The sequence below is a fragment of the Canis lupus genome, chromosome 3 (genome assembly GCF_003254725.2).
Source record: "Canis lupus dingo isolate Sandy chromosome 3, ASM325472v2, whole genome shotgun sequence".
In the NCBI taxonomy this organism is placed as follows: Eukaryota; Metazoa; Chordata; class Mammalia; order Carnivora; family Canidae; genus Canis; species Canis lupus.
In genome coordinates, this window is record NC_064245.1 from 85,691,975 (window position 1) to 85,836,153 (window position 144,179).

The following is a 144,179-nucleotide window of genomic DNA, read 5'->3' on the forward strand; positions in this document are numbered from 1 at the left end:
AAATCTTTTCTTTTCTTTTCTTTTCTTTTCTTTTCTTTTCTTTTCTTTTCTTTCTTTCTTTTCTTTTCTTTTCTTTTCTTTCTTTTCTTTCTTTCTTCTTTTCTTCTTTTCTTTTCTTTTCTTTTTTTTCTTTTTTTTTTCTTCCCCATCCTCCCCCATCCTCCTTCAGGAAATCTTTATTCTCAATAACACTTACGGCCACCCCCAAGGGCTCAGCGTTCCATAGAATATACTTCAGAAACGGTTGACCTTGAACATGTCTTATTCAGGTGCCGTGTAACCTGCTACTGAAATGCGTGACCCAACGCTAAGGCCTTCAAAGCAAAAATATCTTCCCACCGAGCTCCCATTTGCCTGAAATTTCTGCCATTATTTTCTCCTTTAAGGACCTTTTAAAGGATATGCACATCGTAATGGGGTTAGGCGTTATGTCATCTGGAAGAAATAACTCATTAGCTAGCTAAACATTAGCGATAATTAGTTTATCTGAATAGCTGCTTACCACCCATAGATTCGAGCAGGGGGGGATGGGTCCCCAAGGAATCGTCTTCGTGGCAGGAATGGGGGGAAGGGTCTGGAGCATGGGACACTGGCCGAGCCTGTGCAGCACATTAGTGGAGGGTGATATTAATTTGGTTCCCAACCTTCCCTCCACCAACGATCGCTTCTCTTTACTTGTCCCCCCCTTATCTCTAGTTTTAAGAGACGTTGTCTCCCAAATAAGCTGAATTTGCTTAGCAGTAGCATTTGTAACTTCATCACGTTCTCTCCACCTGCTTTTTACCTTCCTTCTGAGGATGCCTCTTCCCAATATCAACCTTGAGCTTCTAAAGAGGGTTTTCATGATCTTCTAAAATCTCACCTTTTTGGACCTTTGGACAAGTCTATGGGTGAACCCCTGGACCAGTCTGTGAGTGAACCCCCCACACCAAGCCGAGCCAATCAGAGAACTTCCCTGAGATTGATGATGATGATGAGGAGGAGGATGATGGAAATATAATTGACAAAACATCCTATTAGTTTCAGGTATACAACATAGTGACTCGATATTTTCTTCCATTACAAAATCATCCCCAATAAGTCTAGTGACTATCCGCCATCATACAAAGTTATTATAATATTATTGACCATATTCTTTCCTTTCTGTATTTTTTTGTAACATCACAGATTTTAGTAGCAAATGCCTTGAAATACTCATTTTTGCAAATCACTCTTACATTTGAAAAGTCAAGCATACAGATCTTACAGCGTTGCACATGACATCTCCATGATTTATTTATTTTATAACTGGAACTTTGTACTTAATCCGCTTCATCTATTTTGCCAGTCCCACCCAGCCACTCCCCACTCTGGTAGCCAACAAGCTTGTCTCCTGTATCTGTGAATCTGTTTCTGTTCTGTTTTTTTGTTTGTTTGTTGATTTGTTTTCTTATCCTTTATTTTATTTTTTTAAGATTTTATTTATTTATTCATGAGAGACACAGAAAGAGGGAGGCAGAGACACAGGCAGAGGGAGAAGCAGGCTCCCCAGGACCCCGGGATCTTGACCTGAACCAAAGACAGATGCTCAATCACTGAGCCACCCAGGCATCCCTGTCTTGTTTTTTAGATTCCACATAAAAGTGAAATCATAAGATTTTGTCTTGTTCCATGGGCTTTTTGACATTTTGGATCAGAAGGAGCAAGTCACGGTCCCCCTGGGATCACCAAGGCTGTTGGCAGTGGGCCTGTGCGCTGCCACATGGAGGAAGCTGGTCTTGGAGCAGGTTTCTCAACTACCATTGATGTTTTGGGTCAGATAATTTGTTTTGTTTTGTTTTGCGGGGGCTGTTCTGTGCATCGTAGTGAGTTTAGTGGCATCCTTGACCTCCATCCCCTGGAGGCCACTCTCCCCTCAGATACTGCCAAATGCTGCCCAGAGGGTAAAAATCACTCTCCCTTCCTGGCAGAGAACCAAGGGTCTACAGAATGAAACCCACACTCAGCAAAGAGCACAGGTGTAGAGCTAGAGAATGTGAGAATGTCCCAGTGACATTTAAGGTCCCCATTTCAGCTGTCCCTGAGGCTCACCAAATCCTAGTTCTTCCTGTGGACGGATTTCAGGAACCAATCATTCCATTTCTTTCCCCCTAAGCCGGCTCAAGTTGAATTTCCCTAGTTGCACACAAGAGTATTGTTTTCATCTAGAATTTCCATTTGGATCTTTGACAAACTGAAAACAGCTCACTTCCCTGCTCCCCACTTCCTTCCACTCCACCCCTCATCCTGCCAAGCAGGTCCATGATGACATGTAAAGACCTGTATGCATCAGGGTTGCCTCCTCCTGGACCAGACGGTGAGGTTTGAGGCCTGAATGAGGGCAGAGGTAGGAAAAATGAGGCCTGTGCCAGATCTGATGTGCACACAACAGAAACAGTTCCTCTCCTTCCTCCAGCGAGCAGCAGCAGAGGTGGGTTTGCCTAAAGTTTTTGTTTTTGTTTTTCCTGAAAAGGGGGATGTGGGTTGTAAAGAAGGGAGAAGTAGGCTTTTCTTCAGTGGTGAGAGTAAGCTAAGCAAAAAACAAGAAAGCACAAAAAGCTGATACCGCTACGTGAGAGGAGGCCTTTCCCTGGGACTGCTACACGTAGTCTACAGGAGTTCCCTGGGTACCCAAGCCAGTGACCATGGCCTATAGGGACTGAGGAGACGCTGTGGCCTGTCCTGCCAGACATTGCCTTCTGGAGCCACCAGGTCCTTAGCCTCTTCAATAAAACTCCCACATCTCCCTTTGCACTGAGCTCACTGGCCCTCCCATCCCCAAAGTGCATAGGCCCACTGCGAGGTAGACTCTCGTAGGCTGTTTCCCCACATCTCTGGAGCTGAGAACAGGGTACTTGGGAAAGGGCAGGGGCGGGTGCTTAGGCAGGACACACCAGGATAGTCATAGATTGTTAAAATATTGGAACGCTTCCACACAGGTGGATAAGGAGATGCTATTCTGAACCAACTGGGCGCACCTTCGCCCATGCAGTCCCTCCTGCAGAACCTGATCCTCCAGGAGCTAAGGAGTCAATGTGGCACAGCAGGTGAGCCCAGGACTCTGTTTCTGAGCAAGGCTATTTCTACTTTGGTTGGTGCTGGTGCCTTACTGGTCGTAACATATTTTGAATATCCAATCTGAAAAGGGAAACAGGATTCTGGAGAAAAGGGATGGGAAGGCGGCAAAGACATCTCTTATTTTCCAACTCTGCTCTGGAATGATCCTCCACTGTCACTTATTCTTGGCAGGTGCCTTTATTCTGCAAGCATTTTGCCCTTGCACTTGGACGTGAAGGAGACTTGGCTCCTGAAGACACTCCCTGGTGTGGTGGGTGTGGTAAAGAACGCAGGTGACGGAGAGAATGCTTGGGCTGGAAGGTTACTGGGGGCTCAGGTGATGGATGGATGCCTTCATTTCCTCTGGAGGTCCCGCTGGGTTTCTGCAGTTTTCCCAGGAGTTGGGATCAATGGGCAGCGTGCATCTGCGCTCTCTTTTGGTGCTTCCCAATGGGCTCACACTGGCAAGTCCACCTTGTAGGAATCCAGCTTGCCTCCTACCACAGAGGAAGTACACTCATCATCCTGGCCATGCCCCCATGCCCGAGCTTTGCTGCAACCCATTGAGCCACCAGGGCCACCTGCGTACCATGGGACTGATGCTATCAAATGGAGCTAAAATTAGACTGGAGGGGGATGCATCGTAGCAATTTGCTTGGATTACTTTTACCCTTTCTAATTTAGGCATGGTGAAGCAGAGACACTCCAGCATCCCTCCTTAATTCAATTTCTGCGCAGGTCAAGGAGAAACAAGCCAACCATTTTCAAACTACTTTCCCTCGGAAGACAAAGAGAGGGCTATGGATAATGGTGAGCAGAGTTCATTCTGGTCAAAATATAGGAAAGAGCCAAAAAAATACAAAAACTACTAAAGAACCTCACCCCTTCAATAAATACCCTCTCTCCTTCCTGAATCTATTTGTCCACACTAGCACCCCATCCCTCTGCCATTCTGACCCCATTAAAGCAGGATCCTATGCTCCTGCAACAGTCAACTATTAACTGATAAGGCTTAACAACTCCCAGTAGGTATTTGCATTTTAATAGAGAATTATTGAAGACCAAAAAGCTTTCAGGATCTAAAAGAACAAAGCACAGAATTAGAGGCTATGAGGTGGATATTTGGGGGAGCAGACAATCTTCCAGTTTATTCTCAATTTTGATCATGTTTAGGTTGCCCTCTTCACAGGGGTCTCCTATCATCCAACCCTCCCATGATGCTCTCCCTTCCCACCCCCTCCCCCGCCCCCCCTTACACACACCTGAGCTGGCAGGTGCTAGTTTGGGGACTGGCTGCTAAAATGAAGTGAGGAGAAGTGAGAAAAAGGAAAGAATACAGAATATGGAGCTAGATCATGGTTTTATATGGAAGACCGGCCAGTAAGAAGCTCATGGTACAAGAAAGACCAAAGGACATTTAGAATAGGGATTTTAATGTTTACTTTTTAAAGATTGATTTATTCGTGAGAGACACAGAGAGAGGCAGAGACATAGGCAGAGGGAGAAGCAGGCACCCTGCAGGGAACCTGATGTGGGATTCGATCCCAGGACCCCAGGATTACGCCCTGAGCCAAAGGCTGACACTCAACCCCTGAGCCACCCGGGCGTCCTTTTAATGTCTACTTTTAAGGTGGGCTGTGTACACATGCGAGTGCACGTGCTCTACTGCGGTAAAAGCAACCCCCATATTCTCAAAATATCAGTAGAAGTTTCCTATGCCTGTGTCTTGGTGGGGGATGAAAATGGACTAGGTGAAAATGGACTTTGAGGGAAGTGCCTGTATTTGAGTAAGCAATGCTAGCTGAGACAACAGGGAAACCCAAAATGGATAAACCTTGACCCACACATGTCTGTTTCTCACTCTGGTCACAATCCAATGAGGACTGGGCAGCCACTCTGTGGCTATGCGTTCAAACACATGGCCTCCCAGGTCAAAGGCCTGCACCATATTAAGAATGAAATCAATCAGGCGATGTGGAAAAGGAACAGCTTGCCCTCCAAAAAGGATGTAGAATAGACATTGAGAGTTATATGGAAGCCGGAAATTGAAACCAGAGGTGGCCAGGAGGAATTTAAAGCCACAGGTGAAGAGTGCAAAAGATTTCAGGAGGGATGCTGATTCTGGACAAAAGTGAGATAAGAACTTAGGTTAATCTTCTTTGAATCTTTTTTTAAAAGTTTTTATTTTTTTATTCATGAGAGACACAGAGAGAAAGGCAGAGACACAGGCAGAGGGAGAAGCAGGCTTCCTGCAGGGAGCCCGATGCAGGACTCGATCCCAGGACCCCAGGATCACGGCCTAAGCTGAAGGCGGACGCCCAACCACGGAGCCACCTAGGTGTTCCTGTCTTCTTTAAATCTTAAAGGACATGGTGACCGCAGGCTGGAAGAATTGGGGGCCTCTAGATAGCTGACATTTAGTGACCCTGAGATAGTGTCTCCTGTCCTCCCTCAGTGCTCCTTCCAATACGTGCCTGTTTCAAATATTCTGGTCATCTTTAGTGTGGATGTGGAAAGAATGAATGCATTTTCCAGGAAAAATGGGAGCCCAAATCCCATCGTTTCCACTCCATATACAAGACCACAAAAGAGAAGAGGATAAAAAAACCCACTGGGCATGAAGTGACTGGGGCAGGAGCATCCCTGAATGGTGACACTGGGATCCTCTTCAGTAATAGGACACAGGATAGTGCCAAAGACCTGCCTGATGGGGAACTCTGCTTTCAGACCAGGTCCCAAGTGAAAAGACTCTTTCCACCAAAGGGGGTTAAAACAGGAAACAGCATCCGGACCAGCGGGAGGGCAGGAAGTACGTGATTAACACCCCTAGAGATGCCGCTACAATAGAAACCTTAACACAAATACTGGGCAGGCCTTCGGGGACAGCTCTGCTCCACCACGGAAACCACAGCTGGTCCAGGGCGGCTTGACAGGGCCAATGGCCAACAGGGGGAGAACCTAGCAGAGGGAGACGGAATCACGGACCCAAGAATTAGGCCCAAAGTGCACATTATAAGATAAGAGAGAAGCCACACCTTCCTAAAGATCATACATTAAGGGATTTGACCCTCGCCGATGCAAAGCCAAGGCCTATCTGCAAATAACAATAAGGGCTGGGGGTGGGGGGCGGCTGTGCTAAGATCCAGTTCTCCACCTTTCCCCTCCTCTCTCTGGACCCCACAGGGTGTGTGCATTGGGCGAGCCCCACCGACCGGCTGCATTCCCCAGGCGGCCCTGTGAGCTGACTCCCACTGGGTGCAGGAGTGGAAAGACTGGGACCCAGGGAAGGGAGAGCCCAGGCTGCAGCAGCTTGGCTGGGCCGGAGCTGCCAGTGCGGTGGTTCTGGCATCGACCAGGTGGGCCACCAGCTCCTGGGCGCCAGCAGCACTGCCTTCTCCCTATGTCCTTCCAAGGGGGCGGCCGGGCCTTCTGCTTCGCAAATCCCTGGGCTACCTCCCTCTCGCCTTTCCCCGCTCAACTCTTCCTTCACCTGACGAAGCAATTCCTGCATTAAACTCCCTGTTAAATACCCAGAAGGTTCCCACTGTCCTGCTTGGAGCCTCACCGTCCAAGCCCTGGGATGGGAAATATCACCACGTGGAACAACAGGGGGATGAGAGGCGGACAGACCCGTGAAGAAGTGGGGTGCAGATGGAGACCTCCACTCCTCAGGTTGAGGATCCCCATCCTGTCCAGGAGAGGGGGTACTGGAAGGAGACACTGGAACTAAATATGCTTAAGTACAGGTTTAGTAAAATGTTCAAAGCAGTGTTCAGGTATTGTCCAGGCTTTTTGTAATTTTAATGGATGTAAGCTCAATGAGGTCTGAGGGTGTGTGTGTGTGTGTGTGTGTGTGTGAGTGTGTGACTTTTTATTTGGAAATGATTTCAAGGGGCAGCCCGGGTGGCTCAGCGGTTTAGTGCCACCTTCAACCCGGGGCGTGATCCTGGAGACCGAGGATCGAGTCCTATGTTGGGCTCCCTGCATGGAGCCTGCTTCTCCCTGTGCCTGTGTCTCTGCCTCTCTCCCTCTCTCTCTGTCTGTCTCTCTCTCTGTGTGTTTCTCATAAATAAATAAAATCTTAAAAAAAAAAAGGAAATAATTTCAAACACAGAAAAGTGGCAAACATAAAGATAACACAAAGAACATTCCTGTACCTCTTCCCCAGATTCACCTCTCCTTAGCATTTTACCCATATCTTTATAATTCACTCCTTCCCTCTTGTATAGAAAATATATGTGATTTTTTTATTATTTATTTATTTGAGAGAGAGAGCGTGAGCAAGGGGAGGAGCAGAGGGAGAGAGAGAACCTCAAGCAGACTCCCCACTAAGTGCAGAGCCCCACTCGGGGCTCCATCTCACGACCCTGAGATCATGACCTGAGCCAAAATCAAGAGTCCCACGCCTAACCGACTGAGCCGCGCAGGCGCCCCAATGATTATTCTAATTATATAACCATATTATGGCTTCTAATTACTTAAGCGTATATTTTCCAAGAATTGGGATATTCTCCTATGTAACCACAGTACGGTTATCAACTTCGGTTCATTTAACTCGAGCGAAACACTTTAGGCTACTTACTATATTCCAATTGACAATTGATCCAATAATGTCAATTGACCCAAAATGTCAATCAACCCAATACTGTCCTTTATAGCATTTCTCCTTCCCAGTTTAGTTAACCTTTCTTTGCATTTTATGACATCAGCACTTTTGAAGACTAGAGAGCTTCTCTCTCCTCAATGGAAGGGTTCCTCATTTGGGGTTCATCTGATAGGTCCTCATGGTTAGATTCAGGGTATGCATTCCCAGACAGGGATCACCATAGGTGATATGTGTCCTTCTCAGTAAAGGACATCTGGAAATACACAACAGCCACCTGCCCTTCAGGGGTGATGTCAGTTTTAAACATCTGGTCAAGGTGTTGTCCGATTTCTGCACTTACAGTTACTGTTCTTTCCCTTAAAACTGATGACCAACCTCTAGAGAGACGCTTAAGCTCATGCAAATCTCCTGTTGCTTGTGAAAATACGTCCTAGGTTTAGAACCACTGATGATCTTTGCCTGAGCTAACTTTATTGCGATGCTGGTAAGGGGTAATCTCCAACTTTAGCACTCTGTGCAAATATAAAGTGGGGACTTGACATTTTATTATAAGCAAGATCCTTCTTGTTTTACCCATTATTAGAGTGGATTCACCTGTTTCTAATTTTTAATGACTTTTATAATTCACTATTGTCTTTAGTTATCTGGTTCTTAAATGTCCCAGATTTTGCTGGTGGGAACCCCTCTGAGTAGGATTTGTGTCCTTGTGATGCTCACTCCATCCTTTTTGGGGGTACCTCCTTCCTCTCTAAGCATTAGAAGATGTTCAAGGTTCATCTTGGAGTTAGGTCAGGGATTTTTGTCTGTTCTGTTCATTGCTGTATCTTCAGTACTGAGAATCATGGCTGAACATAATAGGTGCTCAATAAATATATGTTGATAATATGAAAATAGTTCTATTTTTAAGGTTTTATTTATTTATTTGACAGAGAAAGAGAGCACAAACAGAGGAAGTAGTAGACAGAGGGAGAGGAAGAAGCCAATGAGGGGATCAATCCCAGGACTCTGGGATCATGACCTGAGCCAAGGGCAGATGCTCAACCAACTGAGCCACCCATGAGCCCCAAAAACAGTTCTTAATTAAAACCTCTTCGGGTACTGAGATAGAAATCTGTGCTCAGAAAAACCTAAATGTTAAAGTTAAGATTTTGGTGGCCAAAAGCTTGTGAACCCTGCAACCTACTAATTCTATTTCTAGGGACCAATCCTAAAAGGAATACCTGAGATTAACATGTAATCTGTGATTACAGAAAGATGTAAATGTAGCAATGTTTACACAAAGAAAATGTAGACTCACTGTCCAGAAATGGGGAAATGAGTAAGTAAAACTATGTGACTTTCACAGGATATAATACAAAGAAGTCATTAGAAGTCAGATTTCTAGAGATCTGTTAATAGTGGAAAATGCTTTTGTTCTGATATAAAGGGGAAATGAGAATACAAAATTGAATATATAGCATATATGAAATATATTAAAATATATCTATAAGAAAAACCAAAAATCTAGAAAAAGATTTTAGTAAGAATTGCTTGGGTGGGAGGATTATGCAATTTTTCTTCCTTTTTTTTTAAGATTTTATTTATTTATTCACAAGAGACACACACACACAGAGAGGCAGAGGGGCAAGCAGGCTCCCTGTGGGGAGCCCGATGTGGGACTCGATCCCGGGACCCTAGGATCAGGACCTAAGCCAAAGGCAGACACTCAACCACTGAGCCACCCGGGTGTCCCAATTTTTCTTCCTTTTTTACTTAACTTCTGCACTTCCAATTTTTCTACAATACGCCCAGATTTCTCCTTTAGCTAGTAAAGTTAATTAAAAAAAAAGCATGCGAACATGCATAATGAATAACCAGGTGAGCGGTACCCCTCACGTTGGCTAATATGTGTGCTACGTGTTACAGAATCAGTCCTATGTTCTGGAAGGCACTTCTTGACAAACAGAATAGTCTAGCTTGGAACCCCTTGGGGGCCTCATTCAAGCACAATCCTCTACCTCCAACACGGCGTCAGCTCCCTCTGTCTGCCAATACCCCATCCAGCCTTCAAGGGCTCTTAGCTTGGTTTCCTACAAAAGCAGAGCCGAGGGCTGGGGTGCAGGCGGCCCCATTGAAAGAGGAAGGAGGAGAGGTGTGTGTTAAGGAGCAGGTTACTACGGATCCTAACCTGGGCTTCAATCCCGGGGGGATCATCTGAGGAACCTTGGGACAACACGCCTCAGAAGTGTCCCCTTGTGGGGTGTAGGGTGAGTATTGGTTTCCCCGCTGCGCTCCCACCTTGGCTGAGGGTCTCCTCTGGGGCATCAAGTCCGGCACCTGCAGGCTGCCCTGCAAGCAGGAAGGTAAACATCGATGGTGCTGGAGAAAGCGTCAAGCCGACGGGCCGGGAGTCCCTCCAGGTGAGATGCTGTCAGCATTGGGGAACTGCCCACCTGGCTGCCGCTGAACCCGCACGTGGTCCTGGTACGAACTGGGGGCAGGGTGGTATGAACTGGGGGCTAGACATCTACGGTGTCCCGGTTCCAATTATCCCCTTGCCGGAGAAGCTTCCAGTCGTTTATAAAAGCATCCATCTCTCTCTTCACCAACACTGTTCCTGCAGCCACTACTTTCTATGTGAGCTCGGGTACCTCTTCGCGCCTCGGTTCCCCCGTCTGTGAAATGGGGATAATCGTCCCTGGGTAGGTTGCAAAATAGGCTGCCACTCTTTGCCCCTCTGGTATCCATCTCTTTACAGTCGAACCCTACGGTTCCTCTCATCCCCATTCCCTGAATCTAGGGAATCCGCGTTGGCCAAGTGCAAATGCAGCACAGTTGACGGCGTGCCGACTTCATGTCTCGGCCTCCAGGGCTTTCCATGCTCCTTGGGATCCTGCCTCCATCGTGACAATGCTGGAGGAGGAGAGACCCAGGAAAACGGAGGCAAATCGTGTCGTCGGAGATCTTCCCAGACTGGCCGGTCCCTGGATGCCCGGATGCAGGAGAGAACCTGGCTGAGGGGTCCCAGCCAACAGCCAGCTGCCCCACGAGCAGGAAGCTCCCAGCCGGTGCACAGACTTGTGAGCGAAAATAAATGTTGTTGCATGCCACTGAGGTTTTATGGTCATTACACAGCATGATTATGGTAATAGATAACCAATACAGCACCGATTTTACTAAGGATTAAAGAAGCCTATAAACACGTGCAGGACTTAGCACAGTGCCAGGACCATGATACTCTTTCTTTAAAGGTTTATTATTGTTGGGATAATATTGCACTATCATAGTTTCCATGCTTTCAGATTATTTATATGTGTGTGTGTGTATGTGTGTGTGTCAGCTTCTCCTACTAAACTAGGGGCTCCTGGGTGATAGAAAAACCAGATCCAATTCATCCTTGATGACATATTTCCCTACACTCAGGAGCCCGTAATTCAGGACAGAGACAGATGTATACATAAAGTCTGTTGTGCGAACCAGAGATAGCAAATGTCCAAAAGTGCTGAACACAGGGCTTAGCACAAAGAAGGTGCCCAGTAATGATAAAATAAATAATAAAAACCAAGCCTCCACCATGTCAGAGCATTTTTGTGGAGGGCAAGATTGATAAGGACCCGGCCGGCCGTCACCTCCACCTCTTGGAAGCTCAGCCAAGGGAATGATGGGCTTATTTGGCGGCTTTATAGCATAGCTGCTGCTCAAACTTTCAAGCTCACTCTTCCTCCAGAGACCAACATCACGTGATGAAAAAACTAATTAGAGCAAGCATGGTGCTCAGAATAAGCGGCCTATTAAAGAAATGTGAGTCAAATGAATGCAAAAGGATGTATATTATACATACATTCTTAACAGGTATTTATTTTTTGTTTTTTTCACCAACTTCCCTGGGGGAGTTTATTGTTTGAGAAAAGGCTGGGTGAAAAATCAGAATATTTTTACGATTTGCCTCCTGGTCCCCATAGAGACGCTCTCTGGGGCCCGCAGGCTGCATGGAGCAAGATCCTAGCAAGAACAGGCAGCCAGAACGTGCTGAGCCTGGACAGCAGGTTAACAGAGACTCAGACAAATTCATCTTCATTTCATGTCTTCGACAGCCTCTCAACTTAGGTCAAGTCCAAGGCAAACCAAGTAATTTTATTAGAGGCAGGGAAAGGTGGTAGAGAGCACGAGGAGTACCTTGGATTCGATTCCCAGCTGCATGACCCACCAGCCAGGAGACCTTGCCCTAGTTATTAAATTTCTCTGAGTCTCAATTCTCTCATCTGAAAAATAGGGATAATAAGAAGTCACCTTGCTGGACCAGTATGAAGACCAAAGAGACACCAAACGTCTGACTCATAATGGCAGGTGTGTAAGGGCAGGATAGCCTAGTGGCTGAGCAATTGGGCTCTTGAGCCAGAAGGCCTGTGTTTGTATTTAGCTTGTTCACTTGCTAATTGTCCTTAGCAAGGACAGACTTCCTGGTCCTCAGACTCCATAAAATCCGTAAAAGGAAGTTATTTCTAGCTCTTGAGGTTGTGATGGTTTCAATGAGCTCGTGTATGTAAAGTCCTTAGGACAGTGGCAGGTACATGGCAAGTGCTCAGTGTCTACAATTATTGTTCTTCAAATAGAATTATTAATAAAAAAAAAACCTCTGATGGCCAGAGACTTCCTAATCATTTCCCTTCAGTCCAGATATCAGCTGCAATACATTAGCTCATACGCACAAATGGCGAGAGTGGATTTAAGCACGTCATAATTCAGTGAGTCACGATTCCAGTTTATAAGCAGAGAAGCACAATTCAATTTTATAGGCAGCTGGGCTGCTAATTAAGAAGAAGCCCTTAATTACAGCACCTGACATAGGAGACCTGTCTCATGCTCACTTGCCTTATCTGTCCTCTTTTCTCCTCCCTCCATCTATCGCCCATCTCTTCCTCTGCTTATTATTTATTTTCCTGTCTCCGTCGAGGGTATGTCAGCTGTCTGGAGACCTAAATACTGAAGCTGCTCTCTGACTCTAGAATCCATGCATCTCTGCTTGAAGGAAGAACAGCTCTCAGCTCTCCAGGCACAGGTGCTGAGGTCCAGGCAACAGATGTAGGGGAGCCACAGAAGTTGTGGGGAGCCAAGAAAATGGTCCGCGGATTTACGCAAGGGAGATGAAAACCTATGTTCATATAAGTCTGTATGCAAATACGTATACTTGATTCATAATTGCCAAAACCCAGAAACAACCCAAATGTCCTTCGCTTTGGTAAATGGATAAACAAACCGTGGCATGTGCGCAAAATGGAATACTGTTCGGGGATGATAAAGAAGAAACCACCAGGACAAGTGCGTCATAGGTGCATCTCAAATGCATTAGCTGAGGAAAAGGAGGCAGATCTGAAAAAGCTATATTACATACAATTCCATAATCCAACTTTCTGGAAAAGGTAAAACTATGGGAATGGAAAACAGGTCAGTGATTGCCAGGGCTTGTAGATGGGAGAAGGGGGTCAGCTACAAAGGGAGGGCCTTAGAGAATCTGGGGGAGGACTGGAAATGTCCTCTACTTATACACACGTGCTTGTCAAAAGTCACAACTGTACACTGAAATGGGTAAATAAATGTCACTGCGTGTAAATTATGCTGCATTAACCTGACCTTAAAATGAATTTGTCCAGGGACGCCTGCGTGGCTCAGTCAGTTAAAAAAAAGCATCTGCCTTTGGCTCAGGGCATGATCCCAGAGCGTGATCCCAGGGGTCCTGGGATCAAGCCCCACGTTGGGATCTCTGCTCAGTGGGGAGTCTGCTTCTCCTTCTCCTTCTGCCTGCTTGTTCTCTCTCTCTCTCTCTCTCTCTCTTTCTCCCTCTGTCAAATTAATAAGTAAAATCTTTCTAAATAAATAAAGAAATAAATAAATTTGTCCATAGGGAGCCATGGAGCAGGGAAAAAAGGACCTCAGCACTTCCCAAAGTTTAATGAATAACCTCTATGTTTCCGTTTATTTTTATTTTATGCATTTCTTGACGTCCTTGCTAGCTATTGAAATATGCATTTTTAAAAGTAGGGGGTAATTAATCTCATCAAATATAGTAACTAACACCAGCATAAGGAAATATTTCTTTTCACCAGTAAACCAGCCTTTTAGAAAGAATCAGCTAGGAGGGGTGCCCAGATAGCTCAGTCGATTAAGCATCCGACTCTGGATTTCAGCTTAAGTCATGATCTCAGGGTTGTGAGATCGAGCCCCACATGGGGTTCCATGCTGGGCATGGAGCCTCTTAAGATTCTCTCTCTCCCTCTCCTTCTGCCCTCCCTTCCCCACATCTATCTCCCTCTCTAAAAAAAAATAAAAAATAATCACAAAGGAATTCCACTGGGCAAAAACCATGGTCAAATCAGATGTTGCACAGAAGGGGATATATGTGTTTCAGAGTCTGAAGTAGAAGAGAAAAGGGCCGTTAACCATATTTTGCCCAACTGACTCATATCAGCTCTCAATGCACAATGACTGCAACACATAGAGAAGCTGATCATCCAAAATTAGGGTAACGTCAAATGTAGACAGAGGCTGCATAGGTGTTCCCAGAAGAATAATAGCTTTATCCAAGTAAAAGACTGCCACATGGATAACATCCAAGAGTTGGTATTCAGAATGCCTACAAACTGCCCAGGGTCTAGTGTTGTAGAAAGAGGCCTGGTTTTCACAGTTCATCACAGCATAAACGTGTGAGTATAGATGGATTGTTGTGAGCTTTGTCCATCATTAAGATGATTTTTCTCAACTTGAAACACACGTCACTGATGAATCACTAGTGACAGCTTTTCACAGAACATGACAACTCCAAAAATATCTGTGAATACATGAGTCACCCAAGGTTGGGTGGGGCAGGGCATGGAAGGGTGCTATAAGCCAACAGGTCCTGAGTATTTGCTGAGGACAGACCTACATGACCAGGCCTCATCCCAGGACCACCTACAAGGAAGTTGTCATTGTCACCACTTTACAGACAGGAGATGAGGGCTCAGAGAAGGGAAGTCACTTGCTCTTAACCCTTTTATATTTTCAAGTGCAAATGTTCTGTGACCCCACAGCAAGTGGAAGCAGTGATTTCTGAGTTAAATTCAGACAGAGCGGGAGGGAGGCGAGGGGACAGAGAATAAAATCACAAAGAGGTGGGGAATGGTGTGCTGGTGGCTGACAACCTGTTCTGGGGCAGACAGGGCTGGTTCATGGCAGCTCCACCATGGCCAAGTTGAGGTTATCCATGTGAAGCCAACGAGCCTGCAGATTTCCTGACAGTTCAACAAGCAGCTACCCCGAGAATCGCCAGTGGGGAAATGTGGGGTGAAAATACCGGTTCTCGGAAAGCCTCAAGAGGACTCTGGGGGAACTAGAACTTGGAGGTGGGAATAGCAGGAAAGGAAAGAGACCAAAGATGGGGTGGGGGGATTAAAGAGGAAGACAGGATGCTGGGGACAGATCTGAGATCCGCTGCTGAAGATGGAGGTCCTGCTGGCAGTTTCATGAAGCCAGGGAGGCCCTGAACCTCTCCATGGCCCCCTGTCCCAGAGCCCCCAGAGATTAAGCAATGGGTGGACCGGGGAACTGAGTGGAAGCCTGTACCTGAGGAAAGACCAGGAACACAGCAATCCCTGGTCAGGGTTTAGAGATGGGATCCGTAGACCAGAAAAAAGAATAAGTTGTTGAGAAGAAATGGTGATTCCAGTGACCACATGATCAGACCAGTTCAACATTTTTTTTTTTTAAGATTTCATTTGTTTATTCACAAGAGACGCACAGAGAGAGGCAAAGACACAGGCAGAGGGAGAAGCAGGCTGCTTGTGGGGAGTCCAATGCGGGACTCGATCCGGGGACCCAGGGATCATGACCTGAGCTAAAGGCAGATAGATGCTCAACCACTGAGCCACCCAAGTGTCCCTAATTTTTTTTTTAACATTTTTTTAAAGATGTTATCAGACCATTCGGATATCCAAGCATAACGATGCAACCTCAATGGGCAGTAATACCCTGTGTCACGCTCGCTCAGGTCCCGCACCACTTCTAAAGGGCCTCTCTGCTTCTCTTGCTGTTCAGAGCCCTTCTTCTGAATACCTGATCCCAGTGCTCCTCCAATCCTGCAGTTGCTGACTCCTGCTGCTTCAGTTCTGATCTTGTTTTCATCCTCCCCCTTTGCAGCTTCACCAGGCCCTTCAGGTTTGATTGTCATGCAGTCGTCCCCCCTATACATTTGGCTTCCTGTTAAACTCTCCTCAACTCCACGCCCATGGTAGGTTGTTGTTTTGTTTTGTTTTTTAAGATTTATTTATTTTAGAGAAGGGGGAGGGGCAGGAGAGGGAGAGAGAATTTCAAGCAGAATCCCTGCTGAACAAGAAACCCGACACAGGGCTCAATCTCATGACCCCTGAGATCATGGCCTAACTGAAATCAGGAGTCAGAGGCTTAATCAACTAAGCCACCCAGGCACCCAGCTCATGGCAGTTTTAAAACAAACCTGCAAATTCCATGATGCTCATTTCTTTGAGAAATGGGGTCTATGTTCCTGCCTCTTGAATCTGGGCAGGTTTGGACCCATGGAACATAACGGAGGCCCCACTCCGTGCTCCTGAGATTGGCTCCCAAACAGTCGTGCAATCTTGGGCTGCCAAGGAAGAAGACAAATTACCCCGAGGCCACCATGTTGGAAAAGCCACATGTAGGCACTGCAGTGGACAGCCCCAGGGGAACTCAGTCTTTTATCCAACTTGCCAAGCCACCAGATATGTAAGTAAGGCCAATTTGTATCGTTCTGGTCAGCTTAGGCCGCAGTTGAATGCTGCCCAGTGATTTTAGGTGATGCCACAGATGGTGCTTCTGCTAAATTCCTTAGGCACTAAATTGTAAGAGATACTAAAGGGCTCCTGGTTTAAGCTAATAAGTTTGGGATAGTTTGTTAGGTAGCAATGGATATATAAAACACCCCATTCCCAGGCTTTTCATGCCTCCCTCTCTAAAGAGCCTCTGGGTAGACAAGGCATCTAGTCCCAACCCCTGAGCAGTTGAGAATAACACCATGAAATATTGGCTTATTTAATTTCATCATATCAATCAAGTACAATTTCACTAGCTTATACACTGCACGTATGTGGCTATGCATTAAAGAATCATAGCCTTCGGCACACATTTCCTTGAAAAAAAATCAGTCTCTGGACATAAGAGCTATCAGATATTTCTAAAATGTCCTGTTAGTATTTGCTATTTGTTTATTCACATGTGAACTGCTCCCTTTCAGAGAACTGGAAGCAAATTTCAAAGATTCATAGACAATTTAAGTGAGCAAATTCTATCCATTTATGTGACCCTTTTCCTCCGGAATTTGAGAAAAAATGTTCTTCAAATCGAGCAACAAAGCATCTCCATCACAATTCATGGAAAAAGGAAGCATAAATTGACAACCATTCTTTCAAGCCTGGGTCAGTCCAGCTAAACAACTGATACATGAACGTGTACCATTAGTTACCTGAATAGCTTTTATTTATTTTTTTTAAGATTTTGTTTATTTATTCATGAGAGACACAAAGAGAGAGAGAGAGAGAGGCAGAGACACAGGCAGAGGGAGAAGCAGGCTCCATGCAGGGAGCCCGACATGGGACTCAATCCCAGGTCTCCAGGATTTGCCCTGGGCTGAAGGCGTCGCCAAACTACTGAGCCACCTGGGCTGCCCTACCTGACCAGCTTTTAGTTTGCATTTACCCATTTATCCCACGGTTTTTATTGCGCATGTAATACACACCGAGCACTATACTGGACTCTAGCAGTACAGAGATGAAGTAGAAACAAATAGCAGAACTAAGGAATGTAGAGTCTTGCAAAGGAAATAAACAATTTGGCAAGGATCTTAATTTTGTGATTGTAAATGCAAAATGTCTCATATTTTATATTGCTGGGATTGGAGTGTGTCTTTACAGTTTACAATCAATGTTGACCCTGACTTTCCTACCAGCTGCCAGACAGAGGAGTAAGTTGTCACTACCTGGGATAACACAAATGGGAAGGCCCAAGCCTGGAAATATTTAGTGCTGAACAATGAAGGTATTTATCCTTTTCTCACCTCTGCAGGTTATTTGCATTGGGGCAAAATTATAACTAAACTTTGGATTTTTAATTTTTGCTTAAAATGTCTTCCAGAAGATGATGTTATGATGAAGCATTAAAACAAAATAATATTCAGGTGCCTGGATGGCTCAATCAAAAGAACATGTGACTCCTGATCTCAGGGTTGTAAATTTAAGCCCCACATTGAGTGTAGAGATTACTTAAAAGTAAAATCTTTAAAAAAAATTTTTTAAATAAATATTGGGGCACCTGGCTAGCCCAGTCAATCAAGCTGACTCTTGAGTTCAGCTCAGGTCATGATCTCAGGGTTGTGAAGATCAAGTACCAAGCTGGGCTTTATGCTCATCTCGAAGTTTGCTTGAAATTCTCTCTCTCTCCCTCCTTCTACCTGCCCCTCCCCCGATCGCATGCTTTCTCTACAGTAAATAGATAAAAATATTTTTAAATCAGGAACACCTGGGTGGCTCAGTGGTTCGGCATCTGCCTTCAGCTCAGGGTGTGATCCGGAAGTCCCTGGAGTAAGTCCCACATCGGGCTTCCCGCAGGGAGCCTGCTTCTCCCTCTGCCTGTGTTTCTTCCTCTCTCTCTGTGTCTCTCAGGAATAAATAAAATCTTTTTTTAAAAAATGGTCTTTTAATTAAATAAATGAATTAAATTGAACACAAAGTAAAAAGCTTGTCTTCAACAGGCAATGCAATTAAAGGTAGTACAAACACCCAAATCTCTCAGAAATAGCTGATAGAACTTCCCAAACCTGGGAGAGATGGGTGTGACCAGTCTATACAACATGAAGAATTGTCACTCAGTCTCTAGAACTTTCTTTGTTCTAAGCTTCCTATCACTTAGAGAGAAGCCATTTAACTTCCAGTGATGGAGCAATCAAGACTCTGACTTGAACAAAATAAGAAACAAAGACAAAACTCTGATAATCCTTAATATACTACAATACCTCATGGTCCTAAAGAGGTCACAGTCATCAATTCAGATTACAAACATGATCATGACGTAAACCACAATGGTAGGCAAACTGCAGGTCTTGAGACATGATTCAAAAGGACCCTTATAGTCTCAATATTACACTCAAACTTTGTAATACTAAACAAAAAAAAGGAGAACATAACAATCTGGATCAGTTTTGTAGTTTAAAAAATTTGATGTAGTTTAATGGTTGTTTTTAAAAGTCATTACTAAATAAATGTGCAACCTTAGAACCAATAGTGTCTTCAAATCAAGGAACAATGGTGATTGCACTTTACAGTCAAATCTGTTTATGGGGGGGATGACAGAGTATTTTAATATACTGTAATTATATTGTCAAATGTGCTATGGACTCTTAATTTAAAATTTATCCATTCTCATCAGTATTAGTATATTTATCAGAAAATATGTTATGTTTATTGATCAGGAAGATAAAGTCTTGGGTGATAGAGGAAAGGACCATGGGATGTAAGATATTTATTTTCTTTGAAATAGGAGAGGGAAAAAATAAATTGGGTTTCTAAAATTGTATTTTTTAAAAATTCTGTCTTTAATGATGGATTTTTGTCACAGGAGTAAGGAGAGCTAAAATTAGAGGAAAATAACATGAATGAAGTCAAAATATTTGGCTTATTCAGGAAACCAAGCAGCTCAGTGGCTAGATTGTAGAGCTTAGTTTAGGATAGTGACAGAAGTACAGAAGTGACAAAACCATGTGAAGTGGCTTATGTTTCACTTTATCCTCTACATGTGAAAAAAATCAAAAAAAAAATTTTTTTTTTTTTTTACAAAAAAAAATTTTTAAAAGAGAAGTCTCAAGGACAAATGTAGGTGTTCAAAAAAAAAAAAAAAAGAAGCTGTGATAGCTGCAGAGAAAATGAATGGGAAGAGAACAAGGCTGGAGACAGGGAGGCCAGTGGAGGCTGTTATAGTTTCAAGGGAGAGATGATGAGGGACTCAATCAAGTAAGTGGCTGTGCAAATAGATAAGGGAAGTGACTCCTCAAAGTTGCATTCTGCTGTATTACCACATCCTTCACCATATTCTTGAATTCTGTGTATGGGACCAGACCAGAGACAGACAAAGGAAATGTATATTATTGGAGGTAAAGAAGTACAAAAAGTATGTGAATTCAGGAATTTAGTCCTTAGAAAGAAAATTCCCCTTTTAAATTCCTTTTGATTTCTTATGGAAGCAATAGTCATAAATCAATCAATGTGATCCACCATATTAACTGGTTAAGGAAGAAAAACCACACAATCATATCAAATGAGACAGAAAAAACATTCAACATAATTTAACACCCATTCATAATAAAAACTAGCAGAAAATAAGGAACATAGGAGAACTTCCACAACTTCATAAAGAACATCTACAAAAACTACAGCTAACATCAAACTTAATTTGAAAGACTGAATGCTTTTCTCATAAGATCAAAAGACAATGTTAATGTTGTACACTCTTACCACTGCTCTCAACATAGCACTGGATGTTCTGGCCAGAGTAGTAAGAGAAGAAAACGAAATAAAAAGGATACAATTGTAAAGGAAGAAATAAAACTTTCTGTGTGTAGATGACATGCTGATTTACATTAAAAAATCACAAGGAATCTATAAAAAAAAAAAAGAAACCAACCAAAATGAATAAGCAACTTTAGCAAAGTTGCAGGATATAAGATCAACATACCAAAATCAATCGTATACTAGTGTACATACTAGTAATTGTACACACACTAGCAATGAATATGTGAAGCCAAAATTAAAAATATAGTACGACTTACATGGATTAAAAGACTCAGAGTATTAAAGATGTCATGTTTCTCCAAACAGATATACAACTTTAGTGCAATTTCTGTCACAATCTCAGCAAGATTTCTTGTAAACACAGACAAGTTTATTCTAGAATTTATATAGAATGGCAACGAAAGTAAGATAGCTGAAATCCTTTAAAAAAAAAAGAATAAAATAGAAGAAATCACTCTACCTGATTTCAAGACTTACTAAATAGCTATAAAATCACAGTTGTGTGGTACTGGCAGAGAGATAGACACATAGATTGGGGGGACAATACAGAGGACCCAGAAATAGCTCTACATAAGTACAGTCAACTTATTTTTGATAAAAGCCAAATGCAATTCAATAGAGAAAGGATAGTCTTTTCGATAAATGGCAGCAGAGCAATTTGGATATCCATAGGCAAAACAAAAGCAAACAACACCCAAACACCAAAGAGTGAACTTGCTTTAAACCTCACATCTTATACAAAAATTAACTCAACATATTACGGAGTTAAATGTAAAATATAAAACTATAAAATTTTTAAAAGATAATGCAGTCTTCAGGACCTTGGACATGGTGAAGAGTTCTTAGACAAAAGAAACAAAAAACAACCAAAATGAATAAGCAACTTTAGCAAAGTTGCAGGATTTAAGATCAGCATATCAAAATCAATTGTATACTAGTGTACATACTAGTAATTGTATACACACTAGCAATGAATATGTGGAAGCCAAAATTAAAAATACAGTACGACTTACACGGATTAAAAGACTCAGCGCAGCAATCCATAAAAGAAAGAAAAGTGGATAAATTAGACCTCATCAAAACAAAAACTTTACTCTGTGAAAGACCTGTTAAGAGGATGAAAAAGCAAGCTACAGACTGGGAGGAAATATTTGAAAACAAAACACCCCAAAGTGAATGTCTGGGTGGCTCAGCAGTTGAGCTGAATGTCTGCCTTTGGCTCAGGGCGTGATCACAGTCTGGGGATCGGAGTCCCGCATCGGGCTCCCTGCATGGAGCCTGCTTCTCCCTCTGCCTGTGTCTCTGCCTCTCACTCTGTGCCTCTCATGAATAAATAAATAAAATATTTTTTAAGAAACCAAAACCCCAAGGTCTCATTTCTAGAATACCCAGAGAATACTTAAAAGTCAAGATATCAGATATCTGATTAAAAAGTGGGCAAAAGACATGCAGAAACATTAAACATTTTACCAAAGTGGCAAATAAGCATCTGCGTGGCTATTCAACATCACTGGCCATTAGGGAAATGCAAATTAACAGTACAATGAGATATTACTACACACCTGTCAGAACAGCTAAAATAAGAAGTAGTGACAGTAGTATTAATTTAGTAGGACTGCCATAGCAGATACTGCAGACTGGGTAAATCACCTGCAATTTATTTCTCAAAGTTCTGGTGCCCAGAAGAGCCAGAGCAAGGTGTTGGCAGGGTTGATTTCATCCTGAGGCCCCTCTGCTCGGCTATAGTTGGCTGTCTTCCCCCTGTGTCTTCCCACGGTCTTCCCTCTGTATTTATCTGTGTCCGAAACTTTTTATAAGGACTCCAGTCATATTGGTTTAAGGCCCACCCCAATAACCTCATTACCCTTATTTACCTCTCTAAAGACCCTATCTCCAAATACAGTGACATTTTGATGTACTGGGGTTAGGATTTCAACATGAGTTGGGAGATAGGGGGACACAATTCAACCTATAACAAACACCAAATGCTGAGGCGGTCGTAGAGAAAACGGGTGCCTTGCTGGTGAGGATCTAAAATGGTAGAGCCACGTCCGGAAAATAGTTGGCCAGTTTTTTAAAAAGCTAAACTAAACATACACGTACAATGTAACATAGCAATTGCACGCCGAGGCTTTTATTCCAGAGAGATGAAAACTTACCCCTGTACAAAAGTTGGGTGCCCCTCTTTTCATAGCAGCACTATTTGTAACAGCCCCCAAACTGGAATCAGCCAAAGTGTCCCTCAATAGGTGAATGGTAAAACACACTCTGGCACGTTCATACCATAGAGTATACTCAGCAATCAACACACAATTGATGCTTGCGACAGTTTGGAAGGATTTTTAAAAGGTCATTATGCTGAGTGAAAAAAAGCCAATCTCAACAAGTCACGTACTGTGGGAATCCATGTGTGGACATTCTTAAAATGACACTCTCAGAGGTGTGACAATCAGGTTGGGTTTTTGCCAGGGGCTACCCCCACTCTGGGGGGGGGGGGGAGCGGGGGATGGATGAGTGTGACTGTAAAGGGTAGCCCAAGGGAGAATTCTGAGGAAATAGAATCATTCTGCATCTTGTTCGTGGCGGTTACACCATCTACACGTGTTATTAAATAGCACGAAACTACACACGCACGTTGGATCCATGTCAAATCCCTGCTTTTGACCTTATACTCTGGTTACGTAGAATGTAACTGTTGTGGGGAACTAGATAAAGAATACGCAAGACCTCACTGAAGGGTAGTCCCCCTGAGCCGCAGGGATGCATCTAAAACCCCCAGGGGATGCCTCAACCTGTTGCACCAAACTCTGTAGATACAATGATTTTTCCTCTACATACAGACCTATCATTACAGGATTTGTGTTCCCTTAGTGCCTGGGTTTCCCACCACTTCCAAGAAGGAAGAGGTAGACCAGACGAACAGCGTTGAGCAGCAAAGCAAAGTTTATTGAGCAATGGTATAGAGCTCCCGAAGGGGGTGGGGCCTAGAGGGTTGTCCCCCGAGTTTCTAAGCTTAGGGGTTTTAATGAGCTCTTTTGCAGAACTTTCTAAAGTGTTCAGGGAGTGCTGAGTCACGCCAATCAGGGCTCTGGTCACGCATCTGTCAACCTACTAGGTTAATGTCCAGGTGCTGATGGTCTTTTGTGCTGACATCTGGGGGCTTAGGCCTTAACTGCCCCTTGCCCTTGATGTTGACAAATGCTTTGTGGTTAGTTGCCTTATTTTAGGACATTTTGCAGAAGTCATTTCTGCAAAGGCTGCAAAGCAGAATGTCAGTGCGGTCCTGTCTAAGCTGCAAAACAGGATGTCAAAGTGCTGTTTTACTTTAGCTGCCCAAATTCCATATTGTCTTGTTGGGGACACTAGCCCTGACTACCTAAATGTCCAACTAACTCCTAACACTATGATAGAGTTTATTTTATAAATTAGGCGTAGTAAGAGATTAATAATAACTACAAAGCAATAAAAGTTATGGGAATGTAGTCTCTCTCGAAATACCTTATTGTACTGTACTCACCCTTCTTAGCCCTTCTTAGATGTCACCTGATAAAGTGTCTACGTGGTGAGATGATAAAACACCCACCTGATGAGATGCAGTGAGGGGGACTTAGGCATTGTGATGTAGCATTAGGCTACTATTGGCTTTCTTCTTCTTCTCCTTTTTTTTTTTTTTTTTTTTTGGTGTGGTCCCTGAGTAAGCTAGTCTACTACTACCACCGTTGACCTTCTGATGATATGTCAGAAGGAGGATCATCTGCTTTTGGCCCGCAGTTGACCGTGAGTAACTGAAACTGCAGAACTGCAGATAAAGAGGGACTACTGCATAACTTTGCAATTTCCTGTAAATGCATAATTATTTAAAAAGAATTTTAAATCAGTGATTAGCAAAATAGCAATATTTTATTTTATTTTTTAAAGACTTATTTATTATTTATTTATTTATTTATTTATTTATTTATTTGGGGGGGTGGGTAGGGGCAGAGGGACAGGGAGAGGGTCTCAAGCATACTCTATAGTGAGGGCAGAGTCCAACTCCAGGCTTGATCTCACGACCCTGAGATCATGACCTGAGCTGAAACCAAGAGTCAAACGCTTAATCAAATTGCCACCCAGGCCCTCCAATATTTTAAATAAAGAGAGAATCCAAAGGGACTGGGATTCCAGTGAGATGAGTAAGGCCACTCATGCAATTGTAGGACTCCATTTAAATTTTTGATATTCTGCTCACCAATAGATTTTTTGGTGCACTTTGTTGGTGTTATTGCTTTTTTAAATGTTGCATTAAAATATCACTTATCTTGACTACTGAGCTTTTGCTATCCGCTTACATTTTGCACCCAGGACAAATGCCTCCTTTGCCTCAAACCAATCCCAGCTCTGTGGCTCACGACGTGTTCCCAGATTGTTTGTCAGAGGGTTTTGCGGCTAATATCTGCTACGCAAAACAGGAGCATTATTTTACAATGTTTTTAAATTTGATTACAAGAATACTGCATACTCATAAAAAATAAGAGTGTGAAGTAAAAAGTAAACATCTCTCATATCTTTCCCCTCTCAATCCCGTTTCCAGAAGTAGCCATTGTTAATAAATTATGTGCTCTCCCAGATAGCTGTGATATAAATGCATGCAACAACGTACACATACTATAAATGCGCTGTGAAAAACAAATGGGATCCTGTCCTACCACTTCTCAACTTGCTTTTCTTTTCTATGAGAGATATAACAGGCAAATTTCTGTATCCTCCTATTCTAGCACGTTCTATTTGAGCTGCGCAGAATCCAATTTGTAGCTTTCTCATAATTTGATTAATGAATTCCCTACTGATAGACATTCAGGGTATATCTAGCATTTATTGTTTCAAACAATGCTACAACAACAACAAAAACTCCCTAAATATATTTTTGCCTGTTCATTTTTATTAGTTTTTTTATTAATATTGCCGAATTGCCCTCTCAAATATATTATGTATCTTTTCATCCTTCACCAATTGTTTCAGGAGGGAATGAGATCTATTTTCCCTCTGTTGCCAACACTGTATGCCATCAATTCAAAAACTTTTTTTTGCTAATCTGATAGGTAAAAAATGTAACATCATTGCTTTATTTTGATATTCTTTTATTATCTTTTTATAGGTTTATTAGCCATTTACTGCTTTCCTATGAATTTTATGTTCTTATCCTTTGCCCATCTTTCTATTGGATCATTAATTTTCTCCATATGGATCAGTATGAACTCTGCATATTTAAGAGGTTAATCCTTCATGTGTCATGTATTACAAACACTTTTCTTTCTGTTTTTGTTTTGTTTTGTTTTTTATCTTTGGAAGGTATTTTTGTTGACTTGTTTTTGTGAGCTTTTACTTGCTGCATGGAAATTCCAGGATTAAGCAAAATATTTAAATAATAAATTTTATCATTAATGGTTTCTTAATATGTCAAGCTTAGTATGGTCTTATCCATTCAAACTTATTTTTTCCTTTTTTTCTTTTTTTTTTTTTAAGATTGTATTTATTTGAGAGAGAAAGAGAGAAAGGGAGATAGTGAGAGACAGCAAGTGGGGGTAAGGGGGGAGGAAGGAAGAAGCAAATACCCACCTGCTCACCCCTCACCCAGGCTGAGCAGGAAGAACGACTCTGGGCTGGATCCCAGGACCTTGCGATCATGACCTGAGCCAAAAGCAGACACTTAACTGACAAACCACCCAGGCATCCCCAGACTTTCTTTTCTAATTTACTCATGTTTTCTTCTAGGGCTTTTGTTGTCGCTATGGCATTTCTTTTAGAGTTTAAGCCTTGAATTTCCTTCTGAAAGAGATGATGCAGAGATTCAGATGATCTTTGTCAAAAGGCTTTCCATTTTTTACATCATACTTCATTGGATAGGCCATCTTTCACCACTATTTTTAAGAGGCTAAAGTTATCATATCATATATACTTCCAATCATTTCTGAATTTCCAATTCTATTTAGTTAGTAGATTCTTTTTGTTTCCATATCAGTTCATAGCATGTTAATTACCTGAATTTAATGAAACATTTAAGTATTTGATAGGGCTATTTCTTTTCTTTTTTTAAAGATTTTTTTAATCTACTCTTTGTCTCCAACGTAGGAACGGACAACTCCAAGATCAAGAGTCACATGCTCCACCAACTGAGCCAGCCAGTTGCCCCTCTTTTCTTTTATTTCTTTTTATCTGCAGATTTTTTTTTCTGGCTTTTCTTCATGTTTGTTTATCTAGATGAGCATTAGAACAATTCCATTAAGGTTTTAAAAGCCCTGCATTCTGACTGGCATCACACTAAATTTATAAATTCATTTCAGGACAATTCCTATCTTTTAATATCTTTTTAATAATCTCCATATCTTTATAATTCCTAGGCAAAAGGACACACGTCCATCAATATATTGTTTTCTTGAGGGGCACCTAGGTAGCTCCATGGTTGAGTGTCTACCTTTGATTCAGGTCATGATCTCAGGGTTCTAGAATTGAGTTCTGCATCGGGCTCCCCTCAGGGAGCCTGCTTCTCCCTCTGCCTATGTCTCTGCCTCTCTCATGAATGGATAGATTTTTTTTTTTTAAGTAAAAAAGATTTTTTACTTAATTAAGTAAAGATTTAAATAAAATCTTTTAAAAAATAAAGTTTTCTTGAACAAAATAATATTTCATTATGTTGCATATCTTTGATTAAGAGCTTGAGGAGGGAGAGATTTTCTGTAATTCTATAATTACTATTTACATTTATTTTAACATGAACTAATTCATTCCATAAACAAGTATGAAGCACCTATTGCCTGTACCACACACCATGTTAAATAATAAAAAGATAATGAAGTAAAGGCATGTCCCTGCTCTGACACCTTATCAGGTGGTCATTTCTAGTACTGAGGACTGTTATATAAGTAATTACAGAATATTGTAGTGATTACTGTAACAAGGGCTATAGGGTATATTGCTATAGCATTGACTATAGGATCACAGAGTTTGAAGAAAAGCTTACTTTCTATAGCAATTTGTTGGGACTTCCAAGACATGACATGTCAAGTAGATATTAAGGAAAAGTAAGCATTGGTCAATAAGCATATTGTCCATTTATGTATCAACTGGAGTCTTGATGTTACTCAAAAAGATTGTTTTAGTTAAAAATAACAAAATAAGTGAAAAAGTAAATGCAAAAGTATCTGTTAAGAATTGCAACTTATATATAAACAGATTTTCGTATGTGAGTGAATTCTTTAGATCATAGAGATGTGACTTTCTAACCATTATATGTGATGCAAATACTTTCCCCACCAGCTTTATTAATTTTCCTGGTAAAAAATATCCAAAAATTTAAGACCATTAAATCTGTCATTTCCCGTTTAATTTTTCCCATTGTTTCAGTCTTTCAAAAGCTACCATTTCTGCAAAGATCTTGTAAATAGGGTCCCATTGTCACCACATTTTAATAATCCCATGCATTGCTACACAGCATCCAGAAATGATGAGAAATGAAAAGTAGTTTTCTGTTTCTTCACAAGTAAAAATTTAAATAGGACAGACCAAAAACAGAACTTGTGCATTGTCTCCAAGAATAATACAGAGGATGTGAGCAATGATTTTCAATGTCCGATAATTTTGATTGAGAGAAAATGAGTTTACAGCAAAGTAGATACATTGTGGATGAACACAAGGCAGAACTGACCTGCTAGAACAATGGAATAAAATCCCAAAGTAGATGAGGACCTCCGTTTGCATAGATTTTCCCAAGATAATGGAAATCACTGATACTAATGATTTACAAACAAGACTTCTTATCTGGGGTAAGAGAAAGGTAGGGCTGCTGGCGGAGGGCCAAGGGCATGGGACTATCAGTTTGAACATAAAGATCTGGAAAAACTGGTTTATATCATTGACAGATGGGGTGTTGACAGGTGGGGTGCTGATTCAGCTGATAGCTCAAATCTCTTCTCAGTATCGGCTGATATTAGTAGTTAAAGGTCAAGTCACATTCTTAAAAATAGTAATTTTGGTCACAGCCTCGTGATTTTGTGATCTGTATTAATTCATGTTTGGCCTTGGACAAATAAACTCACAATGAACACTTTTCCCTTCAAATCCAACATACTCATGAAATTACATAAAAAGCGAAGAACCAAGAGCATTGAGAATATATATATATATATACATATATATATGTATATATAATGTATATATATATTTTTTTAAATAAGGGAACAAAAGGCATCTTTTTCTGTGGTTTAGAAATGCTATGCTGGTGGGAAAGTTAGATAAAAATAGTTTAGCACGTTCCCAAACTCTCAAACTAACCAAATTTCTTTTCGTAGGACAGGCATATTCAGCCTATAAATCAATGGTCAAAATCTGGTCTCTAGTGATTTTAAAAACAGACAAAAAAACCGCATATTTTACATTTTGAAAAGTCTTAATTGACTAGTAGAGCCATGGCAAAAGGAGATTAGAAATTTCTTCAGCTGCATAAGATTTTCAATGAGTTCCCTAAGGACGTGGGTGGGTATCTTTGATACTAAGATTGAGTTGATTAGCAGAAAAGAAATGTGGTGTCAGGCATTAGAACCTCATTTTTATTATCCAGCATTTATGCAATTCATTTCCTCTCTGAACTGAAAAAGATACTTTATAATATCTAGTTAATATAAGCAGTGTTACATTTCAATGGCTGGAGCTGGAGATCCTAGAGGAGTCCAGCTGGTGGCCAAGCCAGGCCTTACAAGGCTACATTGTGTTGATGGGGTCACCAGTTAACTCCAGTCCATCAGATGTACTCAGACACAGAGACAGTGACTCACACTGACAAACTACCAATTCTCTGAGGTCGAGGATGGTGGGAGTGAGCACACACATCTGCCTTTCCTTCTGCACCAAATTCTATGAAATCACTCACTGTAGAGGCACTTTTAAGAAGAATGAATCTATAACCATGTGGGGAAATAATAGGAGGCTTCCTTAATGAGCCAGAAATGTGGAATTATTTCTAAAATGGGAAAAGCAAAAGGAGTCATATTTAAGAGGGAAAAAAATCCAGTAGAGTATCACAGTTCAAAACACATGCAAGATAGGAATTGCGCCATTATTTGGGGGAGTTCTATGCTCCCAGCTAATGCAACTCACTAAGTGGTTCTTTCATTCAACAATTCTCTGTTAAGCATCTGTTATGTGCCAAGCACTGTTCCAGGCATTTGGGTCACACCAGTGAACAAAACAAGATTCTTGCCCACTTGGAGTGTATGTTCTAGGGGTGGGGGTGCCAAGGACAAGAGCAGTGCAGGTGATGAAAGCGGTCAATTCTGAATATATTTTGAAGGTAGAGCAAACAGGATTTCCTGTTTGTGTGTGTGTGTGTGTGTGCGCGCGCACACACACACACACACACACAGTTTCTCTTTGTTTTCTCAGCTTGGTGTTTGTCACATTACAAAGCAAGAGAGCCAATCGTAACAAGTAAAATAGTACAGTGATGTATAAAGAATAAGTGAATCACCATTTCATCCCCATCTCAATCCCCTTTGAGATAACAAATGTTAACAACCTGGCATTTATCCCTTCACATCTTTTTCATGGCTCATTCAGTATTACAAGCGTTTAGGCAGCCCACAGTTTTAAAGGTTTGCCTGCACGCGCTTTGTTTTGACAAAACAGAATCATACCATACACATTACGAGCTTTTTAAAATTTAACAGCATATCACGGACATCCTGCAAATATGTAGATGTAGCTTCAACTCTAGTTTTCTCCTTTAATATATGTCATATATATACACATACACTGTACAGATATGTGTGTGTAGATATGTGTTGTATATATATCATTATGTTAGTTTTAAAAATATTAGATCAGCTGTTTTTTTTTTCTTTTATCTTTCTTACATCTCTCCAGATCTCATCCCCCTCCCTTCAACCTGGTGTAGACTCTATTAACAACCCCTTGTAGAATATTCCATGCTTTTCCCCCAAGCTCACAAAGTCATCAATAAAGAGAGGTTTGCGTACAAATATACACATGTGTAGTGTGTAAATGTATATATTTGTACCCATCCTCGATCACTGGCAGCCACACTGTATACAATTCTCAACATCTTGCCTTTCTCTCTCAACATCTTGTAGAAATCCTCCTAATCCATAGGGAGTAGTTTTAGTAACTTCCTCTGTAACTACATAGTATTTTGTGATGCAGATAACACACACAATTTAGTCAACCATTTCTGTATGGATGCATATTCACTTTGTCTTTAGTTTTTGCCACTGTAGTTCTGCAGTACACAATTTTACATATAGGCTTCTGTACCGGTTCTTTTATTTCTACTGGCCATATTCACAGTTCAATCCTTGGGTCAAAGGGCATGCGGATTCTTTATTTTGATAGATGCTTCTAGACTGTCTTTTTTTCCCAAAAGGCAATAGCAATTCATATTTTCACAAGCGATGCATGAGATCGCAATAGATAATATCATTCTTTCTAACTTTTTTGCCAGTCTGATGGGTGTAGAGTAATGTCTCATTATTATTTTAATTTTCAGTTCCCTGACGTTGGTGAGTTTGGGTGTCTTTTCATATGTTTATTAGCCATTTGGATTTGCTATTCTGTAAATTGCCTGTTTATACCTTTTGCCCTTTTTAAAAATTGGAAGGGCTTATCCTTCTCTTATCGCTTTGTAAGAATTTTTTGCATATGAGAAATATTAACCCTTTATCTGTTACCTTCATTGCACATATTGTTCTAAATGCATATTTTGACTCTTGACTTCATGGTATCTTTCACCATATCAAAGTTTAAACTTTTATATAACCAAATGTTTATCTTTTATACTTTCCATGTTTCTGATTTTAGTTTAAAAGGTGTTCTCTGTCCCCTAGATTTGCATGTAGTCACCTAAATGTTCTTCTAAGATTTATTGTTTACATTTAAGTTTTTAATCCACTCAAAATTTATCTTTGGGCTTGTTGTAAAATTGGGATACAAGTTCATTTCGTTCTAGATGAACAACCAGTTATGCCAGCACTGTTTATTAAATAAACCATTCTTTCCCATAGAATTGAAATACTACCTTTGTCACATATTAAATTATGATATATACTGAGATCTATTTTTGGATCCGTTCTTGTGTTCCACTGATTTGTCTACTCTCATGCCAATACCATGGTGGTTGTGTTACAGTGATTTCTATTATAGTGGCTTTCAATTGAAGACAAGTCTCTCATTATTTATCTTTTTCATAGTTTTCTTTGCCATTCAGGCATTTATATTTCCCTACGGATTTTAATATAATTTTATCCAACTCCCTCACCCCTCCAAAGGAGAACTATTGAGATAATAAATGGAATTGTGCTATGTCTATTTAGGGGGAGAACTGATATTTTTAAAATTGGTAACAATTTCAGTATTTCTTTAAAAAACTAACAGCATGATCACATCTTAAAAATTAAAGATTTCTTGGGACACCTGGGTGGCTCAGCGGTTTAGTGCCTGCCTTTAGCCCAGGGCATGATCCCAGGGTCCTAGGATCGAGTCCCACATTGGGCTCCCCACAGGGAGCCTGCTTCTCCCTCTGCCTATGTCTCTGCCTCTCTCTGTGTGTCTCTCATGAATAAATAAATAAAATATTTTTAAAAAATTAAAGATTTCTTGATGTAATGAAATGTCTAGTCACTGTTTAAATTGCTCCAATTACCTCATGATTATTTAGCTTATTTGCTGGATTCAGGATCAAAATAAAGCCATAAATTGCAGTTGGGGGTGATTGGTTTTTAGGGCTTTTTGTTGTTGTTGTTGTTGTTGTTAATCTGTAGATTCTCCCTCTGTCACATTTGGTCTTACAATTTACTGAAGAAAACAGACTGCCTAGTAGCATTTTCCTGGGCTGGATTTTGATCATTGCACCTCTGTGGTGTCATTGGATGTATTCTTCTGTCTCCTGTAGTTTCTGTATGTTGGTGGTTAGACAGAGAAGTTTGGTCAGACTCAGGTTCAGTTTTCTGGCAAATCCTCTTTACAGAAGGTGGTGCAGGATATCTGATTGTCTCTCTTTGGTGCCCAGCACTCTTGTATCCACCGAATTGTTAGGATTCTCAAAGGGGTGATATTTTCATTCCATCACTCCTTCTTTATTGTTAACTGGACCAGCTTTAGAAGTTTCTTCTAGGGGCGCCTGAGTAGCTCAGGGTTGAGCATCTGTCTTTGGTTCGATCCCAGGGTCCTGGGATCGAGTCCCACATCAGGCTCCCTGCAGGGAGCCTGCTTCTCCCTCTGCCTGCATCTCTGCCTGTCTCTGTGTCTTTCATGAATATATAATAAATCCTTGGGAAAAAAAGGAGTTTTTTCTACAAAGATGCTATGTCCTTTAGGACCACCTGGCTATTTGGAATGCGGGTTATACAGGATAACGAGAAAAAGAATTGATTTCAGATGATCTAGTTTCCTGGAATCCTATAAAGGTGACCCCTGAGTTTTGTTGGTTTGTTTGTTTTGCTAAGAATTAGCAGGCCTAAAATATTGATGTATTTCAATTATAGGTATTATTTTTATGTTTCGGCGTTGGCTGGTGAGTGCTTTGCACACAGCCTTGAGAATCTTTGAGGTCATTTCAGAGAAAAGGAAGCTCAGATGCTCAGAGCAGGCAGTGTGTTTCCTTCCCTAGAGCTGTCCTGGCGGGAACCCCAGGGGCCCTGCTGCCTTCTAGGGAAAATGGAATGGGACCACCATCTGGATACTTGATGTTGCAGGCTGAGTCACAATTTTTGGACTTTTTCAGAGGATGGAGTAGAAAATGGTGTTTGTTTGTAAGATTATACCTATCATGACTTTATATCAATAGTTTGGAATCAAATGAAAGACTACAGGATTTTTACTTAACTCATCGATCTCCTTTTTGCCATATTGAAAAATCTGGGTTTTTGACAATCCCAACAGAATTCGTTTACTTTAGGCTACTTGGCACACACTGCAGTCTCAAAATAACAATCTCCATGCTGCCTCAAAAACATGAGATTTCTGAGAGCAGTGTAAGATAGTTTCTGCAATTCTTTTCCTGCCTTTGGGGCACATCTCACTAGGGACGAGCTATCAAGTTACTATGCTTTAAAAGTCACTTTAGGGGATCCCTGGGTGGCTCAGTGGTTTAGCGCCTGCCTTTGACCCAGGGCATGATCCTGGAGACCCAGGATTGAGTCCCATGTTGGGCTCCCTGCATGGAGCCTGCTTCTCCCTCTGTCTGCCTCTCTCTCTCTCATAAATAAATAAAAAAAATTTTTAAAAAGTCACTTTATATATGCTCTCTCTGTGTAGTTGTAGCACCAACCTAATTCCATTTGGGTTGGGTTCATTTGGCTACTTTCAGTTTTAAGAGATTGATTCTTAAAAAGTGTAAGTTAGATGTATAACTATGTAATCTGTATATGGTTTTAAAGTCAAATCTGGGATGGCTGGGTGGCTCAGCGGTTGAGGGTCTGCCTTCGGCTCAGGGCAGGATCCCGGGATGGAGTCCCACATTGGGCTCCCCACGGGAAGCCTGCTTCTCCTTCTGCTTGTGTTTTTGCCTCTCTCTGTGTGTCTCTCATGAATAAACAAATAAAATCTTTTAAAAAATAAAAAATAAATAAAGTCAAATCTAAAAGCAAGATGTATTTGGAAAAGTCCAGCTTCTGAGCCTGCTCCTTCACTACTTCCCGTAACTGTAAGTCATTTAAGATTGTGGTAACAGGGGATCCCTGGGTGGCGCAGTGGTTTGGCGCCTGCCTTTGGCCCAGGGTGCGTTCCTGGAGACCGGGGACCCACGTCAGGCTCCCGGTGCGTGGAGCCTGCTTCTCCCTCTGCCTGTGTCTCTGCCTCTCTCTCTCTCTCTCTCTCATAAATAAATAAAAAAAAAATTAAAAAAAAAAAAAGATTGTGGTAACAGCTAATCAACTTTACAATTTTAAATTTAAGTAGATTTATGCACATGTGTATACATACATACATGTGTACATGCATTTTGTGTAGCTCCCCCCCCTTTTTTTAAGATTTATTTATTTGAGAGAGAGTGTGTGTGTGCCTGAGTGGGAGGAGGGATAGAGAGAGAGAGAGAGAGAGAGAACCTCAAAGAGACTCCTAATTGAGTGCAAAGCCTGACATGGGGCTGGATTTCAGGACACAGATCATGATCTGAGCTGAAATCAAAAGTCAGATACTTAGCCAACTGAGCCACCCAGGTGCCCCTGTATTTCCCCTTTCCTAAATGGTGGAAAACTGTATATACTTCTCTCGACCTTTTTACATTTAACAAACTCTCCCAGAGATCACTCTCTCTCCCTAATCTTGAGAATTTTGATATTTTCATACAGTGGAGTTCCCACTCTTCCCAGTTTATCAGCTGTGAATGGGCCAGCGTGTCCTCAACTGGGTTTTCAAATGCACCCTTCCATTATATCATGCATCTTCCCTTGCCAGTCCATCGACAGCATCCAGCAGGTGAGAAGTGTTATTTTACGATATTACCTTTTCTTATCCAAAGGTGAGATATATGCAAGTATAAGGGTATCAGTTATTTCTCATTTTAGAATATAAATTTAAGTCAATTGCAATTCAAATCCAAACAGGCTTTTTAAAGGGAATTTAGGGAGCTAGTTATACAATACATAGGAAAGACAAAGGGACCTAGATGGCAAAGAAAATTTTGAAAAAAAGAAAAATGAGAAAAGACTCCCTGACCAGATACTTGAACACACACTGAGGGTCTACTGTATAGACTTGGTTTATTAACATCTGCTCCAGGCCATCATGAAACAACCAGTGCCCAGATTTAACCTCCTCCTTACACAACGAAATTACTAGACAAGATGTATAAAATAACAGTTTCAGGCATTGGCCAACAGGGAACATAGAGAAGGAAAACAAATGAGATGAGCCCTAAGATTGCCTAAACCTACTGCCTGCTCAGAATTTCTCAGCTGCAGTTCAGGGAGGAGCACCCAGAGTGACCTCTGACCTGAGCATAGAATCAGTGTCTGAAGAGGTCAAGGCAAGCGAGAATCTGCGGGGCACCACCAGACAACAAAGAGCCACATGGAGAGAGCTCCAAAGATCTACAGAGGGTTCCCTTTGAGGGTTTCAGCCTAGCGCTCATCAGTAAGATGTGTCTAAGTAAACACAGGCTGCTGTAGCCAACTGCCATACATTGAGTGGCTTAAATGATGAACATTTATTTTTCATAGTTCTGAAGGCCTGAAGTCCAAGATCAAGGTACCTGGTCAGGTTCTTGGTGAGGGCTCTCTTCTTGGTTATACTCTCATGTGGTCTTCCTTAGTGCTAGTCGCAGAGAGGAAAGAGATCTTATGTTTCTTCCTCTTTTTAGTAGGGTGTTAATCCCATCATGGGGGCCCCATCTTCATGACCTAATTACTTCCCAAAAGTCTCACCTTCAAATGCCATCAAGTTGGGGTTAGGGTTTCGGCGTATGGATTTGGAGGATTCAGACGTTCAGGCCACAGCAATGTGAATGAGAAAACCACAAGAAGTGAGAGAAAGACCACCAGGAAGAATGAGGGAGAACAATCTCCACCACTAGCATTAGGGTAAAAGCCCTTCTGGACTGAACTAATAAAGCATAAAAACAAGCTTTGAAAGGATTGAACGCCTTCCAAGTATCTTAATTCTGCCCTCGAGCAAAGTCCAGAGATATTTAAAGGAACCAAAAAATACCCCGTGTGGAACAAGACAACATTCACAGTATCTGCATCTAATAAAAGTTTACCAGACATGCAAAGAAGCGGAATGCTGTAACTCATGATAATGAGAAAAAGGAATCAATAAAATAGACCCGGAAATAACACAGATGATAAAATTAGTAGACAACGGCACTGAAAGAATAATCCCAAGTTTAAGAAGGTGGAGGAAGGCATGAGTCTCTTAAGGAGGGACATGGAAGATACAGGAAAGATCCACATGAAATTTCTAGTAACTGAGATTTTGGAGACTGAGCCATTCAGTATATCAGCCTTTGGAGAATTAGCTTTTAGAAAAGTGTTTTTGGGAGAACCGACCACAAATGTAGCGTGGACCTGTGACTGAGAGTGGAGCTAACATCTCTTCACTCTTGGAATGAAAGTAGCAGAGCTGGGTAACTGTAAGACTCCCTCCTCTTGGTGGGAAACCAGGGCATAAGCAGTGTACGTGTTGTGTTCTTTCTTGGCAAGTCACACAGAGGAGGAGGAGTGGAGAAAGAGAATGGACTCCATCTGTGGGCTTGCAGACCCAAAAGAATGAGAACCAAAACGCTGGGTTACCCAGTGACTCATTCATTAGTCCCACCCAACTGAGGGGCACCTGGGTGGCTCAGTAGTTGAGCATCTGCCTTTGGCTCAGGTTATGATCCCGGGGTCCTGGGATCGAGTTCTGCATCGGGCTCCCGATACGGAGCCTGTTTCTCCCTCTGCCTATGTACCGGCTTCTCTCTCTGTGTCTCTCATGAATAAATATATAAAATCTTAAAAAAAAAAATCTTACTCAACTGAGAAACATGGACCAGTGGAAGTCAGGCTTTCACTGGCTCAGTGGAAATGGTGTAATATTCCTCCCTATGTACTTCCCCATGAGGAAGACTGCTTGAAAAGTGTGTAAAGCTGGGGGTGGAAGGAGAAGCTGTCCCTACACACCAAGTAAGTTCTGGCTTTATGCTCCAGATTCAGCTTGGGGGGCATGTGGCTGCTCTTCTCAAGTCTCTGTCTTGATTTCTCACTTTCTGTTCCTTTCTGTTTTCTTTGTAGGCTTCCATTCGTCTTACTTGCCTCAGTACCTGTAAGGGGCCACCCTGAGCTTTCTACCCGTCTGTTTATAAAGTTATCATGAGAGGAGGAGATACTGCTGCAAACTACTAGAGGCCAGAACAGGGTCTCTCTTAGACTCAGGGAACAGGGCTCACACCCTGAATGGCCCAGGTCTCATGACCATTCTCATAACTCCCTGAGTCCTGGGCCACTCAGGGCTCCAATGGGGGTCTTCTCAAGCCAGTATTCACCCACTTGGCAAGTTGTCTGCAGAGCCAAGGGACTTTGGCCATTTGGAATCCCTGTCCCTAGGAACCTGGCATGACAATTGGGCCGGGGTGTCCCTAAAGGGAGGAGAGGGATGATGTCTATGCCACAGGCTGGGAGCATTCATTTGATTCCTTGCCCCAGATCCCTTCAATGTTAGCAGTAGACCTGTTTGGCAATCCCGAGGTGGCCTGACTTCTTGCTGGTGGAACCCAATATTATTTTTTGCCAGCTTGAATGCTTTCTCTGGGGCCTAGATGTTGTATTGGAACTCCTGGCTTTACCTATCCCTGCGCATCATGTCTCTGCTTCTTTCCTCCTCCTATACATCTTTTCATCTCTCATTCACTCAACCCCTTTGTCTGGGTTCTCATCCTCACCCCGTTTCTGAAACAGCTCACATAAAGGTTATCAGAGGCCTCCATTGTTCCCAATCCAGTGGTCCGATACCAGCCCCATCTTACTCCTGCATTCATTTTCCATTGTTGCTGTAACGAATTATTAAACACTTAGCAGCTTAAAGCAACAGAATTTATCTTATAGTTCTGTATGACAGAAGTTTGACAGGCAGCTCACCAGGCTAAAATAAAGGTGTCAGCAGGACTACATTCCTTTCTGGAGGCTCTAGGGAAGAATCTGTTCGCTTGTTTATTCAGATTTATTTGCAGAGTTCAGTTTCCTGTGGTTGTAGAACTGTTTGCTTTGCTGGTTATCAGCTAAGGGTTGTTCTCAGTTTGTAGAGGTCACATTCATTCCTTTGCTGGTTTGGCCCCTTCTTCCATTTCCAAAGCCAGCAACAGAGGTTTGGGTCCCTTCCATGCTTAGAATCTCTCCTTCCTCTTCTTTTATCACATCAATCTGCCTCCCTCTTCCATTTTTTAATTTCATTTTTTTATTTAAAAAAAAAAGACTTTATTTGAGAGAGAGAACATGAGTGGGGGGGAGGGGCAGAGGGAGACAGGGAAGCAGACCTCCTGCTAAGCAGGGAGCCCAACTTGGACTTGATCCCAGGACCCCAGGATCATGACCTGAGCCAAAGACAGATGTTTAACTGATTGAGCTACCCAGGTGCTCTTCCTCTTCCTTTTTAAAGGCTCTTGGATTACAGTGGGACTGCAAGCATAATCCAGGATCATCTCTCTGTTTTAAAGCCTGTGAGCTTAATTTCATCTGCAAATGTAATAGATATAGGTGAAAACTATCCGGAGAATAAAGATCATGGAGCCAAAGTCCTGCCTAGTATATTGGGCCTCCTAGAAAGATTGAAGTTTTTTTTCTTGATGTATTTACTGTTCTTAGTTTAAGGGACCTGGTTTTGATGGTCGGTTCTTCTCGGTTGCCTTCACTGGCAGATGAAAGATACCAGGGCCTGGTTCTCACTCACGGATGAAGTGACTTCATCTAGTTCTATGTTTTTTATTTATTATTTTAAAAAAAAGATTTTTTTAATTTATTTTGAGAGAGAGAGAGAGAGCATGAGAGGGGTGGGGGCAGAGGGAGAGGGAAAAGCAGGCTATCTGCTGAGCAGGGAGCCCAATGTGGGACTTGATCCCAGGGCCCTGAGATCATGACCTGAGCTGAAGGCAGACACTTAGCCAACTGAGCCACCCATGCTTCCCTGGTTCCCTGTTTTTAAATAACATCTCTCTGCTAATGATGCTAGATTTACATCCCCAGCCTTAACCTTTATTTATTTATTTTTTTTTTATCTTATGATAGTCACAGAGAGAGAGAGAGAGAGGCAGAGACACAGGCAGAGGGAGAAGCAGGCTCCATGCACAGGGAGCCCGATGTGGGATTCCATCCTGGGTCTCCAGGATCGCACCCTGGGCCAAAGGCAGGCGCCAAACCGCTGCGCCACCCAGGGATCCCCATCCCCAGCCTTAACCTTTAATTGTAGGTTTAGCTGTCTCCTTGATATCTCCACTTGGATGTCTGACAAGCATCTCAAACTTAGCATGACCCGAAAAGACCTCTTAATTCATCTCCTCCAATCCACCCATCACAATCCTACCCATCTTAATAAATAGTTCCACCATACACCCAGTTGATCAGATATCCCATAATCTTCTCCTTTCTTTCTCCTTTCCCAGCCTTCTGTTGAAACAACCCATTAGCAAGTCCTGTTGGCTCTGCCTTAAAACTAGATCCCAAATCCAATCCTGTCACATTTGCTTTATTGCCATCACTCTGGATTGAATCACCATCACTTCTCATTTGGGTTACTTCAGTATCTTCTGTACCAAGTTTCTTGCTCCCATTTTTGCCTTTGCCTCCCATAGTTGATTCTTCAATTGTAGCTAAAGTGACTTTTTAAAAAGTAAAACAAGAATGTTGCTCCCTTGTTTAAAATTCTCCAATGGATTTCCATTGAGATTAGAGTAGATCCAAACTCCTTATAATGACCCATGGGTCCTATACAATCTGGCCCCTGCCTACCGTAATGACCTCATCTCAGCCCACTCCCCCTTGCTCACTATGTCCATCCATGCTGGTCTTTTCCTATTGTTACCACACTCACACTAATTTCCTTTCTTACACTTGCTCTTTTGTCTGCCTGGAAGACTCTTTTCCAGTCCTTAAAAAGGCTCCATAATGCAGCGCACATTCTAAATAAATGACTTTTATATAGTATTATTTCCCCAATAGGTTGAATACATAGTTCTGGGAATCAGAAGATGAGAGAAGGAGATCCCCACCTTCATTCACTTCTAATGGTCCATTTGGGGAATTTGTACTCCCCATTCCTGAAACTCTGGATTCTAAAGAGTTAAGAGTCCTAAGAGGAAATACTTCCACCATGGCTGTCCTCTGCGCTCTCTAAGCTCCTCATGGCAAGGAGCCCTTGTCTTGCTTAATACAACTTCAAAGACAAGACTTTCCTAACTACCTTCTCGCTAGAATCCCTCTCACTTCCAGCACATCCAGTCATTCTCTGTCATACTATCCTGTATTTTTTTTTTTTTGCAGTACTCATCAATATCTGAAATTATCCTATTAATTTCTTGCTTATTGTTTGTTACTCTCCACTGGAATATAAGTGTCACTGGGGCAGGAATCTTTTCTCTTTTGTTCATCACTATAGCCTTAGCATCTAGAACAGTTCTTCACATAGAGTTGATGTTAAGTAAATATGTGTTGAGTGAATGAATGAATATGAGACTTTCTTTTTTTTTTTAAAGATTTTATTTATTTGTACATGAGAGACATGGAGAAAGAGGCAGAGACATAGGCCGAGGGAGAAGCAGGCTCCCTGTGGGGAGACTGATGAGAGACTCGATCCCAGGACCCCAGGATCACGCCCTGAGCCGAAGGCAGATGCTCAACCACTGAGCCACCCAGGCGTCCCTATATGAAACTTTCGAACTTTCTGACAAGTCATATAGAATCTGTTTGGAAGTGGTTCATATTTAAAATAAGGAAACCTACTCTCTAATATCTCAAATTAGGCTTCTTGGGAAGCAGACTCAGATATTGAGATTAGCGTACAGGAAATTTATGAGGGAGTGCTCCATGGATCAACACCAGTAGAAGGGAAAGGAAGAAAATAGGATTGGATAGAAACAAAAGCGTGCCTGTGATAGTCCTTCAACAGGCCAAAGTCAATCCCAATGAGGACTCCAAAGCTAGGATAGCTTTTCCATTTGGGTCCAGATCATAGTGGGTGGACCAAGACATATTTCCATAATAATCGATCATTAGACATAGGCTACCGTGGGTAGGAGGTTACAGATACCAGCACTCAATAGATCTTATTGTTGTAATGAATGCTCATCGCCTCCTTCCTCTATCAGCCATCTATTTAAGCTTCATCCCCAGGTAGCATCTTTGATGCTCCTGATGGCTTACCTGGTAATAAAATCCAGACCTTCAAATCTTAAGGGTCCAAGTCCATGGTCACCTATGCCATTCTCGGCTGTGGCTACTACATTTGTATATTTATTATCAAAATTAGAAATGAGAGCACCAAGAGGTGCTGAGAGGAAAACATATTTTTTTGTGTGTAACAGCAGGCCTAATCTCATCCTAGTGACCCAGGCCAATTACCTCTGTTAAGATGATGATTCCTTTTCCTGCCCTCTGGTCCCTTACCATGAGGAGCTTAGAGAGTACAGTTAACAGCCATGGTGGAAGTATTTCCTCTTAGGAGTCTTAAAAAAATTTGTTTTGGGGGGGATGCCTGGGTGGCTCAGTGGTTTAGCACCTGCCTTTGACCCAGGGCATGATCCTGGAGTCCTGGGATCGAGTCCCACATCAGGCTCCCTGCATGGAGCCTGATTCTCCCTCTGCCTCTCTCTGTGTGTCTCTCATGAGTAAATGAACAGAGTCTTTAAAAAAATAAAATAAAATAAAATAAAATAAAATAAAATAAATAAATAAATAATTTTTATTTATTTATTTATTTATTCATGAGAGACACAAGGGAAAGTCAGAGACATAGAGGGAGAAGCAAGCAGGTTCCTTGTGGGGACCCCAATGTGGGACTTGATCCTGGGATCCCAGGATCAGTCCCTGAGCTGAAGGCAGATGCTCAACCACTGAGCCATCCAGGTGTCCCTCCTTTTAGGACTCTTAATTCTTTAGACTCCAGAGTTTCAGGAATGGGAAGCACAAATTCCCCAAATGGACCACTAGAAGTGAAGGAATGTGGGCATCTTCTCCCACCTTCTGATTTCCAGAATATTGGGGGAAACAGCACCATACAAAAGTCATTTAGTCATTATTTAGAATGTGCATCACGTTATGGAGGATGGCATGCCATCTTCATGAGATGTTGTCTCTGAGCCAGTTAGTCTATCATGCTAGTTCTGGGTAGTGCAGTATGTGATATGAACAGTGTCTTTCCTGGTCATATGTCTGTTCAAGCACTTCTTTTAATGCTAAATAGATCCCTTTGTCTGTCACCATGATATGTGAAATCCCGTCCGACACCATGATATGTGAAATCTCATAATAGAGGATTAAACACTTATATGGTAAAATAATAGTACTGGCTGAGGATTTTGGACAGAAAAAAAAGAAATTCATACCTAGAATATGGGTCTATTCTTGTCAAAATGAATGGCTACCCCTTCCAGGGGTGATGGTATCCAATGTGGTTAACTTCTTATCAAGTGGTCGCTTGGTCTCTTGGAGGGATTATATCATATTGGGCATTCGATGTTGGTTTTTGTTGTGAAAAGGTTGGATATGCAGTGATGGTAGTAGCTAGATGAGCCTTGTTAAGTGGAACCCATGCTGCTGTATCTACCTATAGCTTCCATCCCTGCTACCATGAAAACTCTAGTCATGTGTCCATCAAGCAAGCACTGGAGTGGCTGATGAAATGTGGTTTATTAGTGCCTCTTCTATGATGGATGTTCTTTGATGGGCATTAGCATATGAAATAAAGATCATCACACTCTGTTCCCACTTCCAAATGTTCATCTGCATGGCTTTACCCTAATCCTCATTGTTCTCCAGTCTTCCAAGCTTTCTGCTTCCAGACCCCTGACCAGATGGCCAAGTTATTCAGCATTGCCCATGAATCCCTGTGGGTTCTCATTTCAGGCCACTTCTCTTTCCGTGCAAAGGAGCTCACTGAGTAGGAAGATTTCCCCTTACCACCAATCTTTCAAGATCATGCTGAATAAGACAGTGGTGCCGTCACTGTTCATTTCTAGTTTTCACCAACGAACCAAATCGAGTCATTTGTGACTCCATCTCAGGCTTTCCCCTCTATGTCAACTGATCATTGAGATCGTGAGATGAGCAGTGCGGTACTGGTAAGTATTTAACAACCAGTTTTCTGAAAAGGAGAAAAAATATGTGATTGTAGCATTCTTTCATTTTCATGGTATAAATACTTCTACTATGGTCAGTCTCTAACTATCCACATGATGTCAACAGGATGGTAACATTCCTGAAAATTTAACAATGAGCACTCATGAGCTGGTACAAACTGGCCCCAGCACACCATTAGAGCTGAGGGAGAGGTGCAGGTAACAGTGGTGGTTGATGGAGTTACATGCATGCTACTTGCACTGACACAGCTTGCTTGTGCTCTAGTTTTATTGCTGTCCGATACTAGAGGTGCCTCTTCCATCCATGTCCTTCTCACCTTATGGCTTGAGAATGCGATGGAACCTAGCTTATGAGGGGAAGTTGGTCACTTGATGTTCTGTGACTAGGTACGTGTCTCAATCAGGATACTCCAAAAGCTGTTTTTTGAAAGGGGTTGCATTTGATATGGCCTTGATCCAGAACTTATGAATCTACATTGTGATTCTCCAATCAGGCTTATATAAAATCCACATGTCATCTTTTTCCATCACTGACACCCCTTAACACTGTAGGATCTGCTGGGCTGTATGGTCCAAGAGGCCAGCTGTGCCCTCCAGCCTGGACCTGTGACAGTCCTTCCCTACTATGGGCCCCCTGAAAAAGAGGCATCCATCTGTGTCACCTGCTATGCGAGCTAGAGCGGTACATTTGGGAATATATTGCTTACAGAACTTGAAGAGACCTACTTAGCAGGCAGTTTGCTGTCTTGCATGTGATGGCAAGGAGATGTCCCTGCATAGCCAAGATCACTAGACTCTAAAAAATTACTTATGTGGAAGGCTCCTGAATCTCATTCTCTCTCTCTCTCGGGACAGAGGGAGAGGGAGACTCTTAAGCAGGCTCCATGCCTAGGAGCCTGACATGGGGCTCGATTTCATGACCCCGAGATCATGACCTGAACCAGATGCTTAACCAACCGAGCCACCCTAGTGACCCACTCCTGAATCTTTTAAGGGTTGTCTCCCTCAAGAGTGCACGTGAATTACCAAGGCCTCCAATCTCCTAGCCACTCGTTTATTTGGTCCAGCTAGCATGTGTCATCAGTTTCTCAGACCCATGTGCTATCATGTGGGAGGTCCAGCTGGTTCATGTCTCTTTAGACTGTGTTATGACAGAGGACAGCAGAGTTTTAAACTAGCTCTGGGGCAAATCTATAAATGGATACTGTTGCATGCTCCAAAGGAATGTGAATTGTTTCTGATTTTTTTTTTTTTTTGATAGTGGTAGAAAAAGAGTCAATTTGCCAGATCATTGCCACATATCATTTACCTGAGTCCATGCTAATCTGCTCTAGCAAAGATGGCTCACTTGACATAGCATCTACAATTGGGGATGCTATTTAGTCAGGTTTGTGATAATCAGTGGCCCTTCTCCAGAATCTGTCTGGATTTTGCAGAGGCCTGACCAGTAAATTAAATGGAGGTATGACAGGGACTACCACCCATCATCCATCTTTTAGATCTTTAAGGAAGGCAACCATTTTTACTTTCTTTCTCTCATTTCTTTTTAGTGTGGTAAAACATATACAACATAATGATGACCCTTTTAACCACTTGAAAGTATGTAGTTTAATGGTATTAAGTATATTCACGTTGTTGTGCATGTACTCATTTCTAGAACTTTTTCATGTTTCAAACGGAAATCCTGTACCCATTAAACAAGAAATCCCCATTTCTACCTTTCCCCCAACCCTTGGCAACCACCATTCTACTTTCCATCTTTATGAATTTGGCCACTGTAGGTACCTCAAATGAGCAGAATGATATGATACTTTTGTGTCTGGCTTATTTCACTAAGCATAACGCCTTCAAGGTTCATCTGTGTTGTACATGTGTCAGGTTTTCGTTTCTTATTAAAATTAAGTAATATTCCATTGTATGTGTACACCACATTTTCTTTATCCATTCATCTATTAGTGGACATTTGGGCTGTTTCCACCTTTTGGCTATTGTGAATAATGCTGCTATGAACATGAGTATACAAATGTCCATTCCAGTCCTGCTTTCAGTTCTTTTGGGTACATATCCAGAAGCGGAATTGCTGAATCCAATGGTCACTCTATGTTTAATTTTTTGAGACATCACCATCATTGTTTTCTATAGTGGTTACCCCATTTTACATTCCCAACAGCAACGCACAAGAGTTCTAATTTCTCCTCATTCTTGCCAATACTTGTTTTGTTTATTTTAATAGACATCCTAATGGGTATAAAAGTGGTTCCTCATGGCATTTTAAATTCACATTTCCCTAACGATTAGTGATATTGAGCATCTTTACGCGTGCTTATAGGTCATCTATGTATCTTCTTTGGAGAAATCTCCATTCAAATCCTTCACCCATCTTTTAGGTAAGTTGTTTTTCTTGTTTCCCTAGGTTGATTTTATAACTGTTTTCTACAGTTTTTTCATTATGTCTTTTTTCACCTTTTCTTTTGTCTGCCTTCTCTGGTTTTAACTGAGTATTTTATATGATTCCATCTTATCTCCTCTTTTAACTATCAATTACATGTAAATGTAGTGGTTGCCAAGTGTACTCTCCCAGGTCCTGCTGGTACCTGTGAGCTAGGTCCTACAGCTTCTTCGGGGCAGGGTCATCCTAGGGTTATTGGCCCTAGGATGTCCCTGGAATATCATATGTTGTGACCTCACTTTAATTATTGCCTAGTAATCAGCAGAGAAGTGTAGATGTATCTTGAGAGAAATGCATTATTATCCTGCAGAGGGGAGGCCTCTCATTAATTTACAAGCAAGGAACACTGGCTTTTAATAGGGAGGAGTGGAGCATTTGGGCAGGCTCAGTAAGTTGAAGGGGTTTTGGGGATTCAAAATTGTTCAGGTATCTGAACCTAAATGTCCCCATCCCATGTGTCACAGTCCCACTCATTCCCGACTAGGTTCCTGACCCTGACATATCATGCCTGCCTAAGTGGAGAGTTTAGTCTTTGCAAGTTACCACCTGGCTTTTGCACTGTTATGTTTAAGTCCTGGGGCTGGTCCTCAGTTTTCTCTGCCTTCTCACCGCAGGAGAGGAGAACCTCTTTATATGCTCCCAGAAGGTCTTCTGGCTTTCACACTTCACTGTGAATTGCAGATCCACCACTCTAATTATTCGTTACCTCTTGCCACCATCAATTCCATTTGGCAGTAGTCATGACATCCTGTGTGCTTACAGGTACTATTTCCCCTGTACTTTGATAGCAATGCATGTTCTTTCACTATACACTACACACTCTTTCCCAGGACACCACAGGTGAAACTTTTAGTTGCCTAGCTTACATAGCTCATGGTAGCCATGTTCTACCCATTACCACTGATTCATGGTGGCCGGGTGACCAGTGGCCAACCCCAAAATGCAATCACAGTGTCTGCTTTCTTGGATCATTCCTGGCACCAGATCTTTTAGGTTGGGTTCCATAAAAGGTAAATTCTGAAGCAAGATGAATGTTCGGGAAGCTTATTAAGCGGTATATTAGGATCAACAGCAGTGGAAGGGAAGAGAGGACAGTAGGATCAGATAGTGAAAAAAATGGGCTGTGGTGTTGTTGCATAATACTGTTCCGGGTTCCTGGGAGGTAACTTCTAAACCATTGGAATTTGCCAAGTAATAGGATTGTCTTTGTCATTTACAGTGGGTCTGGCCCTTTTAGTACTTATCAGAGCTGTAACAAATGACACGTTGTTGTTTTCTGTTTTTTGTTTTGTTTTGTTTTTTTGTAGTTAGCTGTCTAATGCCTCTCTTCCTCTGATAAGTGTGATGAAGGCAGGAACTATGGCTATTCCCTTCAGACTAAATTCAATGCCTGACCTAGGTGTTTAATAAATACTCACTGAGCAAATGAATAAATGAAGAAATTTAGATAATAGTGATAAAGTGTAGTGGTTAATAGTGTGGCTCTGTAATCAGGCTGGGTTCAGATCTTCCAAATCCTTGTCCGTCCATGGTAAGCTCGGTAAAGGAGTCCTCCCCTTGCACAAGGTATGAAGTTCAGTTTATTGGTCCACACTGAGTTTGCCAGACGGGTGGAACTTTTCCTCAATAACCAAACCCTAGAATAATGTGGAATAAAATACCTATTTTTTATCAGCATCATCAGCAGTAGCAGAAGCAGCAGCAGCATACCAGCCCTAAGCACCAAGACCATCTGGGAATCCCAGAATTGTCACCTTGACCATAGTCCTTGCCCTGTTTGCCCATCAGTTTCCTCACCTGTGAATGAGTCTGACTCATAAAACCTAGCCAAAAATAGTTGTAAGGGCCGGGTGGGTTAAAGTGTCTGGTGCACAGTAAGTTCTCTATATGTGTTTGCTCTTATCATTATTATTCATAAATTTCGGTTGGAAGACATCGCTGCCTGGACACCTGGAGCTGGTTAGCTGCCTAAGACATTCCCTCTAGGGTAATAAATTCATGCCAGAGACAAATAGTAGTCAGAGGGTTGTCTAGTAGACAAACTGTTGGTATAAAGGAAATATTCTCTGGCATTTCCAGGAAGCTGTAGGAACCTGGTGGGTGGCTCTTCTCTACTCTAGGGCAGCTCTATCTGAAAATCTAGGGTGGATCATCTAGGCCCGGAACTCTGCCCCTCTTCCCCGGTGGTGTGAACAACCTGGTAGTTTCTGGCCCTTTGTTCTCCTAATTATAGATTCCAGACAGCCCACTATCTTTGGGTCAGCACGGCTTTCCTTCAGTCAGGTCACAACACAATTTATTCCGTGATCTTTTTTTTTTTTTAGATATATCCTAGGCCCCAGGCAGAAGCATCATCATCTTGATTTCAGTTTCTCCTTTACCAAGTCTCCTTGCACCTTTATGACAGGCTGATGCCTCTTGGGGGGAGGGAGGCGTGTCCGCAGGTACAACTCTAACCTTCTCCCTCATTATTCCTCCAAAATTTTCAAGTACTGAACAGTAGCCCCCAAGCTGAGAAACCGATACACCCAGGGGGCCAAGATCCACAAAAGTCCTAAGAGTCATCGCGCCTCAACAATTTGCTGTGGCTTCAGGGACACCTATTAGGACGTGACTTATCTTCAGCCTCAGTGTCCACATTTAGGACACCTGCCTTGCAGCGTTGCCCTAAGGATGAGGACAGAGGTGGGGTTAACACTGTGGAATCACCTAACAGGCATACAGAGGGGGGGAAAAAAAAAGAAAAAAAAAAGCAAATTATGCCCTGACTGCCAATTTTCTCTGTTCCAGTCTAAAAAAAAAAACCTCTACAGGTTGAATGCAGGTTGTCCATGCTGGGAGCAAAATGGGGGCACCTGGGGTGCTCAGTGGTTGAGCATCTCCCTTTGGCTCAGGTCGTGACCCCGGAGTCCTGGGATCGAATCCTGCATGGCGCCTGCTTCTTCCTCTGCCTGTGACTCTCACGATTAAATAAATCAAGTCTTTACTTTTTAAAAAGATTTTATTGATTTTATTTGTTTATGGGAAACACAGAGAGAGGAGGCCGAGGGAGAAGCAGGCTCCCTGCAGGGAGCCCATGCGGGACTCGATCCCGGGACCCCAGGATCACACCCCGGGCTGAAGGCAGGCCCTGAACCGCTGAGCCACCGGGGCTGCCCCCAAATAAATAAAATCTTACAAAAAAAAAAAAAAAAAAAGCAAAAAACAACTCTTAAAACACACACAAAACCCAAAAAGGGGCAAAATGCATGGTGGGCAGCCTGGGCATTTTCTCAGCTGCTTCCTTAGCCCAACTGGGAAGGTCTGGTCGGCGGCCCAAGCTCAGGGTTTGCAGGGACAGAGCTCTGGGTTCCAGTCCTGCGTCGGCGCCGCATCAGCGGTCCCGGTTGGGTAGTTTCTCAAACTCTCCCGGGGTCAGACTCCGCTGAAGCCGGGGCGGCAGAGGTGGATCAACTTTCCGAAGCGGGACTTGACGGTCCTCGGCGTCCGCGCCCCGCATCAGCGCGGGCTGCAGGCCGCGGGGGACCAGCCCGAGACCAGGGGGCGGACGCGGGCGCGGAGGGGGCCGGCGGGAGGCCCCGGCCCCGGCGCGCGCGCACCACGCACGCCCGCACGCCGCACGCACGGCACGCACGGCACGCACGGCACGCCGACCACGCCGCGGGGGCGCGCGCGCAGGCCCAGCCCTCGTCGCCGCCGCCATTTTAGCTCCTGGTCCCGGCCGCACGGTGTGGGCTGTTGTGGCGGGAGGGGTGGGGGTCCTCCGGAGTGAAGTACCGACGCAGCCGCCAGCTTCCTCTGCTGCGCCTTCCTTCTGCCGCCCGCTCGCGGAGCCCGAAGATGTCCAAGCGGCACCGGCTGGACTTGGGGGAGGATTACCCCTCCGGCAAGAAGCGTGCGGGGACCGATGGGTAAGGCAGGCCGGGGGCGCGAGGCGGCGGCTCGGGCTTTTGTTGGGCGGGCGGGCGGGGGGGAGGGGGTCCCCGCGAGGAGCCCCGCAGGAGCCCGGAGGAGCCCCGGAGGAGCCCCGCAGGCCCCGCAGGCCCGGGCCCTTTGTGTCGCTCCGGGCTCGGCCGGGCAAGGGCGCGGGGAGATGTGTGCGGCGCGGCCGCCGCCCGGGCCGCGGGGGGGGGGGGTGGGCTGCGTGGCCACGAGGGCGTCTGCTCCGCGGGCCGGGCCGGGCCGGAGCCGCCTGCAGCGGGGCGGGCGGGAGGCGGCCGCGACCGCGTGGCCCGGGCTCCCGGGGGAGGCCTGGGGCGCGGGGGGTGCTGGGAGGGCGCGGCGGGGGCTCCGGGCCGCGGGGGCCGCCGGGACGGGCGCTCGGACGCGCGGGGTCCCCGGGGGCTGCCGGGGGCTGCCGGGGGCGCCTGCACCGGCCGGAGCGGGCGCGGGAGCGGGAGCGCGGGCGCCTCGGTCCATTCAAACCCCCGGAGGAGGTCCGGGGGCGAACTTCCGCCTCGGCCTACGCTCCCGCCATCTCCCCGGTTTCCTGCCCTTGGGTCACACGGCGGTTCCTGGGGGGCGGGCCCGGGGGTGTAGGAACCACAAGCCCACTTTTTTTCTTTCTTTCTTTCTTCTTTCTTTTTCTTTTTCTTTTTTTTTTTTCCCCGTCTCCGCCAGTATATCCCTCCTTCATTAGTAGCTTTTGGAACACGCACTTTTCAAAAAGGTTGTGTGTATTTTATTTTTCATTTTCTTCAATTGAATTAATCTATTTATTTTTGGTATTTATGGCAAAATGTCGCCCGTGGGGAGGTTGGGCCGAGAGTCGAAATGCCCGGGGGGCGCTTGCGATCGCTTTTTCCCTTTCTCATAGCCCCCCCCGCCCCGCCCCCGCCCCCCTGCAAGCCGCGGAGGAGTCTGAGCAGTCGGCCGACCCGCGCGCTCCTCCAAGTCCTCTCTTGTGTCTCCCTTGTCTTGTTTTCCGTTCCCGAAGTGGCAGAGATTTTTATTTGGGGGGTTCCGGCCAGAGAGCACGTGTCTGGAGCGTGCAGGCGCGACTCCTGAGGATCTGGCCACCGTGCGTGGAGAGGGTGTCCGTCGGCCCGGCCCGCCTGTGCCTCGTGTTGGGTCTGTTGTTGGCCCGGGGCTCTCGGGCTCGGCCGGTCTCCACTTGGTTGTGGAGCGCCTCGCGGAGTGGGGGCCTGGGTAGGGGGGCGTGTGCCCCCGACACCCTCCCACTGCTGGATGTGGGAAGCGGGACTGTATACGACACTTGAGTCTTGCAAAGTGGTTGCGTCCGCAGTGTTAGACGTTGGCTTTCTTTCTTTTTGGACTGTTTCCTCTCTTTAGGATCTCCCTTCCCCCACCCCAGCAAAACTTTAGCACTTCGGGTTAAAGACTCAGCTGGAAGTTACTTTGAAGAGTGTTACTCACCGGCCCCACTCGAGGGAGGCGAAGTGGGCCTGCAGAGTTGTCCAGGCGGCTGGTACGACCGCACACGGTTTACAGCGGGATTTAGAACCTTGATCTTTCCATCCTCACTCCTCGCCTCTTGCCTTTTTTTTTTTTCTCCTTCATTACAACACGGACTGTGGCTGTAGTTAGTCAGTGCAGCCTATTTTAATGACATCTGTAATGGGTTGTCAAAGTAGGGAACGCCTGGTTCTTGCTTCCTGTGAGGTAAAAATAAATTGGCATGTCATCTGGCCAAGATGCAGCTCATGTCCCTCATAAGAGTTCAGGTTGGAACAAAAGATGCTGGGATGCCATGAATTCACTTATTCATATTTGTATGTAGGCGCACCGTTAACTGCTTCAGGTTTAGTGGCCTGAAGCATTTAGGCTTTACATGGATATATGCTCCTTTCCTCTTGAGGAACAGAGAGCCTTAGTAAAAAAAAAAAAAAATGTGGACTTTTTAGGCTTAAGATGGTGACCTTACTGATTCTCATGGGTATTCTATATCTACCTGTTGGTGAAGGAGTTTGGTATAAAGCCCAAGTTCTGAGCTACTCTGCAGAGAAGTTTCTATACATACTTCTAATCACTTCTCATACAATTAATTTTTTAGCAACGGGTTACAGCTGTGAATAGTGCTGCCGCCTCAATGATTTTAAGTCACTTTTGTTGACTGCCATGCAATCTTGAAGTTGTTTGGTTGGTTGGTTGTTGTGTTTGTTTTTTTTTTTTTTTGTTTGTTTGTTTGTTTGTTTTTTAGCCCTGATAGTTATTAGCAAGTGGTTTTTAATCTGAGGGAGAAGCTTGACAGTCAGTCTTAAGAACTCCACTCCTAAGCTTGGCTGGCCCATTTCCCCAATACTGAGAAGGAAGGTAATTTGGTGGGAGATTTCTTTTAGATTCAAGTTCCCAAACTGTATATGGTGTTACTTACTCATGCTGTAATTTATTTGGAGGTCAGGTAGAGAAGTTGAAGGTTTCTGTTACACACTAACCTTATTACTTTTTTCATCATCCCACAGAATTTTGCTTTATAAAGTTATACCAAAAAGACAACTGAAGTATGGAACATGAGGACATTTTCCATTTTGATGTTTGTTTCAGAGATTACTTCCTAATAAGAGCTTTTCTCCTTAATTGGTGGGAAAGTGAAACAAATATTAACATATGTAGAGTACATAATGTGCTCCCAAAACTGTTCTGGGGGCAGTGTGTATATAACCACATTTTCACTACCTTCCTGTGATATAGGTGAGGTTAAGTAACTTGCCCCAAGGAATACAAGAAATGTCCATACATAAATAAAAGGCAAAAATGTCCAATGTCTCTGAAATCTTCATCCTCGTCTTTTACCCCTTGATGGACATTGTTTTTAGTCTTTGCATGTCTTATAAAAACATCTTATTTATTTAAATGAGGTGGAGGGAGAAGCAGACTCCTGTTTGGGCTGGGCAGGGAACCCCATGTGGCTGGATCCTGGGACTCTGAGATCATGACCTGAGCCGGAAGCAGACACTTAACTGACTGAGCCACTCGGGTGCCCCAGTCTTTGCATGTATATTCACAAATATAAACTATATATTTTCCAATATAACGTTTCCATACGTTTCTATATACGTTTCCAATATAATGTAAAACAGTGGGATGTTTCATTATGGGTTGTTTTGTGCTTTTTTATTTGCTAAAAAAAAATGTGTCCTAAAGTAGAATAGATATATATTATCCTTTTCATTGGCTTTATAATATTCTAAGTATAAAGGGGGATCATAACTTATCTACCCAGTTTCCTATTCTTTAGTGTTTAGGTGGTTTCCCAATGTCTATTATTTTACAAGTGAAAAGTATGAAGAACATCCTTTTGTACACAAATTTGCACACTTACATCCTTAAGAGAAGTTCTAGGAGTGAGATTGCCAGATAAAAAGCAATGCTTATTTATTTTAAAAGCATTTATTTATTTACTTACTTACGAATGACAGAGAGAGGCAGAGACACGGGCAGAGAGAGAAGCAGGCTCCATGCAGGGACTCCGATGTGGGATTCGATCCTAGGACCACACGGGCAGAGAGAGAAGCAGGCTCCATGCAGGGACCCCGATGTGGGACTCCATCCTTGGACCCCGGGATCACGCCCTGAGCTAAAGGCAGAGGCTCAGCCACTGGGCCATCCAGGCGCCACCCCCAAAACAATGCTTATTTAAAATACTCTGCTTTTGATAACCAGCTTTTACATCTTCATTAGCTGTACTGTAGTGCGTATTCCATGTAGAATTTTAAAATGGTATTTTAAATTAAACCAAAAGATCTTTCCGTCATAAGCAATATTTATCAGGTATTTACTATATTCCAGGCACAACTTTAAGCATATTACGTATATTAACTCATTTAATTCTTGAAATACTGTACAAGATCTATGAATAGCCACATTTTATAGGCAAGGAAAGCAATAACTGGTCATACAGATAGCCAAAGTGCTGAGCTAGGGCTGAGCTGAGACTTGGCTGTGTGATCAATAAAGCACCACTTTTTATTCAGTTTTTAAGCGTTATATGTCAATGAGTAAATCTTAACCGTAAAACTCTCCTGTATAATGAAAGTGCTTGTTTTAAAAAAGAAAACAAGCAGGAGGCCTAGGTGGCTCAGTTGGTTAAGCCTCTCCCTCACCCTTCATTTCGGCTCAGGTGATGTCAAGGTCGTGGGATCCAGCCCCGCATAGGGCTCTGTGCTTTGTCTCTCAAATAAATAAATAATCTTTAAAAAAAAATGCATACACATGGCAGCTTACATGTTAGTTATGAAGCAGTAGGTTTGAGATAGCCCTCTATAGCTGCTTTTTAATTTTTATCCTCCCTCCCCCATTGAAAGTAGATAGTTTGAGTCATAGGCAACATTTCAAAATGATTGAATTTGCCGCGTGCATCCTTCCTGTTGCTTTCTTATTTTAAGCTCCCAACTGTTTTATTAATACTTTTTTCTTTGCAGATGGCAAATTGAGACTTACACCTTGCTATTGGTTATACAGCTGTGATCTCAGTGCTCCTTTTACTCTTTTTATTTTTACCCCCATTTCTCTGGCAGCAGTTAAATCTTTGTGTCCTTAGAATGTATTTTATACTTTCTATGCTGTAGTTATTTTGGTAATGAAGTTTTTGATGAAGTAGGCCCTTGAAAAACATCTTTGTATAGGTATTACTGTAACAAAGTAAGGTGTTATGATTTACTCTTTTTTTCCCAAGATTTTATTTACTCATGAGAGACCTAGAGAGAGGGAGAAGCAGGCTTCCTGTGGGGAACCTGATGTGGGATTCGATCCCAGGACCCCCGGGGTCAAGACCTGAGCCAAAGGGAGATGCTCAACCACTGAGCACTCCAGGTGCCCCCATTTTGCTCCCAGCATGGACAACCTGCATTCAACCTGTAGAGGTTTTTTATACTGGAACAGAGAAAATTGGCAGTCAGGGCATAATTTGTGCCCCCCCCTCCACGTTTGCCTATTATGTGATTCCACAGTGTTAACCCTACCTCTGCCCTCATCCTTAGGGCAACACTGCAAGGCAGGTGTCGTAAATGTGGACACTGAGGCTGAAGATAAGTCACGTCCTAATAGGTGTCCCTGAAGCCACAGCAAATTGTTGAGGCGCGATGACTCTTAGGACTTTTGTGGATCTTGGCCCCCTGGGTGTATCGGTTTCTCAGCTTGGGGGCTACTGTTCAGTACTTGAAAATTTTGGAGGAATAATGAGGGAGAAGGTTAGAGTTGTACCTGCGGACACGCCTCCCTCCCCCCAAGAGGCATCAGCCTGTCATAAAGGTGCAAGGAGACTTGGTAAAGGAGAAACTGAAATCAAGATGATGATGCTTCTGCCTGGGGCCTAGGATATATCTAAAAAAAAAGCAGTCACGGAATCAATTGTGTTGTAATCTGAATGAAGAAAAGCCATACTGACCAAAGCAGGGAACCTGATGATCCCTGGACCCAGGATCACGCCCTGAGCCAAAGGCAGATGCTCAACTGCTGAGCTACCCTGGAGTCCCCCTGTCACGACTTACTTTGTTAATCCCTCTCCGCCTCCCATATTTTAAAAGCCTTGAAAGGTTAGTTAGGTTCATATGTTAGTACCTAGTACTGTAGTATAGAATCTCCTTAAACTTACTATATTTTTGTCTCATCTCTTGATGGTCATGTAATGGTCTTCTGTCCAGCCCCACTCCTAAAGTACTAGACACGTGAATCCTTTGCTTTTAGACCGGATGTTCTTTAAGGGTTCTTTTATGTTCTGTGACCACGTGTATGTTCATGGCTACAATGCTGCTCTCTTTGTGGGCCACATTTCTGTGTACTCTGTTGTAAACTTTCTCGTTCACATTTGGGGCAATATAAATAATGAGTACCTTAGACCAAAGGCAGAATGAGATAAGCAAAGAAAGGATGGTTGACGGCATATTTCAAAGATAGCCCAGGAAGCTATAGTCTGAGAGTTGATTTTGTTTATTAGGTTATCCTTTGGGTTCTTTTTCCCTTTGATTTCCTTTCTCTTTGTATCAGATGGGATGAAAGGTTTCAATCCTAGCTTGTGTGTCCTGTGATTCTGTAGGGGGTGAACACTTGGATGGGAGAGAGGAGGATTACTTTTTATATATGTATCTTATATTTGTATGAAAAGTATGAATATGTGGATATATGAAAGTATATATATGAAATGTGTATGTATGTGTATATATGGAATAACTTTAAATTCCTGTGGAATACAGTTATATTTTAGCGAGGACAAAAGAAAATTAAGATTGATCTGCTTAACATTTCTGTATTTGGGGAGCCATCCTAACTCCTGCTGTCTCTAGAATTTTAGCTGTATTCTGTCAAGGGGTTTCTGTTGTCCTGCTGATGTGCTTTTATAGGGAATGAATGGTTTTTCCTACTCAGCTACTGATAATTGGTGCATGGGAAGTTTGTATGTCTTTTGTGTCTTATGGATAAGGAATATTGAGGTGTTCAGCGGCTTGTCTCATAGCTCTATATTGCCTCAACTATTTCAAGTCTGGGTCCAAATACCTTGTAGAAGTTTGCTATAGGAATTGGTCTGAAGCTTATTTAAAAATTATTATTGTATTAGGAATCATGCCTGCTAACTGGAAGTAGATACTAGAACTGAGTACTTAAAGTTGACCTAGGCTTAGTATAGTGACCGTCTGCATAATTTTAGCATTTTAAGACAACTTACTATTGTTCAGTGGAGCTTGTTTTTTTAGTGGTTATATTTCACTTGATAGATGTCCAAAGTATACATAGGTTTACAGAGTTTTGCAGTTACTATTAAGGATATCATGCAAGAGAAAACAATGAAAACAAAAGGAAGTGTTTTAATTTTAGTTTTTTTTTTTAATAGGACAAATACATGCTTATAAAACAAAATTGGGAAACTGATTTAAGGCATAACTTGAAAATGAACTCACCTACAATCCTTTAACTCATGTTTGTATTACTGTTACGTGAAGTAGAATGGTCCTTGTGTCCAGAAGCAGTTTTGAATTTTGAACATACTTTCAGTGCAAAAAATAACTTTTCATGTAACTTGAGGGAGAATCTGGGGAAAATTGTGATGCCCATATCCCCCTCTTGCTTTATTTTCTCCTCCTTTCCCCCCACCTTACTCTCAGTCTTTAATTTCTACTGTCTAAATAAGTAGGAAGGGGTTTTACTTTACTCAATCAAGTCCGAGTCTTGTGTAACAACAGCTGGTGGCTAAAGGTGTAGAAAGAGATGGTCCCTTAAGAGAATTTGAGGTCTCATCAAGGAAAGAAAAAGATTTATGGGTGAGGCATGGAGAATTCTTGATTATAAGGTCTTTTTCATTATGTCTGATACTTACATAATTCATTGGTTTATTCATTTGGTGGTTAGACATTCCTGTTCTTTGTGACTATAACACTGCCAAGAACATTTTGCGTAAAATTCAGAATCTGAATTCTAAATTTTTATTTTTAGGAAGGATCGAGATCGTGACCGGGATCGTGAAGATCGGTCTAAAGATCGAGACCGAGAACGTGATAGAGGAGATAGAGAGCGGGAAAGGGAGAAAGAAAAGGAGAAGGAATTGCGAGCTTCGACTAATGCTATGCTTATCAGTGCTGGATTACCACCTTTAAAAGCTTCCCATTCAGCTCACTCAACTCATTCTGCACATTCAACACATTCGACACATTCTGCTCATTCAACACACACAGGACATGCAGGACACACATCACTTCCACAGTGCATTAATCCATTTACCAACTTACCCCATACTCCTCGATACTATGATATTCTAAAGAAACGGCTTCAGCTCCCTGTTTGGGAATACAAGGATAGGTTTACAGATATTCTGGTTAGGCATCAGTCCTTTGTACTGGTTGGTGAGACTGGGTCTGGTAAAACAACACAGGTGAGTTATTATTGTGTACCACAGTACATACTGTATTAATGTTTACATTTACTAAATGTTGCTTATTTGATTGGAAGTCCTTCTGCCTTGTCTGTCTCCTAGAACATCCTGAAGACTAGCTACTTTGATGTTTATAGTGCACAGAGTGGGAATCCTGTAGGGAGTGCCTATTTTCCTGAGTCTAGGGGAATATTGCAGTGCTGTTTTGTTAATGTTAAATATGGCAGAATGATGCATTCTGATCACTTTGACTCTGGGGTGGTACAAATTTGGAGGTACAAGTATTCTATTGCTCTGAGTAGAAATTTGGAACCACTGGGATAGTTTTGTTTTTGTTCTTGTTTGTTTTGAACCATGTGAAAATTATCCTTTTTTTAAAAAGATGGAAGAGCTGAGTAAAGTCTCTTTATTCATGACCTCCACATCCATCTAGTTACACTTGGCCTAGAAGTAAACACTATCTTGTTAGTAATATATCTAGGATATTTTCCAAAAATGGATGAGCCATTGTTTACTGGTCCCATGTTATCGATCTCTAGGCTGCTTCTGATGGTTGTTTTTCATGAGCAAGTAGATCCATTAGACTATACTGTGGAATTAGAATATTTACGAATCTGATATGTGAAAAGTAGTATCAGCATAATTTTTAATTTGCATTTCCTGCTATGAGTGAGGTGTTAACCATATTTCCCATATGTTTGAGCCTGACCAGTCACAAATTTCTAAGAGATTGCAAAAGTAGCAGTCCTTGGCCATTGTAGAAAATTTGGAAAATCTGGAAAGTGTCGAAATGAATTTAATAACTTGTCTTACCATGTAGAAATTATGACTGTACTGTGTTTCTTCCTGGCTTATTTTCCATGTTTATGTACCTGTGACCCAAGTTTATAATGGAATGTACTGCATACGCAAGTTACCATTTAAGTTTCATATGCCACAAACCTAGATTGGAGTATATCATGGAGACATTTTGAAGGCTACAGTGGCAACCAGAATAAGAAGTTTTGAAAGACTGAGCCTTACTGAATACGATTTTTCTTCATAACTGAACGAAAATCTAGTATTGATGTTAGGAACTGAAACTGATAGGTTTATTTTTATCACCTTATGGAAGTTTAATGTGTGAAAAGATACGACTTTAAACTTATTTTAAAGAATTATTTAGTATTTAAAAGAATTATTTCAACTAGTTTATCTACATAGTATTTAATTAGCTATTGGATAAAGCTAGGCACTGTGTCCCTTGTATGTATTATTTGTGTCAACAACCTTACAAGGAAGTTGTTAATCACCATTTCACAGATGAACAAAATGAGCCTTAGATTCATAAGAGTCTTAGAGGTTTTAGTGGGTTGTCCTGTGGTTATGCATAGTAGATTTAGGTGGGCTCAGTATTAAGAACTTTGTCCCATTGGCTATTGTTTATAGCCAATGCTATATTTATTTCATTCTGCTATTCTGTGGTCTTATGTGGTTAACCTTATTTCAGAGATGAGTTTCTTTAGTAGCAGTTAATGCAGATGGTCAAGTCAATTCAAAATGAGAGGTTTGTAATTATTTGGATGAATATTTGTGGTATTTTTTGTTTGTTTTTGTGTACCTAGGATTGCAGAGCAGTTGGGTTCAAAGGGAAGCTGAAAAGCTTTATTTTATTTATTTATTAAAGATTTTATTTGTTTACTCATGAGAGAGGCAAAAACACAGGCAGAGGGAGAAGCAGGCTCCATGCAGGGAGCCCGATGTGGGACTTGATCCCACATTGCAATGTGGTATGTTCATGCTATATCCATATATAAGAAACTAAAGCCAGTTGAGTGTGAACGGGGGCACAGGTTTGGTGAAGAGAAAGCTTTGTATGCTCTGTATATGGACGACAGACTTTGTAGGAGATCATAGCAAAATTTGACTCTGTATAAGGTAATAGAATAAACAGTAGATTGTGGAGTTACTAATCTTAGGGGACGTGGGAGGGATTAATAAGTATTTGGAGGAAGGTGCAAAATGGTTTTGAACTTCTTGAATTTGGGATACTCAAGTGGAAAGGACCGTTAGGTTAGGGATGGGAACGTAGTTAGGATTGTCAAATGTATTATAGGTAATATTAGAAATCAGGAGAATAAATAAGACCAATCAGGATAATGTGTAAAGTAAGACTAGAGGGCTGAGGATCAGTTTTTAGGAAGGTAGCTTCAAATGGAGGAAGAGAAGAAGCTGAAAGGAAGGAATCATCCCTGGTTTGAACAGGCCAGTACACTGCGTATTTCAGTTCCCACTTCCCTTCTTCAGTCTATTCTTAGAAATATGAATAGATGCATTGACTGTGCCATTTTCCAAATATTGTCTGGGAACCCTTGAAGGCTCCTGCAACTCTTTCAGAGGTCCTGGGAATTTTTTGTATACTTCAACAGAACAAAAATAGTGCAACACATTTAAATTGAGACCAGTAAGAGAATCCAAGTGTCTTCTATTAAGCCAGACATTAGAGACCTGCAAAAATGCAAAACAGTGTAGTCTTCTTGCTAATTTTTTGTTTTCTTTTTTCTTACTTGGAAGATGTAATTTTCATAGAAAATGTGTTAGCATAGAATGGGTTTCTTTTGTTAGAAATTAATATTGTAACAGCTTTTGAGTTTAATTTCCTCATACAGTAAGTCTATTAGTTGTTTGGCATCCTTGGTTATTTTAGGAGTATAAAAGTCCTGAGATCAAAAGTTCAAAAACTGCTGAATTAGCTAAAACTGTTTATATCTTACTTTTAAAATGGGAGTAAGTTATCCGTTTCACTGGAGTGAATTTAAAAAACTTTGCAAATTCTTGCCTTGAGAATTCCAAAATTTGAGCATTTTTGCCTTGAGAATTCCAAGCTCATTCCAACGAGCTTTAAATAGCTTTAACTGAATGGTAAATGTTTCTTTGAATTTCATTTTATTTGGTCTTAAAAAGTACATTTTGCCTTTGTAAGAAGCTTGCTGAGATTAGATATGAAACTTCGCTGGAAAATCTTTTAAACTTTGGTTTGTGGGTTTACAAGCCTAGAGAGATCCTTCACTTTTAGGGTAGTATTTATTTCTGTTCATTTTAAGTCCTTTTAAAGATAGGCATTGTTACATTCTTAGAGAAGCGACATAGTCATCCCTCCCCTTTCAGATATTTGTAAGTGAAAACACTTATCCCCAGTTTGCACAAGTAACCTAACTAAAATGTAGTAATGGTACAGCAACCAGTATTCTTCAGGTGCATTTGTACAAATCCTGTAACACCCCTCCCCCCCCCACACACACACACATTTTCTGTAGTATTTGACAGGCTTTTGAATGCTTTGTTGGAGACCTATCATGACTTTATAGCAGTGGACTCCCATTTAATGTAGTGATCACTTAAGATTTTTCCCATGGTTCTTACCCAGGTAAGTGAGTGAAGAGCCATGAAATTAGAGGTTCTATTGATGGAACAAGGAGAAAATGTGCCATTGTCCTGGCAGCCAACCAACTTGTGCTTGTTGGTATTTTTCTCTAGGTGCTGTTGAATTTGAGATTGACAGTTATTGAAATTGACTTTTAAGATGGCACCTAAGGTGGTGTTCTGTTGTACATACCTCTCTTGAAGGCAGAAGAATAGGAGCTTACCAACTTAATTTGTATTGACGTAAAAGATACAGGTTTATAACCACAAGGGTTTGTGATTTCTATTTTCACCTGCATTTTGTAATTCAAATTGCATAAGAATTTATTATTTCTGAGAATATTTTTGGAGACTCAACATTTGTTATAAAGTAGAATTTTTCATAAGTTGAGTTTTTTTCCAGTGTATAGAGAAATGCTTAATGATAGAATAGTTGACACTGTAGAGCATATTCAGCATAGCCTCAGTGGACCTAACCTGCTCAGAAGTACAGTTACGTTGGATTAGTGTTATATATGGCCCCTCCTTGGCTTGGAGAGCTCATGCTATAAGTTTGGGTCTTAAATAGTAATTTGTGGTGTGCCTAATTGAATTTTGTTTTATATTATTAGAATGCAATGAAATACTACATGTAAAATATACCTGATATGCTGGCAGAGTGGAATTAATTTAAATGTGAAATTATTTGATAGATTCCACAGTGGTGTGTGGAGTACATGCGATCATTACCAGGACCCAAGAGAGGAGTTGCCTGTACCCAACCCAGGAGAGTGGCTGCAATGAGTGTGGCTCAGAGAGTTGCTGATGAAATGGATGTGATGTTGGGCCAGGAAGTTGGTTACTCCATTCGATTTGAAGACTGCAGTAGTGCAAAAACCATTCTTAAGTAAGTACTATCTTTAAATATGCATATTTTGTTTCTCTACTGGTTTTCTGCCACTAGATAGAGGGCTTAGATAGTGGAGTCTCAAGTCATCCAAATTTAAAATAGTCCAAGAGTAGACCTTCTTAGATTTAGCAGGTGACTTTTTAATATGAATTCTCTTTCTTGCTGGTAATGTATATAGCTGTTCAGTAGACAGCTTCAAAGGTCAGATTTTAGTTATTTGGTGCTGTATCTTAGGTGAAATGTATCATTTAAATGTGATAGAAAAGTGATAGATCTTAGTAAATGAGTTTCTTTTAGAAAGAATGTTGTGTGGGATGGAATAGAAATTATTTGGGGGATAGGGCTTTTAATGTTAATTATACAGTTATTATCATACAGATGTTATGAGCTAAAAGGAGGAATCTTTTGTTGTGTAATAGAGTCTTAGAGTCTCCTCAAAGTCCTTTTCCTTTATAGCTGTGGTGCACGATTGACTATCATGTTGAGCTTTTTTGTAATATTTTCTTGAACTGTCCTAATTTTTTTTCATCTTACACTTATATTCTGCTTAAGTTGTGGAAATGTTGTGTTGCTGGATGGTAATTCTTTTGAAAAATTTACCCTTTTGTTGCTTCTGTTTATTCTGTATATATGTGACATTTAAGTCATTTTTTAAAAAATGATTTCTTTGTCACAATGTAATCTCCCTGAGGTTTTTTAAAAGACAATTCTGGAAAAAAAAAAGTTACATGGGTAGTGAAATGAGTCACTGATGGCAAAAATATATGTAATCTTATAGGGAAAAATATATATTGTAGAAATTTTCTTTTTTTTATTGTAGAAATTTTCAAATGTATACAGAAATACAATAGTATGATGAACTTCCATGTGTTTATCATGCATCTTCGACCATTGCCCAGCTTGTTTCATCCATATCCCAACCTTTTCCCTGCCCCATATAATTTGAAGCAAATCAGACGTTTTATACTTTGATCTGTAAATATTTCAGAATACAGAGGTCAGAGATACAGTTTCTTATACAGTTACGATATTCACAGGTTTAAAAATCTCCTTATTCCAAGCATCCAGTCATTCAAGTTTCATGTCAGCTTTTTTCTAGTTTCTTTGATAAGCATTATTAGAACTTCAGGTTAAAGAGTTAAATATTGTTTTTAATAGTAGCTGGACAATTTACTTAAATCAGCTTGTCTTTATGATTTTAGGGTATGTTTTTGGTTTATATCTTAAGTTTCATTGAGAGCATCTTTTTAGTTTAGTGATTATCACATTGTTCACTTTTAATTATATAATTTTTGAAAGAATTACATAAATCATAACTTAAGGTTTTATACTAATTTAAAATGTAGATAATGTCAAGGACTTGAGGACAATAAAGGGCAGGCTTTACTCATCTTTAGGAGAAATGATACAATTATTCACTTGAATTTTTTTGGCAAACCACAGTTGAACAGGGAAAACGAATTTGGAAATTGGGGAGAGGCAAGTTATATGCAATATTGGGTCTGTGTGTGTGTGGTAGGAAGTGGAAGGTTTTCAAAAGGTATACTTGTGAAAGATTTTGGTTCGGTTAATAGGGAATGACAAGTAACATAAAAATAGATTTGATAGATCAAAATGAACGTATTTTTGGCATTGTGATGTTTTCTTACGGAATGATTCCCAGAGGCTATAACTAAACTTTAAACAAAAATCTCCGCTTAATTCTGGACAGGGCAAGCTTACTGGGATATCTTGGAGAATCTGAAGAGATAGAAGCTAACGTAATACTGTCTTTATGTGATACTAAATCCAATATAAGAGTATGGAGCAAGTGATAGTTTTGATAATAGGAATGCTTCACTAAATGGGAGTATAAATCCCTAGATATATTTTGTATAGTTATCTATCAACTCATTTTTTGAGAACCCCAGATGTTAAAACAGCCAAGATTTAAGGATCAGTTACATTAATCAGTTGGGTAGGAAGAGTGAATACCTAGGACACCTATCAGTCTCCTCCTGGAGCTCTTCTCATAACACTATTGACCTTTGAGCCATGGAGAGGGTAGGAGCACCTCCTGCCCCCACCCCCCACAAATCTGTGTTTAACTTCTGACTTTGCCACAAATTACCTACTAATAGCCTACTGTTGACCTCACTATTAACAGTTAGCACATTATGTAGGTATGTATGTATTATCTACCATATTCTCAAAATAAGGTGAGGGAAAAATCATGAGAGAAAATACATGTACAGTCCTGTATTGTATTGAAACAAATCTGTGTATAAGTGGACTTGTGCAGTTCAAACCTGTGTTGTTCAGGGGCAGTCTTGGATGTAAAAAGCCTATGTATCCATTATTTAGTCAGGTAAAAAGCTGCTAATTTTCACCATAGAAGGATGGTGAAGAGGACTAACTTCCGAAGATTCTGTCTGAGGGACTCAGAATTCAACCACATTTTTCCTGATTTCATTATTGACAGTAAACACACTTTTTTACTAATTAAATTTGTTTCAGAGTACTTTAAATTAATGTATCTTTAAATCTCTGTGTACACTGAGGATCTAAGGTATCGGGACACCTGGGTGGCTCAGCAGTTGAGCATCTGACTTTGGCTCAGGGCGTGATCCTGGGGTCCTGGAATCCAGTCCCGCATCGGGCTTCCTGCATGGAGCCTGCTTCTCCCTCTGCCTGTGTCTCTGCCTCTCTCTCTCTCTCTCTCTCTGTGTCTCTCATGATTAATAAATAAAATCTTTAAAAAAGGGGGGGCGGGATCTAAAGATACCTTTTCTGGTGTATGGGACATATATCCATAAATTCTAGATCCTTGATCTAATATTGTGCTGTTTTCAGAGAATTGGTTCTAGTGTAAATTAGTGTACTCTCTCTATTAGACTAGTCTTAAAAACCTGTCCAGTCTCAAACAAGTTAGTTTTCTTTTCTCTATGTTTTCTCCTTCTATGTCTCAGCCTCCTTCTGTGTCTCTCATTTATTCAGATGTCTCAGGCAAGTTAGTTTTCAAACGGCTACCACTGTAAATGGTTTTTATGTATCACTTGTTATGATTTTTGCCTGCTTCTGTTGCTTTTCTGAAGTATTCCTTTTGCAAAATACTTATGTTCCTTTTGCTATTTTGGCTTGGAAATTTTGGGAGAAAAAAAGTGAGCTAGTTAAAGAAGAGCACACTAGTCAGTGGAAGATGTTGCCAAATTTGTGACTAGTCAGTGAAAATATAATTCACTTTAAGGAAGATGAGGTAATAAACTGTTTCAGTGGATTTTAAGAAGCACTTTGAAGTTACGACAAATTTTGAGAAATCTCCATTTATTTTGAGGGAGCTGATAATTGTTTTTTAGGTAATAAAATAGTTTAATAGTCTTGAGCTTTCAGGCAGACATAACATTTGAAGTTGGTAGTTTTGTAGCTAATTTAGTTATTTCCTTTTTGTCCCTCCCCAGCTACAAAATTCTGAGATATTTTGATGTTGAGGGAACCCAGTAATTTACATAAGTAATGATAAGTTAGTTGTTCATTTAATTATCTTGTGTGTTGGACAGTGCTAGATACAGTACTAAAAAGTAATCTGGTTCTTGTCCCCATAAAGTAAATAAAGTAAATATAATTTCAAATTGTGATTAGGCTTCAGAAAGAGAATACTGGGGTTTGTGTGAAAGCATGATTTGAAAATTCAATTTAGATTGGAAAAGAGCGGATGGAATAAAGGCCTGAATTGAAAGTGATAGTTCAACAGGGTAGGGATTGGGGTACAGGGAGCAAAGCTTTCTTGGCAGATGGAACAGCATTTTTAAGAATTTTGCGGGGGGGGGGCACCTGGGTGGCTCAGTGGTTGAGCATCTGCCTTTGGCTCAGGGTGTCATCCTGGAATCCTGGGATCAAGTCCTGTATCAATCAGGCTCACCCCCCGCAGGGAGCCTGCTTCTCCCTCTGCCTGTGTCTCTGCCACTCTCTGTGTCTCTCATGAATAAGTAAATAAAATCTTAAAAAATAAAAATAAAAAACTTTCTTTCTGAAGGGAAAAAAGAGTATTTTTTACTTTAAGGGACACTGCAGTCTGTGTATTTTTTAAAGTATTCAGATGATTTGTGTTAAGTCAGCATTTCCATGCCAGATCACTTGAGATGTTACAGGACTGGCTTATGGACTGTATGGATAACTAAAGATTGATTTCTTTTTTTGCATAAACTCTTTGGGAAACAGAGTTTGTGTCTCTATCTTTATACTTGCCTTGTGGATGGAATTTCAGGGAAAAAAACCCTGAGATGGAAAAGGCAACAGAGGAGAGTGAAATTTGTCACTACACTGTAGACTGCGGGTGAATCTTTGACATAATCGTGAAAAATGGGTAACTTTTTCATGAAAAGACATTTTCCCCTGATTTCTTGGTGGAGAGTGTGTAATGATAGGGTGACTTGGTGTATATAATTTATAATTTGCCTTCTCTTCTGAATCTTTTGCTTTTGGTATCAGATTCATTTCAATTTTGGCATCTGTCACAGGCCAAGGAATTGATCTGGGGTAATGTTTATGAAGCAGAAAGTGTTGTAACTCTTTCAAGGACATGTGTTTTGTAAGACCTGTACTATCCTGAGTTGTTTGTATATATAGCTTCAGGACAAGCTGCTGGAAAAATCAGGAAAAGTTACGGACAGGACGTAGTTTAAATCTATAATTGAGTGATAAGAATGAACAGAACTTAGGGTCTCACGGTGTGATAAACCCCTTGTTTACAAGGAGAAAAGGGAGAGGGAGAAAAAGGAAGGGAGAAAAGTTTTGAAAAACCAGCCAAAGAAGTACTATTCTATGCAATATGTGTCAGAAACTTTATGCATTTTTTAATCTCAAAAAGGCAATCTAGACAAGAAGATGAAAGAAAATCTAAAAATATTTAATAAGTAAGGAGATTCCAGTAGAAACACAGCTACAATAAGGAGCTGGCTGGTATAGTACCTTTGAGGTTGACACTGAGAAGAAGGATTTACCTGGCATTGCTGTAGCAGATTCTTTGGGCCCCTGGAAATAAGAGTTAGAAGCACTAACTGCATAAAAAGACTACTTAAAGATTCCACAGTGGGTTTCCTATAAGGCAACCTCCTTAAAAGGGTGAGTTGAAAAGAGAATCAAAAGGAAATACACCCCAAACCACAGACTAAGATTACATGGCCGGAGTTGTGTCCCAGCTTTGTCACTTATTAGCTGTGATCTTGGCAATGTTAATTAACCTCCCTGTGATTATTGCTTTTTCAGAAGATAGAGGTGATAATAACTACCTCATATGGTTGTTCTGAGATAAAATAGCGTAATTCGTGTAGAGCCCTTAGAGTAATTCCTGTCGCCCAGCAAGTGCTAAGTCAACAGTTCTACTTTTGTTGCTGCTGATAGTGGTGGTAGATTTTCAGTTTGGGAAATTATTGAATCTTTTAACCAGTTAACCCAGTTAATTAAAAAGAGACAATAAAAACAACTTAATAAAGTTCCTTTTAGTGCAGCAATTGAATTATAATTTGGGTTTTAACTGAAATTAAAACTTGATGTTACTTGTCTCTGAAATGAATGAATAAATGCAAATATTCTTTTAGAGCTAGAGGTAAGCCCTGGAAATAGGCCTGGTACTTAAAGACCATTAATTATATAAACATTGATTATATACTAATTTATTGAACACCTGTTACATGGTAGATTTTATTCTAATTCAAGTATAGCATTGGGATTAGATAAAGGTAGTTTTACAAAATCTTTAGTCAAGGAGCAGTAATAAAGAATAAATGTGGTTGTTTACCACTTGCATGTTTTCTGTCATACTGAAAACTCATCATCATCACCTTAGAATTAGAATTCTTTGGCTTTTGTTAATTCATGAAAACAAACTTGATTTCTTTCCTAAAGGTATGCATATATTATTACATTTGACCTTTGTGTTTATGCTTAAGTACTTGGGAAGGGTTTAGTTATAGAAGGCTCTTTGTTTACAGTGCTAACATCTTACGAAATATTAAATAGAACCTATACATTCATAATAGCTTTCTGTAAATTCTGTTGTGAGGATGATAGGCATTTCCTTAAAAACGTGAGGAATGGGCAGTGTATTTTGAAAAGAATTTAGTTGCCTTCTGTTGTTAATTTCTTAGGCATTTCTTTTTGTTGATTTACATAGCTAACTGAAACATACCACATGTGTTTTAGCTGTTTGCCCAAATAAAGCTGTATGCTTTGAATGCTGATCTCAGAACTGTGAGGCTATTTATATAGAAGTGAGGTTTGAGGTTTTGTTTGCTTTCTTTTTGTCTGTTTTTTGGTAGTAGAAATGCATTGCAACATTGTAGATTCCAAATTCAAAATACTGTGTGGTGCCTTTCCATGTGACTGTTCACGTCTAGTAGTTCTCATTGTAAGAAATGCTATATATAGGTTGTGATTGTAGTAAGTTTAGTGTTTGAATGTATCAAGTTGAACTTGACCCTATATAAATGTATGTTTATCCTTTTACAAATTAAAAATAACATTATGTGCATAAAGGAACTGTGTTATCTCTGGTTCTTCTCTTGGGACTTCTTGGTTGGGGACTTAGGCTGTGAAGCAATGAAGAAGATAGTTTGACTCAGTCACACGAATTATGTAGATGATTTCACAGAGGAGAAGGTATTTCATCTGAGCTGAGAAGGGTAGAGAGACTTAGATAGGCCGATTAACTAGATGAGCTAGGTTTTAAGTAGAGTAGAAGTTCCCATGCTACCTTGGTTCAAAGTTTCATGCTTAATGTCTCAGTCTTCACAGTACCCTGTCCTGAAGAAATAACTCAGAATTCCGTTTATTAGTTTAGTCCTAAAAACATAGTTAAGTATTTATGTTCTAACAACTTAGTAGCCTTTAAACAAATACCACACATATATTGGAGGAAAAATCTTTTTATTTCATTATTAATCACCATTATCTACTAGTGTGGTATCTTTGCCAGTTGAACACTGCAGTTTCTTAAACTTTAGAGTCGGATGGACACTGCCACCTTTATTTACTTACTGTTTGTTTTACACTGATATTTGCCTAATATTTGCTTTTTATTAGAGCAACTATCAAAAATAGAGCTTTTCAAAGATACTGTCTTTGAAAGGAATATAGAATAATGAAATGCCTCTGCCAGTAGTATTATGGCATCACATGTTGAGTATGAAAAACAATAATATAAATTGTTTTGAATCATAAGGGAAGAATATAATTATTCTCTGGAAATAAGATTTCATTTAACAAATTTAATCAACTTACTGTAGCAAGTAAAGTTACCTGTTTATATCCAAAGAAGGAAGTAGTTTACTCTTCTCTTTACTGGATATATAAATAGATGTTAAAGTTCTACAGTAATCTAAACTTGGACTGTGCTAGGGAATTATACATAAACTGCCCTTTGGGAGATCTTAATATTGAACAACGAAATGTCTTATTTTTTTTTAACTGCTGTGTTCACATGGATCAGGTTTGTAAGGGTTTTTGTTTTTGTTTTAAGATTTTATATATTTATTTGAGAGAACAGAGAGAGAGCTCACATGAGTGAGGAGGGGCAGAGAAAGGGAGAAGCAGACACCCTGCTTGAGCAGGGAGCCTGACGTGGGGCTCCATCCCAGGACCCTGAGTAATGAATGACCTCAGCCAAAGGCAGACACTTAACCCACTGAGCCACCATGTGCCCCCCGTAAGGGCTTTTTTTTTTTTAACATAAGTTCATAGAACTTACATATATTGAGAAGTACAGTGTTCTAGCATTATGGACACAGAGAAGACTTTAAAGGTAACAGTGAATCCAGAAATAGCCAGATCACCTAAAAGAGGTAAATAACTTTGTTTTAAACTGATTCATGTATGGGGCAGCCTTGGTGGCGCAGCGGTTTGGCGCTGCCTGCAGCCTGGGGTGTGATCTTGGAGACCTGGGATCGAGTCCCACATTGGGCTCCCTGCATGGAGCCTGCTTCTCCCTCTTCCTGTGTCCCTGCCTCTCTCTGTGTGTCTGTCATGAATAAATAAAATCTTTAAAAAAAATAAAATAAACTGACTTATGTATACTTAGATGATCCCGTCTTTATTTTTGTACTTATGGCATGTAGAAATAACTTGATATTGGAAGAATTGTTGGAGGAAGGTAATTTGATGACTCTCAGTAGCTCCTGATTCACTGTGAGCATTTTTAAAAGTTGGTAATTGACCATAATGTTGACATTGTGAAGGATGGGTAAGTTGTGGGTATTCAGGCTCACTGTATTTATAGTAGTGAAAAGAGTTGTATTTTATAAAGTCCCTATATACTATATGTGTTTTTTTTCTTCTAATATAGTTCCTGGTAAGTGCAAGCTGTTTTAGTTTTGTCATTCTCTTCTTTTACTGTTGTCATTCAAAAAGTATTCTACTGCAAGGGGCTGCTTTATTTATTTATTATTTATTTATTTATTTATTTATTTGAATGATTTTTTTGTATTTATTCATGAGAGACACAGAGAGAGGCAGAGACACAGGCAGAGGGAGAAGCAGGCTCCCTGTGGGGAGCCTAATGTGGGACTCCATCCTGGGAATCTGGGATCACGCCCTGAGCCAAAGGCAGACACTCAACCACTGAGACCCCAGGTGTCCTGAGGTTGCTTTACTTTAAAAAAATTTTTTTTTTTTTTTTTAATTTTTAAGTGATCTCTGTATCCAGTGTGGGGCTCAAACTCAGAGTTCAAGTTGTGTGCTCTACCGACTGAGCCAGCCAGGTGCCCCGTCTATGGATAGGGGCTTTACACAAAAATAGGTTATATGGTAGGGAGGAAAAAAGTGAATAAATGTTTTTTTGGTTATGGTCTATTTTAGAGGTCTTGATCTAGTATAACTTAAAAAATTCTACATACCTTTTTGTGCAGGCATTTTAATATGTGTAGTTTTTAGTGCAGGCACTCATACGACCTTATTGGATTGTAGTGGGTTAATCTAAGTTTTAGTAGTAAATAGTAAAAAAAAAAAAAAATGCCTTAAACTTTTTTAAAATTTTAATTTAAGGGATGCCTGGGTGGCTCAGTGGTTGAGTGTCTGCCTTCGGCCTAGGGCGTGATTCTGGATTCCCGGGATTGAGTCCTGCTTTGGGCTCCCTGCATGTAGCCTGCTTCTCCTGCCTCTGCCTGTGTCTCTACCTCTCTATGTGTGTCTCATGAATAAATAAATAAAATCTTTTAAAAAGATAAAAAAAATAAATGAATAAAATCTTTTAAAAAAAGTTTAATTTAAAACCTGTATATTTATTCATCAGTCTTTTAATATAGGACCATCACCATTTCCTTGAATATAAGTTGTTTGGAATTCAATTATGCAATTAAAAAGTCTAGATCTTAACAGTGGTATTTAAACTTCACACACTTGAAAAATACACAGGTGTTACTTTTCTGGAATTCAAGAGAATTGTCTTTAGAAATTCTGAAATTCCAGACTCCCTTTCACTCTTTTGTAGTTATGTCATACATTTGATAGTTTCGTGTGTGTATGAGACTCCTGTTTTTCAAGCTTTTGTGAAGCATGTAACAAGAAACATCTATACAACTCTTTTCTGCGCTAAGAGCTTGTCATTACATGTAAATATAATTATGTTGACCCAGCTGGTAGAGACAGACATGTGGCTATAACACAGTGTGTTATACAGAGGGTAAGGTTATTCCAAGGATTTATTAGGGAAAGGTTAGTTAAGAGCTAGTATAGAATTCTATTTGTAGTTATTTTACAAGTGCCAGATAATTGGTATAGTAGGTGCTTTAGATACATTCTTTTCTTTCATTTAAGCAAAAGCCACCATATTCACATTTTACAAATGGTGCTTTAGAGAAGTTGATGTTCAAGATCAAATGCCAAGAAGAAAGTAGGGGCTTTAACTTAGGTTTATCTTGTAACAAGGGTGCATTTTTTTTTTTTTAAAGATTTTATTTATTTATTCATGAGAGACACAGAGAGAGAGTGGCAGAGACACAGGCAGAGGGAGAAGCAGGCTTCATGCAGGGAGCCTGACATGGGACTCGATCCCGGGCCTCCAGGATCACACCCTGGACTGAAAGCGGCGCTAAACCACAGCCATCCGGGCTGCTCACAAGGGTGTATTCTTAACCACTCAAAGTGTTGTTCCTCACCATCCTCATTCCTCATCTCCATGTAATTCTCTTATGTCTAAGTATTTGTAAAGTTTTCCTAGGTAATTTGGAAAGCAGTAAATCTTACTACTCAAATTAAACAATGCTAGTCATTTATGATAAACTTGGAAGCAGTTACCAAAAATTTCTTTGGGTCGTGCTGAGTCAAGTTTTGGATTCTTTAGAAATGCAGTTTTGATTTATCTGCATGTGTAATTACGCTAGAATAAAACCTATACTTTGAAAGGTAACCAAATCCTAACAGTATTGCAAGAGCACTACATAACTAGGATTTTCAGTGTTGGAGCAGGGATTGGTTCAAGACATGGTTGCTGATTTCACTTAATATTGTTCTAGAACAGTAAATATAAAGATGCTTTATTATTTTTAATGACTGTATATTGTTTCATTCTTTTGATGGACACTCAGATTTGTAGTTTTTGCTATTAAAAACACTGTCCTTAGTACCCTCTTAGAAAACCTTGTGTACACATTTTTCTGCAAATGCGCAGGTATATATCTGAAATGAATTACCTTCAGATGAAATTGGTTGAGTCACAGGGTATGTTTGAATTTTATTAGATTGCCAGATTGCCTTTTATAGAGATTTATCTACTCTGACCAGTAAGGAATGAGCAAATGAGTGTCACTTTATGTATCCTTGCCCACAGTGTAATATGGAACTTTTCTTTGTCAGTATTTTAAGTGAAAAATGGAATATTATTGTTTTAATTTGCATTTCTTTTATATGAAATTGAGCATCTTTACATGTATTTTTGAGTCATTTGTGTTTCTTTTTGGATCTGAGACTAGTGCTTTCTCATCTTTCCAGAATTATTGCTACTTGCTTGACAGTCATTTTTGTAAGGGGCTATTTTAAAATGCATCCCAATCACAGAGAAGGTAAATTTGAAAAAAAAAAAAATGTACAGTATTATGGGAGTAATAAACTTGGTGTTTGTTCACATTCTTTGCCCATCTTTCTGTGGTTGGTTAGTTGGCCTTTTTTATATTGACTGTAGGAGCTTTTCACAGGATTAGCATTCTGGATATAGGTTGCAACTTTCTTAACAAAATTGGCATTCTGAATTTAAGTTCCAATTTTTGCTCACTTTACCATGTTTCTTTGTTTATCACACATCATGCCATGCAGAAACTTGAATTTTATACAAGTGTTCTTAATTAAAGATGTATTCAGTGTATTGAATAATTCTATGAATCCATGTGTTTTAGTTTTTTGTTTTACACATCTTGGATCAATATGGAATTTCTTTAGAGAGATATAAGGCTTGAGATAGGGATTTAGGAAGGTTCAACTGTGTCTCTAAGCACATTCCTACACCAGGGAACATAATACTAAGTTATTGGGAATTGTTTCCCCCTATAGACAGTTTTTCATTACTTGACATTCATTAAACTTACAAATAATTTGATACAGATCAGAGTTCATTAAACAATTTAGAATTTCTGGTGTACATTTTAGGAAACCATTTCACCTTTTTGTGGTTCTTTTTTCTTTGAACCAGGCAAGTTGAGGAATTTTTCAAAAAATTCTAAATATATGTAAACACAAAACTAAACAATACCTTTGTAGTCTGTAATGTTTTATCATACCGTGTTCATGTCGGAATTGATGATATTGGCTAGGATCAGGGTTAGCAGCTGGCTTGTAGTTGTACTATGCTATTTGCACGTGCCTGTTGCAAAAAAAATACTCAAGCTATGTAAGCTCGTACTACTCAGCACACAAATTATTCTTACATGTTTTGATATTTTGTGTATTTTATTAATTAGATAGTAGTCATGGTTGAAAATATCAACTGTTTCTGACTTATTTTTCAGGGATGTTTTGCTGCTTTAGGCATCTACTTAATCTGCCTCTTGTTTCACTTGATTTAGGCTAGTGATTCTAATACTTTAGCAAGCATATTAGAATCAAATACATGAAAGCTTGTTAGAACAGATTGCCATGCCTCATCTTCAAAATTTCTAAGTAGGTCAGGGATGAGACCCAAGTTTTGTATTTCTAACCAGTTCACAGGTAACACAGAAAACTTTTTAGTGAGTCTTTGTTTTAAAACAGAAACACTGGATAATAGGGTATCCATTCAAATGTAGAGTTTGACTCTCTTATGCAGTTTAGTCTGTTATTGAAACTTCAAAATTAGGTAATCACAAGTTTTATTATTGTGACACTATTTTTTGTGACTGATGCCTGAGTCTGGTTAAATATTCCATTAGTACTATGGAGGGTATAAAACGTAAAAGGGAAATGGCTAAGACTTTTATAGGATGTCCAGTACTTGGTTCTGCCTTTTTCTGTGCTTGGTGTTTGGTCACTTTTTTTTTTTTTTTTTTTTATGATAGTCACACACACAGAGAGAGAGAGAGAGAGAGAGGCAGAGACACAAGCAGAGGGAGAAGCAGGCTCCATGCACCGGGAGCCCGACGTGGGATTCGATCCTGAGTCTCCAGGATCGCGCCCTGGGCCAAAGGCAGGCGCTAAACCGCTGCGCCACCCAGGGATCCCCCCCCCCCCTTTTTTTTTTTTTTAAAGCAGGGAGCTTCATATATCTAGTAGTATAGCAAATCATTGGGTAGCTTCCCTTTTTTCTTGAGGTTAATAAAGGCTTTAATTACACACACACACACAATGCCACACATAATTTAAAAAGGAAACAAAAAAACAAGCAAAAACTGTAAAAGACACAGGTAAACATTCGTTCCAAACAAAACAACAGAAAGAATCAAGTCACCCTGAACACAAAAAATATCACCTCAAATGTGCCATAGTTGCCAGTAAATCTGGTAGTGGCTTAATTAGGCAAAGCATGGGACCTTTCCTTCTGTTTTTTTTTAGCATGAGTAAACAACAGTGACAAGGGCCAGAGAGTCTAGATGGAAGGACAATCAGAGAGGGAGGGAAACCTGGGGAGGATAGGTGTGTGGTCTTGCTCTCAGCCTCCCCTCTGTTCTTGAAATGGGCCAGGTCAGTTGATTGGTCTCTGTTGTTTTGACATTTGACCTATTGAACTTGTTTGGGTCTTAATCCCCTCTATCTTGCCAGTGAACAGCATGTCTATAGTTCCAGCCACTTAATGTACTTTAAGAAAAGTCCAGTGTTCCTAAAATCAATTGCTTATGTTCATACTGGCACACTTTTTTATTTAAAACTTCAAAACTTCACACATACAGCACATACAAAAAAATTGAGTATGAATATGATACAATGGAAAAGACTGCCTGAAGTCTAGTAATCAAAGCATGCTGGTAGGAGTCTGTGATTGTGGCGATGTACAGCAAAAGAATTGTCCCCAAACTCAAGGTCTGACAAGCTAGTTTTCCGATAAAAATATGTATGTTTCTCAGATGTTCATAAGATATACCAGCAGAGACAAAATTAGAATTTTTGAGGTGACACATGAGAAAGATGTTAGATGGCAGAAATCTGCTCATTTTGGAACACTTAAAGAGAGGATTATTCAGAAATAAAGCAAGATGGGGAGGAGGAGGAAAAGGACATAACTGTTTTGGGGAAACACTTTTTTATCTGACTTGCATCTGGTAACGGGTTGATTTTTCTAAAAATTTCTATATAGAAGATACAGATGTATTTGGGAGGTCTAGCTGTTTCCCTGATTTAAAACAAAAGGCCAGCTGGGGTGCCTGGCTGGCTCAGTTGGTTAAGCCTCCAACTGTTGATTTCATCTCAGGGTTGTGATGAGATGTCCTGTCCTCCACGCTCAGTGTGGAGTCTGTTTGACTTTCTCTCTCTCTCAATCAATCAATAAGTAAGTAAAATCTATCTAATCAATCTATCATCTATCTATCTAATTAAAAAAAAAAAAAGGATGCCAGTAGTTCAGTCAGTTAAGCTTCTGCCTTCAGCTCAGGTCATGATCTCAGGGTCCTGGGATTGAGCCCTGCTTTGGGCCCCTTACTCAGTGGGAGGCCTGCTTTTCCTCCCCCTCCTCCCCCCCCCCCCCACCCCCCCTTGTGCTCTCTGGCTCTCTTTCTCAAATAAAAACAAAAACAGGATCCCTGGGTGGCTCAGCGGTTTAGCGCCTACCTTCTGCCCAGGGTGTGATCCTAGAGACCTGGGATGGAGTCCCATGCCAGGCTCCCTGCATGGAGCCTGCTCCTCCCTCTGCATGTCTCTCTCTCTCTCTCTCTCTCTCTGTCTCTCATGAATAAATAAATAAAATCTTTAAAAAAAAAAAAAAAACAAAAGGCCATCTTAACAGTTGGGTCAATTAAATCAGGGCAAAAAAAAAAAAAAGTTATGGCTAAGAGCATCCCCTGCAGTCTTTTCAGAGGATAAAGAAAGGGAAGAGTAGTACTGTTTTAATATTAACCTGTTTTTGGTAGATCACAGATGAGTTTACAAACTACTCCCCCCCCCCCTTTCCAATCTCCACCCCCACACTAGGTAACTTTTGCTGTTGTATTTATATGTATATTTTTCTCGGACTTTGAAGAGATTGTATTAGTGTAGGAGGGGCCCAGCAATGGGCATCAGTGTGCTGATACCTAGTCTTAAACTATTTAACTGGTTTTGAGACCCTGGGAAAGTTAACTACTAATAGTGAATTTCCTACATTGGAAACGCAGCAATATTGATTGTATTTTTAAGAGACCGTTCAACTTTATTTATTTGAAAGAAGGAGAGAGCTTGCATGCATGCGTTGGCAGAGAGAATCTTAAGCAGACTCCCTACTGAATACAGAGCCTGACTCAACTTGGGGCTTCATCCGGACCCTGAGATCATGACCTGAGCTGAAACAGAGTCGGACACTTAACTGAGCCACCCAGGTGTCCCTACAGGTGTAATTTTTCCTGAAGCTCTCTGTTGCACAGACAGCAAGCTTCCTATGCTCCTGTGATGCAGTAGAGGTAAGAGTAGCATCTCATAATTGGATCACTGAGTGATGATCAAGTATTGAGACATCTGTTAGGAGTCTATCTCCGGAGTCTGGAAGTCAGGCTTAGTTGACTATTTAACATAGTACGTATTTTATGCGTAGTTTCTAATAAAACAAGGCAAATAGTTCATTAACGTACAGTATCTCTTCTGCCATTTACAACATTTCCCCTCAGAAAAATATAAAAGAATGAGTATTTGGGTTAGCTGTGCTTTTGAATGCCTCTCTACCTGTGGTGTCTGAAGGTTAAGGAATGTATGGAGGAAAAAGGTCAAAAAGAATGGCTTTTTTTTTTTTTTTTAATGAGTTTGAAGGAGTTTTCAAGTTAAAGCCTGATACTTTTGTCAGTTCTGTGACTTTTTCACATTTTTAATATGTGAGACTGAGGCACATTTTTACAATCTGAGAGTCTTATAAACTGGTAGCAGTTTGGTGGTGGTTATTGCCTGTGAATGCTTGAACTTGATCTACTTGTACATCAAATAAGTAATGTGCTACAGTTGAAACTATGTGTACTGGGTTTATTTACTAATTAAAATGTTTTCAGAAAGATTACAGTGGGATTCCATGTTGAATTGAGTAAGCTTGGAAACTGAACAGCATGGTGTAAATTTTATAGTATTTAAGCAAATACTTATCATTTGAAGAGTCACTACTAGTTCATTTCTTTTTTTTTTTCCCCTGCAAAAGACCAGATGAGGTCTGTGGGATCTGAGGTAGTTACTCACAAGTAGATGGAACTGTATTATGTTTTGCTATTGAGATGATGTGCAAAAGGATTGCCTATCTCATGTCAGTAATTAGCAGCTGAAGTCAGGAGAAATTACTAAATGTTCTCAAATAGATCAGAGATAATTTAAAGTAGCTAGAGGCTATAGCTGATTCATGCACTGCACCACACTGTCGTTAAGGCATTGAGTCATAGTTTAATTGGCACTGTTTTTTCTTTCATGGTCTTAATATAAAATAATCTTGCAGGTAATGCAGTGTCAACTCCAGAAATGTAGTTTACTTTTAAAAATATGATCAAAGAAGAAAGAAGCCTAAAATATATAGAATAAGGATGGATTCGTTTGCCAAAAGCCTTAATAAGTTTAGAATTAAATTCAAGGGATGTAAGGAGAAGGATTCAGTTCTGCTGTACATTGTCAATTTGGTGAACTTAACTGCTCCAACAAACGGTATTAACTAGAAATACCAAGTTGGTCCATGAAAGATTAGGTTAGATTAATTTGTGAAAAATAAAGACCCAAAATAGTGAAATCATAAATGATGACTTTACATTTTTATACTGCTTTTAAATTTTAAATAAAATCATGAATTTAATGAACTGTGACCTTAGCATATGCAGGCCGACTTTGTTTTGTACCTGTGCCAAACTAGGGATAGTTGTTTTGTGTTAGTGGCAGTAGCAGCCAGAATAGAATGGATAGGAGGAGATGCTGTTTATCTTGAGCCTTCTCTCAACCTGGTTTCCCTCTCTGGTTCATTGAGTTAGTGGATTTCTTTTGTCTTTCATACTTATTTATCAACATCTCTATATTGCACATGCCATCCCTTATTCTGTTCTTTTTGTGCTTCTTTGCCATTGTTTCATTAGGTTGGGTGGGGCTGGGGGAAAGAAATGGTAGACTTTTGTGCTGTCTCAGCCCTTTTGAACCAGGGAAGCCTATTGTTAGCTTAAGTGAGGAATTACTAAGGCTTTAAAGAAATGTACATTTGCATGTGGTAACATTTTAGTGATATGATGTTACAAAACAAATTGGTTTCTTTGTTTTGTAGGTCGAACTTTTAAATTTTGTTTTGCATTTAAGTGATGCATTTGTGTAAAACCATGTAATCATTATATTCAGTAATCAGATTCAATCTTAATGCATTTCAGTATTACAGTCTCACTTGACAGAATTTGATAGTGTATAACACGTTTGATACTCTTAGAAATTTTTCTTGATGCTTAATTTTGCGATTGATCATGAAACAATAACACATTGGTTTTGAGAAAAATTTAATTTTGATTTACCCGATCTCTTTGCGTGTCATGGAGTTTAGTTTTTCAAATGCCCTAAACGAACCTTGACCAACTTGTTTACTGTGAATATAGGTATATGACTGATGGGATGTTACTTCGTGAAGCTATGAATGATCCCCTTCTGGAGCGTTATGGTGTAATAATTCTTGATGAGGCTCATGAAAGAACATTGGCTACAGATATCCTCATGGGTGTTCTGAAGGAAGTTGTAAGACAAAGATCAGACTTAAAGGTGAAGTAATTTTTTTTCTCTTAATCATCTCATTAAAAATACGGGTATGTATAGAAAACAGAACATATGCCAATCACTAAATCAACTATAATATATCAATTGTAAAATAAGGAACAATAAGTACCTACATTGTTATTTTTCTTTGTTTCTAATATATGTAGCTGTGTCTTCATGTGTTTTTACTTTGATTCCACTTTCTAGTGATGTATGTATTTTTAGACCAAACCTTTTCCATTTCTAACCCACCTGACTTTTTTGTGTTTTAATAACATGGTAGTTTTGTATCCCTGCTGCTCACCGTCCCCTTCATTAAATACAGAAACCTCAAATCTTTGTCCTGCCCCAACATAAACACACCCATTCTAACTCATCATGTTGGGTAGTAGGAACAACTATACCCAGAACAAGCAAGCCACCCATCAGAACTCTGTTCACTTAATCTAGTTGGCTTGAGTTTTTTTTTTTTTTCTGTCAGTCCTACTACTACTGCCCTGGCCAGTGTTACTGTTTTGATAAGGGCCTAAAACGGGCTGAATTTCTGATCTCTCTGCCTCCCAGAGTTTATGAAGTGCCTCTTTTTGCTGTTGTATATACACCATTTATTGGAACTTAGACTCATTCTTTGATTGTTAGTATATGTGTTATAGAGGGATTTTACACTGGGGGGCAGAAAGATTCTGGGTCTTAAAAAATTGTTATCTTAGTATGTTTTTGTTTAAATTTATTATTTTAAAGAATGTATTTGAAGAATGAGGAGTATTCCCATTATTGATTAAATGTTATGAGCTTTTGAAATTTTCATTTTGTTTTAATTGAAGTATAGTTGACCAACAACAGTGTTAATAATAGTTTCTGATGTACAGTGTAGTGATTGGCAATGACAACTCCCTGTTACGCTGTGTTCACCTTGAGTGTAGCTACCATCTGTCACCATGCAATGCTATTACAATACCATTGACTATATTCCCTATGCTATGCCTTTTATTCCTGTGACTGACTTACTCTGTAACTGGAACTTTGAAACTCCTAGTCTCCTTCATTCATTTTGTCCATCCCTCCCTGGCAGCAACCAGTTTGTTTTTTGTATTTATGAGCCTGTTTCTGCTTTTTGTTTTTTAGATTTCATATATAAGTGAAATCAGGTATGAGCTATTAAGGTTTTTTGGAAAGAAACTCAAAGTAGAATTTACTCTGTAGTAGAATGTTTTATGAGGGAGCCTTCTTTTTAAGTAAATTTTTAATGGGTGCTATAATGTTTGAGTTACATGGAGAGAGGGTGACTGTACAGTCTTCATCGCTCTGTATTTGGAACAGCCTTTTGGTGACTGGCTTTTTACAACAGTGTAGAAAATCCCTGTTTAGCAATTTTTCTAAAGAAGTCATTCTTATTAAAGGTGATTTGGAAAAAGAGAAAATTTATATCTGTGCCACTGATGTTTTTCTTTTTTTCTATTTGCATTTCCTGCTCTTTCCTGTGTGTAAGGTTGTCCTGTTCTGTCTTAATAAACACAGTAGTAATTGTGCTATTTATTTATGTTGTCTTTTACCCTTCCCTTTTATATATTATATAAATCTTATGTAAACATAAATATGTTAAAACAGTTTATGAACTTTGGGCCTTCAGGTGTTATTTATTTCTTATTATATACTGTGTTCATTTCTAATTTTTTAAAAATGTCAGTAACTCTTTTATCATAGTTCAGCATTTCTGTATTTGATTTTTTTTTTAAGATGTATTTATTTATTATTTTAGAGAAAGGGAGTGTGTGCAAGGCAAGGGACAGGGGAAAGGAGACCTTCAAGCAGACTCCCTGCTTAGCCCGAGGAGGAGATGAGGGACTTGCTCTCAGGATCTTGAGATCGTGATCTGAGCTAAAATCAAGAGTCGGATGCTTTTTAAAAATTACTATTTTTACTTTTGAAGATTTTATTTATTCATGAGAGACCCACAGAGAGAGGCCGAGACATAGGCAGAGGGAGAAGCAGACTTCCTGTGAGGAGCCTAATGTGGGACTCAATCCCAGGACCTTGGGATCACAACCTGAGCCAAAGGCAGATGCTCAACTACTGAGCCACCCAGGTGCCCCAAGAATTAGATGCTTATCTGAGTCACCCAGGTGCCCCTGCATTTGATTTTTTTAATCATTTTTGTAGGTTTTTTAATAATTGAGATATATATAGAACATAGACATTACTTGTCTTTTTTTCCTTAGGACCATGTAAGAATCCTTGAAGACTGCTTCAAATAATTAACTTTTGTGTTTTTTTGTTTCCCCCAGGTTATAGTTATGAGCGCTACATTAGATGCAGGGAAATTCCAGATTTACTTTGATAACTGTCCTCTCTTAACTATTCCTGGACGTACACATCCTGTTGAGATCTTTTATACTCCTGAACCAGAGAGAGATTATCTCGAAGCAGCCATTCGAACAGTGATCCAAATTCATATGTGTGAGGAGGAGGAAGGAGATCTTCTACTTTTCTTAACTGGTCAAGAGGTATTAATTGTCATTATTTGCTTAATTATTTAGCCTTTAGCATGTTAAATTATACAACAGCTTTTAAAATCTAAGAACATGGTATATATTAACCACGTATTTCTTATCCCAAGGTTTAAAGATTTTCTTCAACTTGACTGTATTTATGTATGAAGCATTATAACCCCTTTTTATATGTACTCTAAGAATACCCTTTTATACAATTGGTGTTTGTTAATTATCCTAAGAATGTTACGTGCTTTTAGAATTTCAAGATTTAGCAATTGCAGTTTTCAACTTTGGAGATACCTGAGTGGTAAGTGGTGGTGTGATAATTTGCAGCTTTGCTAAAGCATAAATTTGAACCACACAGCTGCAGTGAAATCATGTTGTCCTAGTCAGCTTGTGAGTGAAGTTGAGTGGCTTCAAATGTTTGTGTTTTGATTTTGTCTTCATGTGTTCACTGAAGATTAGAAGGAATCAGTGAAATTTCTTAGTTGGAATTTACCTCACTTTGACAGGTTTTATTCTCAGGTGTAGATTTTTTTTTTTTTTTTTGTGCTGCATTTTTTAAAACTTGTTTTCCACCGTAGGTTTATAAGTGTGCTATGAAATTCTCAAGCTAAAGTTCAGGAAAAAGCTATCTGGAGAAGACCATTTCAGAGAGCCTCTTACTGGAGGTTTTCTTAGAGCTTGTCCTCTGTTTCAGTAGGCTTTATGAACTTTCTAGAATGTATTTTTCTAACATACATGCAGTTCCACTTAGAAAATTTCCACTTACTGATTCTGATTCAGTAGGTCAGGTGTAGCCTGAGATTCTGTCTACCTAACAAGCTCCCAAGTAATGTTGAAGCTCTCCAGGGTTGAGTGGTGAGGTTTTGGGGTAGTGCTGTTCCATCAGACCTTTTGTTGGTGCTGAACATGTTCTGTCTGCCGTTCAGTATGTCACTCACCAGGAGTGTATGGCTTTTGAGGATTTGAAATGTGGCTGGTGAGAGGAGGGAATACATTTTAATTTTATAGCATTTTAATTTAAATAGCTACATGTGCCAACCTTCCTCCAGTTTCAGTTTTTGTATGGCCCACTAGTTAAGAATTGTTTTTACATTTTTAAGCAGTTGTAAATAAGAGCAAAGAATGTGCAACAGAGATGATGTGTGCATTCAAAGCCTAAATTGTTTTGGCCCTTTACAGTAAAAGGAAAAGGTCTGACCCCTGCCCCAGAACATTTTTCTCAAGTGTGATCATTGGACAGTCTACTTAGGAGAGAAGAGTAGAAGAGTTTGTTAAAAGCAAGTTCTTGGTCCTGTTCCAGACTTGCTGAGATAGGTGAAATCTGAGGCGAAAAAGGAATCTGCATCTTCAATGAGGTCTGTGGGCCATTTTTATATTTCCCTAGGTTTAAAGGTCATTGTCCCAGAGGAATGTTTAAACCAGTATAATTCCTGTAGTACATTAATGACACAACTGTAAACAGTGTTGTGGGGAATTGCTCTAATTCTCCCAGATACAAAAATCACAGGTCTTCTGTGACTGCCTACCTCCATTGGAATGTGAATTATTTTATTTGTATTCAATTTCTACAGGAATGCTTGATACACATAATATTCCAGCAAAGGCTGTTGTTTTAAGAGCTATAAATTTTGCGTCATTTCTTTGTCCTTGCATTTCTTCAGTATTTGTATGATCTATGATTTGTACCCCCATTGGCCACAATGCTTTTTCTGTAGAGCAGGTTTTTTCAACTTCACTATTTACATGGTTGGCCTATCAGTTTTTTTTGTTGTGGGGTAACCTGTGCATTGTGGCATCTTTGGTCTTTACCCATTACATGCGGTAACATTCTCTCCTCCAGTTGTAACAACCAAAAATGTCTGCAGAAACATTGTCACATGTCCCCTGGGTAGAAAATCATTCCCAGTACAAAATCATACTTGTTCTTTTGGGAAATAAAATGTGTTGCAAATTCACTTTTACAGATAAACCCTCTGTTGGTACCTGTCTTTATTTTTATGCATTTTGAATGGAAGAATTTTTATAAATTTTAGAAGCAAGAGTACCAAATGCTTTTTTGAGGGCATAAAAATGGTATTTATGCAATAATGCAGCTTTAGGCATTTGAGGTATTCATCTTGTCCTTTTGTGCCTGGTCTCTAGTTTCTTGATTCATATAGAGTGCTGTGTAGTGTATTTTCTTAAATGACTTTTTAAAATAGCCATTATGTTCAGATAACTAAGCATATTAGAATTTTATCAGAAATATCAGATGATCTCATGGTGAGAACCTGAAAGGCTTTCCTGTGATTTAACTTCTTGTATTTGGCAGCTATCCCATAGTTGGGGAAAGGAAGGGAGTAAGCCCCATGGTTTTCAAATGTGTGCTTGAGTACATGTTTTCCAATAAAGTTATTAACTGTAACTGTGAATAAGGTTTGCATATGTCCTCTTACATTTTTAAATCACCTTTTGTTGGGTGACTAGTCTTTAATTTGAAGATCTTCAGGGAGAAAGTATCAGAGTACATAATGTATTTTGTTTCATTGATTGTTTTTAGTAGAGTTGAATTAAAGATACATAAAATATTACTGTTTTTCATGCCTGTGAAGGTTTGTTATTTTTACATGGTCAGTTAAGTGGTAGATTCTTGGAATTCACTATTGTCTTCATAAATATGAATAGCACCTGTAAAATTTAATTTTCCCGTGAAATTTTAAAATGATTTTTAAGAGCATTTTACCATTTTGACTTAAACAATAATGCATCTGTAGTAATCTGAGTTAATTTGGGAATAGGAGATTAATCTTGATTGGTGAAAGGTTGGGAAAGATTTGAATTCTAGAATATTTTTTATTTTATCTTAATGCATAAAATCTGGAGCTATGATTAAAATTAAGTGTTGCCTAGTAGAAGTCCTTCGGGGAGCTACACTTCTGAATTAGATAAGAATGATTATAATTGAAATATCAATTGTCAAGGGTTACATGAAGATGTTAAAACCATTCTTTAAGGAGCACATTCTTTTATCTTTAATTTTGCTGAGTAAAATGTCTTTTCCATATGCAGTGAATTCAGCCTCCTCAAATTAGCAGTCCAAATTTATTTACTCACATATATTAATACTTTTGGAGCTGAAAGTCTTTAAAAACTCCTGAGCTTCTGTCTCAGTAGTCAATATTGCTCATAACTAAGCAGCTCTTAGCAGATGGTTGCTTTATGCTGCTGAATGTCAATGAGCTTTGTGCTCTTCTGAACTTAGTGTTGTCTATGGATATTTGGTAAACTTTAGGGAAAAATTTGTTGCAGTTTTAAAACTAAGTGTTTAGAACCTTGCTTGTCTAAAAAACAAGTGGTGTGGGATTTTTTTCTTCTTCCATCTTTAGAGTTGTCTTTATATCCCATGCAGTAGTGATCTCATTTTAGATGTATTTGACAGATTGGATAGTGTAGTCCCAAGTAAAATTGGAATTATCTTCTTGCTAAAATTTGGAATGTGCTCATGTATAATTTGGGGCACTGTGTTTTCTACTTTGTGAAATCTGGATGTTTGGTGACTTTTTGGACCCTTTGTTTTCTGGTCAAATATATGGTGAGATTAACTAAGTTAAAAATACTCTGAATATTGGCATCAGTTTTTCTATTTTATTTTAGAGAAGTCTAATTTGGGGTTTATATTCAAATCATTTTGATTTGGAAGAGATATAATTTTGTATTTGCATACCAGCAGGGGGCATTCTAGTCTAGATACAGCATTTGAAAGCCTTTTTTCTTTAAAATTATTTGTTTTGTTATATTCTTTTTTTCAATCAATACCATTCTTTAATTTTCTTTTAGAAACGTCATCTCAAAGGGAACTGTGAACATCCAATACTTACTAGTAATTTTCTACTTGATAATTTTCAAGACCCTTATCCAGTTTTTAAGAGAACTCCTATGGTTAAAAGAGTGAAAAATTTTGTTCTTAGGTATCCAAAGGCTTTGTATTTTTTAACATGGAAACAGAATTGCACTTTGATTTAAAATAATTTCAAGGAAAATAATTGTAGTTTAATATAATAAAAATACAGACTATATTTACCTGATAGACTTTTTCCCATTTTTTTCTTTAATTCTGACTTTTGAATAAGTTTTTCTTTAATCATTCTGATTTTTCAGATAAGAGATAATTTGTTGATAAGGATAGCTTCTGATTCAGTTATGCTTTGGACAGACTGCCAAATCATTTAACATACTTCTGAATTTAATCTGATGAATGCTTCAGTAAACTTTAAATTTGTCTTACCCCCCTTTTAAGTCCATTTGCCCTTCCCTTGGAGCCTCCATCTCCCTCTCTTTCTCTGTCTTCTGCACTCTCTGAGTATTCATTGTGTGTCCTCTCTTTAAAACCTAGAGATGAATGCAAATGTGTTAGAATTATTTTCTGTGGTCGGGAAATTTTTGAAGATCCTCTGAGTTATTTGGGTTAGCCTACTTCTTAAATATCTATGTTGATACTGTAAAGGTGTTTGTTCTCATTAGGCACAATGAAGCAAATCTTCCATATAATTACATTAGTGATACGTGACATTAAAGCCTAATTGGCTTATTTAAAATATCTAGCACATCCATTTCTTTTAGATTGTGAAAATTTAAAAGGTTATGAGTGCAGTTAAATATTCCTGGGTGAGAAATTTCAATTTTAGTACAATTTGTTGAGAATTAATTAGGACGTTTGACTAGAAGAAAAAGTGTAGAATGCCAATGAGATAGTTGTGTCTATTTATTTGAGTACAGAAATCAAAATTTCAATGATAGTTTTGGAAATCCCGATGAAGTTTACCGAGTTTTGACTTACCAAGTTCAAAGTAAGCTGCATAGAACTAGGATTATGATAAATACTTGAATGTTTTAGTGTGTATGTGTTTTGTTTTTACACTCAGACTTGTATTTTGTAGGAAATTGATGAAGCCTGTAAGAGAATAAAGCGTGAGGTTGATGATCTGGGCCCTGAAGTTGGTGACATTAAAATCATTCCATTATATTCTACACTTCCTCCTCAGCAACAGCAACGCATTTTTGAGCCTCCGCCTCCAAAAAAGCAGAATGGAGCAATTGGAAGAAAGGTTAGCCTAGAGATATTCTGTGTAAACATTTCATTAATACCGAAAGAACTGTCTATGAGAAAAGACACTATATCAAATTATTAAGGACTAAGTTATGTGTGATGGCGATCTGTGTTGCACACTACAAAATAATCTGTATTTAAAAAGCAAATAGAAAAAAGTATATTTTGGTATTATTTTGTGTATCTTTTGACCTTAAGTAAGAGCATGCACTGTTTCCTGTCCCCACAGGAAGCCCCTCTTAGTAAACGGGTGGTTGGTTATGATGGGTCAAGAAAGCAGGAGATGGCCAAGTGTTGTCTTTCTCTCCATTAAGTCACTTGGCAAAAGCTAAGCACTGTGTTCTTTCTTCAGTGGTTTGGCTTCTGCCTAGAATTTGCCTTAAGGACCTAACCAAATGTCATGTCTTACAGGTATGAAATATTGACTACAGAGATCTCTGATAACAGTAGCACTCATCATGCTGCCTAAATAGGTGGTTTCTATGAGTATGGGTGTCTGCCTGGCATAGAAAGGGACAAGGGTTTTCCAGACCTGTTTCTGGGCTCCCTTCTGGGAAGGGGATCTGAGTTGTAATTTGAAACTGAACAGTTACACTTTTATTAAGAGCAATGTTCTTACTAGATCTTCAAAAATAAGATTACATTGTCTGAAAAGGTTTGAAAAACATTAGTATAGTGGAGTCAATCATTAGGTTAAATAGTAGCTGCATATGAATTTTGGTAAGATTCTTAATCTTAAAGTTTTGATTTTTAAAAATAGGTATAGTTTACCATCATCACTTTAGGGGATTATCTTCAAGGATCACACTTTGTGTGTACAGGGTACTAATATATGTAAAATAAACTAATCCCTCAGGGTAACTATAACTACTATCAGTTCCTGGAGTATATTCATGTAAAAAAAAGTGTTACTTGAAATATTACTTATGTATGATTTACTTGTTTGTCAGATTTAGAATTAATTGCTTTCTTCTTTCTAAATTCAGGACTAACAGACTCTCACAACTTTTTTCGGCTTTTTATTTCAATCTTTTTGCTAATGTTTATCATGATTATAGAAAAATTACACATTATAAAAGGATACTTAAATATATCAGGGCTAATTATTTCTTTACATGGCTGTGTAAAAGTTAAATGAACCAAATACATTTTTGAAATTGAAGAAGCTTAGTGAAGGGGTATACAACACCAGCCTAGTGGAATATAAATTATCAAGAGATTGATAGGGAAAAAAAATCAGGTTCTGAGTATTTCATAGATCAACAAGAGTAGTGAATATGACTTGACTTTTCAAAAACAGTTTGGTCATAGCTTCATTTTGTTGGACTTTCCAACTACTTTTGTCATAGTGTTGTCTCTGTGTTGTCTCTAGAACGTGTTAAAACATTTTCCCCGGTTAACTTTGTGTGCATTCTGAACTTTGGAGAAAAGTTGAAATTTTAGGTGATAGCTTTAGTATACAATTTTAAAGTTAATTTGTTGACTGAAGAATTCTGATTTTCTGAGGAATTCTTAGCTTAATTTTGTATTAGTGGATGTATGTAAATAAAGGTGTGGATTTCTTAAACATTCTATAGTAAAGAGTAGAGTGGAGGCAGATAATTTTTCTTGAAATCATGTATACTTTGGATATCTACATTTGTTTTAATTTTAAGCTGATTTTTTTTAACCATTGAGTAAATTTGGCATATAGCAAGATTTTCCATATTTGTGTCTTTTCACATAGCTCTTTTCATTCCATTTTTAGGCTTCCTTGAGAAGTATGGCCTGAATTTACTGAAATGTAGTTCACATCTGAATTCTTTGCTCTGTTAATTATTAGTTTATTGGAAATTTAGATTCAGTCTGGTGCCAGTCCAATGTGATACATTTTGTAGAATCTACAGCTTAAGCCCATGGGGAATAGAATTTATTTAACTGTATTGCTTTTTGTGTTCTTATAAATCCTAAGGATATCGAGGAGAATTTTGTCTTACTGGAAAGAGTGACTTGGCAACAGTTGGATATATGTGTGCTTGATGGCCAGAGATGACGAGCGAACCGCTGGAGTTCCCAGGGCAGGGCTTACCTTGGGAACCCGTCCTAGGGCCACAGTGATGCTTTATGACAGTGTTTCATTCAGCTGAAACTACATGACCTCTTGCTGGGAAATCATGTTCTCTCTTGGCATGAATCAACTTCATTTTAGAGTCTGAGAAGAACTGTCTCTAGCGTGCATGCATACACACATGCACCTATGACCCAAAGAGAGGGAGGGAGGACACAGTTTGTGTGTCATTCTCATTATGCGAAAAAAACGCTTTGAAGCCTGGCATGTTGAAGGAAAAATGAACGTTTTTATGGAAGCCTAGTGCACAGAGCAGGATTCATTCATCCATTCAAGTTTTTGATGCTGGACAACAGGGAAGCTGCCTGGAAGAAGATAGGACCAGAGAGAGCAGAAAATACACTCTAGCCAGGCACTAACTGGTAGTTTCAGAGGAGCAGGTGACCTACAGACGGACTGACTGGGTTAGAGTCGTCAGAAGGGTTGAGAGACTGTGTGGAAGGAGGAAGGGACGAATTTAAGTCCTGTGAAAGGAGAGTGGCTCTCTGCTGGAATAGAAAGAACTGGCAGTCAGTTGCTGTTTTCCTGTTGTCTTTTTTTTAAAATGCTGCAACTTTGATAATATCCCGTTTATATTATAAAATAAAGGACTAGAGGCCAGGCTTGCTGCTTCTGTCCTGAATTCACTGCCAGTTACTAGAATGGCGCTTTCATTCACAAGTGTTAAACTGTCACTGGTTGATATTTACAATTGATTTAAAAATACAAAGGAACATTTAGGGATTTATGGTCTGCTTCCAGTTGTGTAAAACCAAATAGGATTTGATTCATTTTTTGTTAAATTTGTTCTAATACAAGGATAATAGCTGGCATAGAGTAGAATGTAAGAAGTTAAAACGTTTGGAAACAAGAGAATATTTAATAGTTTTTTAATTTCCACCAAAATAAGTGTAATTCTGTATTTATATTTGGACACCCTTTGTAAGGTAGTGCCTTATTTGTTGTTGTCTTACTCGTATTAATTTATGCAAAATAGGGCCTAATACAGTTGTAGAACTACCAAAAGCACCTTTTCGTATTAAAGTTTTAAAATGTAGGCTATATTAAGGGTAAAGTTTTAATGGGCATGGGGGATTTAACTAGCATTCCTTTTACAAATAGTTACTGAGTTCCTTTTATGTGGGCTTCTAACACAGCACTACTGGTGAATAGTTTCGAATTTTTAATGATCAAGAAAGGTTGAGGGGATCCCTGGGTGGCGCAGCGGTTTGGCGCCTGCCTTTGGCCCAGGGCGCGATCCTGGAGACCCGGGATCGAATCCCACATCAGGCTCCCAGTGCATGGAGCCTGCTTCTCCCTCTGCCTGTTGTGTCTCTGCCTCTCTCTCTCTCTCTCTCTCTGTATGACTATCATAAAAAAAAAAATGTTTAAAAAAAAAGAAAGGTTGAGAATGCATGTGTTTTTGTGAGTGTAGATTATTTTGCTTGTTTTGATCATGCTTGACATTTATTCAGATATTTGAGTTTAAGTTCAAGCTATGGTTTTGTTATAAGCGTTAAAAGTTTACTCAAATTTACTCATATGCATTTTTTGACTAAGACTTAGAATTGCTATTTTATAGATTTGATGTTATTAAAATCCAGGAACTACTCTTTGATTTTATTTAGGTTTCATTAATTTTATCCATACAAATAGCTGATTTTTCTGTAGCTTATCTTACAGTTTACTAATTAACATGGCTCAAAGCATACACTGCTCAATAAAAAAGAGAAATGGCCCTTGTGGAGATGGTTCTATAGTTTTAAAGAGAGGCTTAATGATCCACTATCTGAAGATAACTTAGTGTGGTACTGCTGGGATGTGGACAGATAAAGAAGTTAATGTCCTTACTGAATTGGCAACCCCCACAGAATTCCCTGGGGACTGAAAATCCAAACTAGTTGAACCTAAGTGCATTATTGTGTCCAAATAGAATTCAAATAGAGTAACTTAGGGTACTCTCACTTCTACTACTTCTAAGTGGAATTATTGAAATAAATCAAAGTGGATTTCATTGCGAGGCATGTTATTGAGGGGGAAACACTTATTTCCATGTTACAGTCTAGAAAGCTTGTATCATTTGTGTATATTCCCATGTGTTGTATGTAGATCCCCTGACCAAATTCAGGATCACTTTGTGTTCTGAACAGTTCCTAATTAGATCATATGCAAGCTACATCTAGAACACACTTAGGGCTTGCATTAGTCTACTACTAAGGTTTCGAGGAAGCTAGATAACTTTTTATCATCTCATGTATTTGTTCTTGCGCATCATATATATATATATGTTTTCTTTAGCCATAGCTAGAATTACCTCTCCAGCTTTAGTAGTAAAGTCATTAGAAGAAGCATTCTTGAAAGTCCTACAGTTTGTTACAGGAGTTTTCCCCCTTTTTGTCCCCAAACCTACCTCCCATGGTTTACGAGCCCTGCCTTTTTTTTCATAGTACTTTAATAAATCAGTATGGCAAATAAGTCCTATTCAAAAAGCTTTTATTACCTTAAAGCTTTTTAACCAATTTACTTTTAGTCCTTGGAAGAAAGCCTAAGGTCTTTTTTTTTTTTTTTTTAACACCTCTGTTTTGGAGTTTGACTTTTGGTTGGCAGTAGACTATCGATAAGGACATGGGGTTTGCCAGCTTGGCATAATCCTGTGATTCTTAAATCCACAGTTCTTGTAAGTATTACATTATTTGCCACACAGACATAGCCAAAGACGCATGCACACCAAGTGAAATTATTTTCTAAAGAAAAATTACTTTAGGGGTGCCTGGGTGGCTCAGTTGATTAAAAGCCTCCCTTCTATTGAGGTCTTGATTTGGGGATCCTGGAGTCAGATTCCCTGCTCATGGGGGAGCCTGCTGCTTCCTCTCCCTTTGCCACTTCCCCTGCTTGTGCTCTCTTTCTTTCAAATAAATAAAATCTTTTAAAAATTATTTTTAAATTCTGAAGAATTGATCATAACAAGAAATTTTTCCATACTAACTGTATTCTGTTTTAGAAGAAACATGTGAAATGTATTTTTTTATTTCCTCCACTGCTCTAAATCTGTATCCAAAACTATTATAATATCACCCCAGAATTCCAGAAAACCATAAGACCTTTTATATAATCACAAGCATGTCACTGGTTCTGTAATAGGTTTATAAGGACTTTCTCTATTTATTGCCTAATTTTGTTAACAGTTTTGTCTTAGCTAGATGAATATTCAGGAATTATAAAAGCAAATGGAGATTTGGGAGTGTTAAAACCTTTAGCTACTTAGGTTGGCTTCCAGGCTCTGTCACTGACTTCTAAATTCATTGCTCCTTCCAGGTCAACGTACTTGACTTTGTAGAAGAATATTAAACTCAGGATATTTATTCAAATTCACCTGTCAATTTCATAGCCTTGTTTTTTGTTTTTAAGATTTTATTCATTTATTCATGAGAGACAGAGAAAGAGAGGCAGAGACACAGGCAGAGGGAGAAGCAGGCTCCGTGCAGGAAGCCCGATGTGGGACTTGATTCCAGGTCTCCAGGCCCTGGGCCGAAGGCAGGTGCCAAACCGCGGAGCCACCCTAGGGATCCCCTCATAGCCTTGTTTATGTTTGCTTTGGTTCTAATTTTTGAGCCATGTGCGTGCCATCTTAAATGTACTGAAAACTGTATTTGAGTAACATTAGATGACCTGCGTTCCTTATCATTTGCTAGTTACCAGTCTTTGCAACTACACAATACAAAAAAAGGAAGAATTTTTGGTTTTAGATGTGTGAATGATTCTAAAATATTAACCTGTCAATAGGTCTCTAGTAAATTTTCAAAACCTCCAGGATTTCCTGGTGGTATGAGTCCTTTTCGTTTCTCAGATGTGCCTATGGGCTTTTTTGCCTGTATGTCATAGTTTAAGCTGAATCTTCTACTCCTAGTGTTCTTGTTCCCTTCTCTCTCGTGGTAGATTCCACCTTACTCTAGACAACTCAAATGGTAAGTTTCCTTGGTCTTAACTGTGGAAGTAAACCCTTTTTAAGTCTCAGAGTGAGTCTATGGTGTCATTTACACTATGCATGTGTAATCTTCCTTCACAGGCTGCAAGAGCAGGCCCTGTATCTGATTCATCTTTTTTGTCCTCTGCTTGCATATACAGGCATTTTCACTTAATGGCACTTTTCTGTTCCTGAAAAATCAAAGGTTCTGGGGGAAAAACAATCTAACAAGAATCCCATTTTCTTATCGTTAAATAAGAAAAATTATGTGACATGTTATTCTCAAGCCCCAGCCAGTTTCCTAAAATAGATCTAACATACATCACACGCTTACGTAAAGAAAAAAACAAGGGATCATATTAGTATGTAAATACTTGAAACGTTTTTCCCTGGCAGTAAAAGGTTCAAATGATTAACAGTTGCTTTGAATGCAGTGACATCTTCTTTGAAATTGTATACTTTCTAAAACATCTGCATTTGATTCTGATGATGTGCCAATGCTTCTTAGATCTTAACTTGAGATTTTGTCCGCCTGTGCCCTCCTGTGCCATTTTGTTTTAAATGTTTAGTTTTGGTGATACAAAGTTCCCTTTGTAAATACTGCCAGAAAATACCAAAAGATATACATGTTTTGTGGACTTTGGATAATAACCAAAGTAGTGTTCTGTCAGCAAGACATGTAAGGCAAGCTATTATACTGTTTCATCGATAATTTTTCTCTTGATGCTATCTTTCTGTTTAAGTAATGAAAACATATGTGATTGAGTGATAACCTGAAATAATAGCTTTCTTTGAAAAAGGAATTTGCTATGATGGACTAAATGAGATTTTGAATTAAGATCTTAAATATTAATTTGTCTTTGTATTGCATTGCATTGGCCATTGAGGATGAAACCTTATTTCTAGTTTACTTACTGGATTGAAATTCATTAGTGAAAGGTCATGGCTACCCTTACGGTTTTTTTCAATTTTACTTCATTTATAATATAATTTATATACTGTTTATTTCTTAACAGGTAGTTGTGTCAACTAACATTGCAGAGACTTCTCTGACAATAGATGGTGTGGTATTTGTGATTGATCCTGGATTTGCAAAACAAAAGGTACATACTTTAATACTTTAGTTGTTTACTTTATTAAATTGGTGTTAGCTTAAGAGTACATACTGTGTTGTGTACTTGTTCAGTGACTAGAATTTACTTTTTAGAATTATTTTCCTGTTGTCTTGTGTTTTGTTTTCAGACTTTGGTGATATGAACCCTTTCTGTTCTTAGCTGACTATCCTTTATTAAACCCATGCATAATGTTGAATCCTAGGCCTTTTTTTTTTTTTTTTTTTTTTAAGGGTGCTTTGGGGTTTTTTTGTTTGTTTCTCTGTAGCAGTTGGAAGTGTTTCGGTTTCTGTGTTCATTTAAGGAGTATGAGAGTAGTAATAAGAGGACAGGATTGTCATTCTTGTAGGTTGATCACCCAGTAAGATTAGAGTTTCTATTATGTGTTGGGCATAGTATCTGAAAAGGTTTTAACGTTATCTTCTAGTTGAGCAGTGCTGAATACCAAGCACTTTGGCCAGAGGAAGTGACTACTCAGGAAATAACTGGTGATGTTGTATGATTCACAGATTTTTAAAATTACATTTGGTTACATTTTATAGGTATAATTGGGAGAATTTGTTGCATGCAGTATTTATGTTTCTGATGGAAATTTTTCACTTTAAACTGGCAGTGTGTAACTGACCTCTGAACTGAGTTCAAAATATTTTTCTTGATGTTCACACTGAACATCAGGTATTGAAATTGACAGGTTCTTTACAGGCAAAAGCCTTCAACACTGTTGATCCACTCTAAAAAAGCAAAGTAAAGCTGGTAGAACTGAAATTAATTTTCAGTTAGGAGGAGTAAGGATGATGTAAGCTTTTAATTAAGAAGAGTGAAGATGATGTAAGCTTTGTGTGTAATAGATAAGAACCTTTCCATGTTAGCTTGAGTCTTCAGAATGATTATTTCAGAATATCTGAAAGAAAGTTAAGGCACAACCAGTTCTCAGTTTCTGTCTCTGATGTGCAGCCTTCATCACTATACTGCTTTGTTTATTTTGAGATTAGCTGTGGACTTTGCATACAGATTACAGTTTTGTGGTTAACTGAAGGAAAAATTCTTACATTATTTTCATTCTTATAGGTGTATAATCCTCGAATCAGAGTTGAGTCTCTTTTGGTAACAGCCATTAGTAAAGCTTCAGCTCAGCAGAGGGCTGGTCGAGCTGGGCGTACAAGACCTGGGAAATGCTTCAGACTTTATACAGAGAAAGCTTATAAAACAGAAATGCAGGTAAGAGGTTTTGCTGTATCCTTCCTGTGTTTGGAAGGTTAAGTTGAATTTGTTACCAGAAGAAAATTGCTTTATTTACTTCATCTTGCCTTTTGGCACCATAAGCGCCTTACGTTTTCCCTGAGTGAGATTTATGGTGTAATCTACCAATACAGCTCTCTGTTAAAATTTTAAGTTGAAGTGAACAGTTCGCAGTAACACTTTCAACCCTGTAAAGATAGTTCACAGAAGGTGTCTGATTCCTTTCTGGTATATTCCACCAGTATTCTTCTCCTGTGGATCAGTGGTTTAGAAGTAATGCCAAAGTAAATAGCTAAAGAGGCAGAGAACAGGTATGTTTTGTTTTCTGGAGCAAGAGGATTAAGGCATGTTTAACAATAAACACTTTTGTTTTTTGCTAGGATAACACCTATCCTGAGATTTTGCGTTCTAATTTAGGATCAGTTGTGTTACAATTGAAGAAGCTTGGTATTGATGATTTGGTGCATTTTGACTTTATGGATCCACCAGGTATGAATTCTCAAAGCATATTTTAGCAAGCCTTTTAACCAAAATTCACTATCTCTACATCTTATCTCACACACACACACACACCCCCTTTACTTTTTCTTGTAGTATGCGTCAAGAAAAGTCCTATATGTTAGTATTAAAACTAAGAATGACAACTATATGAGAAAGTTTTTTTTTTTTTTTCTTTCCTCAGAGTAACTAAATTATCCCGGGAATTACTGACCCAGCAGGAAAATGAGAAATTTCTAATTTTTCTTTTTGTTAGGAATTAATTTATTTAGGAAAATGACAGTTTTAACTACTGTGCAGGAAAATATTGCAAATTTATATGAATTGTTGTTTGCTAGAACTCTAACTGAATTTGATGACAGTTTGAGTTTGGTCCACTGAAGAATGAAAAATGAGATTGCTTATAATAGTTTGTACTTTATCACCTTTTTGCTTGTTAAAGCAGTTTGTCTAATAGATTGCCTTTTCCCCCAGCTCCTGAAACTCTGATGAGAGCCTTAGAACTTTTGAATTACCTGGCTGCTTTAAATGATGATGGAGATCTGACTGAATTGGGATCCATGATGGCAGAGTTTCCTCTAGATCCACAGCTCGCTAAAATGGTTATTGCAAGTTGTGACTACAACTGTTCTAATGAGGTCCTATCTATTACTGCTATGTTGTCAGGTAATAGAGGGAAAGGAACTAAAAAAAGCCCAGCTCTTCACAGTTTGGGTGGACTTCACATTTGGTTTTGTTTTTTATTATTTAGTATGATAGTAGATTTTATAGATGGTTTTGAGGAGCTCATTTTGTTTCCTAAATATCTTGTAAATAGATTTATGAAGATACAGTATTTACAAAAGTAAAGTAATTGCTTGTGCACAAAATATAGTAAAAACATTGGCTCTCTTGAGTGCGAATAAAAATTGCAATAAGAAAAGAACAAGTCTGAACACAATTGTAACAGTTCTTTGGTAGGTTCATCAGTTTTGCGGTTTATTACTGAAAGTACAAGAAGAACTTTGTTCTAGTACTTGGCACTATTAAGTGAGCCTGGGACAAACCCAAACTATCATTTAAATTGAACTTTTCCTACACATATAAATAATATATTCTAGTGGCAGTTGAGCAAATGTGAATTTCAAACTTAGTATCAAATAAATAGAAGTAGTAATGTGTAATTTTAGGTTTAAAATCTCATCAGATCATAATTCTTTTACAATGGCAGAAAACAGTTGATACGTGAAAGACACCTAATAGATAATATTGCTGATTTCGGAAATTGGAGCATTAAGGTTAACAAGTCATGCTGTTTTTAGTAGCAGTAAAGCGTATCCATCAATGAATTATAATTTGGAAATTAGATTTTCCAAAAAGAAGAAATATGATTAACAGCTTTACACTGATTCTTACAGCTAAAAAATAGAAGACATTTTATATTTTTACTGATGACCAAAGTACTCTATACTATACTACTAGTTCCAGTACTGGGGAGAATGACTTCAGTTTCAGAGTGGTTTATTAGTCTATAATTATAACCTAATGCCTCAAATAATTCAAAATCTTACATGGAATTAAAAGATAAATTGAAAAATTTTATAATTATAAAATTATGGCTTAGTTTAGATGTATGATATGTTTTAATGGTGTGAATTTTTTATTTAAGAACTAGCTAAAAATGTTTTTTTGCAGAGTTATGACTGATCAGACTCAGAGCAGATGGGCAGGGCAGTATCGAATCATTTTAATAAAATTGTAGTCTCACTTGCGGAGGTGGTGGTAGGTTGTTGTCTGCCTTTCTTACATGTTTTTGTTAGATGCTCCCAGTTGGTACTTACCCAAGATTTTAGTTTTAGAGAAAGTGTGGGGCAAGGGTTAACAGATTGCATATTTATTTGTTATCTGCTCAGATTTTATTCTTCCAGTTTCTCTTATCAGGCATACTATATAATTACCATCGTTTGAGTCTATATTACTAGTTCTTTAAAAAACTGGTCATTGTGACGCAGTTGAAATCTTCCACCTATATCTCTTATTTGTAATAAGGAGCTCTGTACAACACAGGAGTTTATTAGCACATCAAGAGAATGGACATTTATGTTTAGTGATTATTAAGCAAGGCACTTGTCGGGGGCGGGTATTAAAAGGTGAGGAAGAAGTCACAGAACAAAAACAGTTTGCCAAGCTTATACTGTTTTGTTTTTCATTTAAATAGTTTTTGACATTTTCAGGTCCTGATATAAATAGTGCAAATCAGGGGCCTTATAGAGTGCTACTTATTCCCACTGTTAATTCTGGGAGCTAGTTCACTTTTACTTTCGTATCTTTGAGAGGTTTCTGTACTTTCATGAATTAGCTTGCTTCAATTACATTAAGCAAGACATTTAATTAATATTTATTGTGATCATGTGTCATTGTCTCTATTTGGCTTCTTTGGTATCTTTTAAAGGGGAAACTGTATGGGAAAGTAATTTGATACTGTATTTGATCTTGTTGTTGATTATTCCCATTATCTTCTATCTGGACTGATTCATTTATACTTTTTTATATTGAAAAGGTTTTAAGAGCTTTAAAAATGTGTTGACAAAGTCCCAAGCTGTTAAGTATTTTTACTTTCATACTGCTTTTATGACTATGGAATTGCTAAAGTGAATTAAGGAAAGTTGTATTTTAAAAATGTAGTGCACGCTTTGTAACAACTTAAAATTTTATGTGAATTAACATCGAGGCTCTAAACAAATACTGTAGTTACATATTTTGATGACCCTTGAAATAATGACTGTTTCAGACTAATTGTCAACTTTCAAATATTGGATTTGGTTTTTATATTGAGGTTTTGATTCAAATAACCAAATAACAGTTTTTTTTTTTTTAAACTTGGGACGTCATTTTCTAATCTTTTTATTAAAATGCTGGAAAACTAGGCTGAATTTCCTCAGCCTTTTTGAATTTTCTTAATTCAAAGGCGGTTTAACCTTCCACCACTACTGCTATCATCAAAACCCAACATTTCATGATATTTTTTATGTTTCCATATGCTTCTGCTCACCGGTGCTAATAGTGATACCCACCAGTTGGTAATAGCCATAGCATTAGGGAAAAAATTACAATAGAAATGTGGCAATAGACTGGTTAGAAAGTGGTTTTTAGCCCTGCAGTGGGCAGATACAGCTTCATAACTTCCATAGCCATTCAGTGGATTCAGTGGATGGCCTTTTGAAAAATTACATTTAGCTTAAAGGCTATTGACACCATAATTCTGGTTATTGGTAGAGCTATCGGCACTGGTTTTTGAAATAAGTTGAGCTTTCTATTTCTAGTATCTTGATGGCCTTCAGAATAGCTGTTTGATGCCTACTTTTAGATCTAGTTAAAATCATCAGGTACTCTGTAGCTTTGAAACCCTCTTGTCTTACAGATGTGGTTAGGTGTTGATGTACCAAATCAAGGTAGTAAACAGTCCAAGATGCAGTTGGAGGCCATCCTGCCCTGCCCTATGCTCTGTGAACTGACCTAGCTAGGCCTTGTTCCTCTATCTGTGAATGCGTGACTCATCGATATGGGCGTTTGTGTTGGGCCCATACCAACCTTGTTTAGTCCCACAGTGTTTTGTTCGCCCCACGGAGGCCAAGAAAGCCGCAGATGAAGCCAAGATGAGATTTGCCCACATAGATGGAGATCATCTGACACTGCTGAATGTCTACCACGCTTTTAAACAAAGTAAGTGTAAATTAGATTGAAGGCACTCTTTTGTCTAAATGTCACTTGCAGTATATAAGATGTTTCTTCATCTCACTTTCATTTATTATCTGTGACAACTTTACATTAGAAACCCAGAGGTACTTTAGAAAAAACTCCTGACTAGCATTTAAAATGGAAATTGTCTGTCTTTTTCAAAGTTGTTTACTCTTATAATCAGTGGGGAAAATACCTATTATAGAAAGCTGGAAAATGGAGAGCGTTAAAAACAAAATACCAGTATAATATTTACCACTAATACACAGATTTTTATATACTTTGTTTCACTGTTTATTTTCATTCGTTTTGTGTGTTTAGTTTTGTATTATTTATAGAATCTTTACTGTTTAGTAATTTTACTAATAAGTAGCTCTTAAATACAAAACTAAGAAAATAGAAAAATGGGCTGTAGATGTGAATCAGCGTTCTCAGTCAGGCTTCAAGTGGTCTGTAAACATGAGGAGGAAAGTCAACTCTACTTGTAGTTCAAGAGCATTATTATCTAGGGGTACCATTTTCTCACCTACAAAATTGGCAGAGGTTAGGGCAAAGTAGTCCTTAGCTATGTAGGAGTGGGTTTAGTGAAACAGTCCTACAAGAGAGGTGGAACTATAAATTGATGTGGTCTTTGTGAAAAGCAGTAGATTTTATGTTACTGAGAAAGTTAAGTTCAGATCCTGTGACTCAGAAATAATCTATGAATAATCTGTGATCTTCCAGTATCCTGTGCACACAGATATAATTAAAGATTTCATCCCAGAATTATTTATGATAGTAAAAAAGGGTGGGAGGGAATTACCTTAATGCCCACCAGTAAAAAGATAGTTCAGAATTTATGCTATAGCCACATGATGAAATACTGTTCCAGGCTCCATCCCAGGACCCTGTGATCATGACCTGAGCTGAAGCAGACGGTTAACTGGCTGAGCCACCCGGGCGCCCTGTTCTAGCTTTAAATCATGTTTTCGGAGAATATTTAGTGACATGAAAAACATTTTCCAGTTGTTTGAAAATAAGGAAATACAGTCATAATGAAGTTATTGCCAGATGCTATTATTGGAATCCACCATTTATAAAAGTTAAATGAGAGAAGAACTTCAATTAAAGAAAAAAATGGAGGGATCCCTGGGTGGCGCAGCGGTTTGGCGCCTGCCTTTGGCCCAGGGCGCGATCCTGGAGACCCTGGATCGAATCCCACGTCGGGCTCCCGGTGCATGGAGCCTGCTTCTCCCTCTGCCTGTGTCTCTGCCTCTCTCTCTCTGTGACTATCATAAATAAATAAAAAAAAAAAAAAAAAAAAAAAAAAGAAAAAAATGGAGAAATAATTGCGAGTTTTGAAAATTTTTGATTTCTACATATCAGTAGGTTAACCTCTTAGATATGTAATCAAGTAACGATAGCCTTACATCATCACACTTTACCAAAAATGTGGAGTTCACGGTCAGTAAAGTGTATGGTTTCTGCCAATAAGAAAATGGTTTCCTAATTTACTATAGCATTGCCATTTGTTATCTCCTAAAACTTTTGTTTATACTCCTAAAATAGTCTGGTCATTTTAACACATCTCTTTTGGGATGGAGGTGAATTTATTTATCTCAGAATCCAAAAGTACTGCAGAGTGGAACAAAAGGCATAGCTGCCAACGTGCTGCATGTCTGTGGCTTACATATCAACTCTGTCATGAGTTGAATAGAATTGATAAATATCTGGTGAAGAAGCAAAGGCCACTACACAGCTTACTTAAGAACATTTTATCCCTCTTGTGTTCAATGTATTGATAACACATAATGTTAAAGACTATTCCTGATAGGTTTGATCTGTCCCAAGAAATATGCTATATTCCTATATGTGCCACATTGTATTGTGGTGGTTGAGCTGAGCACCGAGCACATAATTAACTGACAGTGGGAATGGCTGCAGAGAGGAAGGCCTTGAGAAGGATTCACGTCCATCTTAGTTCTCAAAATCCTTTGTTATCTTTAAGATACTGTTTTAAGTGGAAATTAAAGATTTCTAAAGGATCAGCATGGGTTTTTTACCATGTATGTGTCACAAGAAATTTTAATGTTCCGTAAATTAGGAGATTGTGTTCATTTGTTTTAAGTTTTGATAAATGGCACAGCCACGTGTTAATAGGACTAGCAGAGGGAGTGAGTTAGAGTGGTAACATCCATTCCCTAGATGCTTGATCCTTGTCTTCCTGTTACATGCTTCTTATGTTTTATTATTTTATTCTATATACTTGTAATAAATAAGGTCAAAGGAAATCGGATGACTGAACATTTGATAGAAATGTCCCCATTAGTCAAAGGATTAGCCTTTAATTATTGCCTGTCATCTTAAATAAGGGGAGTCATTTAAAAGTATCAGACTTCCAGATCTCTCTGTAATATTTGGACATTTAATATCCATTTATTGAATTTGGAATGTTTTCACTAATGATTTTTTTTTTCACTAATGATTTTTAAGTGATGCTGTGTTACATTATTAATTGAAACATTAAATGTGTTTGAAAAATTAACTTATTCAGATATTGGTCAAGAGGAACTATTTCATTAAGAGACAATAGTTGATTACATAGAAAAGCTAAAATTCATATGTTGAAATAACACTTTAAAAAAGGATTTATTTCAGAGAGCACACACATGTGCACACATGAGCAGAGAGAGGGAGAATCTTAAGCAGACTCCTCCCCACTCAGCTTGGAATCCACCTTGGGGCTTGATCTCACCATTCTGAGATCAAGACCTGAGCTGAAAATCAAGAATCGGATATCCAACCTACCGAGCCACCCAGGCATCCCTGAAATCACACCTTTGAGAAACAGCTAGATTTAAGTTGTTTTGCAACACCTTGATTGCTCTGTGTATCTGCCTGATTTCACCCTGAACTGGTTTGACCTTAGATTTTAGAAGCAGTTTTGCTGTATTGGTAATAAATCTATAGCCAACATTATTGTACGAAAATATTTCCATTTTTAGATTTTATTTCTCCCATTTACCAAATTTAGAAAATACAGTAGAACTACCAGATAGTGTTTGTTTATCTTGACAACTTAAAATTGCCATTTTGTTACTCTTTAGGGTATGAATTCTGAAATTTAGAACCTTCAGAAAAGCTATACTCCAGATCAGAGTCTGCAAATCAGCTGCCCTTTTCAAAGGGCCCCCTTTCTTACTGTCTCAGCGTGGACATTTCCATTGCCTTTCAGCTCTGTACGTTGCACCAGCATAAGCGAGGATGCCTTTAAAACACACTTTTTTCTCTTTGAGTTATCTCCAGAAGATATTTGCCGCGTTGTCTTAAATACTACTACTCATTCTAGATCAGTTATTTAATTGACTTGAACACATCAGTTCTTCAGTTTAAAGATCCGTTTTACTACCTCACCTACCCACTTGCCTTTTCTGAAATGTGGCCACATTTTGTAATGGACAAACATTTATTAATACAGTTGTTATTCCTTTGAAAATTAAGTGAGAAAAGGTTGTATGTTATAATTGGTATTATCGTAGAACTAAAGCGAAAAGAGTGTGCCAAAGATCAATGTATGTTCCAGAAGCTGCGGAAGGATCAACATCGTTCTTATTTTAAGGTCCTCCCCCTGCTCCAACCCCCAATTTCACATAACCCTCTTAGGTTTATTTATCAAAAGGCCTGTGAGGTAAATAGTGAAGTTTTCCATTGTGACTCTCCAGGACATAAAAATGTCATTATATAATATTTTATATTTTGCTGCAGTTTGAGCTTTTTGCTCAAATGAGCACACAGTGGATTGGTTGGAAGCTTCGCAAGTATTATTCATCAGTGGAGAAATATCCCTTTGATAATAAATACATGCAGTGAAATTACTTGAAGTGTTAGCTTTGTTTATTAATAATAATTAGCAAGTCTTGTTTATTAAACATGAGTGGGGATTCCAGACATTCCTATAAATTATGCCACTTGTATTTTATTTTTTATTTTGTTTTTTACTTTTATAATATAGCTCTTTGTTTGATATTTTTTGTTTTAATTCCCGTTAGTTGAGATAACAGTGTTGTATTAATTTCAGATGTTCAGTATAGTAATTCGATACTTCCAAACATCATCCTATGCTCATCACTATTCAACAGGATACATGCATCCCTATGTTTATAGCAGCAGTATTTTACAATAGCCAAGATGGGGAAGCCACTCAAGTGTCTATTAATTGATGAATGAATAAAGAGGTGGTGTGTGTATGTGTAAATGTGTGTATGTATGTATATGATGGAATATTACTGAGCTATAAAAAAAGTGGAATGTTGCCATTTGCGACAACAAAGTATAATGCCAAGTGCAGTAAGTCAGAGAAAGACACCGTATGATTTCACTCATGTAGAATTCAAGAAACAACAAAGGGGAAAAAAAAATAAGGTCAAATCAATAAACAGACTCTTAACTACAGAGAGCAAATGGATAGTTACCAGAGGGGAGGTGGAAGAGGGATGAGTTAAAAAAAAAAAAAATAGGTGAGGATTAAGGAATGCACTTAACCACTTGTATTTTAAGTCTTGTTCGTCCACCACTAAGAGACCACATAGGTTGCAGTAAAACCTTTAAACCCTTCAGGTTTGGTGCCTTAGCCCAGGAGTAATTAAATAAAAATTACAGTAGTCCTTTGAGTTCAGTTTTATAACTCATAAATTATATTTGGTAATCTTAATCTAAGGTGTACTTTCTATGAAAATGAGGCAGACATGGCATTTTATCAAATTCCCTCAACCCACCCCTGTCTGTTAGACTATACTAGAAGCATCCATGTAGATTTTCATGAGTAACCTAACTTCATTGATTCAAAATAGTTTATTCAAAATCACAAAATCCAGTAGCCGGAAACCTTAGTGCTATTTCTGATTTTGAACTTCACTACACTAGATTTTTAGGAAAGTTGATAACATTGTGATTCTTTTATAACGGTGATGTGGATAATTCTTTCTGGGTTACTTATTTTACTCTTAATAATGATTTTTATTTTTAATTAGATAATATACCTATTTGGATGATTCATATCCCCTCTTTTTCCCCCCTCCCTCCAACTTTGTAGATCATGAATCGGTTCAGTGGTGTTATGACAACTTCATTAACTACAGGTCCCTGATGTCAGCAGATAACGTACGCCAGCAGCTATCGCGAATTATGGACAGATTTAATTTGCCTCGTCGAAGTACTGACTTTACAAGCAGGGACTATTATATTAATATAAGGAAAGCTTTGGTTACTGGGTATTTTATGCAGGTATGTGGATAACATATGTATGCGTAATTAAATGTTTACATCATATTTGCTTTCTATAACAGCCCTTCAAATCTACTTGAAAACAAGTTAGGGCAGCCCTGGTGGCTCAGCAGTTTAGTGCTGCCTACAGCCCAGGGCCTGATGCTGGAGACCCGGGATCGTATCCCATGTCAGGCTCCCTGCATGGAGCCTGCTTCTCCCTCTGCCGGTGTCTCTGCCTTTCTCCTCTCTCTCCTCCCTGTGTATTCTCATGAATAAATAAATTAAATCTTTTAAAAAAAAAAAAAAAAGAATGCCTCTGAATATTGACTTTATATGTTATGTCTAGATTCTCAAGTGAATTAATATAATATACTAATTTTATGTGTCTAATGAGTAACAGATTAATTTGTTAAATGACAAAGTTAGTAATCCAGTTATGTAGAAATCAATTTGTAGTTATTTTTTAATTAAGAGTCTTTATTATACCAAATGATATGTTAGCCATTTTCAGGTGGGATTAACAGCTATTTCTTCAATGTAAATTTCAGTTTTTGGCTTTTGATTTTAAAATATTGAAACATTTCTGTGAATCTAGGTGGTAACTGGAGAGATACAGTTATAAATCGTGCTAAAACATTGCAGTTGTCTGGGTGGATCCAAGAAGTGCAGTTCACTTTTGTCTTTATATAGCAACTAAAGACTACCCAAAAAATCAAGTATTGAGATAACTGTATTTCATTCACAGTGCTGTAGAATGATCATGGAAATATATAGCAGACACCTGGGTGCTGCAAAAGCCAAAAATGTCTTTTAAGTGATAATGATGAAAAATAATTTAAAATGTTTTATTTAGTTTTAAGTGTGTTGTCATGGGGACGATACTAATTGAAGTATATATAGCTTGTCAGGTAAACAAAGTGTTTAAGAGATTTTAAATTATGTTTTAAACTCATTCTCTACTGGTAAAAATTGAAAACAAATCTATCCATTACTTGGGATTGGATTGATTTTAATTATCTCTTCTATCTCCTGTTTGTTTTTTCATTTTCTATTTTGGCTATGTCTTTAAGCAAGATGTAGCCTGCCTTAAGGCCAAATGAGCTGAATAAATAGAACGGACCCAAATGCTCAAAATCAAAATAAAAATTGATTGGTGCATAGTCTGTAGTTGAAATCGTAATAACAGTAAGAATTTTTATTATGGCATCTCATATAAGATCTCATTCATTAAAGTTAGGAAAATAATAGAGCTAGGTATGAAAATTCATTCTAGACACTTTATTCTTAATATATAATATATATTAGTATATAGTGGCTTTTTGACATATTCTTAAATTTGCTTGTAATTCCAAAAACATTGACAAAGCCATATTCAAACATGGATTTCTACTTTGAAGATTAAATTTGTTAGAAACAGGGCATGCACTATAGTACCTAGGACCTATTAATTAGGTACTTAGTATTTTTTAAAGGAAACTGAGTTCATTTTCTGTTATTAATACTTACTCATTTCTATCATTGACACACATTCTTCATATTACTATCTAGTTCTAGAATTAGAAAGGGCATATCAACTGTTTCAGTGTTTGCTAATTAAATATTAGGTAGACATATTTGATTACAGATAGAAGAAATGCAGGCAAGAAGCATGTGCACCTTTGTCCCCTCTATTCTTTTTATTTATTTTTTCGTAGACTACCATTTGCTTTTCACTCCTTTTTGCTTTATTTTTTTCTATCTTAATTGTGAATGTTTTAGTAATTGTTCATCTACTACACAGTTTGTCACCTAGCACTAAAGAACCTACTCTAGATGGTCTAAGGCAGGAAGGACTGGATAGTGCATATATAAGGCTCTGTGGACCCATTCAGTCATTCTGAAACTACTTAGCTCTGCCTCCCCTTGCAGTGCAAAAGCGGCCATGGGCAAATGGGCTCCCTGGGTTCCAGAGAAACTTTATTTTTTAAAGATTTTTATTATTTATTCATGAGAGACACACAGAGAGAGGCAGAGACACAGGCAGAGGGAGAAGCAGGCTCCATGCAGGGAGCCCGATGTGGGACTTCATCCCAGGACTCCAGGATCACGCACTAAGCCGAAGGCAGACACTTAACCACTGAGCCACCCAGGTTTCCCTCCAGTGAAACTCTACTTAGGAACCCTGACATTTGAATTACGTGATTTTTACTCGTGACCAGATATTTTCCTTTTGCCAGCCCCACCCACCCACCCTTCCCCATTCTGTAAAGATGTATAGAGCATGTTTGTCCGACAGGCCTTTAACAAATACAAGCAATGAGCTGGATTTGGCTTGCAGGAGTTTGCTTATCCCTGCTTTTATCAGGCAGTTGTAAATAAGTGTAGCCATTGAATAAAAAGCAAAAGATGAAGCTTCTCTGTTCCTAATTATAGTAGCTTTACAGCACTTTTGCTTTATAACTAGCACATCAAAAGCATTGTATTAATTTTACTGGGTTTTGGTTTCAGGTGGCACATTTAGAACGAACAGGGCATTACTTAACTGTGAAAGATAACCAGGTGGTTCAGTTGCATCCCTCTACTGTTCTTGACCACAAGCCTGAATGGGTGCTTTATAATGAGTTTGTTCTTACGACAAAGAATTACATCCGGACGTGTACAGATATCAAGCCAGAATGGTAAGCACCACCCTTTGTTTTAAAGGTTTTTGTTAACATTTTGCTCAGAATGGAATCTGATTTTGTTTCAGTAGTCATGTCCTGAAGTTAATGTTATCATCAGCTCAGGATATGTGCTCCAGGGTTTAGGCATGGGGCTTCGACCTGATGGTATGGTTGATCTCTTTAAATCTTTGCTAAGAGAATAGTGGGATTGTTGGTATGGGCATGGGCAGGATTTGAAGTCAAATATAAAATTGTAGTTGACTAGAATCAAAGACTATCTTTGGAGCTATTCTCTTGTTGTGATCAACTCAAGTCTCCTGGTACTGCACTAGAAATGAATCTGTCCCATTTATCATTAGCTCTGAACTATTTATTTTTATATGTTGATGCTTTAGACCAGAGTTAAGCAAACATAAAAGCTACACATCTTGTGTCTTAGCATATTTGATTTACAAATTGTTACTGGAACTGATTGTGTTATCTTAAGCAAAATTACCACTCCTCCCCTTTTGTGTGTCTTGTTTTTTGTTTTGGTTGGTTGGTTGGTGGTGGTTTTGCCAAAATCCATTCCGTAACTTGGGATTAGAGATGTCAGCCAAGAATGGTGGGCTGAAAGCACTTATTTTAGTTGTTGTCACTTGCTAGATAGTGTGAGGCTTTTTTCCTACACAGATTTATGACTTTTGACACTTGTGTAGGACATTACCATTTTATCTTAAATGCTTTTTGGAGAAAAAATTCTATGGCTAAACATTTAAAAAGATTCAGTCAAGTGAATTCTTTGGGGTATAGATCTATATTTATAGTTATTAAACTTGGAAAATGAGAAGATCCAATCATTTGAATACAAAGATATTTCTCACTTAGAACCTGTATTAATACAACCTTGGGGAGGTTGGTCAAAATAGGGTTATTAAAGAAATTAATAACCTTATTTTAATATCTTTACATTAGTGTAAAGAAAGGTTTTTTTTTTTTTTTTTTTTTTTAAGTTACAGAAAGTCCAACATCAGAAAATTTACAGCTTACTAAAATAATGCATTTCTGAAAGCGGTGTTTATATGGATTAGGCATTTGCAATTGTAATGTTGATTTGGATTCATAGATTTGCCTTTGTTCATCAGTATATTAATGAGTAATTCTTATCCTATTAGCAACTCCAGTCTTTAATTAAATGTTAATTTGCTAATTTTTCCCCCCCTTCTGGACAGGTTGGTGAAAATTGCCCCTCAATATTATGACATGAGCAATTTCCCACAGTGTGAAGCAAAGAGACAGTTGGACCGCATCATTGCCAAACTTCAATCCAAGGAATATTCACAGTACTGAATTCAGTGCTTAGAACTGAAGTTATTCAGAGGACAGCTTTAAAAGATGAATGAACTGAAAAGTTCAAGTTGTGCTCTTCACGTTGGTTCAATAATGGCCTTTATTTGAAAGCTTTTTAATTTTTCTTTACAGTAAATATTCCATTCTGATTTCATAAATTAAACATTTATGCCTCCCTTTTGTGTTGACACTGTAGCTCATACTGGAAAAGTCGATCAATGTTTTGCAGTTTATTGAAAGTAGTTCTATATATAACAATGTTATAAGCATTTCTTTAGAAATGGTTGAAAATGCTTCTAAAATGTGATTATCGACCATGGTATGCATGATCGTTGTAATTGTTGACATTCCTTTTAGAAGTTGTGAAATGTTACAACTTGTGCTTATGTAGACACAATCTTCTGTCTCAGTACAGAGGCACTGACTTCAATAAAGTCTATTTATACTAATTTCAGCCAAAGCACTTTGATATCTTTGTTCTAATCTCTTTAAATATGGCTTCTTCTCAAATGTGGGGCTTTTTTTTTTTATTGTAAGTATACTATGATTACATATTTAACATCTTTCCACAAAGGCTATTCCTTAGATGAAATAGTTATTAAAACAACATTTTTAAGAACATGGCAGGACACTTGGTTAGGTTAATTAAGGTGTAACCTAATGGGATAAAAATATATAGTTTTCATTCAATATTGGCTCTCAGGACAGAATACTGGTAGAATAGTTTTCTCATTGTCTTAAAGTTCATTTTGTAAGGCTGATTTGTTACTACTTTTTTAGCAGATCTTTTTATTATGCTTAGAGAAACCTAAACACCCTACCCTCTGAAACAAATGTTTATTTGTATTAAATAGTAGGGAATGATGTTATATTATAGATCTTAGTTTTTCTAAACTCTCAGTGGGATATTTTATCCAGTGTACAAAGTAATTAGCAAAGTATGTTAAGATGTGAACTTGACTTTCCTGTTTCCTGTAACAGGCAGTAGACAAGTTAAAACCCTTTTTTTTTAACAGCAAATGAGGTGTTTGGTGTGACCCTTCAAGGGGCCTGTAATCAGTTCCTTTCACTTGAAGACTAAATACTGTACTCCGAAATGTCTGGACTCCCCTCTTTTACTCCCCCCCCCCCTTTTTTACAAATATTTAAATGTTAAAGGAAATTTGTAAGTGTGTTTAGTTGGAATTTAAATATATTAAAGCATTTATCATGTGGTTTAAGGGAGTTAATTGGGCTAATAAGAGTTTTTCAGGCTGTATACTTTTTAATATAAGATAGGTGTTATTAAATGATGCTAGTGGCTTAGTTAATACACTTCTGTAAGGGCCTAGTGTTATTCCTGTGGAATAATTTACATGTTGACATAATATTTTGGGTTGCATTTAAGTTGGTTAAAAATTTATCCTACTCTCAGTATCGGCAAATTGTCTGCTAGGATATTTTTAGAGTATGTTAAGAAAGCCTAGGCACTTGGTCAGACTGTTTCCCCTAAATAGGTAGCTTTTGCCAAAGTATTATGTTGCATTTTTTCCATTTGCGCATATTTTTTATATTCTGACTATCTAGTTTTAAATAGATCACATTTTAGCGTATTTGTTGTTTAATCTTGTGCTTTTTAAAATCCTAAATTAAACCATTAGATTTTCTTAAAGGGAAACTTAAAAAAGATGTAAAGGAGGAAGTTTGGCATTTGGCCAAGTTTCTAGGAACAGCGAGTAGTACACTTTTCCATCTTGTAAGTGATGAGTGTGCACTGTGAGTGGCTACATGGCAGACAGCAGAGCAAACTGTCATTGTGCCCACTCTGCCGTTAGTTTTTGCAAGGCTGGCCACATCTGACCAAAGCTGTGAATCTTAAGCATTGATGTAATTGGCAAAGATATGGCTTCTGTAATTTGTGTACCCTCACCCCTTCGTTACAGGTTTGGCAACAGAATACAAAAGTGGTCACAATTTCCCTTGTTCACACAGGTGGCTAAAACTATCAAATGAATCCTCAGTGGTGTAGAACAAGAAAGCTAAATTTAAAATTTTCTCCTTAATATTCAGAAAACCAGATTTTCTGAAGACCTCTCCTTACCTCTTAGAATAGTTGAGCTGTTTTTTGTTGTGAATGTAGCATAAGAAAGGGAAGGCCTTTGACTACAGTTGAGGAAATGAACACAACTCAAGGGGAATGGGACAGTAAAGTATACCCTACAGTCAACCCACTTAGCCACAGTCCACAAAACAGCATATGGCTTAGTCCTAGAATTTCAGGTTTATAAGGTAACACAAATATCCTGAGATTCTCTTCTGAATGATTTTAAAGGCCATCCCCTCTGCTCAGATATTTTAAAGAAAACCATTACTTTCAAAGACATTTTAATAGTTGTAGAAATGCTGAGCTAAAATTTCTTTCTCTGTGACTAATTGTTTCTGATTCTCGCTTCTAGAACAAAGTTAAATAAGGATAATTGTTTTACTGCACAATGCCATTTAGGCTGAATAGCCTGTCCCTTACCCGTCTCTTTGATACGGTTTCTCGATAGCCTGGACATCTCTGATAAACCTCTGCTGAAGATTCTGTGGCTTGTAGTCAAGTAGTGTGGCCTAAAGTGGGCAGAGTGAGGTGGAACTTGTATTTCCCAGGGGACCAGACATGACATCACTTCTTTAATGCAGCTTATGGTTACATTAACCATTCAAATAACCACAGCATACTTTTGGCTCACATTAATCTTACCATAAATTTAAGGCATCCAATTATTAGGTGATAGTTTTGGATGTGGCTCAGGGCTGAGGAAAGACCCTCACACCGTGGACATGTTCATCTTTGGAGACCTCACCTCATGCTTTTAAATGCATCTCTATATCGCCCATTAAATAACATTTAAAAAATTCTAGACCGGGCAGCCCCGGTGGCGCAGCGGTTTAGCGCCCCCTGCAGCCCGGGGTTTGATCCTGTGGACCCTGGATCAAGTCCCCACATCGGGCTCCCTGCATGGAGCCTGCTTCTCCCTCTGCCTGTGCCTCTGCGCATCCCCCCGCCCCCCCCCCCCGTGTGTCTCTATGAATAAATAAAATCTTTAAAAATAAATAAATAAAAAGTAAAAAATTCTAGACATAATTGTTTCCTAAATAATTGGGAAAGGAGTATCTCAAGTACATGTTTTCTCATAGTTTTAGAATTCTTGTACTGTGAAACTAACATACACATTGTTTCAAATGCAGTTTTTAAGTTGACAGATTTAGTATGTACATATTTAAACAAGGATTTGAATTTTACAATTTCTTTCTATATTAGAGAAAGTAGGGGAGGAATTGTGTTCCCAGGCATTTTTAGTGGTGCGCTAGTACTGGGCCTATGGACAAAATGGTCCTGTAGATAAACTATTGCACAAGTGGTCAAGTGGTTTATCTTGCATTGCCAAGACAAATGTACTTATTTGGAATTTGTTGCCGTGGTGACTTCTAATTACTTTTCTTGGTATACACTGGCTAGATGATGGGAATTTTCCAGTTTTGCTGAACTGAATTCTCTAGCTTGGACTTGATAATCGCTCATTTCTAGGGTATTTGAACCTCACTTAGCAAAAGCAGGTCTGTTCTCTGTGGCCACCTCTGTCATCATTTGTGTGCTAATAATAAGTTAACTCAACCTGGGAGTTGATTAGGTTTGGCAAGTGTCTTACTTTTTTTTGTTAATGTGTGGGCCTCTTTTATTACAACTTAAAAGATGCTTGCTATTACTTATAGGGTCTTCATTTGTAATTATAGGTTGTAGTAAATGGAACCTGTTGGGAAACTCAAGAAGGCATAAACTTGGGAAAACCACATTTAAATAACTTTGTTGTTGAGAGGGTTTTGAAGTAGAAAATACTTCGCAGTTTACCTTTTACAAGAAGTTGCATGGTTAGGATCAAGGAGAGGGGATACTTTTTTAAAGAAAGGGACCACGTTAACATGTTTTTAGTCAAAATTTCAACTAATGTTTTAAGAGACTGGGGTTGAAGCCAAGGTTGGTGATTCACGTTAGCCTTGGAAATGAGGAAGAGATTTCCTTAGATTAGGTCTGCCAAGGGGCCTCAGTTCAAATGACCTTTTGTGGAGAGTGCAGGGGATCAAGTTCAGGCCTGAGGGACAGGTATATTGTGTGAATTTGACTTCTCAGGCTCCTCCTCTGTGGTCTCTACCCTGGGAGTAAAAAACAGGGAGAAGGCTGCACTGCTGCAGTGTGGGAACAAAGGCCTGGAGAAGAGTGGTCAAGTGTTTAAGATCTTGCCATTAGAATGGTTGATGGGAGCCTGCTGCAGGGCTCAGTTGGTTAAGCATCCGTCTTGAATTCGGCATCAGGTCATGAGCCGAGGGTCATGAGATTGAGCCTTGAGTCGGGTTTCTTGCTAGTCGTCTTCCTGAGCATGGCACCTGCTTGGGATTCTTCCTTTCTCTCTTTTCCTCCTGCTCATGCGCCCTTCATGTGCATCTGCGCGCACACGCACGCTCTCTTTGTCTCTCAAATCTTGAAAAAAACAAAATGAATCCTTGATAGCTGTCCCTATATATTCATCTAGTATCCGTGAATTTTCCTCATGCCTTGTGCTTCTCTGTGATGTTTGGTTAGTAGCATTGGTGAACATTCTATACACAGTACTAGTCGTAATATCCTTGCTAAGAATTAGATTCATTTCAGCTCATACGTTTTTGGTTTTTTTGTTTTGTTTTTTTAAGATTTAAAAAAAATATTCATGAGAGACAGAGACACAGGCAGAGGGAGAAGCAGGCTCCTTGCAAGGAGCCCGATGTGGGACTCGACCCCGGGACTCCAGGATCAGGACCTGAGCAGACACTCAACCACTGAGCCACCCAGGCATCCCCATGTTTGTTTTTCTTATGAATTGTTAAGCAATTGAAATTTTGTCCCAGGCAAATCTGAGACCTGGTCAGAGTGAAATGAGGCATGCTCTCAATTTCAGGGAGTGACTTATTTTAAAACCCTTAATGAATGAAAATTTAATGCTTACAGAGGTATGTGTTTTATTTTAGATTATATAAAGAAGTGGAATTACTAAGGTTAGATGATAGGGAGTATTTCAGCTTTATATTACTAGTTCTATGTAGTGTCTTCTCAAAGAACCTAGTCTTTGATTCATAGGGAAGATTTACTTACTAGTTGCTGACATTCTTCTTTAAAAGGGAAACACAGTTTTTATGAATGATAAACTCATGCAGTAAATTGTATCAAATGATTAGAATTTCATCTCTGAATCGGGATAGTGTATTGTGACACTGCTTTATTATATTTGCTCCTTAGTTGTACAGTCTCAGTTCTCCCTGGTACAAAAACACACAGGACTATTTTGTAAAATAACTTAAAAATTGTTAAAGCTTTATATTGGGCTGTTTTGTGTAATCACTCATAACCAAGATTAATTATAGTAATGAAATTTTCTATAATTAATATATTTAATTGTTTTATTATGTACCTTTTTACATTTAAGAGGGGCTGGACTGATGATTGTTAAAGGTATTTTTTTAAGCTTTGAATGTCTTTCTGCACTTGCCTTCTGGAGACATTTAGTTACCTTAGAGAAACCTAGGACTTTGTACTGAAAGCAATGGCCAACTACATTAGAGTTGTCTCCTTCAAGTAGTGTTATGATCAGGATCTCATGTCAGTTTTGGTACGAGATAATTTTATTTGTTGGGTAAGAATACATTTCCCCTTTTTTGTTTTATTAGTATGGAGAAGTATATAAGTATTGTCTGTATGGAGGACTTTGACACCAATTGATGGCTCTTGGATAGTTTTGGTCATGTTTTCATCAAGAACTAAGGGCAGTAGAAATAATGGGGCCTGGTGGAGGAAAGGAAAAGCAATCAATAGCAACTTTTAAAAATGCTTCCTAGGAAATCTTCAGAGTCCTTTAATCAGAACTGAACCTTATAGCTCTGCAGTATATTTCATTATTTCCTTTTTTGGAAGGCAGTGAGGGGCGAACTGAGGACCAAGGTCACGTGGCCACTTAACAGCAGCAGGACTGGCTATTCCTCATGTTGCCTGAGCCCCCTGGACTAAAAGTGTTTTCCCCAAGCTGTATAGCTTGGGGAGCTAAGATATATAAAGCCTCGTCGGGAGTCCTTGATTGGTTGCATGGTCTTAAAGATTGTGATGCTTATGAATCATAAGTTTAGAGCATTATCCATATCATGTATTAGGCACGTTTGTAACCAAGGTGGGTAGTTTTCCATTTTTGCTTAATGTTGGTGAGAAATGGAAAGGGAACTTTATCCCTCGTCTTCCTTAAGTGGTACTATAAGGGTCTGAGGAGGATACTTGTAGTTGGTGACCGACTTGTTTATTGTAGTGTGGATTTTCAGTGCAACCGTTTCTTGATTGTGTTTTTAGAATGGATCAGGGAACATAATCTGAAGTGAAGTCTGAAAATAATCCAGAAGTCACTTGTTGAGTTTTGGGATTAGAAATATTTCCAAACCAAAGCGAATCATGTTATTTCCTCCTGCTTTTATTCATACTAAACTGCTGTTCCCCATGACTTGGAGCCATTGTGAGGATGGATCATCTTTCCAATTTCTATACTTTGAGTTTGAGTATTTGGGGCTGTTTTTCTCTGCTAGGCTGTGAGTTCCTTAAGGGCTAGAGCTATGTTGCACGTCTCTGTGTCCTTAGTATCTAACCCTAGGCCTGGTATGCAATCACTTTTCAGCACATACTTAAAACTGTTGTGGCTTTCATGTTTGCTTTCTTATGTGTGTGGGTTTTTTAAATTTATTTAAAAATATTTATTTATTCATGAGAGACACAGGCTGAGGGAGAAGCAGACTCCATGCAGGGAGCCTGATGCAGGACTCAGTCCCAGGACCCTGAGAGATCACACCCTGAGCGGAAGGCAGACGCTCAACCCCTGAGCCACCCAGGTTTCCCTGTATGTTCCTTTCTTAATGGTAGTAGTAGAACTTACGACTCCCTACTAGTTTTTTTTTTTTTTTTTTTTTTTCCCATTAGGCTAAAAACCAGATTGTTAAAAGGGTATGCAATGGACTGGGGCAAGAATGTGATGTAACAAATTTTGTAAACAGACCAATCACATTTTATTTTTCTTCTTTTTCTAGTCAATAGGTTTCAAACCTTCCTCTGCCCTTATCTGGCAGTAAGGTTGTAGATTTGTGATTTACCTAGCCTGCTTCCTCATTTGTAAGCAGAGGCTTGATTATAATACCTTGCCCAAAGGGTTTGGTTCACTAAATAAAATAATATATAGCATTTGGTCCTGTGGATGCCCATAATTGACAGGTTTTCCTATTCCACTGTTAAAAATAGGATTTAAATAGGTACTTTGTGGGTCCATCCTTTACCTAGTACTTGGAATAGTTATTGTGACCTCCTTCCAGAGATCGGTCTTGTTTTTAAAGTCACTTGGAAAGAGATTGCCCTGTATAAACATCGATACTGCTGTGACTGAGACAAGCAGATCTGAGTAACCTGAATGTTTTCCTTCCCTGATTACATCCTAGGGGATGCTTGCAGGAAGTATTCGAAAGAAAGAATGTATTGAAAAGAATCACAAGTTTGTTATGGGTAATTTGTATTTTTTTTTTTTTAATTTTATTTATTTATTCATGAGAGACACACAGAGAGACACAGGCAGAGGGAGAAGCAGGCTTCATGCAGGGAGCCTGATGTGGGACTTGATCCAGGGTCTCCAGGATCATGCCCTGGGCTCAAGGCGGCGCTAAACCGCTGAGCCACCAGAGCTGCCCTGTATTGTATTACAAATTGGCAGAGTCTAGTGTCTGTTCACAGGGTTTTAAAAATTGTACTTTAGTCTTTTGAAGTCGTTACTTGATTACAGATAAATGACCGAAGAAGTATTGGTCTACAAGATGAACTTGGCATCATGCACTCTCTAAACATCTAGTTTAAGTTTCCAGGGGAAGGCCGTACTCATTTGGATCTTTCTTTTTAGTCTCATGACAAGGGTTTTGGCACCAGTAGGCAGACAGGAGAGCCAGGTGTTCAGACTTCAGAAGAGTTTTGAACTATTTGGCATTTAACGGTTATTTTTCTTCTGTAGCATTTTTTTCAGTCTCATAAGAGGGGGAAAATAAAAAATGGCATAAATAAGGAACTTCGTTTGTTACATATTCCGTATTAAAAAGTAATACTGAGCGCTTTTAATACTGATAGCTTTTGTGTAGGTAGATCTAGAGAATTACTTTTTCAAAATTCATTTACTTTATGAAAGGGAATGTTAGGCATTTTTGCCAAACTTATCTGGCTAGCAAATATAAACTCCATCAATCATATGTTCATGTTTATTATTACTAAGTTAGATCTGGATAATACAAAGACTAATAATGACCTAAAAGTTTTTCATGGCTTATAGGATTTCCCACCCAATCTTTAGGCCTACTAGATTTATCTTTTTAAGTTAGTGTTCAAAGTTTCACTCTTGATTCAAAAATTTAAAGCCTAGGGAAACAAGTAAGTGGCAGTTCATCACTTCCAGAGCCCATCCCTCTTTTACTTCCAAGTCATTATCTGGTTTCTGAATATGGCATTGCACCCGGATTTTTTTTTCTTACTGTTCTGCACTAAAATATTTGAGATAAGTCCTTAGTGTTGAGGAAATCCTGAATCCTAGAGCCGGGGGGTTAAAAGCAATACAGTGACAGGCTATGAAATAGTGTTGTCATAACTTATCAGGGGCTAGTAAATAGGGTAGTTGCCTTCTGACACCATTTTGAGTGAAGGCAGTTTAATTGCGTTGCCTCTGTTTAGATAAGCATTTGGGATCCACAGTCAAATGTGTGAATGCTGTGGTTTAAAGTATTTCTATTATATAAGATTTGATTTCTTAAGTGATTTTTCTTTCTAAGTTCCACTTTATATCAAAATTTATTTTGGACAATGTCTTTCACTGTGTACACGGAGAAGGAAACATCACCAACAAATGTATGTAAATCCAGTGACTGTAAGAAATTGGAAATTTGCAAACAATGACTGACAGTTGGTGATTTACCCCCACGCATCACCCCTTCCCTGCCACCCCCCATCCTTTGTGGAAAAAATTAAACAATTCTGATTAAGAATTTGTCATTTTTTAGTTGTGTTATTTTTTCCTTGAAGAAGACTCCTTCCCTGTTGAGTGAAGATTCTAGTTTCTGGGCATATCACATTCACGCTTCCAGCCTCATTGCTTCCTGCAGCATAAACAATAAACACTTAAACCACTAAGCATTTGCCTGAATACTCATAGAGCAAGGCTGCAGCTATTTGAGCTAATTTTTGCATGCTTTGTCAATTCAAATTTTCTACTAGGTTGAAAATCCACTTTGGTTTGCATTGGTGATGGGTTTTATCCTCTGATGATTCAACCTTTTCGATTTCTGAAAGAGGAGTTTTAACCTTAGCAGTCATGTAGCACTTTAAAATTCAAATCAAGAATTTGACTCTTTGACTCTTAAAATGATACTGTGTTTTGTTTCTGTGGAATGGGAAGGCCAAATGGGTAGTTAGTTTCTGTTGCAATTGCAACAGCTGTCATAGAATCAAAGAAAGTGCTGGAAGGGGCCTCAGAAGTCCTTGATTTTAAACCCTCATTTTCAAAGAAAACCAAGGCCCCTGAGATAACCAAATTCTCTTCAAGGTCATTCAGTTTGTTATTTCGTCTCTGCATTCCAAGTCAGGGCATTTCCCCTCAGATGCAGTTGCAGACATGGTGGCTTTTAATTGCACATGATTTCCTGCTTTCCTCAAATAAACAAAAATGGCTTTTGAATTATGCCGGTGGCATTAAGGGAATGTGGATAATAGTTATCAAAACTTGTGTGTGTGCATTATTTTAGTGATTTAACCATGGAGTAAGTTTTAAACCTTTGCTAATTTCATACAATTGTTTCTTCCAAATCATTTGATTAGGATCTCATATGGCTATAAGATCTTGGCCCTTTGTAAGTAAAGATCAAGTTTGTTTCATTTTTCATTGAATTTTCGGGTAATGCATACCATTTCTTGACTTCCTTAAAGAAAAATGTGTTGAACTCTGGAAGAAAAACATTTCACATACAGTTGGATTTGCCTTACCATGTTTTGAACACAACTTTCACGTATAGGTCCTGTGCTAGTTAAGCACTGAACATGCACTAAATTTACATCCATTTTTCACGACAGCCTAGCCAAGGAAAATGAAGCCCTGTGAAGTTAATGTAACTTGCCCAAGGTCTAGGACTAGTGAAAGCTGGGTTTTAAACTTTGGTGATGGAGGTGAAGGGTGAGGGGAGCAGACCCCAAAGCCCCATTGACTGTCTCTCCAGCCATGTTCTCCCCATAATCCACCTCACCCCCCTCCAAGCCAGTGTGAAGTGGACCTTCGTTGTCATATCTCTGTGCCACTCGGGCCGTGGTCTCTAAGGCTCAGGCTTCCTTTATGTAGAAGTTGAGCAATGTGTCCATTCCTAGCTCCCTCCCTCTTGTTATCTTGCCAAGTTTAGCAAATGTCAGGGTGTACCCAGCCACAGCATCATCTTCAGTCCTTTCCTCCCATCTCCACACCAGAGATTTCCCCTATTTCCTAATAGGCCCAGCTGTGCATTTTAAAACATCCTGTGAGAGGCGCCTGGTGGGGCTCAGTCAGTCCAGCGCCCAACTCTTGATCTCTGGTCCAGCTCTTCATCTCAGCTCAGGTGTTGAATTCAGGTTCCGCACTGGGCTCCACACTGGGCATGGAGCCTACTTAAGTAAATAAATAAAATCTCTTGTTATGTTTATTTTCTTCCACATTTCCAGTATTTTGTTGTAGGAAGCTTTCAGGTTATCGGTCTCTAGAATTGTTGGATGTGGAAGTTGACCACTCCTTCATCTTTAATCAAGAGAAAGGATTGAGGTCCCTTCACTGTGCTGCCTAATGAATTATTTGTACAGATGTAGAAAAGATAAATATTAATTGATGGAATCAGATGAGTGAAAGTTTAGTAAACTCTCCCTGACATATTAACATACTTGGGCCAGCCGATTTCCTGTCCTTTAGCAAATCTCACTTGGGTTATATTGGCATAATTAAGTGGGGTTGATAAACCATCTCTATTTATTTTCTTTCCCCCTGAAGCCTGACATGAGGAGATGGGGATCCTGAGCTGCTTCCTTGCTCACTGTCCTAGTTACTTGGTTGCTGAGCCTCTTTTCATTCCCTCCTTTAGAGAGGGATAAAGCAGTCTTGTCTTTCACCCAAGGATCAGACTCCTTAAGGTGAAAATCACTATATAATTCAAATTAAATCTCCCCAGGTAGGGGAGATGTTATGCATGTTGGGCTATTTCAAGGGATTGGGGGGAATGGCCATTGTCCCCTTCAGTATTGGAAGATCCTAATTTTTAAGCTGAGAATTGATTCAGTTGGCCTTCATTCAGATTTTTTACAGAAAATCCCTATCAAGAGAGAATCCCACTTGTTATAGACGACGCACAGACTTGAAGAGGCAGGCAACTCTTCAGATGATAAGCTGAGTCTGCTCACACTTCCTATTCCATAGACTCCAGGCGCTCCGAGCAGCGGGCAGAGTTGTCCAAACTGTTAAGGACTGCATTTTCGCCAGTTTTGTCTTGTTTTTGGTGTTTTGTTGATGCCTTATAATTGATGCCTAATTAATTGCTGTCTTGGTTATGGTGAGAATGAAGTTGGGTAGTCACTGGTGACAGATGCTTTGTAAACTGTAAGATCCCTGTGGTAGTCACGAGTGCAGTTCCCCGGGCATTTTTGGTTCCAGGCCCTGTGGTCAATTTTCACCCTTGAAGTTAGGTATGGTCATGTGACTTGCTTCAGCTGGTGGGATGGAGCAGAGGTGACGGGCACACCTGCGTGAAGGCAGTAAGAGCGCAGCCAGTGTGCATTTCCCGTGTGCCCTCTCCCTTTGCCACAGCAACTTTACTTCCAGAGCGAGGGGACCCAGAGCAGAGTGCCCAGATGACCTCAGCTGGAGATGAACAAGAAATAACCCTGTGTCGTAGAAGCCTCTGAGGTCTGGGGACCGTGTCCTTGCGGTGTGACTTAGCCTGTCCCGACTGAGACACACCCGTTTTACTTGGTTCTGTGCTGTCGGACCTGTAGGCCGAAACCAATCAAGGCTTATGGTAGAGGCGCAGCTGTGAGTTAAGTATGACATGAACTCCTTGGAACTCATAATGGAAAAAAGATAGATCCAGATCCTTCAAGGATATGTTTCAGTCATGCCCTGTTTCCACTAACCTAACATCACGGGGCTCTTGTTGGCCAGACAGACTTGCATTCCATCCTGGGTCCACTGAGGAAATTACTTACCCTTTTCGTTTTGCCGTCTAAAACGGGGACCGTATTAGCATCTACCTCATCCATGTGTACCAAGTATACAAGTAAAGAACGTAGTCCCGAGGTTGATCAGGTTCCCCAAAGATTATTACTGTGTTTTATTTGTAAACGACTAGGAACTATATGTAGCAGGTGGAGCCAGAAAAGAGGTCTCCGTTCGCAGTGAGGCAAACCCAACCTCGACACAAGTTTGAGAAGCACCTGGCCCAAGTTCTCACGTCCAGTCCCAGGATCCTGTTTCCTCTTCCAGTTCTAATTTTCTTGTCCTTCCATGCAGATTCCCCATAAACCTCAGGTAAGTTATGCCAGAGAGCATTCCTTAAATAAGCCACCAGGAATGAGCCGGGGGCCTTTACGAGGACAAGGTAAGCACTTCGGGAATGAAAACCCTGGGCTACGGAAGCACCTCCACCCCAGTTATGCCTCCCTAACGGCCTCCGGCTGTCCCCAGCCTGCTTCTCTCCCTTCTTTAAATATTCCCTTGGGTAACGTGGCTCAGGGCTTGGGAAAGTGAAGGCACATTTCAAATAAATGATTATCTGGGCCTGTCCGTCCCAGTGTGGGCCTTACGGTGCAGTGTGAGAGGGTGGGCATTGTGGTGCTGGCTCCCACCACTCACACAGCTGTGTGACTTTCCATCAATTTGGTGCAGCAAGGGGCTTCTAGAAGCTAGACGAGGCAAGGAGAACCTCTAGAGCCTACAGAAGGAATGCACATGTGTTGACACCACGATGTTAGCCTCTAAGACCCATCTTGGACCTCTGACCTCCAGATGTAAGATAATAAATCTGTTTTTTGTTTTATGCCGCTGAATTTGCAATAGCTTGTCACAGCAGCAGTCGGAAACTAATACAGCCTGAATCACGTGTTTTCATGTGGGAGTTATAGAGGCAGTATGGCCGTGCTTTCTGGTTTCCTTTTTTTTTTTTTTTTTTTTTTTTTTTAAGATTACTTACTTATTTGAGAGGGAAAGAGAGCAAGAGATCGCAAGTTGGGGGGAGGAAGGGCACAGAAGGAGAAGCAGACTCCTGACAGGAGGCTCGATTTCAGGTCCCTGGATGATGACCTGAGCCCAAGGCAGATGCTTAACCAACTGAGCCACCCAGGCGCCCCTGGTTCCCTTTTTCTAAAATGCCCTTCCCCAGATACCCACATGGCTTCCTTCCTCATCTTTGCCTTCTTAGCTCTCTGTGTACTCGTATGCCACCTACCCAGAGGGACCTATTTATTTCAAATAACATGCTCTCGTATCTCTCTTTTCCCCTGCTTAATTTTTTTTTCCATAGCACTGATCACAACCTGACCATAAACGCGTACTTTAATTTACATATATACAGAAGAGCAGAGTCTTGGCTTTACTCACTTTACCTGCACAAAGCAGGGGCTCCCTGAAATATCTGCTGATTGAGTGAAGGAAGGAAAGATGTTGTTTGTGACAGGACTCCTCTAACGTAAAGGCTTCCTAAATGGTATTCCCACTTCATCTATATTCCTAGTGTAGTTTGTGTATTTCTCCCTCAAATCTTTCAATAAAACGAGGGCACTCTGCTTAAATGACGGAATGCTTCAAACACACAGCAGGTTGCCAGCAAGAAATTGGCATTAATTCTACATTGCAAATGAGAAAAACAAAGTGCCTGGTCCAAGACCAGCAGCTTTTTAAAACCATGATTGTGGGGATTCGGGCCACTGTGCTGGGCAGAGGGCAAAGGTGAGCCCAGTGGTTCACCGGGGCTTCCCAGGAGGAGCAGATTTGTTTCATCCTAATCTCTCAGAGATCAGAGCTGGGAGGGTGCTGGGGAGATCATCCTTGCCTTGGCCGTGGGACTGTGGAAACATTCGCTGGGCTCTGGAGTTTGAGAAAATAGTGCCCCCTTTCAGAACATTCCTTCTCCCGTTGCCATCTGGCCTCAAACTTCCAGCCTTCAGCAGGCCACTTGACAGGTCTTGTGGTACCCCCGGGGGCACAGAAATCCTGGCTGGCCTGGGTGATGCCGAGGCAGTTGCATTGGTGACTCGCAGGCCTGTGGGACCAGCTCCGGTGCCTGCCTGGCTACCAAGGCCTTCGTGGCTGCCCGGCGGCGGCGGGCAGGCTTGAGCGGTGGCCCCAGAAGCAGCTTTGAGTCGCTGCGGTGGGAGGTTTGCGGGGGACTGCCTCTCAAGCGTGTTGCACGCTGTCCCGCAGTGGTTCCCAGGACAGGCCTCCAGCGGCCCTGCTATTGGCTTCCTTCCCTTCCCCGCCCCTTCTCAGTATCCTCAGGGATCACATCCCAAATCAGACCCACTGCACTGAATGGTCATCTCAGGATCTGCTTTTAGGGAAACACGAACTGGAAATCAGCCCTCGGCTCTCCCCTCGCCGGTTGGTTCACTCCGTGGGTGCTCCCCTGGCATCTGAGCAGCTGCTCGTGGCACTCCCCACCTCAGCCCGTCGTCCCCTCCCCAGACGGCTCGGCCCGGCCCTTCCCCAGCAGCTACTAGCCCTCTTCGCCCTGGGCGCATACCCACCGCCTGTGGCAGCTCTGACTGTCCAGCTTTTGGTGGAGGCAGGGTACACGGGGTGGGCATATCCCTCCCGGTGCGGCTGGAAGTTCCTGGGGGGCAGGGACTGTCAGACCTGTTCATCTCCCCCAGAAATCCAGTCTTGCACCCTGACACCTAGTAGGTTCGCATCAAACACTAGTGCAATGACAGGTATCCAGAAAAAAAGGATTGTGGTTAGAAATTCACTTACAGACATCTTTGTAGAGGACAGAAAGCCCGACTCCTACGGTCTGAGGGGACTGCCATATGGTGGCTCCTAGGGCACAAGAGTCCAGGGAATGACTTCAGGCGGGGCTCAGATGATGGCTTTGGGACTCAGGACCCTTCTCCCCGCCCCGCTTCCCCCTGTTGGCTTTGCGCTCTAGCACTCGGCTTGGGGGTCCCCTGGATCCCGACTTCGTGGCCAGCCGCCTCATTGTAAAGATAGTGGTTCTTCCCAGGAGCTCTCGCCTAAGGCTGCACCCGTGGGACCTGTACCCGCCCCTGAGCCAATCCCTGTGGTTCAGACAGGGTGGCGGGTGGCCTCTGCGACTGCAGGAGAAGGGGTTCCTGCTCCCTCAGACCCTGATCACACGGGGTGACTCTGGCAGCTGAGCCCACAGTACCTGTTCCTTGTCTTTAAAATGGGAATAGTGTTACGGGGATTGATGGAGTTCAGCACATTGCCCGGCCCTAGGGGAGCACCCAGGACATGCGCACCCTTGTCGGAACAAGGTGAACAAGCGTTGTTGATACTGTAGAAGCAGAAGTGCTCCTTCCCAGCATTGGAACCGACCGGTTGGGAAAAGGCTGGCTCTTGAAAACGGTCACATCCCTGGGCCACCCGTAGTCACCAAGATGTACATTAGATCCGGAGAACTAGCTCTTAGACCCGAACCATTGAGGGGTCCCCGGGTGGCCGTGCGGTTGAGCGTCTGCCTCCAGCTCAGGTCATGACCCCGGGGTCCCAGGATCGAGCCCCACATCGGGCTCCCTGTGGGGAGCCTGCTTCTCCCTCTGCCTGGGTCTCTGCCTCTCTCTGCATGTCTCTCATGAATAAATAAATAAAATCTTTATTTAAAAAAAAACTGAAGTTTGTAGCCTTTGACCTGTGACACCCCATTTCCCTTCCCCCAGGTCCCTGGCAACCACCCTTCTATTCTGTATTTCTATAAAGTAGGATTTTTTTTTTTAAGTTTCCGCATGTAAGTGACCCCATACTTACCTTTGGCTTTCTCCGGCTTATTTCACTGAGCATCATCCTCCCCAGATTCATCCGTATTGTCACAATTGGTAGAATTTCCTTTTTTACGCCCGAACACCATTCCTTTGTGTATATTGTGTGTGCGCGTGTGTGTCGGTACCACGTTTTCTTTGTCCATTCATTCGCGGAAGGGCGCTTGGACTGTTCCGTGTCTTGGCTGCTGTGAACGAAGCCCGGTGTACAGGGGGCTGCGGAGACCACTGCCAAATACCGATTTCCTGTCCTTCAGGTAACACCCGGCGCGGGATGGCCGGATCCCGTCTTTGAGGGGCCACCTCTGTTCCCCATAATGGCTGTGCTGCGTACACGCCCATCAGCAGTGTCCAAGGCCCCCCCCCACACACACACATCCTTGCCGACATTTGTTACCTCTTGTCTTTTTCATAGTAGCCATCCTGACAGGTGCGAGGCGGTCCCTTGTTCTGGCCTTTGATGTGCATTTCCTTGGTGATCAGTGACACTAAGTACCTGTTTATGCACCTATTGGCCATTTGTATGTCTTCTTTGAAAAAAAAAATCTATTCAGGTCCTTTGTCCTTTTTTTTTTTTTTTTTTTTTTTTAATCTACGATAGTTACACACACACAGAGAGAGAGAGGCAGAGACACAGGCAGAGGGAGAAGCAGGCTCCATGCACCGGGAGCCCTGACGTGGGATTCGATCCCGGGTCTCCAGGATCGCGCCCTGGGCCAAAGGCAGGCGCCAAACCGCTGCGCCACCCAGGGATCCCCCTTTGTCCATTTTTAAGTTGGATTTTTTTTTTTTTTTTTTTTTTTTTGCTACTGACTTGTGTAGATTCTTTATATTTTATTTACCAACCCCTTATCAGATCATGGTTTCGCGTGTATTTTCTCCCACTTCAGTGGAACAGAACGGAGTCTAGACATAAACCCACACCCGTACACAGCCAGCTGATTTGGGGCAAGGATGCCACAAACACGCACTCAGGGAAGGAATAGTCTCTTCAGTGATTGGCCTTGGGAGAACCAGGTAACCCCAGGAGAGCATGAAGCTGGACCCTCACTCTACACCACACACAAAGGTTACCTTGACATGGGTAGAGACTTAGAGGGAAGTCTTGACACCATAAAAACACAAAGAAAACAGGGAAAATCGAAAACCTGTGTTTCAAACTTACTGCAGTGGTTCTCCCAAATACAACGGGATTCTTGTCACGCAGTTCGCCCGGGCGCCTCCGCAGTGGCCCTTGCTGGATAATCGGTCCGCTCACCGAGGACTGACCGTTTCTCGACCGGGCAGCGTAGAAGTCGTGGGGAGGAGGCTGCTCAGCGCTTGGGCAGTAGCTGCACACGCAGAGGGGGCGCGGGAGGCTCGCGGGCCCGCCTTTGACCGACCAGTCGGTTGGAGCCAACGTGAACTGTAGCCCCTTCTGGAGGAGGGGGAGGACTGATGGGACGCCGTCTCTGCAGTCACATTCCACGACGTACTACAAGCCCCTGGGTCAGGCACCTCGTGGAACTTTCTGGAAGAGCGGGAGACTGTGATGGGATGCCGTTCCATTGCGCCACATTATGCACGCAGTGCTGGGCGTCACCGGGTCTGGCCTCCCAAAGCAGCAGGTCCCGGCAGTGTCCTTCCTGCTGCCTCCCGTTGGGGGGGACCCTCCGGACGCAGCCCTGTGGAGCTGTAGGCGAGCCCCTGTTTTATGGTCGGGGTGGGATTTGCAAGTCCTCTCCCATCAGGGTGTCCTCCTCCGGGAGCCTGTGTCTTGCTGACCCGTCGCCTACGGATCTGGAGGCCGGTTCCTTAGGTAAACCCGTCGAGCTCGATGTCCCTTCTTCACTGCCAAACCCCCTTCTCTTGACTTTTCCTCGGAGAAGTTCAAATGGGCGAGGACGACAAAGCCGACAGCACCAGAGCTGTCCCTATGCAGCCGTGTCGGGAGGAGCTCAGGAGAGGCTGGGCGACCTGGAAACACGGCGGAGTCCTAGAGCGCCCTTACCTGTCGCCCCCATCCCCATCCCCTCCGGCGACGGGTGTCCCGGGGGCGGGCTGGGGGGCGGGCATCAGGCCTGGCCCTGGTTCTGGGAGAAGCGTCCCTGCTGCGCCCACGTCGTGTCTGTAGAATGAGGGTTGACCTCTGCCCTTCTGCAACAGCACGGAGGGTGGCCTGCTGCAGCGTCCCAGCCCCCCGCGGTGGAGCCGGGCAGGCCTGCCCCCAGGTCTGTGACCTGTGACCTCAGTTCTGTTCCCTCATCCGTGAAGTGGGGGTACGAGCGTGGGCAGCACCAGTGAGTGTGTCGTGGCTACCGGATGACAGCACGCCTGCGGTGACCGCCCCCAGTCCCTGGTCTAGGGTCTAGGGCGGGTGTCCTGCCTGCACCCCGCGCACCGCCCCCAGGACCCCCAGCTCCCCGCACCCCGCTTCTGTCTACACCCGCACCTAACGCCCGATGGGAAAGGCCTGGTAGCCTTGGATCCCTTGGGGACCAGGTGAGACTTCAGATGCATCTGTTTTTCTGCCTTGGCAACGTGCCCGGTGCTCCCTTCCCCGTGGCCCTCTCCCCTGCAGTTGCCCCCCCATCCCCTCTCCGGAGCTCCTGCTTTGGAGTGAACATCGCCTCCAGCCCCCGACAAATGGGCAGCAAGTCGCCTACTCCCCGGTAGCGACGGCAGGTCGGCCTGGCCCACGGTCGGTCGCGTGTCCGGGATGGGGCAAGGAGGGGGTGACCCTGCAGGTCTCCTGCACGGCGCCGCCTAACTAACTGCAGCCCGTCCGTCCATCCCTGTCCGCCCGTCCGTCCTCCCCAGCAGGCACCCCTTGCCGCGTTGGCCCAAGTGCTGCGGCGCTGCTGCTGGTGTGCAGGGGCGGCCTACAGCCCCGAGGGGCCCTGCCCGGGGGGCGGCGAGGAGGCCCGATGTCCCCGCACATCGGTGCTGCCTGATAAATATTAATTGCTCATCGATTGATTTGGCCCCGTTTGCTCCCCAGGGAAAAGCATCTGTGCTCGTGATGAAATGAGCACGGGCGTAAACGTAGCCTGTAAACCCCACAGCGCTTACAAATGTTAGGGGTGTGCCCGCGGCACTGCCCGGCCCTAGCAGGGGCCAAGCCCATGGCATCAGTGCCCTCCAGTGACGGACGTCGGGGGCGTCGTCAGGGGGTAGCTGTGCTCACTTACGGGGGAAAGTCTTCGGCATTGTGAACATACTCTCTCTCTTTTTTAAAGATTTTAGTTATTTAATCATGAGACACAGAGAGAGGCAGAGACACAGGCAGAGGGAGAAGCAGGCTCCATGCAGGGAGCCCGACGCAGGACTCGATCCCAGGACCCTGGGGTCACGACCTGAGCCGAAGGCAGACGCTCAACGGCTGAGCCCCCCACGTACCACTGTTTTGTTTTGTTTTTTAAAGATGTTATTTATTTATTTATTTGACAGAGAGTGTGAGCAGGGAGGGGGAGGAGCACAGGGAGGGGGCCAAGCGGAGTGCATGCGGGGCTCGAGATCCAGGCCCCTTAACGCACTGAGCCACCCGGACGCCCCCTCCCTCTGTTTCCTATTCGGGCCACAGCCGCGACGTGACTGCAGCCAGAGGGAGAGCACGTTTCGATGAAAATTCTCCATAACCTACAACCTTTATTCTCTCTTAGGCAGAATCTGAGCTGTGGCCTGTTGCCCCCACAACCACCTTTCCATTTTCTTTTCGATTTTATCTCTAGCACGTTTGGTGGACCTTTCTCCTAAAGAGTTTAAGAGTTTCCTAGTCGGGCTCCGTCGGTGAAGCGTCTGCTCATGGCCCCGGGGTCCTGGGATCGAGTCCTGCGTCGGGCTCCCTGCCCAGCCTGCTTCTCCCTTGCCCCTGCTCGTGTGTGCGTCCTCGCTGTCTCCCTCAAATAAATAAAATCTTACAAAAAAAGAAGTTTCCTACTCCTTACAGCTATCAGAGACGGATGGAGCAGAGCTCTTGTATTACTTTGGGTGAGTTCTTAACTTTCCCGAGGCCAGCGCCTTCACTGTCCCGTCTGTACCTGAAGTCCCTCCCTCCCCAGGCTCCTGAAGATCCAGGACGGAGCAGAGCACCGGCCGCGGTGGCTGGTGGACCGTCGCTCAGGAAGGTGGCGTTTCAGCTCTCTACGGCTTTTTATTTATATTTATTTATTTATTTGTTTGTTTATTTATTTATTCATTCATTCATTCATTCGAGACACACAGAGAGAGGGATGCAGAGACACAGGCAGAGGGAGAAGCAGGCTCCATGCTGGGAGCCTGACGTGGGACTTGACCCCGGGTCTCCAGGATCACGCCCTGGGCCGAAGGCAGCCACTCGGCCACTGAACCGCCCAGGCGTCCCCTGGACTATACTTTTCTAGGTCATTCAAATGTCACGCTGCAGCAAAACCTCTGACCGTGTTGGTGAACATAGCAACCTCATGAATAAACTTGCATCCCGTGCTCAAGGCCTTAGCTCTGCGCACGAACTCATAAAATACAGTTTGTGCCCCACGGTGCAAAACAACTTGGTTGCCATTTGGTTTTGTCCTCTGGATTATTTGGGGGGGGGTCACCCTGAACGCTGAAAGACTTCGGGGCTCTTTGTAGTTCGGGTTCTGTTGTTTCGTAACTCAGACTTGCCGTGAGTATCTCGCTTGGACGCATTTTCCTCTGTCCTGAGGCATCTGTGGCAATTCCTTATTCAAGTGCGTAAGGTTTTATTTTTTTTTTCTCTTTCATTATGTTCTTTATTTACTGAAACAAAGAGAATATTAATAGACACGCTCTGCATATAACGACCCTGATGTCAGAGGGGGCTGAACGAGTCAAACAGGTTTCTTCCCTGCAGGACTTCTCAGAACCTTTAGTTTCTGCACACTTTGTATTTCGGAAAGAGAAAATTGAAGGCCCTGTTTCATGGACCCATGTGATTCTCGAGTCTTTTTACAGAGCACTCCCCAGGACCTGGGACCTCCTTTAGGAAAGGGAGGCCCGAACCTGTGCTCCTTTGTGGGGGAAGATGCACGTGACCCACCACTTTGTTCGCGTCTGCGTTCCAGGTGTGTGCAGCCTTCCCTTCCGCCAGGCAAGCGGAGTGCTGCCCTCTCCTGGGAACCTGGGGCCAGCCTGGAAGAGTCCGAGAAAACGGGGTTCCCTCCGTTTCTTGTCCCGGGTGTGGGGTCCCGGGCAGGCTGGCCTCGGTGCCTCAGGGCTACTGCGGAGCTCACGCAGTTGCTTGAGGGGGGGCAGCGGGCAGGTTATGGGGGGCAGTAGGCAGGGAGGTGGCCTGGCCCTGCCCGGGCCTGGGGCCCACACCGAGCACGGGACACACTAAGCAGCGCACTCGCCCCCAGCGGGCCTTTCGGCCTCTGCCACCCGAGTCCACCGTCCCTCGGGGACCCGATGGCGCAGCAGCCGCCGCTGTGAGCCGCGTGTGGCAGTTTGCTCTGGACGGACACGAGTGGAGAGACTGCTCAGATGGAGACGACGGATTTTAGGACGGAGCCGTGGGTTCTTTTCTCAGAAAACGCCCAAGCACCGTCCCCATTTCACAGATGCCACCCTCGAGGTGGCGCCGAAGGGACAGGGTGACCCTGGGGCTCACGAGGGGCCCTCCCCACGCGGCTGAAAGCCCGGGCGGACAACCAAGGGCAGGCCCCCCTAACTGTCATGCGTGGGTCTTCATCTGGACGGGGGGCTGCAATTCCCCGACTCGCGGGCTGATGTTCATCTCGAAGGACGTAAATTGGGCAAAGAGCAGCCGGTGATGACAAAAGTCGCCACTCACCGAGAGCGTGGCCTGTGCGGGAGCACCTGCCGGCCAGAAGCCTTGGAAGCCGGTAGGAGGACGGCGGCACGACTCTGCCTCCCACGCGCGCGCCGAGGAAGCCGAGGCACAGAGCATGGAGCGGCACGTGCGAGGCCCCCCAGCTCCGGGGGCGGGGGGGGTGAAGCCCGCACCCCAGCCGTGCAGCCCGCTTCCACCCCTGTGCGCCCAGCTTGCACACCGCCCGGGCTCCCATGCGTGTGCCACGTCCCCGCCGGGTGCCCGCCCCGTGCCAGGAGCCGCGAAGGATACAAAAGATTCATGAGACTATTTGGTATCTCTGATTGCTCCAAAATTGGTTTTGACTTCTTAATAAAGGGTAAAATCCCCGAGGAAAAAACTGAATGATGAAATTTAAAAGAGCGAGTTTTTCAAAGGAGGAAGAGACTGGTTAATGGCAGGCTGAAGGGCAAACCTGTTTAAGGAAAGACCCGGCGCCGGGGAAAGCAACGGCGTGTCCCTGGCACGTGTGGGGCGCAGGCCGGCGAGCGGGGGAGCGGGGAGCGGGGCCAGGGGGCCCCGGGGCTGCAGAGGCGAGGCCCAGCCCGGCCTCCGAGCAACCGTCAGGTAGCTGCAAATTAGAAGCCGGACGTGCAGAGGCCCCAGCTGAGGGGCACGTTTACAGAAACCTCAGATAAACGATAAATTATTAAATATGTTAAAAGCTAAAAGGATCTCTGTGTCTGCAAGGCTCTTAAAAATCCCAGCGAATAAAGTGCTGGCTTGGTTGGCCCGGGAGGGTGGAGGCCGGGGAGTGGAGCCGGCCTGGCTGGAGGGCCCCCCTCCGAGGACTCGGGAAGACACCGGGGGGCTTTCACGGGAAATCGCCGGCCCCCGGGAAGTAGAGGAAGGAGGTAGAAACACCAGGGCCTTGGAGGGGTGGGAGCTCCCCCTGCGGCCTTCTGTGTCCAGGAGCTGGAGGCCCCACGGGAGCCCCCCCCCCCGCCCCCACAGAGGCCTCCCTGGCCCCCCCTGTTTCTGGCCACTGGGGGGGCGGGGTGACGCGACTCTGCAGGCCCCGTGCACCTGCACCTGCCGAGGCTCCTGGGACCCCGGTGCCACCTCGAGCACCCAGACCATGGGTGTTCACCCCCCGGGTGGGAAGGAAAGACCCCGCGGCCGGAGGAGCAGCGAGGATTCAGGCCAGACCCAGCTCGGCCACTTAACCAGCTGCTGACCTTGGGGCTCCTCGACCTCCCGGATCCTGAGATGGGGTCCGAGCCCCTGAGCTCTCCGCCTGCGGCCCTCTCAGCAGCCAGGCCTCCTAACAGTGGGTGTCCACGTCAGCGATCCCTGCCGGGTCCCCCCTCGGGCAGGTCCCTGCGGGGCCCAGGTCCTCTCCCTCGGGCCCACTGTCCACCCCCCCTCGGGCAGGTTCCCACGGGGCCCAGGTCCCCCCCATCGGGCCCGCTGTCCCCCCCCCCGGCAGGTTCCCACGGAGCCCAGGTTCCCCTCCCCCAGACAGGTTCCCATGGGGCCCACCGTCTCTTCCTCGGGCAGGTCCCCACAAGGCCCAGGTCCCCCCCTTGGGCCCACCGTCCCCCTGTTGGGCAGGTCCCCACAGAGCCCACCTTCTCCCCCTCGGGCAGGTCCCCACGGGGCCCAGGTCCCCGCCTTGGGCAGGTCCCCACGGGGCCCACCGTCCCCCCTCCCGCCGGGCAGGTCCCCATGAGGCCCACTGTCCCCTCCTCAGGCAGGTCCCCACGGGGCCCAGGTTCCCCCCTTGGCCCCACCGTCCCCCCCTCCCCGCCCCACCGTCCCCCCCCCACCGCCCCCACCCCCCCAGGCAGGTCCCCTACTGGGTTATTCCATTTCCTGTTCCCAGCAGCCCTGCCTGAAGGGAAGTGTCCCAAGCCCATTTTGCAGACCAGGAGACTGAAGCCCGCCTGAGGCCACAGGAGGGCAGAGCCAGGATCGCCCCCAGCCTCCGCGCCCTCTCGCCCGTGTTCTTTATGGGGACTTTTGTTTTGTTTTGTTTTTGTTTTTGTTTTTTAATTTTTATTTATTTATGGTAGTCACAGAGAGAGAGAGAGAGAGAGAGAGAGAGAGAGGCAGAGACACAGGCAGAGGGAGAGGCAGGCTCCATGCACTGGGAGCCCGACGTGGGATTCAATCCCGGGTCCCCAGGATCGCGCCCTGGGCCAAAGGCAGGCGCTAAACCGCTGCGCCACCCAGGGATCCCCGGACTTTGTAAACATACTTCTGGGGCCCGTTCCCTGGGGTTTGGTTGGGTTTGGTTTTGTGTGAAGAGATTTAGATAAATCCGACTAGATGACGGTGTGACTCCCTCCTGCTTGTCACGGGGGTCACCTCCAGTCTTACCTCTTCTGTCTTTCTAAATTTTTTCCCCTTAATATTCTATTCATGAGAGACAGAGAGAGGCAGAGACACAGGCAGAGGGAGAAGCAGCTCCCCGCCGGGAGCCCGATGCGGGACTCGATCCCGGGACCCCGGGGTCACACCCTGAGCCGAGGGCAGCCGCTCGTCCCCTGAGCCACGCAGGCGCCCTGTCTTTCTAGATTCTCACTGCTGCTTCCAGTCTTCAGATCAGAGGCTGGAACTCTTTTTCTGTCACTTATCAAAATCTCGGATGGTCTGGGTCACGCGTTCGCTTACCGTTCTCCGCCTGGCTCCACCGGCCGGGCAGCGCGGCGGACGGACGAGGTGGTCTCCCACCCTCCCGGGACGAGCGCGTGTGTGCGTGTGGCAGGTGCTCCGTGTCGCCCTGGGAGGGAGCCTCGTCAGGGGCACAGGGCCCAGGCCCCGGCAGCTGTGGTTGGTTCCCTGAGCGTCTGCCAGTCTCCCGCGCCCAAGCCTCGCCTTTGCCACCTGCGGGATGGACGCGAGCGTAGACAGCGGAATGCCACGAGGCCCCCAGGAAAGCCGGGCTAAGGCAGGCACCGCCCGGACAGGCATCCCCGACGTGCTAAGTGGGGGGAAAGGTCAGGCCATCGGATGGCGTGTCAGGATGAACCCGTGAGGCCCGAGGTGTGTAAGCCGCGCTCCCAGGCTGCCCGCTCTCCGCCTCGCATCCCGTATGCTGACTGTGCGACGCGGGCAAATGACATGCTCGGTGCTCGGGGCCCTCGCCTGTGAATCAGGTTGAGAGTCTGCCAAAGTGCTGCGGAAATTAATGAGCTAGGGCACCACGTGGTGGGGGGTGGGGGTGGTACACAGTAGGAGCCTAATGAGGAAGAGCCGCTCTCTTTGCTTATTTCTGTATGGGCCCCCTTGTCTCTGTGAGGTGTCACGTGAAAATACAAGGTCAGAAAATACGAGCAGCACGATTCCAGTGTTTCTAGTGGGTGTGTACGTATGGCTGCAGGTACACCGACCACAGGGCCGCGTGATCTCTCGAGACACGGTGACTTTCCTCGTTTTGTTTTGTTCTTTCTTTCCTCCATTCCTTGGTTTTTTTTTTTTTTTTTTTTTTAAGATTGTATTTATTCATGAGACACAGAGAGAGGAGCAGAGACACAGGCAGAGGGAGAAGCAGCTCCCTGCGGGGAGCCCGATGTGGGAGTCATCCAGGGACCCCGGGGTCACACCCTCAGCCGAAGGCAGATGCTCAACCCTGAGCCACCCAGGGGTCCCCCTGCCTCCCTTCCTCCGACCCCCCTTTGCCCCCCTTCCTCTCTTTCGCCCTTTAAGCAAACATGCATTACTTTGCATAGCATCGCAGTAACACCAAGAAAAGTCGTTTATTACAAAAAATAGTGAAACAGTAGAGTGGACGAGGTACCCTTTCCAGGGAGTAGGGGAGGTGGGCTCGGTTTCGGTCCTGTCACCGTCCTGCTTGGGCACAGGAGGCCTCCGGGCCGGTCGCAGTAAGTTGACGCTTACTGAATGCTTTTACACTCAGCCCCTGTCACCAATTACACAATTTAATCCTCCGGCCCACCCGCCAGATAGGTGTTGTCACCGCGGTTACACAGGTAAGGAATCCAGGGCCCAGAGAGGCCAAGTCATCTGCCCCCAGAGGGCCCAGCATCCCGGGAGGCAGCCCCCAGCCGGGCCTGTGTAGCCTGGAGCCTCATCACAAACTGTGGGGCCGGGAGCCTCATCCTCACCCAGGAGCGGCCAGGAGCTGCCGGGTGACCAGGTCCCCCGGTGGTGGCCCCCCCCCCCTTCTTGGTGACTACTCAGCTGCTCTGAGACAAAGGGGCAGAGAGGAAAGACACTGGAGCCCTAGAGCAGCCACCTACAGAGTGGCTGCAGCGGCCCGGTTCCCCCTTTCCAGGCGGTGGCCGGTAACCAGGGTGTTTTTGTTATTTAAAGAAAAATAAACACTGCAGGCTTCACAACCGGAGGCCCTTCTGAGGCCGTAAATGCCATTCCGGCGGCCCCGATTTAAGGGTCTGGCGACAGCAGGGCCAAGCTAAACCGTCCTGGCCTGCGGGTGTTTATATATGATGATGGAATGCAAACAAGCGCTGTTTGGCTCCGAACGCGGAACCGGAGAAAACTTCATCCAGGTATTTAATTATATGGGAGGGGGCGCCGAGTGGAGATAGTCTTGTTTCCTCACCGGCCCGAGGTCAAGGACCCGTGGGTCACCCTGCATCACAAGGCTCCACAGCCGATCAGAAGGCACCAGAACATCACGTTCAGCGGAAGACTCGTGCTCCGGTCTAGAAGGCTGTAGCAGGTGTGTGATCCCCGCACGGGCCCCGCGGCGGGGCTGGGGCGCTCGCAGAGGTGGGCCCTTCGGGGTTCCTGGACCCAAACCAACATGACCGAAGACAGAAATGGGGCGTCGAGCTGAGCCTCGGTGCGCGAGGGACGGGGAGAGGAACCCATCTCCTGTCGGCCTGCAGACGGGCTTGGCAAGCTGATAAAGCCAAGGTGCTGGGCCGTAGCCTTTGTTTTTGGCATTTTCTTATGAAATATCAGGGCTCTTCCACCAGCGTGAGAGCCAAGGCAGAGAACTAGAAAGATAAATGATTTAATTCAGGCTGTCAGGTTCTGTTTGCTTGGAAGCAAGGATTCGCGAGGAGAAAAGCACATTAATTGAGGTCTCAAGGTGCTAGTAGAGCACATTTTCTTTATTACTGCTTTCTGTGTAGGGGATTGCTTTTTTTTTTTTTTAAGTTTATTTTGCCTTGTTCAGTCAACTTTTATCGAGCAGGTGCTGTGCTAGGTGGGGAAAATCAAAGCGAATGAGATTGGCCGGTGGGAAATGGACCGGAGGAGCGGTGGAAACGGGGAGAAGAGACACACGGGGCGTTTCCTCTTGGGGCTGTGACAAAGGCCTGTCTCCCAAAAAGGTGACTTCCAAGCTAGACTTTGAGAAGGTCTTTGCCAGGCAGAAAGGATGGAAAAGGCATTCGAGGCACATGGAACAACGGGGCGGGGGCGGGGAGGGCAAAGCGACACTCCGGTGGAGGAGTCTGATGTCTGTGGGACTTGGGCGTGTGTGCTGAGAGACCGAGAGAAGGAGCAGAGGAGGAAAGGACTTATTTTATTTGATTTTTTTAAAAAGGATTTTTTAAATTTATTTATTCCTGAGAGACACACAGAGGCAGAGACGCAGGCAGAGGGAGAAGCGGGCTCCCCGCGGGGAACCGGATGCGGGCCTCGATCCAGGGACCACCCAGGCGTCCCAGGAGAACGTGACTTAGGATGACATTGGAGAGGTATATGGTAGGACTGGATGGTGACGCTGATGGGCCTTGTGGCTTTGTAGGCCACATGGGATCCTAGAAAACTGTGCCAGACTTGGGTCAGCTGTGGGTGGCTAGGCTGGAGGGGTTTGGAAGGGCGGTTTTACGGATTTGGGCTTTGACCCAACGAGCAAGGGAAGCCACCGAGGGGAAGCCACGATCACCGAGGGGAAGCAAATGGAAAGATGATCCCGTTTGCAGGGGGGGAAGGATGGCTGGTTGGGGCAGGGGTGGGGGTAGGGCAAGAATGGATGCAGACGCACCTGTTAGGAGTCTCCTGTAAGGTCCTGGCGAGAGGACAGTGGACGGGCCTAGGGTGACAGAGTGGAAGTGGAGACCAGTGGAAGTCTTTAAGTCAAAGAAACACGGCCTGTGGGTGTGGAAGGGGACGGAGGTGTCAAGGTCACTCTTCACACAGCGTGGTGCAGGCTTCCTCCTGATTGGCTCCCCCAGACAAACACCATGTGCCACCAAGCCCTCAAATGGCCCTACAGTCCAGGGGTTCCCGGGGGTCGCCGGGGGTCTGAGCGTCCGGCGCCTGTGGACATCCTGTCCTCTGGCATCTAGAGCCTCTGACTTTGCAGTCAGAGCCCAAGTCAGAAAACTTGGGCACCCTGACCCAGGGTGTGACAGGTGATTGGACCCCGAGTCCCATCCTTCTGGGCTCCTTCCCCCTGGACCCCTCTAATCTGCTCTGCGGCCCGTACCGTAAACGAACGCACCCACCGCCCGCCGCAGCACCTCCTACCTGACCCCTCGGGGCTTGGAGGCCAGGAAGCTGAAGACCCTTCCCGGACTCCTCGGCAGGTAAGGTCATGCCTGCGCCTGAGGCCCCCGAGCGAGCACGCCGCTCCGCACGGGCCTGCGGAGGCCAGCAGCGCATGGGCTGCTGAGCGGGCGAGCGCACGTCTGGCCAACGAGGTGGCCAAGCCGTCTTGGTTTTCCAGGGCAGCGGGTGGTAGAGCGAGGGGTGTCCACTCCCTCCTGTCACGCAAGCTTCTTTTTCTGGCTGCTTTGTTCCTATTTGTAGCATCTAAACCCAATTCTCTGGCCCATCCCAGTAATTATATAAGTTACCTCAGACTTATCTGCTGCAAGTATTGAAGTGAATGGTGCTGCCTGCGAAGGAGAGCCTGCCGTCAAGTTCATTCGCTATCGTGTATTTTCTCTGTCGTTCTCTGGGGGGCGTCCCATTCCCCTGAACACGGTTCGAGGTCTTCAAGGACAAGGGAGAGGTCAGGGGTCCCCTGTAATGTCGATCAGTGTGGATCACAGCCACTTTCGACTGCTTGACAGCCAATAGTCGCTCTTCCAGAAATAGGCGATTACCAGATTGTGCCCCAATTTTCCTCTGGGGGCCCGCATCTTCTCTCGCCTCACAGTCTACCTGCTTTGGGAGTGTTGACTCCACCGACGTGTGACTCAAGTCTGGCCGGTCGGACCGGAGCATCCCACTGGCCAGTGCAAGGATGGCCCAGGACCCAGGCAGAGCCAGGGATGTGCCGCCTCCGGGTTTCTGCGAGGGCCGTTGGGAGAGGGGGGCATCCGTGGGCAGGTAAGAGGAAGAGGCGAGCCAGGTGCTGCTGGAGTCTCTGCGTGGGACCCGACAAAGGTCAAGCGAGAGAAGGCTTGGCTAGCGAAGCCGAGAAACTGTTGGTGCTGTTCGAGCCTTGCATCGATCTAGCATTGCCTGGAGACGGCCCTACCCTCGGTCTCTTCGGTTCCGTAAGCCAGCAACTCTCTCTCTCTCTCTCTCTCTGTCTCTCTCTCCTGCTTTAGCCAGGGAAGTGGGGTTTTTGTCCCCTGCAACCACAAGGCTTGGCTAGCACAGTTGTCCCTAAATATCTCCTGATGGGCTCATCAAAACAAAAAAGCAAAAACCCAAATGAAACAACACTCACCAGCCACCAAAAATCTGAGGGAAGGCCTGATTCTCTATTTCTTTTCTTTCTTTATTTTTTTTAAAGATCATATTTATTTCTTCATTTTTTTTTTTTTTTTTTTTTTTTTTTTTTTTTTTTATTTCTTCATGAGAGACAGCGAGAGAGGCAGAGACCCAGGCAGAGGGGGAAGCAGGCTCCATGCAGAGAGCCCGATGCGGGGCTCGATCCGGGGACCCCGGGGTCTCATGCCCTGAGCTGAAGGCAGATGCTCAGCCGCGGAGCCACCCAGGTGCCCCTATTTCTTTTTCTTTTGAAACTTTCTTTCGCTTCTACTGCAGACTTTCTGCAAGTGACCGTCATTATGACGTGGCTGCACTTTTAACAATTCGATGGGACAAACCATTCAAATAAAACCGAGATGCACCTCGATCCCTTCCTTATCGTCGGCAGCTGCTTCTGGAAGGAAAGAGGCCCCCAGCGAGGGTCAAGGAACGAGAAGGAGGATGTGGCTCTGAGCTCTGCCCTGTGGCAGATGCTCCGTTGAGCGTGATGGCTCAGAACATGTGCCGTGGCGCCAAATGCAATTAGGGTTCCTTGGGTTTGAGTATTGCTCCACACTCGTTAGATGTGTGATCTCGGCCAAGGTGCTTGGCTTCCATGAACGCAGCTCCACCTGGCGTATACTTCAAGAGGCGCTTACTGGCTCATGAACTTGGAAAGGCCAGGGAGGTGTCCAGCTTCAGGTTGGGCTGGATCCAGTTGCTCCAAAGATGTACGTCGGGAACCTGCGGTGCCTCCTGTTGGGGCTGGATCTTCAGGCCGGCTTTCCTCTGGGCTGGCTGCAGGCTCAGGCGGTTGGGCTCATTCTCGTGGGAGGAACACGGCCTGGAAGAGCTGCAGGCTTACATCTTCCTGGCTTTGCTCTCCCAGCAGGAAGAGCACGCCTCCTGCCCTACAGCTCCTGGGGCCGCCTGGGGGAGAGCTCTCAGCGGGACAGTCCGGGTCACAGGCAGGTACATGGATGGAGGCAGTTAGGTCAGAGCCTGGAGGGGGGGGTGGCGGGGAAGGAATGTTTCTCCAAGGAAAAGCAGGGGAGGGGGGCGTTCCAGCAAGAGGGAGCTGATGGTAACTGGGGACAAACAACAGATGCCACTTCTCACTCTCCTAGGCTGTGTTCTCTGGGGGGAAAGTGGAAATGTAATAGTTCCCACTTCACAAGGTTTTTTTTTTTTTTTTTTTTTTTGTTTTTGTTTTTTTTTGTGTGAAATGAAATGAGTTAATGTGTGGGTAGCAGATGCTTTTGGTGCCTCACCCTTGTCCCCACAGCCCTTAACCTTTCCAGGTCCACGGCCCCAGCTCCTCAGCCCGGCCTCGGCATCCCTCTACCTGTGGGTCCCCTGCCCGGCCCCCCCCTGCCCCCCCCCCCGTCCATGTCCGCCACAGCTCGTCCAGAGGGAGCACAGCCTGGGAGCAGCCTTGGGCTGAGGAGGAGCCGGAGGGTCAGCACCCAGCGTCCCCCTCCACCCAGGCCCTTGACCGGGTGACAGTCGTGCGCGGTCCCTGCCACTCGCAGGGGTTCCCAAGCAGTACTGAGCTCCGGGTGCCCACAGTGGCACCCATCACGCCCCCGCCGCTCGCTGCTCTCACTTCTCTAACTTCCCTGCCGCTGCTCCCTGCCCCACACGTGGCTCTGCGGTCCTGTCGCAGGGAAGCCTGCACCCCGAAAGGGTGTCCCGCACTGACCCCAGGGTGGACGTGCCGCCAGTATGCAGGACCTGCTTGTTACCAGGACCTCCTAGTTCCTTTCTGCTGTAGCTTTTCTTTTCTTTCTTTCTTTCTTTTTTTTTTTTAATTGATTTTTTTAACTCTTTGTCTCTGCCACAGAGAGGCAGAGACACGGCAGAGGGAGAAGCAGGCCCCGTGCAGGGAGCCCAGTGCGGGACTCGATCCCGGGAATACAGGACCACGCCCTGGGCTGAAGGCAGGCGCTCAACCACTGAGCCCCCCAGGCCTCCCTTTTCTTTTCTTTTTTTTAAAAAAGATTTATTTATTTATTTATGAGACACAGAGAAGCAGAGACACAGGCAGAGGGTTAAGCAGGCTCTCTGTGGGGAACCTGATTCACGACTTAATCCCGGGACCCCGGGGTCACGCCCTGAGCCCAAGGCAGACCCCAACCACTGAGCCACCCAGGGGTCCCTCTGCTGTAGTTTCTTGTCACCCCCAGGCTGTGCCCCTTCCTTCTGCCCTTGCCTTTCTGCACTTTTCGCTGTCTGGCCATTCCTCTGCCCTCTGCCCCCTCTCACTACTTCCTAATTTCCCTCTTTCCCCAGAGCAACTCTCATTTCCACGAGAGGATGGAAGATTTTTGACAATTCCGGAGACAAACTGGCGAGTAGGAAAAAGGGTAGGTCAGACCACAGTTTGTGGGGACTGGCACCTTCTTGAAGGCAGGAAAGACCCTGGTTTTTCACTTTGCCTCGGGAAGAACGCATGCCTTTGGATGCAGGGGGCTTTTAGAAATAAGACGAATTAGCAGAGTTTATTTTCGTAAAGGAAGGAGACTGAATGAAACCTACTTCCTCTGTGTACCGCATCTGCTTCCCCGCTGCAGTTTTAGCCAAAACGATCACTTTTTTTTTTTTTAATCCACACGATCCATGACAATTTGGCCTCTCGCATCTGCAGAGCGGAGCCACCACCATTCGCTAAATGAAACTCTAGTGGGACGAGACCGTTAATGCGCCTCGTTTATAACCAAGGAGACACCCCAGAGCGTCGTCTGGACCGTTAACCCGTTTCCAATACGAGATTAATGCAAAACTTATTTCTGGGGTGGGGGGAAGGGGGTATGAATAAAGACCCCCCTCCTTAGTGGCATGATCCCAGTTCAACACTTCACACATTTTTGGTGTGACAAATTGTGACGTGGCAATACGACAGGATTGCACGCGGAAGAGTTTGGTTTGTCTGGAGAGAACCAACCCCCGTGGACTTAGAAATCAAGAGCTTTGTTTCGGGTTTCCATCTTCAGACCTCCGAACGCTGCGTGGCAAGAAGTTGGCGAGGTGGCTGGGGTGATCTTTCCTCAATGAGCCTCTGGCTGTCTCTGCCTCCCGTGGGGTTGTCTGCATCTGTTCTGGGCCCCAGCGGGGGCAGGAGGGGGGTGGCTTGTTTTTATGTTGTTGGGAACTCAGCAAACAAGCCTCCACGTCACTGTGCTAATGCCAGGTGAGCAAAAACCTACTGAGGAAGAGGCCTTTTGGGGTGACAGGGAGGCCCTGGGAGAGCGCTGAGCTGGGCAAAGGGGGTTGGGGGGGTCCTCCTATCAGAAGCCTATCCAGGTGGCCCTCCTTGGGCCTTCCCTGTTTAAAGGGAAAGAGCTAGAGATTTGAAGGGAGCCAAACGTTTGTGGCTGGAGGCCAGACTTCATTTATACAAATGTTTTCCTGTTGCCCAGAGGAGATTCTTTCCACCTGTTTCTACCTCCCCACCCCCGCACCCCACCCGCCTCCGCCTGTCTCCGGGGGTCCCGGGCCTGCTCAGTGGATCCATCCATTTGTTTCCCTGTGTGTTTGGAGATGGGAGACACAAATTTTCAGGAAAAGAGAAGCCCCGAGCCAGAAGTCTGGTTCAAGACCCAGCTCTGCCTTTTACTAGCTGTGGGTTGGAGGGGGTTGGGCATCTGAGCCTCAGTTTCCTTATCCATAAAGCAAACACGGTAATAGCTTCCTGACGGGGTCCTCGTGAAGGGTGGATGAGCTAGTGAACGTGCAATCGGGGTTAAATGAACACCTTACGAATGTACATGTATCACAAGGGGGACTGTTGGGGGGGAACCTCTCTCTCTCCACTTGAGGGGGGATGTGGAACGGTCGCATAAGAGCAGTACTCTGATGGGCTTGGGTAGAGCTGGATGGGAGAGGTGGGTGGGGTCTCAAAGTTTGGGTTCAATTCCTACTACTTTGTAGCGGGGGGACTTTGGGCAGGTTCCTTAGCATCTCCAAGGCGATTTCCACACCTGTGAAATGGGGACAGAGTGTCCGGATTCTTCCAGGGTTGTCGCGAGGCATGCATCCATCCACGCAGCAAATGGGAAAGGGGGTCACAGATGCAGGATGAACTTCCTCTACTGGGGTGGAGGTGGGACCTGAGCTGAAAGCAGGGAAGCAGCTAAGTGGCCACAGGCACAGAAAGTAAATCTGAACTAAAAGATCCAGTTGACCCTCGCACAACACGGGGTCAAACCACCCGGGTCCCCTTATATGTGGATTTTTAAAAATAAATACAGCACAGTACTGTGAACGTATTTCCTCTTCCTTCTGCTCTTCTTAATAACATTTTCTTTTCTCTAGCTTACTTCCTTGGAAGAGTACAGTATATGATACATACGCGAAATAGGTTTTAATCAGCTATTTATGCTGTTGGAAAGGCTTCCAGTCAATAGTAAGCTGTTAGTAATTAACTTTTGGGGGAGTCAGTTAGTGAGGCCTAGATTTTCTTTTTTTTTAATTTTTTTAAATTTATTTATGATAGTCACAGAGAGAGAGAGAGAGAGGCAGAGACACAGGCTAGAGGGAGAAGCAGGCTCCATGCAGGGAGCCCGACGTGGGATTCGATCCCAGGTCTCCAGGATCGCGCCCTGGGCCAAAGGCAGGCGCCAAACCGCTGCGCCACCCAGGGATCCCAGGCCCAGATTTTCGACTGTGCTGGGGCTGCCCCAACCCCTGCATTGTTCAAAGGTCAACTGTAAATGAAAGCGCTTTACAGATTGGATTTCTACTGAAGCGATTGATTCTACATTTCCATAGTAGAAATATTGTCTACAGAACTTTATTTAGACAGGAAAGCTCAGAAACGCCAGGCATTAGTCCTCATCTTATATTTTCCAGTCTTTTTGCGTTTAATATTTATAGGAGTGAGACGCAGGAGGATTAAAAAGGGAGGGGGGGCAGCATTAAGAATGCTTCCCTCTCTCCCCAAGCCTGGAGACAAAAGAAACAGTGGAAGGAATGATGGAGGTGAAGCCCCTCCATGCAATAGTGGCGCCATCAGCACTACTTTTGATAATGGAATAGAATTTCTGTGGGTCTAATACTTCTTAAAAACTATTGTATTTTTGAAGTGAGGTCAGTCAGCATTATTTGGGTCTGAAGTTAGTACATTAAATTTTGTCTCCCAATGTTCTCTCTGACATTTTTTTTTTTTTTTTTTTTAGAAAAAATTTCTAATTAATTTCTTCATTAAAATTTGTAGTGGCCAAGTGTGGTCAGGGGCTACTGATTTGCAACATCATTGCTCGTGAACCCAGAAAAGGGGATGATGACCTATTTTTTTTTTAAATAGATTGGTTGACATGGCTTTGAAAAATAAGCCAATCCCAGAAAACAAAACCAAAACCAAGTATTTAGCCAGAAATTTAGTGTTTTCTGAATCTCTGCTTGGGAGCGATGCTGTTTGCAGGAAAACAGAAACTGTCTTTCTAGAGAGATCCTCTCTCCTGCTTTATTTCCCCTCTGAAATCATGAGCCGATGTTTGTGACATCACTGGGTTGCTGTGGAAATGTTTATTTCACAGAGGATTTCGACCTCAAGTGGGGAATTTGCAGGAGGAAGTGTGAAGTCTTGGAAAAACACAATTGGCTCGAATATAAATGGGCAGCATTTGGAAAAAGAATTCAGAAAGAAAACAATTTAAATTGCCTTAGAACAGGTTGTTTCAAGTGTGTCCTGTGAGGATTCAAATACTTGTGAGAGCATCTTACACTCATTTGGCCATTTTTATTTGAGTTTTACTCACTGGAAAGATCTCTATAAAGAGTTCCGGGGAGCCGGTAAGGCATGGATTTTTGCATTAAAAAAAAAAAACCCAAAAACTTCTGGCTACTCAATTATTAAAATTGAGAAAAAGGTTTGGTCCTAAAAAAAAAAAAATGCCATTTTGAGGTTGGGGAGAGATTATATCCGTTTATATTTTTGGACCACACTGGAGACTTAAGACAATAGCTCCGCTTAAAGAATTGCGACTCAAGGGGCCTGAGTTTTGGGTGCAGAAGCTCCAAAATTTCCCTTTCCGTTTAAAACTGTTAAATCAACAGAATGCCAGGCTAGAGCCTTTCTTCCTGCTGGGGCAGTATTGTCCCCTATAATCCACTTTCCAGTTTTCTCAGCCTAGCCTAGTTTGATGTAGCATCGACTTAGCTTAACTACAGCAACCGGCAAAAGGAAGTGGGTTTGCATTTGGGATGGGAGGAGGCGGCCACGGGCGTGCGTGCGTGTGTGTGTGTGTGTGTGTGTGCCTGCGTGTGCGCGCGCGGGGGGCGCGGGGCACCGGGGAAGAAAGAGCATCGGGCCCCAGCAACTGTGTGCAAAGAATGCCCCCGTGGCT

General features: G+C 42.0%; 1 protein-coding gene across 1 annotated transcript; it reads left to right on the forward strand.

Annotated features, from left to right (window-relative positions):
- Positions 1 to 49,189: 49,189 nt before the first annotated feature.
- DHX15 (DEAH-box helicase 15) lies at positions 49,190 to 108,788 on the forward strand. The gene is made up of 14 exons (XM_025438627.3): positions 49,190 to 49,414; positions 56,889 to 57,324; positions 61,419 to 61,612; positions 78,766 to 78,925; positions 81,205 to 81,423; positions 86,334 to 86,501; positions 93,570 to 93,656; positions 94,734 to 94,883; positions 95,285 to 95,393; positions 95,877 to 96,068; positions 98,982 to 99,104; positions 104,191 to 104,381; positions 106,851 to 107,020; positions 108,217 to 108,788. The coding sequence occupies exons 1-14, from the start codon at positions 49,344 to 49,346 to the stop codon at positions 108,332 to 108,334; spliced, it is 2,388 nt and encodes a 795-aa protein (XP_025294412.1). The 5' UTR covers positions 49,190 to 49,343; the 3' UTR covers positions 108,335 to 108,788.
- The last annotated feature ends 35,391 nt before the right edge of the window (positions 108,789 to 144,179 follow it).

Excerpts from the sequence above, each read along its gene's own strand:
- DHX15 (XM_025438627.3), top strand. The coding sequence starts at position 49,344 with ATGTCCAAGCGGCACCGGCTGGACTTGGGGGAGGATTACCCCTCCGGC. Across the intron at positions 93,657-94,733 it reads CTGGATTTGCAAAACAAAAG|GTGTATAATCCTCGAATCAG; the intron begins GTACATACTTTA and ends TCATTCTTATAG. Across the intron at positions 99,105-104,190 it reads CTACCACGCTTTTAAACAAA|ATCATGAATCGGTTCAGTGG; the intron begins GTAAGTGTAAAT and ends CCAACTTTGTAG.